This window comes from Ranitomeya variabilis, chromosome 2 (assembly GCF_051348905.1).
Source record: "Ranitomeya variabilis isolate aRanVar5 chromosome 2, aRanVar5.hap1, whole genome shotgun sequence".
NCBI lineage: Eukaryota > Metazoa > Chordata > Amphibia > Anura > Dendrobatidae > Ranitomeya > Ranitomeya variabilis.
The window spans coordinates 452,241,960-452,363,855 of NC_135233.1; the positions used below are offsets into that span (position 1 = coordinate 452,241,960).

At 43.2% G+C, this 121,896-nt stretch overlaps 1 protein-coding gene across 6 annotated transcripts; it reads right to left on the reverse strand.

Moving 5' to 3' along the window:
• Window positions 1–20,061: 20,061 nt before the first annotated feature.
• RIPOR1 (RHO family interacting cell polarization regulator 1) lies at window positions 20,062–121,436 on the reverse strand. Of its 6 annotated transcripts, none has more exons than XM_077287281.1 (23): window positions 121,017–121,436; window positions 81,753–81,873; window positions 70,652–70,804; window positions 69,857–69,935; window positions 66,074–66,097; window positions 65,686–65,739; window positions 58,439–58,588; window positions 57,880–57,943; window positions 54,668–54,711; window positions 54,154–54,279; window positions 52,378–52,526; window positions 50,545–50,674; window positions 48,932–49,075; window positions 45,140–46,024; window positions 38,590–38,732; window positions 34,797–34,971; window positions 34,043–34,178; window positions 30,108–30,269; window positions 28,951–29,109; window positions 27,689–27,885; window positions 24,921–25,004; window positions 23,173–23,263; window positions 20,062–21,657 (listed from the first exon to the last, which is right to left on the reverse strand). In XM_077287281.1, the coding sequence occupies exons 2-23, from the start codon at window positions 81,845–81,847 to the stop codon at window positions 21,560–21,562; spliced, it is 3,342 nt and encodes a 1,113-aa protein (XP_077143396.1). In that variant the 5' UTR covers window positions 81,848–81,873; window positions 121,017–121,436; the 3' UTR covers window positions 20,062–21,559. The 6 variants fall into 6 exon arrangements, with proteins under 6 accessions (XP_077143396.1, XP_077143395.1, XP_077143393.1 ...); XM_077287280.1 differs by lacking the exon at window positions 121,017–121,436 and adding an exon at window positions 95,606–95,750 and having other exon boundaries at window positions 24,960–25,004; XM_077287278.1 differs by lacking the exon at window positions 121,017–121,436 and adding an exon at window positions 95,606–95,750.
• Between the last annotated feature and the right edge of the window lie 460 nt (window positions 121,437–121,896).

Sequence of the window (121,896 nt, forward strand, 5' to 3'; positions counted from 1 at the left end):
TCTGCCGGAAAGCAGACCATTGGAGAGAAATACCAGAGGGAGAACAGCCAGGAACAAGCTGCTCCTTTCTGAGGCGCAGAAGCCGGTAGCCAGATACACCGAGGGAGTAACTGTCTCCAAGCCTTGCTCCAGAGACCGGCAGGACAGTCAACTCCAAGTTGGCTGCCCGACCTTAATACCTAAGAAGACACGGAGGCAAATTGTGGGAGAGGGGCGTCTCTAGGGTCCCTATAAATAAGCTCCAGGCCTACCCAGTCATACGGGTTGTCCTATCCATACCATCTGGGGGACAGAGAGAGAGAACATCAGAAACATCCACGAAAGTTGTGAGGACTATCCCTTGGTGCTCAGCAGGGAGGTACTACAACACACAGGCGCTAGTAGGAAGGCTACTGATTTCCACCTGGATAAGGGGACTCTGGAATTGCCTTCAGACCGACCGGACCCTGCCTGCCCTGTCATCTGGCGCTCCGGGCTGAGGATACCATCTGAAGTCTTCAGTAAACAAGGTAAAAGATTGCAAACCTGTCTCTTCGTTCTTTATTGCACCTTGCCCATATATAAACTCTTTTACTGGACACCCCTGAGGGCCACGGACCAGGTCAGCCACCGTGACATCCCCCGAACCGCAGGACCCGGTGCCGAGTACCCCATTGCCCTACACTGGGGGTGATCCACATTGTGTTGTGATTTTATGCAGAAAACCTGCTGAGTCTAACTGACCAAGCAAAGCGGATGTGATTGAAAGCTGATGTTGAATTGTGGGTTGTTTGATGTTTTTTTTGCTCTATAGGTTTCTAAGATTAGCCTGAAAAAAAATGTATAAAACAGTTGTTTAAAAGAATATTCACAGCTTTTCAGTGCTAAAAAAGCTGCAATCAAAACGCTGCTTCAAATCTGAGCCAAAAGAGAAGATTATGATCACGTATTTTGGTGCAGAAACCGTGCATAAGGCTTCTTTTACACTTACCGTGGTTTTGCGTCCCGTTTTTATGGCCCCAATAGATTTCTATGGGGCCTCAATAATTCCACGGAGAGCCGTATGGCTGTGAGGGCCGTATTTATGGCTCTGAAAAAATATCGAGCTTGAGCAAGCTCAATATTTTTCACGGCTTACAGACACGGCCCCCATTGAAAATCAATGGGGCCGCAAAAACAACGGAATCTTGATTTTGTGGTGCACCGTGACTTCCGGTTTTGCAAGGTTTCCGCAAGTTTTTTGTGGTCTGTTATTGCGGCAGACCATGAAAATTGCGGCGATCCAGCCCGCAAAAAAGACCCCGCAATAACAGGCCGCAAAAAAACCCATTAAGTGTAAAAGAAGCTTAAAAAGCAGTCCAAAAGTGCATCATTTATGCTATGTGTGAACACGGGCTGCCTTGCTGGAGCAGCGGCTATACAACGCGGTGTATACTTTAATTTTCACCGACATTGTCCCAGTTTATGTCCATTGGGTATTCGCCTTCCTGAAGTTTAGTGTCCTGGTAGCCCGTCTACTACACATACGGCTTATTTTCCGATCACTAGCACCCGTGATCCTCCGGCAGCAGCCATGATCTGGATCGAAGTGCTGGACGGAAAAGCTGCACTAAGAAGAGAAAGTGGCCAAGCACAGGCCAGGACTTCCTATATTTTAGTGCAGTGTCGCTCCATCCTGACTGCTGGATCGTATTACAACAGTACTGATGTGAAAGTTTACAGGAGCGAAGGGGGGAGAGGATTGGGGACATTTTTTTTTTTTAAGGAAGCACAGGAGAGAACAAGGCTGAAGTTGGTTTCTTAGTCGTCAGTTTCTTATTCTGCAATTGAAACTGCATCAAAGTGGGCAAACTGACAATCTTCACAGATTTGAATAAGTAAACGATGTTTTTAAGGGGTTAATACCTGTGTGCAGATTTATTCGGCAGGTTGTATTTTGATCACATGATACTTTTTATACATGTTGTCCTACTCCAAGCTGTTCAGGCTTGAGAGCCAACTACCAATTAAAAGGAACCTGTCACCCCCAAAATCGATGGTGAGGTAAGCTCACCGTCATCAGGGGCTTATCTACAGCATTCTGTAATGCTGTAGATAAGCCCCCGATGTTACCTGAAAGAGGAGAAAAAGACGTTAGATTATACTCACCAATGGGTGGTCCCACTCCGATGGGCGTCTCAGGTCCGGTACAGCGCCTCCCATCTTCACTCCATGACGTCCTCTTCTGGTCTTCACGCCGTGGCTCCGGTGCAGGCGTACTTTGTCTGCCCTGTTGAGGGCAGAGCAAAGTACTGCAGTGCGCAGGCGCCGAAGAGGTCAGAGACAAAGTACGCCTGCGCCGGAGCTGCGGCATGAAGACCATAAGAGGACATCATGGAATGAAGATAGGAGGCGCCGGAGCGGACCTGAGACACCCATTTGACTGGACCGCCCCTGGGTGAGTATATTCTAACCTCTTTTTCTCCTCTTTCAGGTAACATCGGGGGGCTTATCTACAGCATTCCAGAATGCTGTAGATAAGCCCCTGATGCCGGTGAGCTTACCTCACCATCGATTTTGGGGGTGACAGGTTCCCTTTAAGTAAATCAGGTGATTTACATCTCTGTAATGAAGAGGGGTGTTGTTTATTGACATCAAAACCCTATATAAGGTGTGCTTAATTATTAGGCAACTTCCTTTCCTTTGGCAAAATGGGTCAGAAGAGAGATTTGACGGGCTCTGAAAAGTCCAAAATTGTGAGATGTCTTGCAGAGGGATGCAGCAGTGTTGAAATTGCCAAACTTTTGAAGCGTAATCACCAAACAATCAAGCGTTTCATGGCAAATAGCCAACAGGGTCGCAAGAAGATTGTTGGGCAAAAAAGGCGCAAAATAACTGCCCATAAATTGAGGAAAATCAAGCGTGAAGCTGCCAAGATGCCATTTGCCACCAGTTTTGCCATATTTCAGAGCTGCAACGTTACTGGAGTAACAAAAAGCACAAGGTGTGCGATACTCAGGGACATGGCAAAGGTAAGGAAGGCTGAAAAACGACCACCTTTGAGCAAGAAACAAGCTAAAACATCAAGACTGGGCCAAGAAATATCTTAAGACTGACTTTCCAAAGGTTTTATGGACTGATGAAATGAGAGTGACTCTTGACGGGCCAGATGGATGGGCCAGAGGCTGGATCAGTAAAGGGCAGAGAGCTCCACTCTGACTCAGACGCCAGCAAGGTGTAATAATTATAGGGGATAACTCAGGAGACTCTTTGAGTGGAACAAGACAACTACAGGACACAGTTTTATAAGTGGTAAAATCTATATTATCACATGGTGATTCAAACAGGTGCAGAGAGAAACTCAAGTCCACAACACTTGGAGTAAATATTAAATGCAGCTTAACAGTCTATAGGGGAGTTCAGAGGAAAATGCAATCACGCAGAAAGTCTATGAAGCACAATTATTCTTGAGGATACTTGACACGATTAAGTCCTTTCTTAGTCCAAACACAGATAGCTATGCTTATAAGGCAGTTCAAATAATATCTTAGCTCAACCAGGGAGGCCTGGGTAATAGTCTCAGGTTTAGGCAGAGCAGCAAACAGCTTACATGTCCAGCAAATGCAGATGGAAGAAAACACAAGCAGCAGATGAAGGAGGATTACTGGAAACTGGTGTATGCAGCAGGAGCTCAGAGCAGAGTAGCAGGATCACCACACAGGTTCACAGGAGCAGGTATATAGCCAGGGAGTCACCAGAGTCAGGAGCAGGATGCAAGGCGGAATACTCTAGCACAGACTGAAGGCTGGGGTGGAGTTTATAGCAGGAAGACACAGTGCACATGAGACCAAAGACGCCATCTTGGAAAAGGGCAGTAATGCACAAAAGGTAATAAAAATGTTCAGAGTCCTGACACAAGGTGGAGGTGGGGTACTGGTATGGGCTGGTATCATCAAAGATGAACTTTGTGGGACCTTTTCGGGTTGAGGATGGAGTGAAGCTCAACTCCCAGACCTACTGCCAGTTTCTGGAAGACAACTTCTTCAAGCAGTGGTACAAGTCGGTATCGTTCAAGAAAAACATGATTTTCATGCAGGACAATGCTCCATCAGATGCCTCCAACTACTCCACAGCGTGGCTGGCCAGTAAAGGTCTCAAAGAAGAAAAAGTAATGACGTGGCCCCCTCGTTCACCTGATCTGAATCCCATAGAGAACCTGTGGTCCCTCATAAAATGTGAGATCTACAGGTAGGGAAAACAGTCCACCTCTCGGAACAGTGTCTGGGAGGCTGTGGTGGCTGCTGCACGCAATGTCAATCGTAAATAGATCAAGCAACTGACAGAATCTATGGATGGAAGGCTGCTGAGTGTCATCATAAAGAAAGGTGGCTATATTGGTCACTAATTTTTTGGGGTTTTGTTTTTGCACGTCAGAAATTATTATTTCTAAATTTTGTGCAGTTATATTGGTTTTCCTGGTGAAAATAAACAAGTGAGATGGGAATATATTTGTTTTTTATTAAGTTGCCTAATAATTCTGCACAGTAATAGTTACCTGCACAAACAGATATCATCCTAAGATAGCCAAATCTAAAAAAAAACCCTCTCCAACTTCCAAAAATATTAAGCTTTGATATCTATGAGTCTTTTGGGCTGATTGAGAACATAATTGTTGATCAATAATAAAAATAATCCTCTAATATACAACTTGTCTAATAATTCTGCACACAGTGTAATTTTATCATTTTTTGTAGCTGTTTATAAGTGTATTCACATCAGGGCGCCTCACTGCATTGTATGTTATTATTGTAATGTTTATTTTTTGTTGTTAAACCTATAAAAAAAAAAAACAGAAAAGAAAAATTTGTTGAATAAGAAACTGGACGAATAAGGCTGGGTTCACATTGCGTTGGCGCAGTCCGTTCAACGCATGCGTTAAACGGACTGCACCAACACTAGTGCCTTTTAAAGATCACGTTATGCAATCGCGATAGCGCAGATGCTCCACCTACGCTTTATGTGACAGACCTGGAAACGCTGCAGCCCGCGTCCGAGGGTCTGTCACAGAATGACAGCACATCGCTAACGCATGCCGATTATGACATGCGTCATGGATTCGCTACATAGTGGCAGTCAATGGGTGTGCTAATGCATCCGTTACATAGCGTTAGTGCCGCTATGTAACGGATGCCGTCAGGGCATTGCCATTGGCGCAATGTGAACCCGGCCTAAGAAACTGGCCGAAAAAGAAACCAACTTCAGCCTCGTCAGGAGGGATGATGATCTTATGTTGGTGGTGGTGAGGATGGTCCGAGTGTTGAGACTTTTACTGCTGCTGAGAACAGGCTCTACCATGTGCTGTGCAGAACTGTGTGGTGTCGGAGCATGCACACTACCACTCCATTGATTCTCTGGGGTCTGCTACAGAAATGTTGCCCTCCATCAGCTCCAGAGAGAATGAATGTAGCGGTTGCGTGGACGCTCGGCCACTGCTTCATCCCGTAGGGGCATTTTAGAGTTCTCTTACCGAGGTCAGAATGTGATCACTTGTCCTGTGAAGATGGAGGATCTGGTTGAGGTGATCTTACAGCGCTGCCTATGAACTTCCAGTACAGGTGGAGAAAAGTAGGTTTTAAAAACTTTATTTGCTACGCGTTTCGGAGTAGGTCCTGCTCCTTCTTCAGGCCACCATACAGCATGTGTGATGGTTACAACCGTAATATACAGATCAAATGCCAGACACGGCAGGTGGTAATGCAATTATACATAGGGACCTCGTCTCCATTCTTGGCCATCGGCAAATGCCGTAACACTATATACACATTACCGAGCCTCTGACAAGGGGCACAGATTTAAAAAATTTGTATGCAAGGACCTCTACAATTCCAAAGAAAGATAGAAAATATATATATACACCCATCATTAATAAAAAAAAAAAAAAAGATTTTTCCCCGTTCCTTCTTTCTTTCGCTCCCTCCTCTCTCTCATTTTTCTCTTCCCAGTTTTGTGTATGGCCTGAGTGGTTCGCCCTAGTGAAGATGGGGTTTAGGACTGGTGATATCTTATTCTACTTGGAGTGACATGATTTTTAAGATTCATGTTCTTCCTAAAGATAATATTAAGGTGAGAGGGAATATTTTCCGATTTAATATGGGGTCATTGGTGAGTATCCCCCAATGTTTGGATAAGGTGTGTTATCAAACTGTATTTCATTTTGTTCTCCATCTTATCGGGATTTAAGATTGGGGATGATGTTGAAGTATGTTTGGATTTTTTTTTATACAATCCTCCTGTTTAGTTACTATCCATTTGAAGGTATCTGCTATGAGGTTTTTAGTATAATGCTTCTCTTTAAACTTTAAAAAAAGAAAACAATTTGGGCCTTTTGGAGAAAATCAAGCTTCTCCATACAGTTTTTTTTAATCCTTTTATATTGCCCATGTGGAATGTTTGTCATCCATTTTGGCTGTTGAACTCTAACTTTTAAAAAACCTTGAAGTGAGAATAGTGTCCTGTGGACCCTTCGAGCTCTTTAAATCTAGGAACTTAATTCTTGTAGAGGAAAACTTGTGTGAAAAATTGAGTGTTTCTATTGAGATTCTGGACAAATAGTTCTGCCTCTTGTGAAGTACTTGTCCATATGATGAACAGATCATCTATAAATCATTAACCGGGTGTCAAATGTCATCCCAAATGCCACTCTCTTCCCACTCCCGTGTAGCGGTGGGATATGGGGTAATGAAGGGTTAATGCCACCTTGCTATTGTAAGGTGACATTAAGCCAGATTAATATTGGAGAGGCGTCAATTATGACACCTATCCATTATTAATCCAATCGTATGAAAGGGTTAACCCCTTCACCCCCATGGGTGGTTTGCACGTTAATGACCAGGCCAATTTTTACAATTTTGACCACTGTCCCTTTAAGAGGTTATAACTCTGGAACGCTTCAACGGATCTTGGCGATTCTGACATTGTTTTCTCGTGACATATTGTACTTCATGATAGTGATAAAATTTATTCGATATAATTTGCGTTTATTTGTGAAAAAAACGAATATTTGGCGAAAATTTTGAAAATTTCGCAATTTTCCAACTTTGAATTTTTATACCCTTAAATCACAGACATATGTCACGCAAAATACTTAATAAGTAACATTTCCCACATGTCTACTTTACATCAGCACAATTTTGGAACCAAAATTTTTTTTTGTGACGGAGTTATAAGGGTTAAAAGTTGACCAGCAATTTCTCATTTTTACAACACCATTTTTTTTAGGGACCACATCTCATTTGAAGTCATTTTGAGGGGTCTATATGATAGAAAATACCCAAATGTGACACCATTCTAAAAACTGCACCCCTCAAGGTACTCAAAACCACTTTCAAGAAGTTTATTAACCCTTCAGGTGTTTCACAGAAATTTTTGGAATGTTTAAATAAAAATGAACATTTAACTTTTTTTCACAAAAAAATTATTTCAGCTCCAATTTGTTTTATTTTACCAAGGGTAACAGGAGAAAATAGACCCCAAAATTTGTTGTACAATTTGTCCTGAGTACGCTGATACCCCATATGTGGGGGTAAACCACTGTTTGGGCGCATGGCAGAGCTCGGAAGGAAAGGAGCGCCATTTGACTTTTCAATGCAAAATTGACCGGAATTGAGATGGGACGCCATGTTGCATTTGGAGAGCCCCTGATGTGCCTAAACATTGAAACCCCCCACAAGTGACACCATTTTGGAAAGTAGACCCCCTAAGGATCTTATCTAGATGTGTGGTGAGCAGTTTGACCCAACAAGTGCTTCACAGAAGTTTATAATGCAGAGCCGTAAAAATAAAAAATCATATTTTTTCACAAAAATGATCTTTTCGCCCCCAATTTTTTATTTTCCCAAGGGTAAGAGAAGAAATTGGACCCCAAAAATTGTTGTGCAATTTGTCCTGAGTACGCTGATACCCCATATGTGGGTGTAAACCATTGTTTGGGCGCAGGGCAGAGCTCGGAAGGGAAGGAGCGCCATTTGACTTTTCAATGCAAAATTGACTGGAATTGAGATGGGACGCCATGTTGCATTTGGAGAGCCCCTGATGTGCCTAAACATTGAAACCCCCAACAAGTGACACCATTTTGGAAAGTAGACCCCTTAAGGAACTTATCTAGATGTGTGTTGAGCACTTTGACCCAACAAGTGCTTCACAGAAGTTTATAATGCAGAGCCGTAAAAATAAAAAATCATATTTTTTCACAAAAATGATCTTTTCGCCCCCATTTTTTTATTTCCCCAAGGGAAAGAGAAGAAATTAGACCACAAACGTTGTTGTGCAATTTGTCCTGAGTACGACGATACCCCATATGTGGGGGTAAACCACTGTTTGGGCGCATAGCAGAGCTCGGAAGGGAAGGAGCGCTATTTTACTTTTCAATGCAAAATTGACTGGAATTAAGATGGGATGTTATGTTGCGTTTGGAGAGCCCCTGATGTGCCTAAACATTAAAAACCCCCACAAGTGACACCATTTTGGAAAGTAGACCCCCTAAGGAACTTATCTAGATGTGTTTTGAGAGCTTTGAACCCCCAAGTGTTTCACTACAGTTTATAACGCAGAGCCGTGAAAATAAAAATTCTTTTTTTGTTCACAAAAATGATTTTTTAGCCCCCAGTTTTGTATTTTCACAAGGGTATCAGGATAAATTGGACCCCAAATGTTGTTGTCCAATTTGTCCTGAGTACGCTGATACCCCATATGTGGGGGGGAACCACTGTTTGGGCGCATGACAGAGCTCGGAAGGGAAGGAGCCATTTGGAATGCAGACTTAAATGGATTGGTCTGCAGGCGTCACGTTGCATTTGCAGAGCCCCTGATGTACCCAAACAGTACAAACCCCCCACAAGTGACCCCATATTGGAAACTAGACCCCCACAAGGAACTTATCTAGATGTGTTGTGAGAACTTTGAACCCCCAAGTGTTTCACTACAGTTTACAACGCAGAGCCGTGAAAATAAAAAATCTTTTTTTTCCCACAAAACTTATTTTTTGGCCCCCAGTTTTGTATTTTCCCAAGGGTAGCAGGAGAAATTGGACCCCAAAAGATGATGTCCAATTTGTCCTGAGTACGCTGATACCCCATATGTTGGGGTAAACCCCTGTTTGGGCACACGGGAGAGCTCTGAAGGTAAGGAGCACTGTTTTCCTTTTTCAACGCAGAATTGGCTGGAATTCAGATCGGATGCCATGTCCCATTTGGAGAGCCCCTGATGTGCCTAAACAGTGGAAACCCCCCAATTATAACTGAAACCCTAATCCAAACACACCCCTTACCCTAATCCCAACAGTAACCCTAACCACTCCTCTAACCCAGACACACCAACCCTATTCCCAACCATAAATGTAATCCAAACCCTAACCCTATCTTTAGCCCCAACCCTAACTGTAGCCCCAACCCTAGCAATAACCCTAGCCCTATCACTAGCCCTAACACTAGCCGTAACCCTAGCCCTAACCCTAGCCCCAACCCTAGCCCTAACCCCAACCCTAGCCCTAACCCTAGCCCCAACCCTAGCCCCAACCCTAGCCCTAACCCTTGCCCTAACCCTAGCCCTAACCCTTGCCCTAACCCTAACCCTAACCCTAACTCTAGTCCTAACTCTAGCCCTAACCCTAATGGCAAAATGGAAATAAATACATTTTTTAATTTTTTTATTTTTCCCTAACTAAGGGGGTGATGAAGGGGGGTTTGATTTACTTTTATAGCGGGTTATTTAGCGGATTTTTATGATTGGCAGCCGTCACACACTGAAAGACGCTTTTCATTGCAAAAAATATTTTTTGCGTTACCACATTTTGAGAGCTGTAATTTTTCCATATTTGAGTCCACAGAGTCATGTGAGATCTTGTTTTTTGCGGGACGAGTTGACGTTTTTATTGGTTACATTTTCAGACACGTGACATTTTTTGATCGCTTTTTATTCCGATTTTTGTGAGGTAGAGTGATCAAAAACCAGCTATTCATGAATTTCTTTTGGGGGAGGCGTTTATACCGTTCCGCGTTTGGTAAAATTGATAAAGCAGTTTTATTCGTCGGGTCAGTACGATTACAGCGATACCTCATTTATATCATTTTTTTATGTTTTGGCGCTTTTATACGATAAAAACTATTTTATAGAAAAAATAATTATTTTGGTATCGCTTTATTCTCAGGACTATAACTTTTTTATTTTTTTGCTGATGATGCTGTATGGCAGCTCGTTTTTTGCGGGACAAGATGACATTTTCAGCGGTACCATGGTTATTTATACCAGTCTTTTTGATCGCGTGTTATTCCACTTTTTGTTCGGCGGTATGATAATAAAGCGTTGTTTTTTGCCTAGTTTTTTTTTTTTTTTTCTTACGGTGTTTACTGAAGGGGTTAACTAGTGGGCAGTTTTATAGGTTGGGTCGTTACGGACGCGGCGATACTAAATATGTGTACTTTTATTGTTTTTTTTATTTTATTTAGCTAAAGAAATGTATTTATGGGAATAATATATATATATTTTTTTCTTTATTTAGGATATTTTTTTTATTTTTTTTTTACACACATGTGGGGAATTTTTTTTTTACTTTTTTACTTTGTCCCAGGGGGGGACATCACAGATCATTGATCTGGCAGTGTGCACAGCACTCTGCCAGATCTGCGATCTGCTGTGCAGGGCTGCAGGCTTACCAAGTGTCTGCTCTGAGCAGGCACTCGGTAAGCCACCTCCCTCCCTGCAGGACCCGGATGCCGCGGCCATCTTGGATCCGGGACCTGCGGCGAGGAGGGAGGTAGGAGACCCTCGGAGCAACGATCACATCGCGTTGCTCCGGGGGTCTCGGGGAAGCCTGCAGGGAGCCCCCTCCCTGCGCGATGCTTCCCTATACCGCCGGCACACCGCGATCATGTTTGATCGCGGTGTGCCGGGGGTTAATGTGCCGGGGGCGGTCCGTGACCGCTCCTGGCACATAGTGCCGGATGTCAGCTGCGATAGTCAGCTGACACCCGGCCGCGATCGGCCGCGCTCCCCCCGTGAGCGCGGCCGATCGGCTATGACGTACTATCCCGTCGAGGGTCAGATAGGCCCAGGTCACCTCGACGGGATAGTACGTCTAAGGTCACAGAGGGGTTAAAAAACACACACACACGATTTAAAAGTATTTTAATGAAATAAACACAGCGGTTGTTTTAATATTTTATTGCTCTCTCAATCCATTTGCTGACCCTCGCTTGGCAAAACAATAAATGCACAAGATACATACCCCTCTGTTGAACCGTCACGTCCCACGAGGTAATCCATCTGAAGGGGTTAAAATAATTTACAAGCAGGAGCCCTGCAAATGCAGCTGTGCTCGTGCTTGTAATTCCCCGGCGAATGAAGGAAATGTAGGTCATTGACCTACATTTCCTTCAGTCGCGGTGATGCGCCCCCTGGTGGATGTCCTCATATGACCTGGAGCATGGGAAAAAGTTCCCAGGCTGCAGTTCATGAGAACATCCAGCAGGGGCGCATCACCGCGACTGAATGTAAGTATAGATCACTCTGCTTTCCTTTCAGCACCCGGGGATTACAGGCACGAGCGAGTGGTTTAGCACAGCTCATGCCTGTAATATTAGTTAACCCCTTCAGATGGATTACCTCGTGGGACCTGACAGTTCATCAGAGAGGGTATGTATATTGTGTGTTTATTGTTTTGCCAAGCGAGGGTGTTGCTGATGGATTGAGAGAGCAATAAATTATTAAAACAACCTGTTTGTTTCTTTCATTAAAATACTTTTTAATAACGTGTGTGTGTGTTTTTTAACCCTTTCAGACAAATGGATTAATAATGGATAGGTGTCATAATTGACGCCTCTCCATTAGTAATCTGGCTTAATGTCACCTTACAATAGCAAGGTGGCATTAACCCTTAATTACCCCATATCCCACTGCTACAGGGAGTGGGAAGAGAGTGGCCAAGTGCCAGAATAGGCGCATCTTCCAGATGTGCCTTTTCTGGGGTGGCTGGGGGCAGATGTTTTTAGCCACGGGGGGGCCAATAACCATGGACCCTCTCCTGGCTATTAATATCTGCCGTCAGTCACTGGCTTTACCGCTCTGGCGGAGAAAATTGCGCGGGAGCCCACGCCAATTTTTTCCGCCATTTAACCCTTTATTTTAGCAGCTACAGCGCTGAAATTTTGCATACACACACTACTAACATTAGTAGTGTGGAATATGCCAAAAAAAAAGGGGATATGAGATGGTTTACTGTATGTAAACCATGTCTCATATCCTGTCGGGTTTGTGCAGGAGAAATGAAAAGCCGGCAATTGAATTACCGACTTTTCACTAACACCGCTGCGTATTTCTCGCAAGTCACACTGCTGGTCCGTGTGGAATCCGTATTTTTCTCGCCCCAATAGACTTTCATTGGCGATTTTTTTTGCGCAATACGGTGACAAACGCAGCATGCTGCGATTTTGTACGGCCGTAGAACGCCGTATATTACGGATCCGTAATTTACGGCTGATAGGACTAGACCCATTGAGAATCATTGTGCCGTATGTTATGTGAGTTTTACGCACGTAGTTTCTGCGCACTTACGTCCGTAAAACTCGCATGTGTGACGGCGGCCTTACAGATCTGAGCTGATGGTGGAGGCAGCATTGTGGTCTATGGTGCTGGGAAGGTTAATGGTGCAGGAGGAACTCTGTTCAAAAGGGGGCTTGTGCCATATTGTCATGTTGTCTCCTCCCTTGGCTGCACTGATCAGTGTCAGGTCTGTGAGTCAGGAGCCATGCTTTACATGCCTGTAGAGTTTGGATAATAAGACCAATCTGTTTTTATTATAGATGTGCTATATTGATTTGAAGCCCAATTTTATTTGCTGTGGTTAATTAACGAAGGGGGAACTGCAGGGTGCTGTTTTTCTGCACAGCAAAGTTAAAATCTTGCCAAAAACTCATAGTGGGAATGGTATAATCCTGTATTTGTAGATGATAGCTTAATCCCTGTTTGTGTTGCGACTGTTGAACAGCCGCGGGGACACGAACATATTTTTCGAGCACGGCGAAGTCGCTCAGTTAGCACCCGAGTATGGCGGATAACACCTTATCTGAGCACGGTCGCTCATCACTAGTATTAACCCCTTAGTGACCTGGCCAAATTTCTTGAAATATGCCCAGTGTCAGTTTGTGTGGTAATAAGTCTAGAACTCTAAGGCCATGTTCACACTTTGCGGGTTTTACCGCGGATCCGCGGCGATTTTGATGCTGCGGGTCCGCAGCAGTTTCCATAGCGTTTACAGTTACATGTAAACCCTATGGAAACAGCAATCCGCTGTGCACATGCTGCGGGAAAAACCGCGCAGAAACGCAGCGGTTTACAACCCGCAGCATGTCACTTCTTTGTGCAGAATCGCTGCGATTCTGCACCCATAGGAATGCATTGATCCGCTAACTTCCCGCATGGGGCTGTGCCCATGATGCGGGAAGTAAGCAGATAATGTGCAGATGGTACCGGGGGTGGAGGAGAGGAGACTCTCCTCCAGGCCCTGGGAACCATATTTGTGAAAAAAAAAATAATAATAATTAAAATAAAAAATAATGATATACTCACCTCTCAGCGCTGCACGCGGCCGTCCGGTATCAGGGTTGGTGTGCGAGCAGGGCCTGCGGTGACGTCGCGGTCACATGACCGTGACGCTGCGGTCACATGACCATGACGTCACGAAGGTCCTTCTCGCACAGCATCTTTGGAACCGGACCGCCGCGTGCAGCGCCGAGGAGATCGGGACGTCAGAGGATGAGTATATAACCATGTTTTATTATTTTTAACATTACTATTGATGCTGCATATTGCTGCATATGCAGCATCAATAGTATAGGAGTAAACACGCAGCGGAAACCGCAAAACAAACCGCGATAAATCTGCAGGGATAACCGCAGCGGTTTTGCCCTGCAGATTTATCAAATCCGCTGCGGGAGAACCCGCAGAGGACGCCGCAAAGTGTGCACATAGCCTGAGACTATCACAGAATAATATTTGGAATTGAGAGTCCTCAGTGGTTGATACCTTTTTAATGGCTAACTGAAAAGATGGTCATAAATTGCAAGCTTTTGAGACTACTCAGGTCTCTTCATCAGGCATAGGATAATACAAAATCTGAAGAATCACATATTTATACACAACATAGCACCAAACTGTCATTACGGGAGAGTGATAAACAGTTGTGTCCATAAATATTGGAACAGTTCGTAGATAAGGAGTGAATGTTTTATGGTCCTCTGATTGAGGTCTGGTTCTGTGTTATGATGTCACATAAGGTCTGAAGTGCAAATTTCTTAATTGATGTAAAAAGACATAAATCCATGCGATACATTCATTCCTGCACTAAGTGTGTCAAAGGTCATCATAAGTTTATACTCCCAGATTCTCCTGTCTCTCTGAGATTTGAAGTTACCTTTCAATACAAGTAATTTCAGGTCCGTGGTGCTATGATCAGGCATACAAAAATGGCCACAGGTACATCTATTCTTTTTTCTCTTATTGTGTGGCGGTGAGAATTTATCTTTCTTCTCAGTTTCTGCCCTGTCTCCCCAACATACAGACCCTCAGTTGGACATTTATTACAAACTAGATGGTGGCCCGATTCTAACGCATCGGGTATTCTAGAACAGAGGTGTCAAACTGCATTCCTCGAGGGCCGCCAACAGGTCATGTTTTCAGGATTTCCTTGTATTGCACAGGTGATAATTTAATCACCTGCACAGAATGATTCCAGCACCTTGTGGAATGCTAAGGAAATCCTGAAAACATGACCTGTTGGCGGCCTTCGAGGAATGCAGTTTGACACCTCTGTTCTAGAATGTTTGTATGTATGTACGGCGTGCTTAGCACAGCCACGTGGTATATAGCACAGCCCATGCAGTATATAACACAGCCCATGCAGTATATAACACAGCCCATGCAGTATATAACACGGCCCATGCAGTATATAACACAGCCCATGTAATATATAACACAGCCCATGTAATATATAGCACAGGCCACGCAGTATATAACACAGCCCACGTAGTATATAACACAGCCCATGTAATATATAACACAGCCCATGTAATATATAGCACAGGCCACGCAGTATATAACACAGCCCACGTAGTATATAGCAGTGTGGGCACCATATCCCTGTTTAAAAAAAAAAAAAGAAAAAATAGTTATATACTCACCCTCCGGCGTCCACCGAAGCTGTCCCGATGCGCGAGATGCTACCGCCAGCTTCCGTTCCCAGTGATGCATTGCGAAATTACCCAGATGACTTCTGGGTAATTTCGCAATGCATCACTGGGAACGGAAGCTGGCGGCAGCATCGCGCGCATCGGTGGACGTCGGAAGGTGAGAATAGCACAATTTTTAATTTTTTTGTAATAATTATTAACATTATATCTTTTTACTATTGATGCTGCATAGGCAGTATCAATAGTAAAAAGTTGGTCCGGGATGGGGCGACACACTGGAACTGACTGGAGGGGAGTAGGGAGGGGGCACTGACTGGTGGAGAGTAGGGAGGGGCCAATCAGCGACGCAGGATTTCGTTGCAAACAGAAAGACAAACAGACGGAAGTACCCCTTATTATATAGATAGATAATTAGGTACACCACATTAGATGTGAGGCAGCTGAAAGTACCTGGGATCTTGTAGTCCTGATGTGAATTGGGGATCTTTATCTTGTCCGTGGTCATTATAAATGGACAGGTTTTACATTTTTTCTGATTGCAAGGAAAGGTACCTGCAGCTGTTGGAGAGGACAGGGAGCTTCTGACAATTATGCTTCTTAGATTTGGGGGCTGCCTAAAACACAGTAGTGGGGGTCTGGGAAACTGGATTGTAAGTGGGCATCTTTTTCCAGTAAAGGTTGTAATTTCCGTGCAGCTCCCCTTAGCGCCTCCAGATTTGGATTGTAGGTAACCACTAGAGGCACCCGGTTATTTTCTTCTTTAGCTTTGTAATGTAGCAGGTGATTCCTTGATATTCTGGTGGCTCTTGTAATCTGGTTTTCACTAGTTCTTGGATGGTAGCCCTGATTCAAAAAGGTCTTTCTGAGGCGACCAAGGTGTTCATCTCTATCCATTGGGTTGGAACATATACGATTGTATCTGATGGCTTCGCTGTAGACAATGGAGTTTTTTATGTGTTTTGGATGGAAACTGTCCCATTTAAGGTATGTTGGACGGTCGATTGGCTTCTAATACAGGGATGTCTCTATTTCATTGTTCTGCAGCTTAATGATGGTGTCCAGAAAGTTAATTTCAGTGCAGGAGTAGTTCAGTGTTAAGTTGATGGTGGGATGAAATTGATTAAACTGTTCATGGAACGACTTTAGCTGTGGCTCAGACTCCGTCCAGATGATTAAAATGTCATCAATGTAGCGGTAGTACGCCAGAGGCCTGATGGGACATGAGGACAAAAAGTCGCTTTCAAGCTTGGCCATGAAAAGATTTGCATACTGTGGGGCCATTTTACTTCCCATTGCTGTGCCAGTCTCCTGCAGATAGATCTTCTTGTCAAATTCAAATTTTATCCTTTAGCAGGGGTTTAAGAATATCCTCTTAAAGGGAACCTGTCACCCCCCCAGGCATTTTTAACTAAAAGAGCCACCTTGTGCAGCACTAATGCTGCATTCTGACAAAGTGGCTCTTTTAGTTGGGGTCCCTTCCAATGCTAAACTATTCGTTTTTATAATTTGCCCCTCATACCTGTAGTCTGTCCGGGGGCATGTCTCTCCCTTCCCCCCGGACACAAACGCCTCGCAGCGATCCCTCAGCCCCTCCGGGCGCCGCCTCCACTTCCTTCATTAACGTCCCTGGCGCCTGTGCTGTAAGTTTTTTTTTTTTTTTCGGGCATGCGTAGTTTGCGCTGCCCTTCGACTCCCATCACATTATTTGAACTTATAGCGCAGGCGCAGAGGACGTTAATGACTGCAGAGGAGGCGGCGCCTGGAGGGGCTAAGGGATGGCTGGGAGGCGTCTGTGTCCGGGGGAAAAAGACATGCCCCCCAGACAGACTACAGGTATGAGGGGCAAATTATAAAAACGAATAGTTCAGCGTTGGAAGGGACTCGAACTAAAAGAGCCACCTTGTCAGAATGCAGCATTAGTACTACACAAGGTGGCTCTTTTAGTTAAAAACGCCTGGAGGGGGGGGGGGGTGACAGGTTCCCTTTAAAATATCCCATTGATTTTGAGTGTTTTTTTTGTGACACATTGTACTTTATGATAATGGTAAATTTATATTGCTTTTTTCTGCGAATATAAAAATCAGAAACTTTACAAAAAAAATTAGCAATTTTTTGAGCTGTGAATGATTATCCTTTTAATCCAGATCGTCATACCTACTAACATTAATAAATAACATTTCCCATAATATCTGCCTTATATCAGCACTAGTGATGAGCGAATATACTCGTTACTTGAGATTTCTCGAGCACGCTCGGGTGTCCTCCGAGTATTTGTCAGTGCTCAGAGATTTAGTTTTCATCACAGCAGCTGAATGATTTACAGCTACTAGCCAGCTTGATTACATGTGGAGATTCTCTAGCAACCAGGCAACCCCCACATGGACTTATGCTGGCTAACAGATGTAAATCATTCAGCTGCGGCAAGAAAAACTAAATCTCCGAGCACTAAAAAATACTCGGAGGACCCCCGAGCGTGCTCGGGAAATCTTGAGTAACGAGTATATTCGCTCATCACTAATCAGCACCATTTGTAAAAATGTTTTATTTTGTTAGGATTTTAGAAGGTTTAAAAATGTAACAGCAATTTCATTTTTTTCCCCAAGGAAATTTAGAATTTTGTTTTTATTTTTGGGACCTATGAAGTTTTGAAGTGAGTCCTATATGTTTTAGGCTAAGTTCACACTGAGCATTTTTTATGCTAATTTTCAGCTACATTTGACAGTACCAGCTATGTCTGACACTTCAGAAATCTCATGCACACAGCTTGTTTTTTTTTTGTCATCGGTATTTTGTGCTTTGCTTGTTTTTTTGGATATAGAGCATGTCACTTGCAGCGTTTTTTCACTCATTAAATTGAATAGAAGAAAAAGGCACCAAAAACGCCACAAAACCTGCTCTCCTGCCAAGCATATAGGTTATTGTCATGTCGGACACTGTTCACACTAGGGCGTCCGACAGACAGCGGCAATTCCACATACGTCCACTACACGCTCAGTGGCGTCGGCTAGACTTTATCCAGCTTGCTCGGGGTTAATCTAGCTGGTAATTTGGTTGGAGGCTGGGTCACGCCCACGGCCTTTAAATAGTCGTGCTGGACTATGGGCGTCGCCGATTATAGCTTGTGCTTTGTGCCTAGTGATTCCGGTCTGGAGTGGTGGTCTTGTAGGAATATCGTAGCTGGTAGTGTATTATCCTTTGTCATATTTCTCCTTCCTATATTTGTATTTGTTTTGCCCTGTGCACATTATAGTGTATTCCTGTGTGTCTGCGGCGTGGTGCGTTTTTCAGTTTTTTCCCTGTCTGTGCCTTCTGTGGGGGTTGGTGTGTGGTCTCTTCACTGGGTGGCGGGTGGTCGTTTCAGTTTAGGGCTGAAACAGGAGACAGGGTCAGGCCTAGCGGCCCAGACATGCACACCTTTAGTGTAACTTCTGGGAAAGGGACAGACAGTTTCCCTAGCCTGAGGGATATCACAGGGGCCTGGGTAACCAGCCTTAGTCTACCCAGTACTCCCGTGACAGTTATGCTGCCCCCCCAAAAAAAAGTCCAGTGTGAACTTAGCCTTAAACCCCCAATAGCGATACATTTATAAAAACAGCGCCCCTCAACATAATCAAAATTTCTTTCAGGTAGTTTAACCCTTCAGGTGATTTTTAAGGAATTTAATGCAAAGTGGCATAAAAGAAAAAGTTTATTTTTACCATGTAAATGCTGATAACTTCCGAACAGACCATTGTAGCCGGCAGACTCTAAGGCCGTTATTTGGCCATGGAAAACATCAGGACCACACAATCAAGGTCTGAGTGCTGATGGGGGGGTTAAGAGGAAGCCCCCATACTCTGTTAACCGTCTGGATGCTGTAGTCATTATTGACAGCAGCATTTAAGGGGTTACACAATTATAGCTGGTACCATCACTGATCGTGGCTGATGGAGCAGGTTGTCAGCTATAGTGTTCAGCCGACAGCTGCTGGATGGTCTCCTGTGTGGGGAGGCTAGTCTCTTACATCGCAGGTCAGTAAAAAGACGTATTGGCGGTCACTAAGGGGTTAAACCATGCTTGATATAGTGCATACTTTAATGAGCTATTTAAAAGGGCATTTGTCAGGATCAACCCTCCTAAGCCCTCTATATGGCCATGCAGGTCAGGAGAATGATACCCGAGTTCCTGCAAAATCCGCGTATTTCTTATATGTAAATGAACGGAATAGATCTCTAGAGGCAGATTATTTTCAGCTCCTTTGCCTAAGGCTGCGGTCACACTAGCAGGATTTGGTCAGTATTTTACATCAGTATTTGTAGCCAAAACCAGGAGTGGGTGATAAATGTAGAAGTGGTGCATATGTTTCTGTTATACTTTTCCTCTGATTGTTCCACTCCTGGTTATTTAGGACGGTGCTCAATGTTTTATAGTAAAATCATAAACTGACGTAAAGAAGGTCCCATCTGTGCATCTTATCACATTGTTTGGGCTCCTTTCAGTGCTCTATTAAAGAATTTCCCCCTTTCAACTGTATTCATCACATCTCATCGGCCCGGAGATTTTGTAAATACTAAATACAGCCATCCGCACCCTCCCCCGCTTCAGCGATACCGCTGCCACTACTCCCGCTGATGGTTGACAGGCTGCAGCGGTAACGTCCCTTCTACAGCACCCATCACCGCTGTACATAGCAGAGCCGCTGAGACCAGTGAGTGACCGCAGAGATATCGCACGCCTTTGAGAATTATTATTTTTTCTTCTAAACATTTAAGATATACAATTTTTAGATAAGAAGCCATATTGTTTTTCTGCACCAAGAGACACATCTTTATAGGTTTTTCTTTTTTATTAAATACACAGAATTATCCAAGAACAAAACCGCATGTAAGGATTTTCTTTTAATTTTCAGTTAGGATTAAAACTGTAAAAGTGACACACTGTATTTGCCTTTTGTCGTAAAGCAAACGATATACAAAATAAAACAAAAATCCTTTTACACATGTGAAAGCGATATAATAGTGAGAGCCATGTGAGCAACGGGAGAATTGAGTGGAATGGTTGTGCAAATTCCATTTACTATCCACCACCATTCAGAAGCCGCAGCTGTAGTATTTCTGATTAGCTTGTAGCCATAGCAACATATTAAAAATGTTTGCCTTTAGAGTGCATTTAAAGGGAATTAGTCAGCCGGGTTTTGCTAGGTAATTTAATAGCACCATGATGTAGGCACAGAGACTCTGATGCAAGCGATGTGTCACTTACGGGGCTGCTTGGTGTAGTTTGGATAGAATCCCTGTTTTTTCTGATGCAGATCTAGCAGCGCTCAAATGCGGAGCGGTGAGTAACCCCGCCCACACCCCTGATTGGTAGCCTCCTGTGTACACTGTCAGGAAGAAACCAATCAGAGCTGGGGGCAGGGTTACACAGATTAGCTGGACTGGCTTGCACATGACAACTAGTCCTACGGTGATAATCTCCTGCTGATAAAACAATGATTGTATTGAAATTACAACACAGCCTAATAAGTGACACATCTTTGTCATCGGGGTCTCTGCCTTGACTTCATGCTGCTCTCAGATTAAATGGTAAAAATCTGCTGACTGATTCCCTTTAATTAGCGACTTAACTGGTGAGTTAAGAAATTGCTGAAAAATGAACCAATATCTATGCATTCAATCCAGAATGTCAGGAGATTTATGTCCCCTATTTATAAAGATATAGCAGAATTTTAGACAAAAAAATGGCACTGTCAGTTCACAATGTAATATGAAGACTGCTATCATGTTAAAAACAAAACATAAGCCAAATGTGTTGATATAAACAACACCTGAATATCCCCATCAGGCCATTCTCCTTATGTTATTTCTCATTAAAAATACAGAATTCAGTGTCAAAGGCCATTGCACATGGACTAGTGGCATTCCTTACAAAAATATCAGTGGCCACTTATACCGCAAGATACTTACACGTGTACTGCAATGCGGACATGGGCGGCAGACCTTTTACATGAGACCGAATATTAATACCATATACACTATTAAAATCTACAATTAACCATCACTGAGCAGTCGCCATTTCCAAAGTGCACGCTCTCGGACTGCGACATCGCACCCAACGATGGACCGTATATCTGAACACTAAGAAGCGACGGCTGCCTTACACGTCTCCACACGTTCTCTTGCTCTCGGGCTTCATAAAACATTTGTACTTGTCAGAGGTAGTTCATTTTAATAAAGCTTTCCATCCGCATCCACCACAAGGCCGTCCGTAGTAAAGATGCCTGGTAATACTGCCATGTAGCTCGCTCACATCTCCAAATTTCCCTCTTATGTGCCGCTTGTCTCCTGGTATCGAGTCTCCAAAAATGGAGCGCCTAGTAGGTTTCAGAAGGCCGTGCTCGCCATTGCTGCCGGTGTAAAAAGTCGAGACAGACTTCCCGTAGTTTCCTCCAAATGCCGACAAGCAATTTTACCATCTTCTCCTGTGTTAGAAAACAAAAGTGAAATAAGAATATACAATATCTAATTTTTAGGTGTCCGAAAGGGATTCTCTCTCTGTGCAGCACACAGAAGGAAGCAGCACTGAGGACAAGGTAGCTGAATTTGAGACAAATCACTTGCTAGAAGCTGCAGCACAATCTGAGCCTATTACTGTGCCGGGTGACCCGCTCTTCCCATTTAAATAGACAAAGGGAACCGGTCACCAGTTTTTCCCGATAACCAACTTTCAGCCCCATGTGACAGTATTCTATAATGCTGCACATATGAGTAAATCACGCTGCAAGGCTAAGGGGAAAAAAAAGACCTTTTATTATACTTGCCTACGGGGGAGTCTGGTCCGATGGGAGTGGTTGGTCTTGGCCCGGCGTCTCCTGTCTACTTGCAATGCTTCGTGCGGATGACGTGTCCTACATCATCCACGGTGTCTCCCTTCACGCTTCTGCGTAGGTGCGCTTCTCCCTGTCCTGCTGAGGGCAGAGCGAAGTGCTACAGTGCGCATGTGCCGGAAAGGTCAAAAGAGCACCAGCACATGCGCACTGCAGTGCTCTGCCCTCGACAACGCAGAGAGAAGTGCGCCTGCGCAGAAGAGCGAAGGGGAACACTCTGGATAACATAGGATTCGTCATCCACACGAAGACCAGGAGGACGGCATCGAGAGAAGGCACTGGACCAAGACTCGCAACACCCATCGGACTGGACCGCCTCGTATGTGAGTAAAAAACGGTCTTTTTTTTCTTCCAGGGCAAATTGGAATCTGATTTGCGGCATTATAGGATGCAGTCACATGGGGCTGAAAGGCAACCGGCCGTAGGTTCTATCATAAAAAAAAATGAAGTCAGGTTCCCTTTAAAAAGGGAGCTGTAATCTGATACTTCAGTGAGCAGATGGCGAAATAGCTCAAGTTAAGGAATAAAAAACAAAACCTATTTCTCTAATAAGATCGATCACAAGGTTTCTTATATCCGCTCGCGCTATTGATTTATGCCGTTTGTTATAATAGTGACCCGTTAAGTCTCTGATGCAACCTGTTAGGTAAAGCGATCAATACAGAGAGATTATGTGCTACTTTCAAGGACCCATTACTCTTTATTTTCACTTTTCTGTAAATAGAGTGGTAAGAGGGCTTGTATTGTTAGGGAGAAGCTATAGTTTGGGAGGTTTTTTGTTTGTTTTGTTTGCACTATTTTGGGGTACAATTTTTCGATCAAATACTTTCCATCTTTGGCAAAAGAGTAGTGACCGAAGAAGAACAAGTCAAATATTTTTAATTTTAAATATTAAATAAATAAAAATGTCCCTTCGTCCAGGATATCAGCTTGCAACTATGTGTTTGCAGGTGTAATATTCGGCAGTAATTATGTATATTATATGGGCCCCCAGCTGCCTTAACCCTTCAGCACCAGGATCTGCACCACAAATAACCCATCATTATATAAACTAGCAAACAGATCGGCTGCACGGTAAAAAGTTTTTAACAAGTCAATGACTGCACTTACCAAAAAGTACCAGACTGTGTTTGGCGGCCTCCTTCACCTCCTCCTTGTCGGTTTGGCACAGGTATACAAGTTGTTCTATGCTTTCGTTGGCCTGTGGATGTACAGAAGAGAATGTGCAATGTAAGATTTTTTTTGTGCAAATCTGAACATCTTTAGGATGCAAAACATCATACATGAAATCTAGTGATGACCGAGCACGCTGGGATAAGGTGTTATCTGAGCATGCTCATGTGCTAACAGTGTGCTGGAATAATCTGTTTGAATCCCTGTGCCTGCATGTCTCATGGCTGTTCAACAGCCGCGGGGGACTCGAACATATTATTCAAGCACGCCGAAGACACTCTGTTAGTACAAGAGCATGCTCAGATAACACCTTATCCCAGCACATTCGCTCATCAATAGTTTTTACAAAGTTGATTTTTTTGTTAGATTATGATATGACATGGACAAGTTTACATTATCAAATATTTATCTAGGTTAAAAAAAAAAAAAAGGCAAATCTTGCATGTTTCACACTGGCCACTAGGTCTAATATGGTGGATCCTGCGTTATCTTTAATGAGACTGCTGAAAAGTCTTCTGCACAAAACAGGAATACTAGGCTTAGCGGCCAGTGTGAAAATAAGATCTGTGCAATTTTTTTTTAAATGTATACATAGAAATGAAAAACATTTTTTTTTTATCAAAGCCTGATACTAGGTAAATTTTTTTTATATACAGACATTTTGGCCAGGAAAGGGAGAACTGTGCATGTCCACGGTAATCTTAATGATGGGGCAGAGCTCTTTATAGTACCAGGCCTGAATATTAGAGTACCGGTCAGGGTCCACATGACTTTGGATTATTCACACAAGATGGGATTCAAAGGGAACACAAATGCATATACCCCAATCCTAGGGTTAGTTATGGCCAATATAACGGCTGACTATTCGGTGTCCCCTCTCGCCTCTTCTTTAACGCCTTAGAGCCCTTGGCAAAATTGTATTAGAGAAAACAGACATTGAGGCAGATTTATCAATATTGTAAAGTGCAAACATAGACTAAGATCAGATGAGCACCTTAAAGGGATTGTCTGGGACTTTTATATTGAAGGCCTCTCCTTAGCATAGGTCATCGAGGTCTATTCAGGGTAGGGGTGTGACTCACGTCAACTTAGTACATCCGCCTCATATCGATTTGAATAGGGGGTGGATGTGTAGTATTCGGCCGCGACCACTATTCCATTGACGAAGTGGTGCTGCGTAGCTCTGCAACTCAGCATATTGGGCCGCCACCAGGAATTGTGGACTGGTGGGGGTGCCGGGTGTTGCACCCCGACCAATCAGATATTGATGACCCTAAGGCACTCATACATTAATTTAATACTAAAAGTGTAATCTCCCTTTTTTTATTGCTTCTTCTGTAGGATACACTAGGGGGCGCTTCTTTTTATTTTTATCTGATTTATTGGTATAGGACTTTATAATAATAGAATGTGTACAATACAAGCATGGAAATAAAACTCCAGCTCCACCCCATGTGTATAATACATAGTAACAACAGTGTTTTATTAATGAAGTAGGAGAAAGCAAAATCCGCAGGATAGGACTTTTACAAAAAAGGTACCGCCCCCGAGGATCTAAGAACTGCAAAGTCATCCCTGGTGGAATGTTCTAATTAATGAGTATTCGATTTACAAAGATTAAAAAGCTGAGATATAGCAGACTAATAAGAGAACTGATTAGGTTACGCCATGTTTCGACCCCACACCTTTAGGCACCCCAGTGCCGCACAACCTGCCACACGCACAGGCACGTCTTCATCTTCCAGCTGCTCCAAGTAAGACACCAGAGCCTGCAACACACACAGATTCAGAGAATGACTTCTTTATATGGGGTTTGTGCCTCTTGGCATTAAAGAAAAAAAATAAACTCACATTTTACTAACTTAATCAAATCAACGTTATCAAACAACTAGTAGCAGGAGCTATACTGGCAGCAAGTTACCACTATTTAAAGCTAAAAGTGGTGTTAGGCCATGTGCACACGTTCAGTATTTTTCGCGTTTTTTTCACGTTTTTTCGCTATAAAAACGTGATAAAAACGCGAAAAAAACGCTTACATATGCCTCCTATTATTTTAAGTGTATTCCGCATTTTTTGTGCAAATGTAGCCTTTTTTTCCGCGAAAAAATCGCATCGCGGAAAAAAAGCAACATGTTCATTAAAATGCGGAATTGCAGGGGATTCCGCACACCTAGGGGTCCATTGATCTGCTTGCTTCCCGCACGGGGCTGTGCACACCATGCGGGAAGTAAGCAGATTATGTGCGGTTGGTACCCAGGGTGGAGGAGAGGAGACTCTCCTCCACGCACTGGGCACCATATAAGTGGTCAAAAAATAAGAATTAAAATAAAAAACAGTCCTATACTCACCCTCGATGTCTTCCCGCCTCCACTGCACGCTGCCGTTCGGTTCCTGTAGCTGGTGTGCGGCGAAAGACCTGCCGATGACGTCACTGTCCTGTGATTGGTCGTGAGCGGTCATGTGACCGCTCACGTGACCGTGACGTCACGGAAGGTCCTGTGCGCACAGACCAGCTATAGGAAGAGGAGCCGGACGCCGGTGAGGAGATGTCTGGGTGAGTATAAGCATTTTTTTATTTTTTTTATTATTTTTAAACATTCTATCTTTTACTATAGATGCTGCATAAGCTGCATCTATAGTAAAAAGTTGGTCACACTTGTCAAACGCTATGTTTGACAAGTGTGACCAACCTGTCAGTCAGTTTGCCAAGCGATGCTACAGATCGCTTGGAAAACTTTAGCATTCTGCAAGCTAATTACGCTTGCAGAATGCTAAAAAAACGCGAAAAAAACGGAAAAAAAACGCAAAAAAAAAATTGCGGATTTCTTGCAGAAAATTTCCGGTTTTCTTCAGGAAATTTCTGCAAGAAATCCTGAACGTGTGCACATACCCTTAAAGTGCAAAATAGGATGAGAACACGGTGTAAGTATGTAGATGTAGTGCGAAATAGGATGAGAACACGGTGTTGTAAGTATGAAAATGTAGTGCAAAATAGGATGAGAACACGGTGTTGTAAGTATGAAAATGTAGTGCGAAATAGGATGAGAACACGGTGTAAGTATGTAGATGTAGTGCAAAATAGGATGAGAACACGGTGTAAGTATGTAGATGTAGTGCAAAATAGGATGAGAACACGGTGTTGTAAGTATGAAGATGTAGTGCGAAATAGGATGAGAACACGGTGTAAGTATGTAGATGTAGTGCAAAATAGGATGAGAACACGGTGTAAGTATGAAAATGTAGTGCAAAATAGGATGAGAACACGGTGTAAGTATGTAGATGTAGTGCAAAATAGGATGAGAACACGGTGTTGTAAGTATGAAGATGTAGTGCGAAATAGGATGAGAACACGGTGTTGTAAGTATGAAGATGTAGTGCGAAATAGGATGAGAACACGGTATTGTAAGTATGAAGATGTAGTGCGAAATAGGATGAGAACACGGTATTGTAAGTATGAAGATGTAGTGCGAAATAGGATGAGAACATGGTGTTGTAAGTATGTAGATGTAGTGCAAAATAGGATGAGAACACGGTGTTGTAAGTATGAAGATGTAGTGCAAAATAGGATGAGAACACGGTGTTGTAAGTATGAAGATGTAGTGCGAAATAGGATGAGAACACGGTATTGTAAGTATGAAGATGTAGTGCGAAAGTAAGGAGCTAAAATAAGAAGGCGGTTAAATGGAGGTCTGGGCCAGATGAGATGATGTCAAGCACGAGTCATTGAAATTATTGTTTATTCTGCCTCTGGATTGGATCAGTTCTGTATTGATTTGTCTGATCTGTTCTCTAAAATAAACAACTCCTAGTAAAACTTTGATAATATTGTCAGGTTATAGCAGGAGATATAACTTAACACATTAGGAACTACAAGTGTTATATATTAAAACGTAATTTCTACCTCTGGCTATAAAATGGCCATTCCGATACTATTAAGTAATACTGCCAATATTTAAAGGGAATCTGTCAGCAGGATTTTGCTATATAATCTGACAGCAGCATGATGTAGGGGAAGAGATCCTGATTCCAGCGATGACACTAGTCTGTGTTTTGCGGTTTCAATTAAAATAAATCGGCAGGAGATTATCACTACAGGACTAGGTGTCTCATGCCTCCTAGTCCAAACCCAGTCCCAACCACTGATTTCTGCCAATGCACGGTGTACACAAAAAGTAGCCAATCAGTTGTGTGGGCGGAGTTATACAGGGCTCAGCATTTAGAGAACTGCTAGATCTGCAGCAGAGAAAACGGATTGTATCACAACTGCTGCTGCACCCAGTAATCTAAGTGACACATCACTGGAATCAGGGTATCTGTCCCTACATCAGATTACATATCCAAATCCTGCTAAATAGATTCCCTTTCAGCATTTATTGGTGACCCCTCCACACACTTTTTTTTCTTAAAAATAATTTACAAGGATAAATACAGTAAAGACCCGTATTGTCCTTACCCTTTCTTTAAAAGGTTGTTGTTCACAGAAGCTTCTAAGCAACGCAGACGTGGCTGCAATGACTCTGCTGTTTCCATTAGTAAGTAAAAGGCTCAGCGTCTTGAAGCCCTCCTTCTGTATGCTGCTCTCAGACACTTTCTTCAAGGCTTTCAGAACGACATTCTGATCATCAGAATTCAACCTTTGCACAAATAATACTAAAAATAAAATGCAAAAAAAGAAGTTGGTCATAGCGAAAACTTTAATTTAAAAGTTTATTCTCCATCTAAAGCAGTAAGGGATTTATGAAGGTTTTCCCAGAAAAAAATTTTTTTTTTTGTCCTGGACACCAGTAGTGATCAGGATAAAGGGGCTATTAGTACTACGCTGAACACCTAAAGTAATGGCCGAGACACCAATTCCAGCACTGGGTCACTTACTAGGCTTCTTGCTGTAGTTTTATTTGCTGCAGCTTGGCTAGTCCGATGAGTGATGAGCTCAGACAGCTCATCAAGGAGAGGACTAGCAGATAAAATAACTTATCAAAACTGCAGCAAGAAGCCCAGTAAGTGACATCACTAGAATCAGGATCTCTGTCCATTCTTTATGCTGCCCTTAGATAGGCAAGCTTAAATGTGGCGACAGATTCCCTTTAATGGTTAAATATAAGTATCTTGCAATGTTAAAATTCAGCTTATTGGCAAGCTGTGCAGCCTATCTACACCCACAAATACACCAATGCCCAGGTATAAACAAAAAGGGTAAAGGTATCTTATACCCTTCAAAGGGAATCTGTCAGCATTTTTTTGCTATGTAATCCAAGAGCACCATGGTGTAGGGGCAGAGACCCTAATTCCAATGATGTCACTTACAAGGCTGCGTGGCGTTGTTTCAATAAAAAGTATTTTATCAGCAGGAGATTATCACTACATGACTTGGTGTCTCACGCCTCCTGGTCCAACCCCTCCCCTACCTCTTACTGGCCAATCAGTGGGGTGGGCGGGGTTATACACAGCTCAGCATTCATAGAACTGCTAGACATGTAGCAGAGAAAACTGATTCAGATCAAAATGACAGCAAGCAGACCAATAAGTGACATATCGCTGGAATCAGGGGCTCTGTCCCTACACCATGCTACTCTCAGATTACATAACAAAAACCTGCTGATGGATTCATTTTAATACCATCAGTTGTGGGAATGGGACCTCACATCCATTGCGTCTATTTATCGATGTTGTATACCGTTAAAGTGTCAAAGTAATGAGCCGTCAAGATTATTTTACCTTCTTTTGATAAATCAGAAATGAGAGTATCCAAATTAGTCACCGTGGTGGAATCAAAGTATCTCCAGTACTGAAATATTGTGATCTGCTCACTGTAAGTGGTCCGGGACCTTCTGGGCAACTTCTGATCCAAAATGTCCTCAACAAGCTTTACAAGGACTGAAAAATAGAAATGGGGTTTATAAAGTTAAAGTACTATTCTATACATACAGAATTATTAATGTTGCAAAATACTAAAATGTCCCATCGGGGGGTCATGAAAATCCAGATTCGTCCTGACAACATAGGTTTCCTAAAGGGATCACGTCATTGTGATTTCTGTCATGTGTTCCATGACTGATGTTTATATTGGTGGAGTTCAGATGCGAAAATCCCCCGTGATCACTACAATGAAGGGGCAGAAGTGCTTGTGTTGGGCCATGTGCACACACGGAGTATTTGGTCAGTATTTTACATCAGTATATGTAAGCCAAAACCAGGAGTGGAACAATCAGAGGAAAAGTATAGTAGAAACTCGTCACCACTTCTGCATTTATCACCCATTCCTGGTTTTGGCTTACAAATACTGGGGTAAAAAACTCACCAAATACTGAATGTGTGCATGTGGCCTTAATATAACATCACCAAAAAGTCACAACTGTAAAGACAGCCTCATAAAAGGAGATTGGCGGTGAAAACACATTTTAGCACCATGCTAACCAAAATATTATAGGACCGGCGAGGGGTGCGCGGAGAGGACCGGCGAGGGGTGCGCGGAGAGGACCGGCGAGGGGCGCGCCGAGAGGACCGGCGAGGGGCGCGCCGAGAGGTCAGTGCAGGCACGACCGACAACATTTAGACAGATTTATTAAGAAGAAAATGTTGATAATTTTAGTGCAAATCATATTAAAGTTTTCCTTTTCTTTTCTGACTTTAGGACAGTCTATAAATGTGCCAATTTTTATTAAGGGCTGTGCCTCTTTTAGTAAATTTGATGCAATATATTCCACTCACCCCACCCCTTTTTTTTTTTTTTTAGTTAAGACTGGTGTAGTCTGCCACACCGCCTGCAGCATTAGATGTCCGAGGACCATTAACAAGACCAGGAGGGAAGGAAATGGCAGGATGAGAGCAATGCAGGTCACAAGGGGCTCGGCCCTGCACAGTGCTGCACTCACCGGCATCAGAAAGCCCCGGGTGTTGCAGGTTGATTTGCTCCGAGTATCTCGTACTGAGGGACTGCAGCAGCGTCTCCACTGAGCACAAAAACACGTCCGAGGGCGACACACACTCGTTCCAAAACTCCGCAACTCCTCCTTTTGGTGGTGAAAATGCTAAAACTGAAAAAACAGAAAGAATAAAGCTGGTGACAACTGGTGCCGAGATAAGATGGCCTATGGGAATAGTTACTGGTCCAGAGTATGGAAAACAAACAGCAAAAAACAACAAAAAATTCCAACCCAAGATCAATCAGCAAGTGAGTGATTCTGTATGGATTGTGACCGCGGCAGCAGAAAAGGCGCTATATATAAGATATAGGTGCCCTTTAAGCTGATTATTATGTTTATAATGTCAAAAAGATATATATATATATATATATATATATATATATATATATATATATATATATATATATATATATATATATATATATATATATATATACACACATACGCACACATATACACACACATCAGTAAAACCCCCTGAGGAAGGAGCTGCTAGCTCCGAAACGCGCGTAGGGGTCTGTGTCAGGTCACCCACGCATCCTGCCTGTTACATTCACATCAGGTATGTGCTCGCATTGAGCTATTATGCATTACTACTCTTTCTTTATGCTATGGCACTGTTCCATGATATAATAGCACAAGTAGTTATGGGCTTTACTTAGGGCATATTGCCACATTCTGGCATGGTATGTGTGGGTGCTCTGACCTTTCAGTATGACTGACAGAAATGCTTGTTTTCCCTCCTTTTACATCGGTTTACTTACCTGTTGGCTTTTATGTGTTGCTAATAAAGATTTATAGTGTTTTGGGACTATTTGGTTGCTTGTGTTTTATGTTCGGTGGTCTTATTGTATCATTGTATTTTTTAAGTGCTTTATTGATAACTTTTCTTTATAGACCGGATGAGAAAAAACAGAATAGGTTTTTTTTATTTTTTTATTTTTCCAGGTATGTTTTTTGTGGTGCTCACAGTATGTAACTATATGAACATTTTACAGTGTGGGACATTAAAGTCCAGCGCTGTTAGATAGCGTTGTCTCCCCTGCTCAATTCTTTGTTGACTGGCTGCAGTGTTGTTGTCACGATTACAGCGTACATCACCACTGCAACCAGTCACTGAGTTTGGTGGCTTTGCATGAACCGCTGAGTGACTGGCTACAGCGGTAACTAGGAGCATACCAGTTACAAGTAGTTATCACATGTGCAGACCCCCACAAACTACCAGAACAGGGTGCAGTGTGCACGCTGAAATGCTGCTTTTTTTTTTTAAATTATTATTATTATCTATATGACTGCTGGAGAAAGCCAAGTACAGCAACTCTCTTTTCTCTGGCAGTCTCTATTCAGAAGGGGGAGGGGTTGAGTGTCCCATTTTGGGAGTTAAAGCAGTCTATCCACCCCCAATTCCCCAATTTAGAAGTTATCACCTATTCAAGGGGAAACGGATTTCTTGAAGCTGGAATACCCCTTTAAGTTTTCTTACCCTTTGATTACAAGGCTCCAACCGCCTCTTGTGTTTTTACCTACATCATGCGTCAAAATTTTGCGTTTCACTTACTGGGCTGTGTTTTGCATTTTTAATAAAAGTCAGTGTTTTATCAGCAGGAGATTATCACTATAGGACTAGGTATCTCGTGCCTCCTGGTCCAACCACAACCAAACCATTGATTAGCAGCTTTCTGCCTAAGAGCAGTGTACACAAAAGACATCAATCATTGGTGTGGGCCGAGGTTATACTGAGCTCAGCATTCAGAGCTCTGCTAGATCTGCAGCAGAGAAAATAGGGATTGTATCACAACTGCTGCACCCTGTAGACTATGACACATCGCTGGAATCAGGGTCTCTGTCCCTACATTCTGCAAAACCTGCTGACACATTCCCTGGAGATATTGAACGTTCTTATTGGTTTATTATCTTGTTTGCAGAAATATTGATGCTGTAATACTCTCAGTATCGGATTCTTCTTGTTCCTGAATCATTTTGGATTTCTTACCTACATAGGTTGTATGTGGACTAATGATTCAGGCGTGTACCATTCCTTTATATGTGCTTTTACTTGTTTCTTCTCGATAAACTTTAATAAAAATACAGTGAAAAAAAATCAGTTGGAAACCGGTGGCTTTTGTCTGTAATTATGTGTAAACTTCTGTAAAATGTACAGTACAGACCAAAAATTTGGACACACCTTCTCATTTAAAGATTTTTCTGTATTTTCTTGACTATGAAAATTGTAAATTCACACTGAAGGCATCAAAACTATGAATTAACACATGTGGAATTATATACTTAACAAAAAAGTGTGAAACAACTGAAATTATGTCTTATATTCTAGGTTCTTCAAAGTAGCCACCTTTTGCTTTGATGACTGCTTTGCACACTCTTGGCATTCTCTTGATTAGCTTCAACAGGTAGTCACTGGAAATGGTTTTCACTTCACAGATGTGCCCTGTCAGGTTTAATAAGTGGGGTTTCTTGCCTTATAAATGGGGTTGGGACCATCAGTTGTGTTGTGCAGAAGTCTGGTGGATACACAGCTGATAGTCCTACTGAATAGACTGTTAAAATTTGTATTATGGCAAGAAAAAAGCAGCTAAGTAAAGAAAAACGAGTGGCCATCATTACTTTAAGAAATGAAGGTCAGTCAGTCCGAAAAATTGGGAAAACTTTGAAAGTGTTTCCAAGTGCAGTGGCAAAAACCATCAAGCGCTACAAAGAAACTGGCTCACATGAGGACTTCTCCAGGAAAGGAAGACCAAGAGTCACCTCTGCTTCTGAGGATAAGTTTATCCGAGTCACCAGCCTCAGAAATCGCAGGTTAACAGCAGCTCAGATTAGAGACCAGGTCAATGCCACACAGAGTTCTAGCAGCAGACACATCTCTACAACAACTGTTAATAGGAGACTTTGTGCAGCAGGCCTTCATGGTAAAATAGCTGTTAGGAAACCACTGCTAAGGACAGGCAACAAGCAGAAGAGTTTGGGCTAAAGAACACAAGGAATGGACATTAGACCAGTGGAAATCTGTGCTTTGGCCTGATGAGTCCAAATTTGAGATCTTTGGTTCCAACCACCGTGTCTTTGTGCGACACAGAAAAGGTGAACAGATGGACTCTACATGCCTGGTTCCCACCGTGAAGCATGGAGGAGGAGGTGTGATGGTGTGGGGGTGCTTTGCTGGTGACACTGTTGGGGATTTATTCAAAATTGAAGGCATACTGAACCAGCATGGCTACCACAGCGTCTTGCAACGGCATGCTATTCCATCCGGTTTGCATTTAGTTGGACCATCATTTATTTTTCAACAGGACAATGACCCCAAACACACCTCCAGGCTGTGTAAGGGCTATTTGACCAAGAAGGAGAGTGATGGGGTGCTACGCCAGATGACCTGGCCTCCACAGTCACCAGACCTGAACCCAATCGAGATGGTTTGGGGTGAGCTGGACTGCAGAGTGAAGGCAAAAGGGCCAACAAGTGCTAAGCATCTCTGGGAACTCCTTCAAGATTGTTGGAAGACCATTCCCGGTGACAACCTCTTGAAGCTCATCAAGAGAATGCCAAGAGTGTGCAAAGCAGTCATCAAAGCAAAAGGTGGCTACTTTGAAGAACCTAGAATATAAGACATAATTTCAGTTGTTTCACACTTTTTTGTTAAGTATATAATTCCACATGTGTTAATTCATAGTTTTGACGCCTTCAGTGTGAATTTCCAATTTTCATAGTCATGAAAATACAGAAAAATCTTTAAATGAGAAGGTGTGTCCAAACTTTTGGTCTGTACTGTAGGTATTCTAATTCAGATTTTATTTGTTTTAGGTCAGAAATGTGAAAATCCTAAATGTGCACAAAGTAAGGGTAACCGATGGATGGGGGGGGGATTTTACCTTCTTCTGCCGACTGCGCTCTTCCTGACTTTTCTTCCGTTAACGTACAGATCATCTCTAAGATTTGGACTTCCCTCATTAATTTATCAAGTGCATATAATTCGCGACAGCGAAGGGGTCCGTACGTGCCCAAATGCTGCAGGAAATGACAACAAAGGACGGGTTAGTGCAACCTCTTGTCAAATTATCTGTTCTGCTAAAATAACATTTTAAAAAATTGCTACCGGTAGAGTTTTTTTTCATTCTTACACTTTCTTTAATCCAGCATTGTTGGTGCCGGGACTCGCATTACATAACAATCGGCTGCTGCTACTGGGCTGCTGCACTCTCCCTTTCATTTGATGAACCTCCGACAAGTGGAAGAAGTGAAAGCAAAGCGGCCTCTGATTGGCTGCAGGGCTCATGTGGCATAACTACGTCACAGGAGATCCGGTACCCACAATGCTGGAATGGCGTCAATGCAAAAAGTATTTATTTTTATAAGGGGGACTATAGTTAAAACGGAGCTGTTCATGTATTAAACAAAGTAAACTTATTGGAGTGGTATAAACTTTAAGTTTAACAGAATTGTGTAAATATTTCTCCCCCTGGATGATAAAAATATTATCGGACATATTCACTGATCTGCAGTTCTCAACAGCGGCCACTACACAGCGGCTTCTAGCTACTGTAAGTTTGAAGACAGCTGATTGGTGGGAATGTGAGGTTGTCAGACCCCCGCATATTGGACATTGATGACCCCTTAATCACCTACCAGCAGTAGCCTATTGCAGTTGTGGAGATGTGAAACCAAGACCCTATCCAGCTGCTCGCTACCAGTGGTCAGAGGATTGGAGAGTCCTTCAGGAGAGCAGCAAGCCACAACATCCTCCATTCTAGGCTGTTTCTGGTCTGGTGTCGTTACCGGTCCATCTTCACAGTTCTCGGTCCTAAAAGTAAGGACAAGATGTGGTTATAAACCCTTCCTGGATCAAAGCTGTAGATTACTATGTACTGACTGTTCCCTAGAGCAGAGAAGAAGAAGACTGGATCTTTTCTCAACACAACTTTTAAGTATGGTATTTCTTCAAGAGGAAACAATATTTAAAGGGGTTATGCGACCTATATGAAAACACAACGAGGGGACCAGGTGGGATGAAAATAGCAAAGTCTTGCATGCTTACTTGCCATCACACCGAGGCTTTAACAGATATATATATAGGGTATTTTGGGGGTTCTTTCTGTTATTAAATATAAATAAAAGGGACTAACAATCATAAAAAGACATACACCACACAAAAAGGTGCACTCTAGGTCAACCCTATAAAGATGATTCCTAGCCTTTATTCCTGCCCATCAGCGGAGGTTGGCACCCTATAGAAATATCCACGCAAGTGGCATTTACCCTGGAACACCCTATATGTAAGTGATAACAGACGCACACTAATGCTTCATAGTCTATCAAGCTAGACACATGAAACAGGGCTAAAAGTAAGGATATATCAGCAAGCGATAATTGCCCCACCAATACAATCTACCCAGAGGTAATGCTAAAAATCGTCAACCCAGGTACATTCCCATCATATACCAAGATACATATATAGATCATCAGGAGGTAAGATGGGGAATTAATTCATCAGCGCGGCAAACACTGTTTCTGATCGGCGGTAAAATAATTACCGCCAGTCAGAGAGACGCGGTTCCCATGTTGTCAAATGACAGCGTGAGTCCGCAGCTGTGATCGCAATTAAAGAGTTTACCTCCGGTCACTGGTGTTGACTGATGGGACTACTATTCCCATCAGCTGAGGCCCGCTGCCGCTAATAAGAGTGAGAGCAGGCGATGGCTGACGGGAGTATTCCCAGTGAACTGCGGTGAACTCAGCGATGCACCGTGAGACTTTTTCTCACTGTGCTAGCGGTTATCTCCCCATGGTCACCGCAGATCAGTGAACTGCAGTAACCTCGATGCGTCGCCACTGGTCACAGATGCTGCATTCACAGCAGCTCATGCCATAGTGGTTCTCAGCCTGGATGGTCGCATCTTGGCACTGTCCATGTTGAAAACTATTTAACTATTTATCCCCAGACATGGCGTGGGACAGGTGAGGGATACGGTTGTTTATTTTGTTTTTTTTACTGGAGACGAGGGCTTAACTGGAATGGGCGTTAAGGTGAGTATAACTGTGTTTGTTAATTTTAAATAAAAAAGTAAAAGTGTTTTTTTGTTTATTTCACATAAAAGGACTTTATTCTGGCTGTGCCTTTATTCACCATACAACTATAGGATTAGAAATGGATGGATGTCTTATAGACGCCTCTCCATTACTAACCCACGGGCTTGATGTCACCAGACAATACAAAGGTGACATCAACCCCACAAATATGAACCCCAGTTGCCACAGGGCAAGTGAGAAGAGCCGGGCAAAGCGCAAGAATTAGTGCATCTAATATAGGCGCCTTTTCTGGGAGGCTTCGGCTGCTATTTATATGCTGAGGGTGGTCAATATCCATGGCCCCTTACCAGCCCCAAGCTGTCTGCTTCAGAAAGGCTGATTTTCAAAAATTGGGGAGACCCCACGCCCTTTTCAAAATTATTTATATAATTTAAAAAAAACAGCGTGGGGACCCCTCTATTCTTGATAACCAACCTTGCTAAAGCTCACAGCTGAGGGTTGCAGTTTTGCCTGGCTGGTTAGCAAAAATACAGGGGAACACACACTTTTTTTTTTTTTTTTTACTTGTTTATTTAGGCTATGTGCACATGTTGCGGATTAGCCTTAGGAATTTCTGGTGTGGATTCTGCCTCTCCTGGCAGAAAACGCACCTGTGGATTTGTTGCGTTTTTTGTGCGGTTCTGCAGCGTTTTTTGTGCGGATTTGCTGCGTTTTTTACCCCTGCTGTTTTCTATAATGGAATGGGTACAAAAACGCTGCAGATTCGCAAAAAAGAAGTGACATGCTACTTCTTTTAAACCGCAGCGTTTCCGCAGCGTATTTTCCGCAAAGTGTGCACAGCATTTTTTTTTCTCATTGATTTACATTGTACTGTAAATCAATTGCAGATCTGCAGCGTTTCTGCACTGCAAAAAACGCTGCGGATCCGCAGAGAATTCGCAACGTGTGCACATACCCTTACAGTGCACGCTGATGAATGCTCTCATTAGCCTACGCCTGCTCTTGCGGTTACTAGCAGCAGCAGGCATAGGCTCATGGGAGTAGCAGTCCCATCAGCTGACGCCAGTGACCAGATGTAAACTTTTTACCGCCGATCACAGCGACGAGCTCACGCTGTCATTTGACAGTGTGGGAATTGCGACTGATAGGTGGTAAAATCATTGACACATGACTGCGTGGCAAGCACTGGATGCTTGGGCCCCCCACTCAAGTGAATGGGGTCCAGTTACTGTTCTGGTACCCCAACCAACCTTTTTTTTTTTTACTGTTTGCTGAACCCAAACATCCAGGGGTCTGCCAATCACAGTTTCTTTAAGGTTCATTTCCCCGAACCTACTGTAGTGAAATTGTGCAAAAAAAAAAAATGGGACAAATGGCTATTAATTCTTGTGCAAATGTTTTGTGTACCCCACTGTGGATCAGATATTATTTTGGAATAACATACGTTAAAGTCTGACATACATTAAAAAATGCAGCCAAAACGTTGACTTTTGTTTTCATGAGGCTAACTCTGAACTCTGACCAATCAGAAGGTGACAAGATGAAATAATCTGCTGAAAAATCCTGGATTGTATGGGGGCTGGCCATAGGAGGACACCGAATAAACATTCACAAGCAGCAATTTATTAAAACTCAGTCATAACTAAGGATGGCGGCAATGCGAGTTTTCTGGAAGAAAGTCACAGTGCAGAATATGCCCATGATCGAAAGTAAAAAATTTGGTGAAAGTCCCCTAATACTAATCACATACTGACATGTACATGAATAATCATTGTCCACTAAAACTGTGCGGGCATCCATTTTTTGGATTTAAGCTCAAACTTTACATTGTAATTTAATGTGAAACTCGACCTTCTCCTGTTGGTCAAAACTGCAACACATCTATTAAAGTGCAGAACAACAGAAAAAGGGGTTGCGAACCTCTGGACAAGCCCCTTTTGAATGCTCCCATAAAGGAAAAAAACAAGCATACTTCCTTCCAGAACCGGTACCACAGCCCATCAGCTCCCTTCTAGTCAGTGGGGTAGCGCACTGCTATGTGAACAGTTAGCACTCACTACAAAGTAAGTGCACTGTCATCACTTTCCCTGGTGAACGCACCGTCATCACTTTTGCTTGACTGACAGTGTCAGTCAAGTAGCAAGTGGGGGTGTTTTTGTTTTTTTTTAAAGATATCAACCAAAATGTATGACTAACAATGTGTCCGTAAAAAACAAAACAACAACAACCTTGTAATCACAAGGATGTGTAACTGCAGTGGAAAGGTGCGGCTTCTACCTTTGGGAGATGAACATGTTGCCCCGAATCAGCACTGCAGAATGCCAGAATAGATTTTTTTATACATATTTACATGAACACTGTGTAATTCTTTGATAAAATGCTATCGCCTTGCCTTTCATTTGGAGCCGCTTCTTCCTCGGAGCCTTCTGAATCGTCCATGTCGGACGTGGTATTTAGGAAGTCAAAACTCTCCAGGGCATTTTCCACGGTGAGGCTGATGCTGGACGCCCGGCTTCTGAATACTCCTTGCTTCTGCTGTCGGAATTCAAAAAAACACAAGAGAGTTTGTGACTAAATGTTCTGAGGGTCGGCCACTACTTTAGGAGATTTTTATTATTGGGCTCAGGTTGGCCAAATACTAAGAACAGGACAGAGTCTACCGGAAAGTCAAAACTCCAACTCCTCAGCGGCCACAGACTTGGCAGCACCGGTCTACTAGTTTACTCTTCTTGGGGAAGGCGGCAGCCATATGGAGGACTGCCACCATTTCGGTAGAGAGTATACTTTTTTTATTTTTATTTTTTACTTTTTGACAATCCTTTTAAGGCCGGCGTCATACTAGAGTTTTACGGACGTATGAGAGGTGCAAAAACAACGCGTTGCACTCGGAGCAATGTTTCTCTATGGGGCAGCTCCTATCTGCCGTATATTTCTCAGCTGTATTTTACGGGCTGAGAAAATCTCAGCATGCTACGTTTGTCAGCGTATTGCGCAAAAAATCCGCCAATGAAAGTCTATGGGGCAAGATAAATACGGATTACACACGGACCATGCGTGTGACTTGCGAGAAATACGCAGCGGTGTTCTATAGAAAAGCCGGTAATTCAGTGCGGTGTACAGTAAAATCACACTGACAGAATAGGTAGAATAAATGTCTACACACATATATATATATATTTATATTTCATATAGCGCTAGATAGCAGAAAAGCCGGTAATTCAATTGCCGGCTTTTCATTTCTCTTTCCCTATCCCGACATGATATGAGACATGGTTTACATACAGTAAACCATTTCATATCCCTTCTTTTTTGCTGGTGATTCATTGAGCTGATTGTGCGGACACTTTTTGTCTCTTTTTATCTATTTTGCATCTTACAGATGTGCCTTTTCTGGGGTGGCTGGGGGCAGATGTTTTTAGCCGGGGGGTGGGGGGGTTCCTATAACCATGGTCCCTCTATACACTATTAACATCTGCCCTCAGTCACTGGTTTTCCCACTCTGGAACCCACGCCAATCGCGGAAAAAATGGTCGGGTGACCCTTTGGCTATTTCACACAAGTATATCAGAGTAGGGCATCTCGATAGGGAAATCTACAACTTTTTTCCATGATTAAACATACAATATATACTGAAAGCACATGCATCTATGTCGGTGACTCCCATCTCCTATATAATTGTCTAAGGGTCACTTCCGTCTGTCTGTCTGTAACTGAAATCCCAAGTCGCTGATTGGTCGCGGCAAAACAGCCGCTCCTTACTCCCCGCAGTCAGTGCCCGCTCCATACTCCCCGCTCACACAGGGTTAATGGCAGGGTTAGCGGACCGCGTTATGCCGCGGTGTAACGCACTCCGTTAACGCTGCTATTAACCCTGTGTGACCAACTTTTTACTATTGATGCTGCCTATGCCTATTATTCTGAAAACTTCATAAATAAACTACATACATATTCTAGAATACCCGATGCGTTAGAATCAGGCCACCATCTAGTATAATATATGCAGCCACATTTGGTTGCTGGATGCACATCCTAAAGACAGAATAATAATAAAAAGTTTTCTTTCCCCCTCTAACACATCGGAATAGCTCCAGCATTGTGTAGTTTGCCATATGCATTATATTGCAGTACATTTTTTTTTTATCAACTTGCATTATTTAGATTACGAGAATGTATTTGGGGTTTTTTTTACCCATCGGTGCTATGTCAGTGGTACCACACATCACTTCATTTTTTGTAAATATATAACTTATTTTATAATAAAGGGTTTTTTCATGTAAAGAGAAACAATTGTTTTAATGATATATTTATAAATCAATAGTACATGTGAAAATAAGAAACTGTGTAATGTATTTTATCGGAGAAATCCGCTTCCTTTCTCCTGCTGGGCTGATCATTCTCAAAATTGTCAATTCACAGGAAACAACTGTTTTTGGAGGAGACATATTTTCCCATTGCAGAGATGACATTTGGTGCTCATAAGGTTCCATGGAGGACTCTAACAGTTGTTTGCAGCAGAATGTCTGTCTGACTCTGGCTCCTCCCCCCTACATAGAGCTTTATGGGCACCAACTGTCATCTGCTATCTCTGTAATGGGAAAGTCTGTCTTCACTGAATTCAGGTGTTACCCATGAACGGAGAGTGAAAGAAAGAGAAAGAAGCAGATTTCTCTGATAACATATTACAAAGCTTCTTTCATGCGCACTATTGATTTTTTAAATGAAAGGATGTTCTTCATGAGGAGCACAGCTGCCATTGAAGCTCATCGGCACCCAGCGATTGTAAGCGGATTTATAGAAGAGGCAGCTCCCTGTTAGTTTAACCTCTTAGATCCTGCAGTTAGTAATGACCGCAGAATCTAAGAAGTTAAAGTTCTGGGATCAGAGCAGGATGCCGACTGTACAGTATATGACTGCACCGTACGATCGGTCATCAATATCGGACCAGCTATTTGCTTCTCTGTGGCTGGATGTACACAGAACATAGCAGTTCCATACACCGTGTAGTGACCCTTCCTGGGTATTGCAGTTCAGCTTCTATTCACTTCAGTAAGAACTAAGCTGCTGCACCCAAGAACGACCACTACCTACCATATGAACCCTTGATCTCTTCCCAATGTATATGCGAATACCACTGGAGCTGCAAACGGATGATCGGTGGGGATTTCAGGTGTCGGATCATCATCGATCTGATATACAGAACAGACCAAAAGTTTGGACACACCTTCTCATTTAAAGATTTTTCTGTATTTTCATGATTATGAAAATTGTACATTCACACTGAAGGCATCAAAACTATGAATTAACACATGTGGAATTATATACTTAACAAAAAAGTGTGAAACAACTGAAATTATGTCTTATATTCTAGGTTCTTCAAAGTAGCCACCTTTTGCTTTGATGACTGCTTTGCATACTCTTGGCATTCTCTTGATGAGCTTCAAGAGGTAGTCACCAGGAATGGTTTTCACTTCACAGGTGTGCCCTGTCAGGTTTACTAAGTGAGATTTCTTGTATTATAAATGGGGTTGGGACCATCAGTTGTGTTGTGCGGAAGTCCGGTGGATACAAGTCTGATAGTCCTACTGAATAGACTGTTAGAATTTGTATTATGGCAAGAAAAAAGCAGCTAAGTAAAGAAAAACGAGTGGCCATCATTACTTTAAGAAATGTAGGACAGTCAGTCCGAAAAATTGGGCAAACTTTGAAAGTGTCCCCAAGTGCAGTTGCAAAAACCATCAAGCGCTACACAGAAACTGGCTCACATGAGGACCGCCCTAGGAAAGGAAGACCAAGAGTCACCTCTGCTTCTGAGGATAAGTTTATCCGAGTCACCAGCCTCAGAAATCGCAGGTTAACAGCAGCTCAGATTAGAGACCAGGTCAATGCCACACAGAGTTCTAGCAGGAGACACATCTCTATAACAACTGTTATGAGGAGACTTTGTGCAGCAGGCCTTCATGGTAAAATAGCTGCTAGGAAACCACTGCTAAGGACAGGCAACAGGCAGAAGAGACTTGTTTGGGCTAAAGAACACAAGGAATGGACATTAGACCAGTGGAAATCTGTGCTTTGGTCTGATGAGTCCAAATTTGAGATCTTTTTTTTTTTTTTTTTTTTAATTCGTTTATTAAACATCAAAAGAACAAAGAACAATAAGACAAATGTATAGCACAAGACATATCAGCACATATCTTGGTACATAGACCCAGTCTCAGAAAGCTTAAAGTAATACAGTATATCCACGGACCTGTAATAAAACTCAAACTGTCTTGCTGCCAAAACCAATTCCATTTTAATTGTGTTTAAATGTTGAAACGAGGCGCGAACGAACCAATGTAGAATTCTACCATTTATTATAATGAGGCAAGGCTATCTGTCCCGTGATGACATGGTGAGGTATGAGGAGTTCCATATATCCCAGATCTTATCAAATTTTCCCATGCAACCCCTATTCTGGTATAATGTGCGTTCATAAGGTATAACTGAATTCACCAGATCAATCCAGGCCCTAAGGGATGGGTGATTGTTTCCATCCAGCGCAAAGCTATTATTTTCCTTGCCAGAAAAAGCGTTTCTCTCAAAAAAAAATTTGAACATGGTGCCCCCACGTCTCTTCTTCCAGCAGCCCGAATAAACATATTAATGGGTTCAAAGGAACGGGATATGTACAAGGGAGGTTAGTAACGATCTCAGCTCACTCCAAAAGGATTGAATAACTGGACATCCCCAGACCATATGTAAAAAATCTGCTTCCCCTATATGGCATCTCAGACATTCTGAAGAGTTAGTCCAACCCATTTTAAATAGTCGTGACGTGGTTAAATATGATTGATGTATTATATATAGTTGCATCATCTTATTGTTGGCCGAAGGGGACACCCTAGATGGGGATTCAAGAATTGTCTCCCAGTCCTCATCTTGAAGATCAGGAACTAGGAGTTTCCATTTTTCCTTAATCAGCAATACCGCCGAGTCCGCACTTACGGATAGCATATGAGTGTACAATGTGGATATAAGACCCCGGGGCCCCTGTGATTTAAGGATCCCTATTAATGGAAGGGATGATATTATTAGCATGGCATTTACTCTGCGCATGTACGATTGTATTGCTGATCTGAGTTGCAGATAACAGAAGAATTGGGGCCTTGGGATATCATACTTAAGGTACCGTCACACTAAGCGACACTGCAGCGATACAGACAACGATGCCGATCGCTGCAGCGTCGCTGTGTGGTCGCTGGGGAGCTGTCACACAGACCGCTCTCCAGCGACCAACGATGCCCCCGGGTAACCAGGGTAAACATCGGGTTGCTAAGCGCAGGGCCGCGCTTAGTAACCCGATGTTTACCCTGGTTACCAGTGTAAAATGTAAAAAAAACAAACACTACATACTCACCTTCGCGTCCCCCGGCGTCCGCTTCCTGCACTGACTGAGTGCCGGCCCTAACAGCAGAGCGGTGACGTCACCGCTGTGCTGTGCTTTCACTTTACGGCCAGCGCTCAGTCAGTGCAGGAAGCGGACGGCGGGGGACGCGAGGGTGAGTATGTACTGTTTGTTTTTTTACATTTTACACTGGTAACCAGGGTAAACATCGGGTTACTAAGCGCGGCACTGTGCTTAGTAACCCGATATTTACCCTGGTTACCATTGTAAAACATCGCTGGTATCGTTGCTTTTGCTGTCAAACACACCGATACACGGCGATCTGACGACCAAATAAAGTTCTGAACTTTAATCAACGACCAGCGATATCACAGCAGGATCCTGATCGCTGCTGCGTGTCAAACACAACGATATCGCTATCCAGGACGCTGCAACGTCACGGATCGCTAGCGATATCGTTTAGTGTGACGGTACCTTTAGTCTGTAACTGTTCGAAAGACATTAAGACGTCCTGCTCCAAATTTGAGATCTTTGGTTCCAACCACCGTGTCTTTGTGTGACGCAGAAAAGGTGAACGGATGGACTCTACATGCCTGGTTCCCACCGTGAAGCATGGAGGAGGAGGTGTGATGGTGTGGGGGTGCTTTGCTGGTGACACTGTTGGGGATTTATTCAAAATTGAAGGCATACTGAACCAGCATGGCTACCACAGCATCTTGCAGCGGCATGCTATTCCATCCGGTTTGCATTTAGTTGGACCATCATTTATTTTTCAACAGGACAATGACCCCAAACACACCTCCAGGCTGTGTAAGGGCTATTTGACCAAGAAGGAGAGTGATGGGGTGCTACGCCAGATAACCTGGCCTCCACAGTCACCAGACCTGAACCCATTCGAGACGGTTTGGGGTGAGCTGGACCGCAGAGTGAAGGCAAAAGAGCCAACAAGTGCTAAGCATCTCAGGGAACTCCTTCAAGATTGTTGGAAGACCATTCCCGGTGACTACCTCTTGAAGCTCATCAAGAGAATGCCAAGAGTGTGCAAAGCAGTCATCAAAGCAAAAGGTGGCTACTTTGAAGAACCTAGAATGTAAGACATAATTTCAGTTGTTTCACACTTTTTTGTTAAGTATATAATTCCACATGTGTTAATTCATAGTTTTGATGCCTTCAGTGTAAATGTACAATTTTCATAGTCATGAAAATACAAAAAAAATCTTTAAATGAGAAGGTGTGTCCAAAATTTTTGTCTGTATTTAGATGACCTCTACCAAGTCTTTGTAAACCCCTTTATAGAGGTTGTCCAGTCTTGTGGTGAAATGTCAGACTTCTAAATCCTTACAGCACGTGCACCACTCACAGCCAGGATTCTCTGGTGTTCTGGGTGAGCATTTTGGCCACATTCCTACTAGACGTGCTCGGCCTTGCTCAATTCAATGTCTAGTAGGTATATGATCGCATAGGTTCAAATTGCATACTTGTGGTCACGTGACAGTCTACTCTCACATGCATGAAAATAAAACCTTTCCTACCGCTATGCAGACATTGACTAACTTACCAGGAGAATCTCTTCCAGGTGTTTGATCTTATTTTCCAGTGACTGCAGTTCAGGGAACTGTCCCCGGTAGTCATCCAGTGATGAACTCAAGGAACTGATTGCCTCGTCCAAACCAGAGTCAATAATCCTCCTTTTTGTGTTGTCGGAGTGAACAACCTCAGGGATGGGACTCTCCCTCTCTTCAGGAACCGGGTCCAAACATGGCGTAATAATGGGGGAAGAGCGAACCGCAGGTTGTTGCTGATCCATCTCGATAACATCGTCCACCAAAAGCTGAAACTCTTCCCTGCAAGGCACGGCCTCGTGGACTGGAGACTGTGCACACCATGGCGGAGCAGAGTCAGTCCTCTCCGGCTGGTGATCTGCTTCGGATTCTGTGAGTATTATTTCAGGTTCCTCCTCCTGAGGACCATCCGATTGTCCAGTGGTTTGCAAATCGTCCTCGGATTCACAATTAGCCGGGACAGATAAAGTTTCTGAGATATCGATATCCAACGGTAAAATCACCTGGGATTCGTCCAAGACATGGAAGTCCGACCCTGAGGCATCAAAGCTTACTTCACTAATATGGCTCAATGTCCTTGAGTACACTACGTGGCCGTTAGCCACTGATGGTTTAGTCGACGCCACCTTGTCATGCACTATTTTACCGCTGTTTTCCACCTCCTGCATGGAAGCGTCAGCTCCAGTGTCCAGGCTCTCCTCTCTTTGTGTGAAGGAGATCTCTATCTCTGGAGCAGACGTCTGAAGTTCGGGTTGAACAATGTTCTTGGGAGCATGTCGGACACTGCTAGACAACTGTGGACTGGAGGAATCATCTGAGGATTCGGAAGAAATAGACCAGGCGGCTCCATTTTCCAAATCGTCCTGACGTCGTAACATATTCTAGAGGTAATAAGATACAAGGGGTTAAAACTGAATCTAACAGATTTCAGAGAGTCTCATATAGGGAAGATGCTATTGGAGACATTATTCACGGCTTTCCGCTGGCATTTTGATCAAGTGTAATGTGTAGTGATGAGCGAGTATACTCGTTGCTCGGGTTTTCCAGAGCATGAAAAACAAAAGGAGAAAAAGAACCACTCCAAACAATACCGCACACCACTAATGGATATAAATATAAAAGGCAAACTTTTATTGATGCAGCAATTTAAAAACATCTAAAAGATCCCCACCAAAACCCAGAAGATCCCGCCAAACATAACAGAGGTCAGAAAATGCATGTCTAAGATAAACACATAATAATATAACAAAGTGTGATGCAAGATACCAATATATCACATGACCTCTTATCTAATACCCTGAATGGCTAATGAGCACCCCGGGGGTAAAGAAAAAGATGACACAAGTATGTATGAAAAGATGAGTAAATGCCCGTCTGGTTAATAGAGAGCATACCACAACAACCAATGCCGTAAAGTAAACTACTGTACCTGTATGCCAGAAAAAATGTCAAGGTACATAAAAAAGCAGAAGCAATGGCACAAATGAATGTGATGCCACAATATGTAGACAAAATGACCACACTGCAGCGGTAACAACCGCAATCCTATGCCGGATAATGTGCAGAGCAACGTTGTGCTATAGTCTCTGAGCACGAGCATAACCTCAGTGGGGCATAGATGGGAACCTGAGTCCAGCCATGTGTGGAACCCAAACCAAAAGCAGGCAGCCATCGGGGAAGGGAGAGAAGGCAAGGATCAGCATGGGGACGAACCCTACGCGTGTCGCCGTTACAAGGACGGCTTCATCAGGGGAAGGTGCTTTTCCAGAGCACGCTCGGGTGATCTCCGAGTATTTGTTAGTGTTCTGGAGATTTAGTTTTTGTTGACACAGCTGCATGATTTACGGCTGCTAGACAGGCTGAATACTTGTGGGGATTCCCTAGCAACTAGGCAACCCGCACAAGTATTCAGCCTATCTAACAGCCATAAATCATGCAGCTGCGTCAACAAAAAATAAATCTCCGAGCACTTACAAACACTCGGAGACCACCCGAGCGTGCTAGGGAAAACCCGAGCAACGAGTACATTCGCTCATCACTAGTAATGTGTCATCAAGAATAAAAACAAAAAATGCTTCTTTTTTTTTTAAATCTCCTAGATCATATACACAAATCGAGACTCTCAATGGCCACTAGGCATAATTCTAGACCCATTCTTCGTGTTTTGTACAGATACGTTTCAGCAGTCTCATTATCGTCAAAACAGGAATACTAGGAACGATAACACCTCTATACAGTAGATAACACAGGATCCACAATAGGTGATGTCACAGCTCACTTCCTCCCCCTCCTGTACAATGACTGATAACACCTCTATATACAGTAGATAACACAGGATCCATCATTCACAATAGGTGATGTCACAGCTCACCTCCTCCTCCTGTATAATGACTGATAACACCTCTATATACAGTAGATAACAAAGGATCCACCATTCACAATAGGTGATGTCACAGCTCACCTCCTCCTCCTGTACAATGACTGATAACACCTCTATATACAGTAGATAACACAGGATCCACCATTCACAATAGGTGATGTCACAGCTCACCTCCTCCTATACAATGACTGATAACACCTCTATATACAGTAGATAACACAGGATCCAGCATTCACAATAGGTGATGTCACAGCTCACCACCTCCCCCTCCTGTACAATGACTGATAACACCTGTATATACAGTAGATAACACAGGATCCACCATTCACAATAGGTGATGTCACCGCTCACCTCCTCCTCCTGTACAATGACTGATAACACCTCTATATACAGTAGATAACAAAGGATCCACCATTCACAATAGGTGATGTCACAGCTCACCTCCTCCTGTACAATGACAGATAACACCTATATACATTAGATAACACAGGATCCACCATTCACAATAGGTGATGTCACCAGTTGTATCCTGTTGTAGCAGTGTAGTATTTTTGCACTCTGCATTATAAAAAGCCAAACTATGCCCTCAGTTTATGTGTATAAGATTAATGAATCATTAAAGGGAATCTTTCACATGTAAAACGGGAGCCCAATGTGCAGGCGGCATCATATAGAGCAGAAGGAGCGGAGCAGATTGATATATAAAACTTTGTGGGGAAAGATTCACTATAACCTCTGTTTTATTTATTTAAATATCTGCTCTTTCTAAGCTTAGGAGTCCAGTGGGCGGTCCTAATCAGTGATTGACAACTCTAATAAAATAATTATAAATAAATGATAAGTACTAATAACACTAGTAATAAATCTATGCACACTTATACAAGGAAGACTGTCAATCATTAATTAGACCCGCCAACTAGACTCCAGAGCAGTGATTTAAATAAATATATCTCGAGTTATACTGAATCTTTTCTCACAAACTATACATCAATCTCATCCGCTTCTCTTGCTCTATACCTAGATGCCTGCAGATTGAACACGAGACACATTCCCATAAATTGGATTTACACCAGCAATTTTATTAAAACACATTTTCTATTCTATCCATTGACTAAATATTTAGCATCATTGAATCCTATGGGGATTGCATAGACTAATACACACTTGCATTTACACAATTTGCAGGGGAAGCAAAAAAAAATTAAAATAAAAAATAAAATATAATATAAAATATTATATATTATATAAAATATAAATAAATAAATATTATATAAATGAAAAATATTTTTTTGCATGGATGGAAACTGAACTAGTGAACTATCCAGGCAGTATACTTTATTACGGATTCTATAAAGCAGAATGTTTCCGGAGGTTTTATTTATTAGCTATGCTACATCTAAAAACTTACATAGTAGTCTTGCTCATAAGTATTAACTTGGACAGATGAGACATCATTGCACGAGCAAGTCTGAGACAATTTGTCAGTAAGGGTCTCTCGGAGCATGACAAGCATTGGCCAGCTGTGCTTTCCCAGATCTGGCAACAAGGAACTCTTTTCGTGGCATAAATATAAAGAATAGGCATTATACAGGGGGTGGAAATAGTGCGGGAAGGTCAAGGAATTCAAATTAAAATGCATTCTGATTGGGAAAAAGATGAAGTCTGTTGTCAAATCAACAATAAAAATCTAAACAAAAAAAAATAACAAACACTGATACAATTAGTATTCAGACATCAGTGAAAAGTAGCATACTGGATTTTCATTTAAAAAAATATTACTGAATAGTTTAATTAGCAAACTTCATTAAAAGGTTAGGTGCACACTATTATATTCAGTCTTAAAGGGACTGTGTCGGCGTCACTTATGGAGTCATCCACATGTAGTGTTATATAGATCTGCATGTCACAATTCCAATGTTGCCTCTTTGACCCGGATCTGTTGTGTCTACGTTGAGAAATCCCGCTTTTTAGACTTTATGCAAATTATACTGCAAGTGCACTGACACCCCCCCAGTGTACTTGCAGTATAATTTCACTTTTTTTTTTTCTCTCTCTACCCAGCAGAACAACAGAGACAGTTTTATGCTGTGCGTGGACACATCTGACGGAGCAGAGCTGACATCACACACCAGATCCTTGATCTCTGCTGTCAGTCAAGTAGAAGAGGGTGGCATCGAGCTGGGAACACAGCAGAGGAGCCATGTGCTGGTGCAGATACGCTCCCAGTGCACTTACTCTGGTGCAATATTGAAATTGTGGAGCACTGACCTATTCAGCACTGCCACTGGTTGACACCATCAAAATGAAGCCGACTGGTTCCTTTTAAATAAATTCTACAGTGTAGTGTATACTGCTTCTATGAAGACCGATGGGTCTCCACGGTAACAGACTACAAACTAACAATGTGTAGTCTGGTTCTACAGTCGTGTTGCTTCCATTTATCTGCCTCGTGGCTTCTTGCCAACCTACAGACAGTAGGATGTGATATATATATTTTTTTAATCAAGACTGTAAATATCAATTTTGTCCTTTACACATTTGAAGATAATGTTTTGCTTACTTAAATGCTTGTATTTAAAGATAAAAATCATTTTTGCGATTGTTTTATTGAAAATGTTGCACTTTTTGCCTTCTATAGCCTCTGTATTGCACCTTTCATTGCTAGTTGCAGAAAGAGTTAACATAGAATCCGTCAGTGAGCTATGACAGTGACGATGAGTTGGTAAGTCAGTTATCTGTCTGTATCTGAGCGCTTCTCAGAGGATGCGAGATTACAGACCACATCAAAGTTGAATGTGCACGGAGGCAAAGATTCTGTAAAAGCAGAACGGTGCAAAATTTTTAATAAAACCGTATTGCAAAAATGAGTTTTAGCCCCAAATACATGCATTTAACTAAAGTAAAAAAAAAAGTCCCCAACTATGGAAAAGCCCAACTACAGCAGATGCATAGAATATACATCAGCCTTGACCTGGAGGATGTTTTCTGCATATAATAAGTCTCCACATCACGGCTACTTACATAAAAGGCTTGTTCCCGCAATGAGGGAGTATCGGGGGGACTCGGATTGTATGTGGAAAATCGTTTGTTCACGGTAGAGGTTTTATTCACAGTGCTGGCAGCCGAGGGTTGGTCTTCCTTGTCAAAAGGACTGGAGAAAAAAAAAAGGCAAAAAAATATATAAACATATAATAACTTCAAGGTATGAACTAAGCTTTCCCCACTTAAAGTCCAAGGCCAAAATGTGTAGATAAAGATAAATGTGGAGATCCTACATTAATTCCCCCATGCACAGAATGGTTCCACGGTCTCCAGTGGAAAATAACTTGGATCCTGGCAGATTAACCCCAGAGATGCTACAGTAAATAGCAGAGAAAGAACAAGGGGTTAACTGACAACAAGCAATAGGTTCCTGATCAACGAGATGCAAGACTTTACAGTCTGATCTTCGAGAACTACTGGAAAACGAGCTGCTGAAAAAGTTAACCCAATGGTGTGAGGACACACCGTGCCCAATGCCTGTAGAAAGCATTCACAATGGGCACATTAATATCGGAACTGAACCATCAAGCAATGGAAGAAGGCCTGGTCTCATGAACCATGTTTTCATGTGCAAAGCAAGAAGCACGTGCACGGTTTATCAAGGGAAGAGACTGCACTAAGATGCTCCAAATCCAAGAAGAGATATGACACTGCTCCAGGAACAGCTCCAATGTAGGGTACTCGGCTAAACACTGTTGTTCTTCTTAGCAGCGGGATTCTCTATCATCAATGTCATAGAAAATATTAAAATATCTGAAGCCACTAGTGAGGGAGGCAATAGGACAAGAATTTGCAATCAAACCTGCCTTGAAATAGACAGGTACAAATGGCATAAAGAAATAGGAAATTAGGTATAGTTGGGATGTGACAATCTTAATTAACATGCAGGTAGCTCCTTTTTGAAGTAAAGGACCCCTGCACTTGACAACTAGGATGTCTATTGTGCATAGACAAAGGTTTATAGATTGGACAGGTAATTCATACAGGAAAGCTATTTTCTGAGGGTTGGATAACAAAAGGGTACATGTGTTTACACATAGATAGAAAAGTGGAAGAGGCTTTTGTTCTCTCAGGGGAAATGTTATATCTACAATAGCCAGCCCAGCTCCGGGGTCCAGACAGAAATTTTGGAGTGTGTATAGAACAGATATTGATGGGACATACATTTTCAGCTTCAGGACAAAATGGGGAAATAGATGCATATTTTTTCACAACAGTAACCCCTGCCTATAAGCCACAAATCAATAGTGGGCAGATCACTGACAACAGCCATGGAATCGGAGATGTACGGTATATACCATAAGCTCACTGTTAGTTTCCCGATAACCAGCCTATTCGTGGAAACAGCCTACGGCCTCCTCCGTTAATCGTCGGTCAATTGCGTAACTGACCGAACAATGGGGGGCAGCGGAGAGCTGTTCACTCCAAAGATAACAGCGGGTGGGTTCAGATAAGACCCCCGCTGGCTGCGATCTTTGACAATCGTTGCCCTCATTTCACAGGACATTGCACGCTACGACACTGCAAAAATTGTCCAGGAATGGTTTGAGGAACATGGTAAACTGTCCAAGGTGATGACTTGGCCTCCAAATTCTCCAGATCCAAATGTGCAGGAAAAAGAGTCCAAACCATGGAAGCCGCACCTCGTAATTTCTACATATCTGCGACGTGTCAATGGGTCGGCATCAAGATACCACAGGACACAAGAGGAGTGTAAGTTTTTGCCCCAAGGGGATGTATACAATTTTTAGACTGGCAGTTTTAACGCTACGGCTGACCAGTCTAGATTTCTGCTTGCTTGTCTTCACTTACTTCCAATTGACTTCCAGGTTTAGCTTGATTGTTCCCAGGTCGTTAATATCCACCCCGACAACCTGGGGGAGAGCTGCAAAGAGATCTTTAGTTTCGCACGAGACACTGCCCACTATGACGTGATTTGCTAGACTCTTCAATTCTGTTACCTGCAGGAACAAAAAAGTCAATTGTTTTACGTATAAATTCCAACATTCTGGTTTCCATTATTAATCAATAACTGATGATATTTCTAAGAGTTTACAAAATTTCAAGGCTCAATGGCTTCTTGAGAAGGATTATCCTGGGCTAAGATGCTGGCTAGAGTTGATCAAATCAATTCACGGGACTCCAGTCCAGGTCTCCCTGGCAGATAGACAGGAAGTCCGCAGATCTCTTACCTTCCGATGTGGCTTTTGACCTGTTAGGGCTGGTGCAACGTCATCTGTACGACATCACTGACAGATGACACAAGCTAATATCCAAATTGGTGGGGATTCCAGGTGTTGGACCTCCACACACTTGGTACTTATGACCTATTTAATGGATAGGTCATCAATAGCTTATTCCTGGACAACCTCTTTCCCTCAATATAGCCATAGGAGGCTTGATTTTTGCATGATAAATTGTACTTTTGAATGCCAATATTGATTTTACCATATAACATAAGGGAAAACAAATTCCAAGTGCGGGGAAATTGCAAAAAAAGTGCAATTAGACAATAGTTTTTTTGCCATTTTTATTTACCATGTTCAATATATGGTAAAACTGGCCTGACAATATGATTCTCCAGATCAGTTCGAGTATGCACATACCAAACATGTATAGTTTCTTTTTTATTTAAATTGTGGGGAAAAAAATCAAAAATTTGTAAGAAAAACAAAAAACAAAAATTGCTTAAGTTGCCATTTTCTGACACCCGTAGCGTCTCCATTTTTAGGGATCTGGGGCTGTTCGAGGGCTTATTTTTTACACCTTGAGCTAATGTTTTTAGTGGTACCAATTTGGGGTAGATATGATGTTTTGATCGCCCGTTATTGCAATGTTGCGGTGACCAAAAAACACTTAATTCTGGCGGTCCAATTTTTTCCCTCATTACCGATCCAATTACGGTAATTTACTTTGTTTTGATAGATCGGACAATTCTGAATGCAGTGATCCAAAATGAGTATTTTTTTATTGTTTTATAGTCAATGGGTGAAAAAGGGGGGTGATTTGAACTTTTTTTTTTTTTTTTTTTATTGAATTACATTTTTTTTTTTTTTTTTTTCTTTACTTGAAGCAGCGAGCGTCCGATCGCCTGTGCTACACAAGGCTTCAGCCGCTATGTATAGGAGAAATGACGATCTCCTATGAATGCCGGCCATGTAGACCCCCTGGATCTTATGACAACCCATTAGTGCTCCGCGATCACATGACTGGGGCGCCAAAAAGCGCAACTTATGTAGCGCTTCCAGACTGTGCGTATTAAATGCCGCTGTCAGTGATTGACAGTGGCATATAACTGGTTAACTGGTCAGATCAGCTGTCATGTGCAGGGAAAGATACGGGCTCAGCATCGGAGCCCGCATCACAAGACAGGGTCACAACCATTGACCTACAGTCTAGAAGGGGTTAAGGAACAAACCTAATTGTGATCAAATGTTTTCATTGTTTATAAGCAGCAATTTGATGCATGAAAACAAAAAAAAAATTGGTGATGGCTGATAGCTGTGTGGTTCTGTCTCACAGTTGTGCAGCCATTGGCCACCATGTTAGGCCGAGCTTTGGCCGCCCGATCTTCTGCAGCCTTCGTACCTTTATAGACAGGAATTCCGTGATTAGTGGAAGAAACACCATGTCCTCACTGTCCCAAATCTGCTTTCCATTAACTTCAATGCGTCCCTTTAATTTCCAGCGTTGCCGGCCATACTTCATAAAAATCTGATGGAAATCGGAAAATCAAATAATGAAAATTACGACAAATGTGAGCGGCCTAGCAGACAGAATGAGTGGAGCCTATGGGTGGTAACAGGACCATGAATTGTAGTGGTGCAGAGTACTGCACTTATTGGGGGGGGGGGGGAGCCAGCAATAGAAAGATGTCCAGAAGAGGCTCATTCTGCTCTCCCCAAAATAAAATGGAGAGGCCAGAACCCCTGATGTCTCCGTCTCTCCGCAGCTGCCACTGGCTGTCATGTACTGCATACGGGGGAGTCATGTATAAAGGTCTCTGGCTGGAGTGACTCCCTATTAGCCCCATAGTCAGTGCTGTATTTAGTAGCGGTTCCTTTACGGTGAGTATTAATCAGATGTAACTTGTCCGCTTTACCTCATACTGGTCTCCGGCACACAACCGGGCAAATCCTGCGAGCCCTAAATTAGAGAGAAAGAAAACGTAGTTACATACGGTCCAAGCTGCGGCTCTCCCTACACCTGTCTATGGGGCACGGATGGATCGGGCATGTTACTATCCGCTCTGCCTCATCCTTACTTTACTTGATGGCAGGGGGGCTTCCGCCATATGCATTGAAGGGTTTGGCTTTTTTTGGCTTTGGGTTTTGATGTGTTGGGGACATAGTTTAGTGACATTTACTAATACACAAGTAATTACGGCTTCTCCTCCATTGGTGCCGCCTTCCTCCCAGACTGCACAGATCTCCATTTCTCCTCACTCCTGACACACATTTTGGCTTCTTCTTTTTTAGAGGCAGTTTTAAGAGCGGTAAAGTCTTTTGTGTTTTTTTTTCTGTTTGACTTATTTAAAAAAAACGTTTTTACTTGGGATACACGAGGTTAATTTTTGCCATTTTTATACTTATTATTTTTTTTAAATTTTCTACAGAAAATAAAAATCTATGTGATTATTACTCAAATTTTATACCATCTTTTTCTTTTCATGTCACTTAAATTACTTAAATTGTTTGCCCCTTACCATTACATATTAAAACACACACACGGAGAATTAAGTATTGAACACGTCACCAATTTTCTAAATAAATATAATTTCTTGATATGGAATTCTCTCCAGATGTCGGTAACAACCCATCCAATCCACACAGGCAAAGAAATCAAACCATAGATGTCCAAGTTATGTGTAATAATGAGAAATGACAGCGGGAATAAGTATTGAACACGTTTACTGAAATTTTTAGAATACTGCGTACAAAAGCCTTTGTTGGGGATGACAGCTTCAAGACCTCTCTGTATGGAGAAACTAGTCACAGGCATTGCTCAGGTGTGATTTTGGCCCATTCTTCCACACAAACACTCTTCACATCCTTAAGGTCCCGTGGGTTCCTTCTATGGACGCTGAGCTTTAGTTCCTTCCATACATTTTCTATTTGATTCAGGTCCGGTGATCGGCTCGCCATTCTAGCAACTTTATTGTCTTTCACTGAAACCAACTGACAGTTTCCTTGGCTGTGTGTTTGGGATCATTGTCTTGACAATCCAGTCTGTTTTATATTCATTATCCTGGAAGTTGACAGCATATTTTAAACAAGAATGTCTTGGTACATTTGTCCATTCATCCTTCCTTCAAATTGTATGAAGTTTTCCAGTGCCATATGCTGAAAAACAGCCGAACACAATGATGTTCCCACCTCCAAACCTGACTGTTGGTATGCTGTTTTTGGAGTCATATGCAGCGCCTTTTGGCCTCCAAACATGGTTGGTATTATGGCATCCAAAGAACTCAATGTTGGTCTCATCTGACCAGACTATATCCTTTCCAGTATTTCACAGGCTTGTCTAAATGTTGTTGAGTAAACTTTAAACACATTTCACCATGCTTTTTGTTCAGCAATGGAGGCTTGCGTGGTGAGCGTGCATTCAGGACATAAGGGTTAAGTGCATAACTTATTATTTTCTTTGAAACAATTGTACCTGCCGATTCCAGTTTTTTCTGTAGTTCTCCTCAGGTGGTCCTTGCCTCTTAGACAACTCTTCTGATAATTCTTTTCACTCCTCTGTCTGAGATCTTGCGGCGAACACCTAGTTGTGGCCAGTTTATGGTGAAATGATTGCCCCCAACAGTGCTCACTGGAACCTTCAGTAGTTTAGAAATTCTTCTGTAAGCAATGCCATCAGTATGCTTTGCAACAAGGTTGTGAAAGTCTTGTGAAAGTAGTCACTGGTTTTACCCATCATGAGATGTTTTTTTGTGTGACACCTCGGTAATGACACACCTTTTTATAGGTCATCGGTTAAATCAGTTGATATTTTTCACTAAGTGGCAGGATTGCTTTCTATTTACTGATAGATTTCAGCTGGTGTCATCACTTTCCATGGCTTTTGGACCTCTTCATGTGTTCAATACTTTTTCCCTCTCTCTCATTATTAATTTATGGACATCTATGGTGATGTCTTTGCCCCTGTGGATTGGGTGGGTTGTTACCTACATCTGCTGAGAATTTCATGTCAATAGCACCTGTAATATATTTACTTAGAAAACTGGTGATGTGCTGAATAGTATATATATATATATATATATATACACACATATATATATATATATACACATATATATACATACATATATATATATATATACATACATATATATATATATATACACACACATACATATATATATATATACATATATATATATATATATATATATGTGCAAAAAGAGAGCAGCACAGAAAAAACAAATTCAGAGTGCAAAGCCCCTCAGGCATGTACCAAACCTTATGAATAAGAGTCCAAAAAGTCAGAGGCAGCACCCCATTGCAAATAAGTTTCAAAAAGTGTTCAGGTTTTAATAGCCCATCATGGCGACATTTCAGCTCATGGAGAGCCTTTCTAAAGTATATATATATATATATATATATATATATATATATATATATATATATATATATATATATATATATATACATACATACATATACATACATATACACACACACACACACACACGGTAAATATATATATTGTTTATATATATTTATTAATTTTTATTAGAGGGTGGGACTAGAAACAGCTGTTTAGATTAGTAACAGCTTTTTATTTACTTCTTATTTGTATTTTTTCATATATTGTTTCAATTTATTTTATACATTGCTCCCTAATAAGTTGATAAACTTTTTTGGCGTGAAGATGGAGAGGAGAATTCAACCTACTGCCTGCACTGTGGAGCAGGTCTACATAAGATCTTGCACCCTCCCGACACCCAGCGATCATGTGATCAATAGGATGAGAATGAGGATTATTACTGGTTCCTGGATATTCCCTTTAAGTAATGTTAAAGAGGGGGAGGCATACAGGAAGGATTTGCCATATTTATGTGATGCCTTTTAAGACGGTAAGAATGGAAACTCCTTGGAGCCGTAAAATTCGAGGAAGCGCACGCGAAGCCACCAACTATTGTTGTAGGATTCTTGCTTAACATAAAAATCTGACATTAAAAAAAACTACCCATCATATAAAATCAAAAACATATGGGGGTACCGTAAGGGGCTCTACGACACCTCTATACGTATCAGAGCCTTAATATGGCTGCATACATCAGCGCTGAACTATTAAGTCAATACTCACCCTTCATTTTAATGCGAAACTCTCCGAGCTGATTTTCTAGGTCATTCTCCAGGACACACATATTCTGTACAGAAACAATATACGTCCATTATTATAAAAAATACTTTATTTTAATAGGAAGAAAAAAATGTTGTACATTACTAAACAAAAAAAACAATTTTGGGTCGATTTATAAAATGTTCCGCATCTGATGGCCGGAACGCACAGAGTGTACGGCGACGTATACATGAAGTCCTGGATATATTCTACCTAATGTATGGGGAACGAGTGGAGGGGCTTCAAGTCTGTATATATTCTATGATCTGTTCATAAAAGGGGCACAAAGGGCCACACAAATCGGCTTTACATGGATTCATCGTTTTTCTGGCATTTTTGCATCTATTGGATTTAGAACGTAAAAATATTTTCCCTTTTTTGCCAAAGTTTTTTTTTTTTTTTTTTTTTTTTTTAAAGTTTTCCAGTTCAGTGCATCTTATATCAATGCAAAAATATAGAAGGTTTCATACATTCACACACAAACATATATATGATATATACACATATGTATTGTATACCCCACCTCTGTGTATTCCTTGTAACCTTTCCCAGCTTCCGTCATACTTTCACGAGCCTCTTTGCTACTCGGAGAGGCAGAATAAGCCCGAACCATGTTATGCGCCCCATCTCTCAATCTCCGCTGGATACAGTATGCTTCGTACACCTCATCTATCTGGAAAAAAGTAACAACAAAATTACGTTATGTAGTATGAAGGTTACATTGCAAAAGCCCTCGTTGTCTCATGTGATAGATATAGACGTAGCAGCATACATTTGTATTATTTTTTTTATGGCAGAGTTTTATTTTTAAATAGCACTTCTTGGGGGGGGGTAACACCAACCCCGATTCTACCCTAAAGAAATGAATGATCATAATGCTGTCCTTGCCCACCACTTCCATACAGATGTATCTACTTGGGGTCTGTGAGGAAAACAGATTCATTCCACCACACAAACACACTGAATGCCCCAGAAGAAGCCATTTGTGGCGAAACCCTGTTTCGGTTAAAATGATCATTGTTGCAACCAATGGTTGGGCCAGATGCTTAGTGTGTTACCAGATATGATTTCCTGATGAACACTCTGAAAAGGAGATTTTTGTGTACTCACCGTAAAATCTCTTTCTCTTAGCCTCTAATTGGGGGACACAGGACCATGGGTGTTATGCTGCTGTCCACTAGGAGGCGACACTATGCATAATCTGAAAAAGATTAACTGTGGCTCCTCCTGTGCAGTATACACCCCTGGACGGCATCAGCCTTCTCCAGTTTTGTGCAAAAGCAGTAGGAGGAACATAACATGAATAACATAATTATGCCTGTAAGAAGGCAACTATGTACGAGCTCAAGAAACAATATGAGAACTCAACAGTTACAACAGCCCGGAAAGGGCAACAGGGTGGGAGCTGTGTCCCCCAATTAGAGGCTAAGAGAAAGAGATTTTACGGTGAGTACACAAAAATCTCCTTTACTCTGTCGCCTCATTGGGGGACACAGGACCATGGGACGTCATAAAGCAGTCCCTGGGTGGGAAGCAATGGACGAATATTGTGCAGACAGGCCCGTACACTTAGGGCACCGCCGCCTGCAGGACACGTCTACCCAGGCTCGCGTCCGCTGAGGACTGGGTATGAACCCTGTAGTGTTTAGTAAACGTGTGTAAGCTAGTCCAAGTGGCCGCCTTACACACTTGTTGTGCCGAAGCCTGGTGCCGAATGGCCCAGGAGGCCCCTACCGCCCGTGTAGAGTGTGCCGTAATACCGGCTGGAAGAGGAGAATTCTTAAGGCGATACGCTTCTTGTATGGTGGATTTGATCCACCTGGCAAGAGTAGCTTTGGAAGCTGGCATACCCTTGTGGCCGCCTTCCGGAAGGAGGAAAAGGGAATCAGACCTCCGGAAGGACGCAGTCCTAGACACGTATATACGCAAAGCCCTGACAAGGTCAAGCGTATGCAGAGCCTTCTCCACTCTATGAACCGGAACCGGACAAAGGGATGGTAGTGAAATTTCCTCATTGAGGTGGAAGTCGGACACAACCTTTGGGAGGAAGGATGGGACCGTACGAAGAACTACCTTGTCCTGGTGAAATGCCAGGAAAGGCCGTCTGCAGGAGAGTGCTGTCAGTTCAGACACCCTGCGTAGCGAGGTGATTGCCACCAGGAAAACCACCTTCTGGGAAAGAAGGCGGAGCGGGACCTCCTTAAGAGGTTCGAAGGGTGGTTCCTGCAATGCTGTCAGGACCAGGTTGAGGTCCCACGTTTCTAGTGGTCGTCTGTAGGGGGGAACCAATCGGGAAACCCCCTGAAGGAAAGTCCTTACTTGCGGCTTGGTAGCAATGCGCCTTTGGAAAAGCACTGAGAGGGCTGACACCTGGCTCTTAAGCGAGCCCAAGGACAGCCTGGCCTCCAGACCCGATTGGAGAAAACCAAGTACTTTGGGTATGGAATAAGGGAGTGGGATCTGGCCACGAGATTCGCACCAGGTAAAGAAAGCTTTCCAGGTACGGTAATAAATCTTGGCAGAGGCTTGTTTCCGTGCTCTGATCATGGTTCCAATGACATCTGCCGAGAGCCCTGCCTGGGTTAGAACCCAGGTCTCAAGGGCCACGCCGTCAAATTGAGAGCCCCTGAGTTCTGGTGGTAGAACGGCCCTTGTGATAGAAGATCGTGGCGGTCGGGGAGACGCCAAGGAGCGTCTGCTGTGAGTTGTACGATGTCGGCGTACCATGTGCGTCTGGGCCAGTCTGGTGCAATGAGGATGGTTGGAACTCCCTCTTGTTTGATCTTACTCACCACTCTGGATATCAGGGGGAGAGGTGGAAAAATGTACAGAAGCTGGAACTGGGTCCAGTCCTGAACCAGAGCGTCTGCTCCGAGCGACCGCGGATCGTGTGTTCTGGCAATGAAGTTGGAGACCTTGGCATTGAAGTGGGATGCCATTAGGTCCACATCCGGGGTCCCCCAGCGGAGACAGATCTGTTGAAAAATTTCGGGATGGAGAGACCACTCTCCCGAGTCTATTCCTTGTCGGCTGAGGAAGTCTGCTTCCCAGTTGTCCACACCCGGAATGTGGACCGCCGAAAGAACCGACCCTGTGTCCTCCGCCCAGCGGAGGATATGTGACACTTCCCGCATCGCCTGGGTACTGCGGGTCCCCCCTTGATGATTCACATATGCCACAGCCGTGGCATTGTCCGACTGTATCCTGATGTGAGAGGCTGCCAGTAAGTGATGGAAGGCCCTCAATGCCAGTAGGATGGCACGAATTTCCAGGATGTTGATGGGCATGGTCGCTTCCGCTGGGGACCACTTGCCCTGTGCCCTGTGGTGTAGGTGCACCGCACCCCAACCCGTCAGGCTCGCGTCGGTGGTCAGGACCTTCCATTGACCTGAGAGAAAGGATTTCCCCTTTGCTAGCGAGGTTGGCTTGAGCCACCAGTGCAGGGACCTCCTGGTTGACGACGTTAGCTGGAACTCCCTGTCGAGAGAAAAGGGATTCCTGTCCCAGGACTTGAGAATGGCTAGTTGGAGAGGTCTGAGGTGAAACTGGGCAAATGGGACAGCTTCTATTGCCGCTGCCATCTTGCCGAGAACTCTCATGGCAAACCGGAGAGATCGAGGGGGTTTGCGGAGGAGGGTGCGAACTGCTAGTCGGAGAGCCAGTGCCTTGTCCTTGGGAAGGAGCACTAGACCCCTGGAGGTGTTGAATAACATTCCCAGGAAGGTCAGGGACTGACTCGGGGTTGGTGATGACTTTTGTAGGTTGATTAACCAGCCCATGCGACTGAGAGTATCGGTTGTGATTGAGACGCTGAGCTCGCAGTCCTTGAAGGTGGGAGCCTTGATGAGTAGATCGTCCAGGTATGGAACGACTACTATGCCTCTGGAGTGCAGGACATCCATGGTGGCTGCCATGACCTTGGTGAACACTCTGGGAGCCGTGGCGAGTCCAAAGGGGAGAGCCACGAATTGGTAGTGGTCCTGGCCTATTGCGAACCTGAGAAACCTCTGATGGGCAGGTGCAATGGGTATATGCAGGTATGCGTCTTGTATGTCTATGGAGGCGAGATATTCTCCCTTCTCCATGGACGCAATGATGGACCGAAGGGACTCCATGCGGAAATGACGGACCCGTACATAGTTGTTGAGCTGTTTTAGGTCTAGTATGGGCCGTACACTGCCTCCTTTCTTGGGAACTACGAACAGATTGGAGTAGAACCCTCGGAAGCGGTCGGTCGTGGGTACCGGTACTATGACTCCTGATTGACAAAGCGAGGAGACCGCTTGGTGATAGGCTCGAGCCTTGGCTGGCGGTTTTGGGGGGACAGAGAGGAAGAACCGGTCCGGTGGGTTGGAGGTGAAGTCTATTTTGTATCCGGAAGACACTAGTTCCGTGACCCACCTGTCTTCTGTAATAGGCAGCCAGACTTGATGAAAGAGCAAAAGTCGGCCGCCTACTGGTGTGGTGTCTTCCGGAGTCCGTGAGTCATGAGGAGGAGAAGGTCTGAGATTTTCCTCCTCTGGGCTTAGACTGGCCTGCTTTTGACTGCCAGGTCTTGTCCGACCTTTGCGTCGATCGTGAGTTGTCCCTGCGTGGGGAACGGTTACGATTTTGTACTGGACGCGAGACGGACCAGCCGGAGGAATTCCGAAAGGATCGGAATCGAGTTTGGTTACGCTTCTTGTAAGTGCGTTTAGGTTTCAGTTGGGGAAGAGAAGTACTCTTACCCCCTGTGGCGTTGGATATCATAGTGTCCAACTGTTCACCGAAAAGTCTCCCACTGAGGTAGGGGAGGTGCGTGAGGGACTTCTTTGAGGCTGCGTCCGCTTTCCATTCCCGCAGCCAGAGGATACGCCGAATCGTGATGGCGTTTGATGCTATCCCCGCGACTCCCCTTGCTGAATCCAGAGCTGCATGGAGCATGTAATCTGCTACAACAGCAATTTGAACCGCTTGGTCCGACAGTTCAGGAGCGGATGCTTGGAAGGCTTGTAAATTCTTTGCCCAGGCCAGGATGGCCTTGGCAGCCCAAACTGAGGCGAACGCGGGAGCCAGGGATGCCCCTGCTGCCTCGAAAATTGAACGAGCCATGCGTTCTACCTGCCGGTCTGCTGCGTCCCTTAGGGTTGAGCTATCTGGCAGTGAAAGGAGGGTCTGTGCTGCTAGCCTGGAGACTGGGGGATCCACTTCAGGTGGATCTGTCCATTCCTTGGTGTCCTTCTGTGGGAAGGGGTACCTCGCCTCCAGATATTTGCGATTAGCGAATTTTTTCTCAGGCTGTGAGAGCTGTTTTTTAAGGATCGCCTTAAACTCTGGGTGGTTAGAAAAAACCTTAGGCGGCTTCAGAGGTCCTTCAAAGGAAATCTGATGTTCTGGGGCCTCTGGTGGCGGATCAGAAATGTCCAGCACCCGATGGATGGACGATATTATGTCCTCAACTAGCGCTGTATTGCTAGGAGGGATTGGGATCAGGGACCCCTCAGTTTCTCTGTCTGAGTCAGAGTCGCAGATGCCTTCCGAATCCTGTGTATCACTGAGGCGTCCCCTGCTAGGTGAGCTGGGGAGGAGGCCTTCTCTGGTTGGGGATTGCGGAGATCTGCATTGTCTGTCCCTGGAATGGGACGGTCTAGATGACCTGGAGCAACGGTGTCTCTCCCTAGAGGGGGATGACCGTGTGCTATGGGATGACGCAGATGGACTTGATCTATGGATCCGCTTGCGTCGTGACCTAGACGTGGATGTGCCAGGGTCATCTTGTTCCTGAGTCAAGCTCTCCCTTTGCTGGGTAACGGTCATAGCCGGGGCATGACCCTGCAGAGCCTGAAGCAATGTGGAAGTTAGGTTATCTATAGACTGCGTCATAGATTGCGATAACTGAGTAGCCCATTCCGGCGTGGCATTAGACACCGAGGCATTGGCAGGGGCTTCTTGAGGCTGTGACAGTAGTTTGTATACAGTTCTGACAATGCGGGTACGTGCTACTACTGGGGAGAGCGGTCCCGCAGGCTGTGCAGAATGCATAATAGCAGTTCTGCCTGGTTCTCTTAGACCTTGAGCCCGGCATAGTGCACAGAGTGCAGAAGTGCTGCCAGCAGATGGACCTTACAGGGGTAGAGAACCTACAGGGGAGCCTTATAGGTAATATGGATTCACAGCTGAGTAAAGATAACCCAGCTGTGATCTTACCCCACCAGTGTACCCCTAGGTCCAGCGCCGAAAATCCACAGTCCTGTGCCCCCCGGAGACTGGCTTGGTCCTGCAGACCGGGAGATGCAGGGTTAATCTGCAGCCGAAAATGGCTGCAGAGACAGAGGAGAGAGGAGGAGAAGGGGGCGGAGAGCTGGAAAAAGGCGGCAAGGCTATAAAAAACCCGCCCTTTCTGTCTCGATCCGCCCCTTGTATGACACTGTAGAGTGTCATATTTGTCATCCGGGGGGCGGGCCGGGGGGCGGAGAGGAGGCTGCTGCTTCAGCTAGGCCGAAGCCGGGGCCTAAATTAGATGCCTGAGGCCCAGAAGGGCTCCAGGCCGGCGCGAAAATCCGGGAGGGGGTCGGATCTGAACCGGACCCCTCCGGATTTGAAGGCAGGATGGCGGTGGGGCTATAAGCGGAAGGGGGAGCCCGGCTGGGGTCCCCCTGAGGCAGTATAGAGCTGGTGCTGCCGCAGAGACAGGGACGCAGGGAACCCTGTGTCTGTATGTGCCATGCCTGCCTGCACTCCCCCCGGCCCCAACAGGAGCCCGCAGCTGGGCTGGGGTCCCTGGATGCAGGCGCAGTGTGCTGGCCCATTGCTGGGAGCTGTAGAATGCTGCCTGTACAGGCCTTACCTGAGGTGTCTCAACCTAATACCCCCAGAGGGGGATAGGGAGGGTGCTTTGTCACACACCTTCAGGGGCCTTTATCCTCGCCTCGACCTCAACCCAGAAACCAAAAGGAATTGGGGAAGGAGGGGGGTCTCGACTTCGAACCAACACCCGAGAGGTTGGGGAAGGAGCAGCATGGGGAATAGCCATCTCAACTTCAACTGGGCACCCCATAATAGGGGGCCGAGGAAGGAGCCATGCCGGGGGTCTCACAGGAGACCCTCTTTTCTTCATCTGTAATCCCGTCGGAAAACGGGAAACGGAGTAAAACGTAGTAAAAATCTTTAGGTGTGCCTCCTTTGCGACACTAAGCAAAAACTGGAGAAGGCTGATGCCGTCCAGGGGTGTATACTGCACAGGAGGAGCCACAGTTAATCTTTTTCAGATTATGCATAGTGTCGCCTCCTAGTGGACAGCAGCATAACACCCATGGTCCTGTGTCCCCCAATGAGGCGACAGAGTAAATCTTTTTGTGACTGTATACAATAAAGAAGATCCATTTTGACTCCACGAGTTGGTGATCTGCATTGTGTCCTTTCTGATCATGAGTAGCTGCTCATATTTAGTAGCCACTGCAACCTAGGTTCCCTGACGGTCTCGATTTCCTTGTTTCCAGCGATGATGTTTCGGTTCTATTTATTGGCTGCTTGGAGACCCCCCTGGGGGTCACCACTGTAGTCAGCAATTGGCAGTCACATGTCCGTGTCAAAATATGTGCCGAAAAGAAGGACAGAGACTGTCGGGCCCCAGAAAGCAGCGGCACTGGAGCGCCAAGAGATGAGTGAAGTGAGCGTTACTCAGTTTCTTATTTTGCACCCTTCTAATCTTTTTGGAAATCATTCTGGGTGGATCTCACCACCTATTTTATACCAAACTATATTTCAGCAATTAAGTAACAAAGTACTAACCTTACTTGTGTGGAATTCTAATTTACGGATAAATCTTTCAATGGACTTCACTTGCTGTTTTTCGAGAAAAAAATAAAATACATTTTAAAACTTTTCAATGTGCATTGAATAACAAAGATGACATTATTGTGTTTATTTGGGCAGTAGGCAGAATGTCTTAGCATTTGGTCTTAGGATAGGTCATGGATATAGGATTTGCTGTGGTCCAACACCCAGGAAACCCCCAATCGGCTGTTACCGGCTCCACAATAAACCAAATATTAACAGTGTACAGAGCAGAACACAACAGCGCCATCCACAGTTCAGTGGCCGCTCCCGGGTACTGCAGATCTGCACCTCGCCATTTGAATAAGATAGTTTGAAAATAAAGAAGGAAGAAATGTCTTACCTTGTCTAAGTCATATAGAAACCCCTGCAAAGGAAAAAATAAAAAAGCTGTAGTTTACTTAGTAAATAAATTATTACCGTACATTGGATACATAAATCACAACTCATTTTTGCAGGCAATATAATCTCTTACTAGAGATATACCGTAATTACACATGTGCCCTTATATTTTTATATCGATTTCATATTATCTGTAATTGGTCATGTATAGAAATGCTAAAAAATGTAGAGCAGATAGGGGAAAGTCACACTGCGCTTTAGGAGGAGGTGAACTGTGACATCACCTATTGTGAATGGTGGTTCCTGTGTTATTTACTGTATATAGAGGTGTTATCAGTCATTGTACAGGAGGAGGAGGTGAGCTGTGATATCACCTATTGTGAATGGTGGATCCTGTGTTATCTACTGTATATAGGTGTTATCAGTCATTGTACAGAAGGAAGGAGGTGAGCTGTGACATCAACTATTGTGATTGGTGGATCCTGTGTTATCTACTGTATATAGAGGTGTTATCAGTCATTGTACAGGAGGAGGTGAGCTGTGACATCTCCTATTGTGAATGGTGGATCCTGTGTTATCTACTGTATATAGAGGTGTTATCAGTCACTGTACAGGAGGAGGAGGTGAGCTGTGATATCACCTATTGTGAATGGTGGTTCCTGTGTTATCTACTGTATATAGAGGTGTTATCAGTCATTGTACAGGAGGAGGAGGTGAGCTGTGATATCACCTATTGTGAATGGTGGTTCCTGTGTTATCTACTGTATATAGAGGTGTTATCAGTCATTGTACAGGAGGAGGAGGAGGTGAGCTGTGATATCACCTATTGTGAATGGTGGATCCTGTGTTATCTACTGTATATAGAGGTGTTATCAGTCATTGTACAGGAGGAGGAGGTGAGCTGTGACATCACCTATTGTGAATGGTGGATCCTGTGTTATCTAATGTATATAGAGATGTTATCAATCATTGTACAGGAGGAGGAGGTGAGCTGTGATATCACCTATTATGAATGGTGGATCCTGTGATACCTACTGTATATAGAGGTGTTATCAGTCATTGTATAGGAGGAGGAGGTGAGCTGTGACATCACCTATTATGAATGGTGGATCCTGTGATACCTACTGTATATAGAGGTGTTATCAGTCATTGTATAGGAGGAGGAGGTGAGCTGTGACATCACCTATTGTGAATGGTGGATCCTGTGTTATCTACTGTATATAGAGGTGTTATCAGTCACTGTCTGCAATAATGACTAAAAAGTCAGAACAAGAAGCAAGTTGAGTATTAAAGTCACCATTCATATTATATGAAAGGGGGCAGAGGAATTTTCCTATATCGATGGCTCCAAGAACATGACAAACTACAAATCAGCCAATATTGGATCTTTTCTACCCATGTTTTGAAGAATTCCAAACTTTTCTCATTTAGAACAAAAAAAAAAAAAATTGTTCACTTCACCAAACCAGCCAATAATCTCTCAATATAGTAAAAAAAATAATACAAGGCATTTTACATGGATTTTATCTAATGTTTATGGGCTCCTTTAGGTTTAGTGTTTAGTGTGAATACATCAACATTTTTGTATTCATTTAATTTTTTTATCAGATCGTGACATAGGGGAAAAAAGAAAATCAAAACATTTTTGAAAAACATTTAACATAAAAACCTATAGCTATTATTTTGGATGAAACATTCCCTTTAAGACCACATAAAACTAAATACAAGGAAAATAAAAAATGAAAATGCAACGTAGCCACACTAAATTACAATTATACATTTACCGTATATACTCGAGTATAAGCCGACCAGAGTATAAGCCGACCCCCCTAATTTTGCCACAAAAAACTGGGAAAACTTATTGACTCGAGTATAAGCCTAGGGTGGAAAATGCAGCAGCTACCGGTGAATTTCAAAAATAAAAATAGATGCTCCATACCATTCATTATGGCCCCATAGATGCTCCATATAAAGCTGTGCCACATATAATGCTCTGCACCGTTCATTATGGCCCCATAGATGCTCCACATAAAGCTGTGCCATATAGAATGCTCTGCACCGGTCATTATGGTCCCATAGATGCTCCACATAAAGCTGTACCACATATAATGCTCTGCACCGTTCAGTATGGACCCATAGATGCTCCACATAAAGCTGTGCCATATATAATGCTCTGCACCGTTCATTATGGTCCCATAGATGCTCCACATAAAGCTGTGCCACATATTATGCTCTGCACCGTTCATTATGGTCCCATAGATGCTCCACATAAAGCTGTGTCATATATAATGCTCTGCACCGTTCATTATGGTCCCATAGATGCTCCACATAAAGCTGTGCCATATATAATGCTCTGCACCATTCAGTATGGCCCCATAGATGCTCCACATAAAGCTGTGCCATATATAATGCTCTGCACCGTTCATTATGGCCCCATAGATGCTCCACATAAAGCTGTGCCATATATAATGCTCTGCACCGTTCATTATGGTCCCATAGATGCTCCACATAAAGCTGTGCCATATATAATGTTCTGCACCGTTCATTATGGCCCCATAGATGCTCCACATAAAGCTGTGCCATATATAATGCTCTGCACCGTTCATTATGGCCCCATAGATGCTCCACATAAAGCTGTGCCATATATAATGCTCTGCACCGTTCATTATGGTCCCATAGATGCTCCACATAAAGCTGTGCCACATATTATGCTCTGCACCGTTCATTATGGCCCCATAGATGCTCCACATAAAGCTGTGCCATATATAATGCTCTGCACCGTTCATTATGGCCCCATAGATGCTCCACATAAAGCTGTGCCATATATAATGCTCTGCACCGTTCATTATGGCCCCATAGATGCTCCACATAAAGCTGTGCCATATATAATGCTCTGCACCGTTCATTATGGCCCCATAGATGCTCCACATAAAGCTGTGCCATATATAATGCTCTGCACCGTTCAGTATGGCCCCATAGACGCTCCACATAAAGCTGTGCCATATATAATGCTGCTGCTGCTGCAATAAAAAAAAAAATGACATACTCACCTCTCTTGCTTGCAGCTCCTCAGCATCCCATCTCGGCGTCTCTCCGCACTGACTGTTCAGGCAAAGGGCGGCGCGCACACTAGTACGTCATCGCGCCCTCTGACCTGAACAGTCAGAGCAAGAGGACGGGAAGACGGAGCGGCGCCCGGCGTGTGGAACGCGGACAGGTAACTGACATACTTACCTGCTCCCGGCGTCCCTGGCTCCTTATCCCGGACAGCTGGTCTCCGGGTGCCGCAGCCTCTTCCTCTGTCAGCGGTCACCGTTACCGTCATTAGAGGAATGAATATGCGGCTCCGCCCCTATGGAAGTGGAGTCCATATTCATAACTTTAATGAGCGGTCCCACATAACCGCTGAACAGAGGAAGAGCTGCGGCACCGAAGACTGGCAGGGGGAGTGCCAGGACTAGGTGAGTATGCAACAGTCCTCTCTCCCCCTCACCCGCCGACCCCACCGCCGATCATGACTCGAGTATAAGCCGATAGGGGCAATTTCAGCCCAAAAATTTGGGCTGAAAATCTCAGCTTATACTCTAGTATATACGGTAATTACAAAATCTGTAATGTTCCATAAAATTCAACATGGAAACAACATTACATTCTGCTGATGGCATCGGGAAAAGCAAAACTTAGGAATTTAATTTTTCCACATCTGCTGTTATAAGCAGCCAAAATATGAGCCTGCTCCATCACGTAAGGGCCGGTTTGGCGAAACGTTGCTCTAGATACTCACCAGTCTTGAGTTCCTTTTGGATTCGCGGATCTGGATTGTTAGCTTATCCAATTCGATTTGGTGAACTTCTAAGTAGGCTCTAGAAAGGAAAACCAAATGGTCGGTTACTAGTGATGAGCGAACGTGCTGGGATAAGGTGTTATCTGAGCATGCTCGGGTGCTAAAAAGAGTGTCTTCGGCATGCTCGAATACTATGTTCTAACCCCCGCCCCCTCATGTTTCACGGCTGTTCGACAACCGCAACACATGCACGGATTGTTTGTTTGCCTTAACATTTTGTCTGAGTACAACTAGAGATTGTTCCTTTTGATTCTGATGAAATATGAAGGCTGTAGTGGACATGTGACGCCCCCTGGTTATAATAATCAGTCAGGAGACTGACGGGGGAACATAGTACCGAGTACAGAGAAGAAGTGCTGATCCTAAAGGTTAGTATAGTTCTTTTCCCCCTCAACCTTCCACTCCACCAACTTTGGCCCATTTAGATTATATAGTTTAAAGTAGTGGATAACCTCTTTAAATTGGAAAAGAGGAATAGAAATCTATCTTGGGAAAATTTTGGACATCCATTACTCTTGATCGGAGGTCTGAACTGAAGTTCTGCACAGTAAGTGGGAGAAACTTCTATCACAGTTACTTATGACGATTGGACAGCTCTTGTCACACAGTTATAAACAATCAAATGCAGGTGCAGGAATAATAATAATAAAATATATAATAAAACTCTGAACCTTGGAAAATGACAACTGTTGGTTACAAAATACTTAACGCTTTATGTACCACAAGTATTCTTACCCCAGTCCCTTTTTTAAAGCACTGTAGACCTCATCAACTCTATCAGGCTGAGGCACCTTAGGCGGAGGGGATTTGTGTGACATAGAGAACATTCTACGAACTTTGGATCCAGACCTTCGAGAAACTGTGGGTGTGTGGAAGGCCGGACGATGTCTAAAAGAAGAATTGGCAGAAGTTATGTGCAATTCCTGTCTATAGACCGATCCAAAATTCTCAAAAGCAACAATTCAGTGAACATTTCAAACCAAAACAGTAGATGTGATAGAACAAATATATGTAAAAAAAATCCTTAATTAAATATAAAGCAGAATATCCTTAAGATAGATCATCAATGACTGATTGGCCGGGGTCAGACACCCGTCACCCCCCGCTGATCTGCTGATATCGGGTGTCGGCTGGAAATACTCACTAGAGAAGCGGTCAGTCTTATGATAGTGGCCCCCGCAGGGTACTACTCAACAGCCTCCCATTGATTTGAATAGGAGGCCGATGTGCAGTCCGAAGGCCAGGACACTACAAGTAGACGGCCGGCTGATGACAGCTGATCGGTGGGGGTATCGACCCGGTGTTGGACCCCGGCTGATCAGACATCGATGACCAATCTTAAGGATAGGTAATCAATGTAAAAGTAGTGGACAACTTATTTGAAAGGCAGAAAAACAATATAATTGATTTTCAATCTTGCAAATGTTGACAAACAAAAAGTAAAATCATTCACGTCAGTTCTAATATTTAAAAAAGAAAACAAGAAATAAATAATGTAGTCAAACCTCACACCCCACAGCCACAGCGGACGAGCGGTTTAGCTTCAATATTAAGGCGCAGTGGAGATCAGTACATTTCTGCAATATTTAATCTCCATCAAAAGTAACAGGATCTGTAGCAAATGCCAAACATCACTACGACCCAGGAGACTTGTGCGGCATCAGAGGCCGAGGAATCTGAGCTCTTCCTTTAAGCATCGGTTTCCAAAGCAGTTTCCTAGGACAAACCAAATAATGAACTCCGCAGGACAATTCAGCGATCTACAGCCAGGAACACGCAGTGCTAAGAACGTGGTCATTTGTGCATGATTTGCTGATAAAAAATAGGTCACTTAGACATCATGTTGATCACAGGTTATTGACCTTTTTCCGCAGCCTCTATGGATGACGAGGGTTGATGTTTGTTAGCCTTTCGTTTCTTAGATACTGTTGCTTTGATGGAGACTTTTTTTTTGTGCAAATTGATTTCTATATTTGCTTCTCACAACCGGCTATGTGTCCCAAAAGATCCATTCTGGTCTCCACTGGATCCTCGCCCCAACCTACACACTATCATTATTATTAACAAACTTCAGCTCGATCTCGAGCCATGGGGCTTCAGGTGTGAACGCTCTGTCGGAAGATCAATCTTGAGCAAGCCTAGATAGGTCCACCAGGGTCTTCTCCGCCATCAACTTGATTGCATCAAGCCATCCGGTTGCTGGTCTTCCTCTTTGCCTTGCTCCTTCTATTCTTCCGACCATGATGTCCTCCAGTGATCGCTCACTCCGTATGATGTGTCCACAGTAGACAAGTCGTAGCTTGGTGATTCTTGCTTTTAGTGACATGTCTGGCTTCATTTGTTCCAGAATTGATTTGTTTGTTCCCCTCGCCATCCATGGTTTTGGCAACATCCTTCTCCAGCACAAAGTTTCAAAGGGGTTGATTCTTCTTCTTCTGTCTTGTTTCTTTATCATCCAGGTTTCGCATCCGTATGTTACCACATATACAGTACAGACCAAAAGTTTGGGCACACCTTCTCATTTAAAGATTTTTCCGTATTTTCATGACTATGAAAATTGTACATTCACACTGAAGGCATCAACACTATGAATTAACACATGTGGAATTATATACTTAACAAAAAAGTGTGAAACAACTGAAAACATGTCTAATATTCAAGGTTCTTCAAAGTAGCCAACTTTTGCTTTGATGACTGCTTTGCACACTCTTGGCATTCTCTTGATGAGCTTCAAGAGTTAGTCACCGGGAATGGTCTCCCAACAATCTTGAAGGAGTTCCCAGAGATACTTAGCACTTATTGGCCCTTTTGCCTTCACTCTGCGGTCCAGCTCACCCCAAACCATCTCGATTGGGTTCAGGTCTGGTGACTGTGGAGGCCAGGTCATCTGGTGTAGCACCCCATCACTCTCCTTCTTGGTCAAATAGCCCTTACACAGCCTGGAGGTGTGTTTGGGGTCATTGTCCTGTTGAGAAATAAATGATGGTCCAACTAAACGCAAACCGGATAGAATAGCATGCCGCTGCAAGATGCTGTGGTAGCCATGCTGATTCGGTATGCCTTCAATTTTTAATAAATCCCCAAAAGTGTCACCAGCAAAGCACCTCCACACCATCACACCTCCTCCTCCATGCTTCACGGTGGGAACCAGGCATGTAGAGTCCATCCGTTCACCTTTTCTGCGTCGCACAAAGACACGGTGGTTGGAACCAAAGATCTCAAATTTGGACTCATCAGACCAAAGCACATATTTCCACTGGTCTAATGTCCATTCCTTGTGTTCTTTAGCCCAAGCAAGTCTTGTCTGCTTGTTGCCTGTCCTTAGCAGTGGTTTCCTAACAGCTATTTTACCATGAAGGCCTGCTGCACAAAGTCTCCTCTTAGCAGTTGTTGTAGAGATGTGTCTGCTGCTAGAACTCTGTGTGGCATTAACCTGGTCTCTAATCTGAGCTGCTGTTAACCTGCGATTTCTGAGGCTGGTTACTCGGATAAACTTATCCTCAGAAGTAGAGGTGACTCTTGGTCTTCCTTTCCTGGGGCGGTCCTCATGTGAGCCAGTTTCTTTGTAGCGCTTGATGATTTTTGCCACTGTACTTGGGGACATTTTAAAAGTTTTCCCAATTTTTCGGACTGACTGACCTTCATTTCTTAAAGTAATGATGGCCACTCGTTTTTCTTTACTTCGCTGTTTTTTTCTTGCTATAATACAAATTCTAAGGCCATGTGCACACACTGCGGATTTTGCTGCGGATCCGCAGCGGTTTCCCATGCGTTTACAGTACAATGTAAACCTATGGGAAACGCAATCCGCAGTGCACATGCTGTGGAAAAAAACGTGCGGAAATGCAGCGGTTTATTTTCCGCAGCATGTCAATTCTTTGTGCGGAATCCGCAGGTGTTTTACACCTGCTCCATAATAGAAAACCGCAGGTGTAAAACCGCAGTGGAATCCGCACAAAAACTGAGGTAAATCCGCAATAAATCCGCAGGAAAAAAGCAGTGCTTTTGCCCTGCAGATTTATCAAAATTAGTGCGGAAAAATCCGCACACCATTCTGCAGCGTGTGCACATACCCTTACAGTCTATTCAGTAGGACTATCTGCTGTGTATCCACCAGACTTCTGCACAACACAACTGATGGTCCCAACCCCATTTATAAGGCAAGAAATCCCACTTATTCAACCTGACAGGGCACACCTGTGAAGTGAAAACCCTTCCCGGTGACTGCCTCGTGAAGCTCATCAAGAGAATGCCAAGAGTGTGCAAAGCAGTCATCAAAGCAAAAGGTGGCTACTTTGAAGAACCTAGAATATAAGACATATTTTCAGTTGTTTCACACTTTTTTGTTAACTATATAATTCCACATGTGTTAATTCATAGTTTTGATGCCTTTCAGTGTGAATGTACAATTTTCATAGTCATGAAAATACAGAAAAATCTTTAAATGAGAAGGTGTGTCCAAACATTTGGTCTGTACTGTAAGTGTATATATGTTGCAACACTACACATATGACCCTCGTAATAAAGATAACATATACGCAAGTATACACGGTAACACAGTTCTCTCACTTTACATTTAGATTATTGAAACTGTATCACCAAACCGTTAACTGTAACTAAATGGTAGAAGTACAAAATGTCTTTGAGCTTATTTATTTGGATGGTTTTATATTTTGCTTTGGATTTTTTGCATGTAAATCCGAAATGTGTACATGCACCCCAATTCTTGGGCTAGGTCCGTTATTCCCCATTGGTGCTGGTCCTCCTACTGGGCTGGTAACTTGCAGGGCTATAGCCTTTTCAGAAATGACCGTACAGATAAGCGAGGGGGAGGGGTGTGTCTGTATGTAAAATCGTCCTTAAAACCCATCCGGCGTGATAATATAGGTGAATCTAATGAAAATGTAGAGTCCCTGTGGGTGGAGATAAGGGGAGGGGGAAAAAATAATAAATTACTGATAGGGGTTTGTTATAAATCTCCAAAAATAATGGAAGCAATGGAGAATATCCTCGTAAAGCAAATAGATGAAGCTGCGACTCAAGGAGAAGTCATTATTATGGGGGACTTTAACTACCCTGAAATAGATTGGGGAACAGAAACCTGCAGTTCCAGTAAAGGTAATCGGTTTTTGACAACTATGAGAGACAATTACCTTTCCCAACTGGTTCAGGACCCAACAAGGAGGGGGGCACTGCTAGACCTAATATTAACCAACAGGCCAGACTGCATACCAAATATAAGGGTTGGGGGTCACTTGGGGAATAGTGATCACAAAATAATAAGTTTTCATGTATCCTTTAATAAGATGTGTAAGAGAGGGGTTACAAGGACACTAAACTTCAGGAGGGCAAATTTCCAACGGATGAGAGATGATCTTGGTGCAATTAACTGGGACGATATCCTGAGACATAAAAGTACACAAAGAAAATGGGAGACGTTTATTAGCATCCTGGATAGGACCTGTGCACAGTATATACCGTATGGGAATAAACATACTAGAAATAGGAGGAAACCAATATGGCTAAATAGAGCTGTAAGGGGTGCAATGAGTGACAAAAAGAAAGCATTTAGAGAATTAAAGGAAGTAGGTAGTGATGAGGCATTAAATAAATACAGAAAATTAAATAAATTCTGTAAAAAGCAAATCAAGGCAGCAAAGATTGAGACAGAGAGACTCATTGCCAGAGAGAGTAAAAATCCCAAAATATTCTTTAACTACATAAATAGTAAGAAACAAAAAAATGATAGTGTTGGCCCCCTTAAAGGGCCACTGTCACCCCCCCCCCAGCCGTTATAAACTAAAAGAACCACCTTGTGCAGCAGTAATGCTGCAGTCTAACAAGGTGGCTCTTTTAGTTTTTGATTCATTTATTACCTCAATAAAGCGTTTTAAAAATTGGCCACAAATACCAGATATTGTACCTGGAGGCGGTCCGAATCGTCCTGTATGAATCCCCCAACTGCCGTCACTCTTCTCTTCAGGGGCGATGGTCGCCGCCCCCTGAGCGCTGTTGCTTCTTAAATCCGGCACCTGCGCTGTGCGTGCCTGCCTGGGGCAGGCGCAGTCTTCATTGTCAGTCACAGCTCAGACGCAGGGTGCCTGACTGCGCCTGTGCGGGCAGTGCGGCCACCCTGTTCCTGAATCCCCGCCCCGCACTGTGTTATTCATTATGCACAGTGCGGGGCTGGGGTTCCTGGGCATGCGCACTGCGCTTGTCAGACGCTCCCCCGGTCCCCCGCCTTCCAGCATTGCCAGAATATACAGGTTTCATTGCCGACGTTTTGAACAGCCACAAAGAACAACGCTGGAAGGCGGGGGACCGTCTGACAAGCGCAGTGCGCATGCCCAGGAACCCCAGCCCCGCACTGTGCATAATGAATAACACAGTGCGGGGCGGGGATTCAGTAACAGGGTGGCCGCACTGCCCGCACAGGCGCAGTCAGGCACCCGGCATCTGAGCTGTGACTGACAATGAAGACTGCGCCTGCCCCAGGCAGGCACGCACAGCGCAGGCGCCGGATTTAAGAAGCAACAGCGCGAAGGGGGCGGCGACCATCGCCCCCTGAAGAGAAGAGTGACGGCAGTTGGGAGATTCATAGAGGACGATTCGGACCGCCTCCAGGTACAATATCTGGTATGTGTGGCCAATTTTTAAAACGCTTTATTGAGGTAATAAATGAATCAAAAATTAAAAGAGCCACCTTGTTAGACTGCAGCATTACTGCTGCACAAGGTGGCTCTTTTAGTTTATAACGGCTGGAGGGGTGACAGTGGCCCTTTAAAAATAGTCTGGGTGAAATGGTGGAGGAGGATGAGGAAAAAGCCAATATGCTAAATGACTTTTTTTCATCAGTATTTACAAAAGAAAATCCCATGGCAGCCAATATGACTAGTGATAAAAATTCCCAATTAAATGTTACCTGCTTAACCCAGCAGGAAGTACGGCGGCGTCTAAAAATCACAAAAATTGACAAATCTCCGGGCCCGGATGGGATACACCCCCGAGTACTGCAGGAATTAAGTACAGTCATTGATAGACCATTATTTTTAATCTTTAAAGAGTCCATAATAACAGGGTCTGTACCACAGGACTGGTGTATAGCAAATGTGGTGCCAATATTCAAAAAGGGGACAAAAACTCAACTCGGAAATTATAGGCCAGTAAGTTTAACCTCTACTGTGGGTAAAATCCTGGAGGCATTCTAAGGGATGCTATACTGGAGTATCTGAAGAGGAATAACCTCATGACCCAGTATCAGCACGGGTTTACTAGGGACCGTTCATGTCAGACTAATTTGATCAGCTTCTATGAAGAGGTAAGTTCCGGACTGGACCAAGGGAACCCAGTGGATGTAGTGTATATGGACTTTTCAAAAGCTTTTGATACGGTGCCACACAAAAGGTTGTTACATAAAATGAGAATAATGGGGATAGGGGAAAATATGTGCAAGTCGGTTGAGAGCTGGCTCAGGGATAGGAAACAAAGGGTGGTTATTAATGGAGCACACTCGGACTGGGTAGCGGTTAGTAGTGGGGTACCACAGGGGTCAGTATTGGGCCCTCTTCTTTTTAACATATTTATTAATGACCTTGTAGGGGGCATTCAGAGTAGAATTTCAATATTTGCAGAGGACACTAAACTCTGCAGGGTAATCAATACAGGGGAGGACAATTTTATATTACATGATGATTTGTGTAAACTAGAAGCTTGGGCTGATAAATGGCAAATGAGCTTTAATGGGGATAAATGTAAGGTCATGCACTTGGGTAGAAGTAATAAGATGTATAACTATGTGCTTAATTCTAAAATTCTGGGCAAAACCGTCAATGAAAAAGACCTGGGTGTATGGGTGGATGACAAACTCATATTCAGTGGCCAGTGTCAGGCAGCTGCTACTAAGGCAAATAAAATAATGGGATGCATTAAAAGAGGCATAGATGCTCATGAGGAGAACATAATTTTACCTCTATACAAGTCACTAGTTCGACCACACTTAGAATACTGTGCACACTTCTGGTCTCCGGTATATAAGAAAGACATAGCTGAACTGGAGCGGGTGCAGAGAAGAGCAACCAAGGTTATTAGAGGACTGGGGGGTCTGCAATACCAAGATAGATTATTACACTTGGGGCTATTTAGTTTGGAAAAACGAAGGCTAAGGGGTGATCTTATGTTAATGTATAAATATATGAGGGGACAGTACAAAGACCTTTCTGATGATCTTTTTAATCATAGACCGGTGACAGGGACAAGGGGGCATCCTCTACGTCTGGAGGAAAAAAGGTTTAAGCATAATAACAGACGCGGATTCTTTACTGTAAGAGCAGTGAGACTATGGAACTCTCTGCCGTATGATGTTGTAATGAGTGACTCATTACTTAAATTTAAGAGGGGACTGGATGCCTTTCTGGAAAAGTATAATGTTACAGGGTATATACACTAGATTCCTTGATAAGGCGTTGATCCAGGGAACTATTCTGATTGCCGTATGTGGGGTCGGGAAGGAATTTTTTTCCCCATGGTGGAGCTTACTCTTTGCCACATGGGTTTTTTTTTGCCTTCCCCTGGATCAACATGTTAGGGCATGTTAGGTTAGGCTATGGGTTGAACTAGATGGACTTAAAGTCTTCCTTCAACCTTAATAACTATGTAACTATGTAACTATTTCATCTGAATTTTGCTTTTGACTAGTCTGCATTCAGTCCTTCGCGCACACAGATCCAAAATAACGTGTGTGTGACTTCCTTGGGGCTCGTTCAGACAGACGTGTTCGATACGAACGTGTGCCATTAAATAGAAGTGTTCGAAATGTCCGAGGGGAAAAAAATAAAAAAATTGTAGCACGCACTATTCTGTTCCATAATTTGGATGTGACTTGTCTCTTCGCCCCCCCCCTCAAAAAAAAAAAAAGTCAAATCCAACATGGATCATCCATATTCCATCTGATTTTTATGGGTATTTGGCAATAACCCAGGGGACTGTATTTGGTCTTGAAAACAGTGATGTATAAAAACAGATGCCACATGGATGTAAACAGCAAAAATTTTCATCTGTATTCTCATCCATGTGCCATCCATTTGTTACATTGGTGTACCACACGGCCAATCCCTGATTGAAGGCTGGCTGTTTCATTAGCTATTGCACCTGTGCATTTGCTATTTTATTTGGGTCTGCTGCACCCTGCTTGTGCATTTGTATTGAGGCCCATTTAGACAGGTAAGCATCTCTGCCTGTTTTTGGTGTGTTTTCTTGAATTTTTCCTTTTTTGGTGTTTTTCATGTTAGAGTAGGACTGGCAAAAAGTAAGGACCCTTGACGTGGGTTGCCAGCTTACATATTATGGCCAGAATATCAACTAATACCTTACATATATTTACGGTATATGTTTTGTTTTGCACGTTGTATTTTTTGCAGGGTGCAGTTGGGCCCAAATGGTTCTGTACACTGTGGCCTCTGTTCACACAGGATGCATTATAGTTAGCACTGGGCAGCCCGCCATAGGGCGTCATTAATAGGCTGAGAACCAGATGCTTTGCATTCCCTGTGTGAACACGCCACATACAGATTATGTATCTTAGTGCATCGGTGTGCCACACGGCCAATCCCTGATTGAAGGCTGGCTGTTTCATTAGGTATTGCACCTGTGCATTTGCTATTTTATTTGGGTCCGCTGCACCCTGCTTGTGCATTTGTATTGAGGCCCATTTAGACAGGTAAGCATCTCTGCCTGTTTTTGGTGTGTTTTCTTGAATTTTTCCTTTTTAGGTGTTTTTCATCCATTTGTTGCACAGATAGAATATGGATGAATATGTTCTGGGTTTTTTTTTTCTGGCTGAAAATTGGAGATACATTGATGTAAACTCGGGCTTAAAAGAAAAATCAGGGCTATACCAACCATAAATATCAGAGGCCAAAGACATCACTGGCTAGGCAGCATGAAAGTGATGTGATGGGCAAACGTTACCTTTTTCAGGAGGATTCAGCTCAGTAAACCGCCTGAATAAGCGCTCACCAAACGCATAAAAGAACGAACAAAGATTTCTATCTAAAAATCGACTCGCTGTTCTTATGTTCAGTCTTTTGAGCATCTTTTAACTATTTCAAGTTACCAAAGTCGTCAAGTGATTACAAGAAATAACTGTTCTTAAGGTGACTGATTCTCTGAAGACGCTCTGTACTTTACAATACAAATCAATGGGAAAGCTCAGAAGACACCTGGAGAGTTATGGCAGCAACTCTGCTTCAAAAACCACCATTGTTCAATAGAGTTAAAAAAAAAGCCTTAAAACCTTAAAATTGATGTGGAAAAAAAAACAAAAACAGCAGTGATCAAAAAGGAGGGCAAGAAACAAGTAAATAAAAAAAAGTTAAAAAAAGAGACTTAAGAAAAAAAAAAAGATCTGGTGTCTCCTGAAACATCTTCCTTCTGCAATTCTCGGCAGATTCGCTTGCTTTAGGCTATGTGCACATGTTGCGGAATAGTGTGCGGATTTTTACGCACCGGTTTTCCGCAGCATGTGCACAGCGGATTTGGTTTTCCATAGGTTTACATGGTACTGTACACCGCATGGAAAACAGTTGTGGGTCCGCAGCAAAATCTGCAACGTGTGCACATAGCCTTAAAAAGAAAAAAAAACAAAAAAAAAAAACACACCACCTTGTGTGCACATACCCAAATGATCCACATTTCTACCTCCATGTTATCAGCACGATTCTGACATTGGCTTTTATTGGTTACCGCGCTTTTCTTGCACCCGGTATGTAAATCTAGTCTTATTAGCCGATGGGGCGTGGCACTCAAGTAATTGTGAGGACCACACCCCCTTGTCTTATTAGACTTATTAGATTTATACACAGGGAAGACAGGAGGTCATATGTCAGGAACAGAGAGGTGCAAGAACAAAATAAAAAACGCTGGATTCAGGAGAACAGCGACTTTTACAGCCCCTTTAAAAAAAAAAAATTACAACTTAATGGCAGATGGTCGAGTTTAAAGGGGTAGTCCCATCTCCAAGATCCTATCCCATTCTGTAGTAGGTGTAACAATATATTATTAGCCAATGCCTCCAATTAGAATTGTGGTATAGTTTTTCTGATTTGCTATGTCTCTTTTCTCATGTGCAAGCATAGCAGGACCTTAGGTATCCATGGTTCCGTCCACTGATAAAGTGACAGTTAGCTGCTAATGGTCATAACCATGGATACCTAAGGTCCTGCAATGCCTGCACAAGAGGAAAGAGTCATAGCAAATCAGAATAACTATACAACATTTCTAATTGGAGGTATTTGCTAATATTATTATTATTATTACACATTGGGATAGGATCTTGGAGATGGGAATACTCCTTTAAGTAAAAATAAATAGAACATGATGAAGACTAACGGCTGGCAGCATTGTAAATTGTTTTTATGTTTTGGCTCTTTGCCATCTTCTCATGTTGTCACTAGTTTAATGCAAATCTGGACTGTCAACTGGAGACAGTCCAGAAAAAGCCTTGTAGCTGCACATAAAAGTTTAGGCCCAATTATGGAGAGAAAACCAATCACTTACATGGGGGGTTGCGATACACCTAAGAAACTGAGGGAAACCTTAATGATGGGTGCAAAGATTAACAACGTCATATAGATTTGCAGCGACCCATGTGCACACGCCCTTATAGCGTGTAGGGGCCGTCTGGGAATTTTCACCAAGTTGCCCAGTAGTGGCATACAGTAAGCCGTGTATTTTTCCATTCTTTTATAACCATTCATGCTGTTGGGCAATTATCTCACATTCCCCTTTAACTCAATCGTAGATTATTGAGAATAATAAAACACCGCAAAAATTAACAAACCTGGTCTTGTCGTAATTCGAGTTAACTCCTGCAAACGATTGACTTCTAGTGATTGACGTGGAGGTGACCCTCGAGGATTGCACGGAGAGCGACATGGTGGAGTAAGCCTTGTATGTGCTCCCTGAAAGAAAAAAAAAACAAACAAGAAAAATAACTTTTTTCTTTCCAGTAACTTAATTATGGATTACAGATATCAAGTGTCAAGAAGACCAGCATTGGTATCCGGGTGTTTCAAGTCTCCCCTGATTAATGGAAAGAAGGATTGGACATGCAGGATTCGATATGCCTGATCATTTGTTCTTAAGTGTCATGTACACAGATTTCCACAATGTGGGAAGGGGAGAGAGTATGTGCAGTCTCATGGAGGGCAGAGAAAACAGACTAAAAAAAGGAGGAATTCACATAAAGAGAAAATAATTGAAGGATAGAAAGTGATGATATACGAGCTAATGACAATAGCTGCACCCGGGATACACACAGATCTCACATCCAGCCTATATTACAGGGAAAGACACTCCCATGAAAAAAAAAATCTGAAACTAGGATCAGGCTGCAAACTGCCTTAAAGGGGGTCTAAAAATGATTAAATAAATTATAACTGCAGCCTAAAACTCAGTACATTTTTGTTAATTAAAGTTGATAATTACCACGTGTAAAAATATTTTATTCCCATGTTAAAAGGCAATAATAACCTTTAAAGGGATGGTGTGCCTTTATGTAGTTTATTAAAGCTGACCCACTTCGTACAACATTTACTGAGGCCAAGAACATCACATGCATTTGTGTATTCAAATATCCATCATGACTAATTTACATATATATTTCCCGGCCTCTCAGTGGAATGTCTCGCTTATGCTAGGACATTAATGTATCGAGTTGCAGCCTTTATATGTTGAGTCAATTACCCTGCAATTAAACATTATAATCAAGATTTCAAATATATACCTGCAATAATTATACAGTGGTAATTCCACCTATGATTCAACATGCGCAGTATCGTACATAGTATGTAATGGGAAGAGAAATGTCCACCTTAAAAAGGTTCTCCGAACTCAAGAAAGGAGACCCTAAATCCCTCTTCTCAATGCAGCAGTGCCGCACCTCCCCAGGCTTTCCCTAATCCTTGTATATAAATGTGGTCTGGTTAGCCAAAGAGGTGTGGTCATAAAGAAGACACCCACGAGAACAGTTGAGGATAACGCCCATTTGGCTAACAAGACTAGTTTTAAATACAAAGAGGAGGAGATTAAATCTCAGGAAGGGAGTGACGCAGGAACAGCAAAAAAAAACCAAGATACATATGGGAGAAAAGCAGCATCCATACCAAGTAAAATTATTACATATTTATGGCAAGTGACAAGTCTTCTGTAAGGTCATTTATTTTCCTTGTACACTGGCACCAGTCACTTGTTGTTCAGGGAACTGTAGTAGGACCCCTTTAAATGTTAATGCGTCAGACGGCAATCCCCTGAAGATTAGTGTCACCGACCCTTTTTGTAGAAAATGTGGAATACTATCAGTTTCTAAGATTGGGGGAATATCAACCTCATGAATAAGTAAGGCTGCCTTCTTACATCCATGACATGTTCTAGAACATACATGTCAAACTCTGGCCCATAGGGGGGATGGGACTATATTTGGTCCACCTCCCAAGGCATTGCAATCTCAACTATCCAGTTGAAAGCAATGGTGGAAGAGGGGTCTGTCCGCTTCTTCCCCAGCATCTGGTGTCTCAGCACAGTGGGCGCAAGGACGTCACTAGTTTGTGCCCGCTGTGCCAAGCAATGAGAAGATTCAGATTGCTTGCTGCCGAGATGGGAGGGAGGAGTATATATTGTATGGAGCACTATGTGGGACCCATTATACTTTTTGGAAGAGACTATGTGGTGCCCATTATACTGTATGGAGCACTATATGGGGCCTATTATACTGTATGGAGCACTATGTGGTGCCCATTATACTGTATGGAAGACTATGTGAGGCCATTATTTTATAGGGAGGACTATGTGGGGCCCATTATACTGTATAGAAGACTATGTGGGGGCCATTATTTTGTAAGGACCATCATACTTTTGTGGGGCCCATTATACTGTATGGAGGGCATCATACAATGTTGGATCACCAGACTGTGCCAGGTGTGTGTGGGGGGGTACAATAGGATCATCATACCGTGTGTGGAGGGTACTGTGGGTGAATTCACTGTGGGGGAGTCATACCCAGGGGCGGATTATAATAGGGTCAATCTGGGCGGTAGCCCAGGGCCCAGTGGTGTGGGGGGCCCTGGGCTACCGCTCAGATTGCCCGCCGCCATCAGGGCATTACTGCCCTGACTGGCGTATGGGCCCGGTGGGCAGAGAGGGGGCCCGCATCTGGCCCCGTCTCATCTGCTCACCGGGCCCCTACCGGCGCTGCGGCAGTTTCACCTATTGACGTGCGGGTGCGCGCCAATTGGAGGCTGGCAGCTGAAGTCGGCCGCAGGCGCAGCGCACACGTCGCCGGCGTCTGACGTCTGTCAGTCGCCTGCGAGTGCACGCTACTGGAGGGAGCGTCGCCGCTGGAGCGCAGGTCAGGTGAGGAGAACTCGGTTTTTTTTTTGCGAACGGCAATCCGGGGGGCCCCGGTCAGAATGCTGGACACTGTCTGGGGGCAGAGGTGCCGGACACCCTGGGGGCAGAGGTGCCGGACACCCTGGGGGCAGAGGTGCCGGACACCCTGGGGGCAGAGGTGCCGGACACCCTGGGGGCAGAGGTGCCGGACACCCTGGGGGCAGGACTGGAGACATGGGCAGAATGTAGATACGGGGCATGATTAGAGACATGGGGCAGAATGAAAGACATGGGGCAGGATTGGAGACAGATCGTGCAGGATCATGGGGCAGGATGGATACGATGGAGACTGATGGGGCACGATGGGAGAACATATGGCTGGAGCCAGGAATGAGATACACGGGGCCAGGATGGGGGATATTATTATTACCATAGGGGCTAATTAAGGGATATTATTACTGCAGTGATGTATTTATTTTATTTTTTGAGGACACTGTTTTAAATGGGGGGGCGGTCCTGTTACTTTTTCTTCATGTGGTGTAATGTAGAAGTTGGGAAAAATTAAGTAATGTGTTCTACAAGCGGAGGTCGAGATAAGTGTGTTATTTCCTGCAGAGACGAGTCCTGGCTGGATGAAGTGATGGCGGTCTGTGCTGGATGAAAGACTTCACCTAGAGACGTCACTGGTGAGTCAGTGTTACCTATACACTGACACTATACACTGTATACTATATACTGAACTGAAGGGTAAATTGACTAGATCAATGGATGTTTGACAGGTTATAGTTTCACACAGCAACTATTTTTCTGGAATAATCTGGTTCAGGTATATGATGACCCCGTCGCATGACTCCGTCACATGACCGGGGGGCCCACAGTGTCTGGACAGCTCGGGGCATTGGCTACCCTTAATCCACCCCTGGTCATACCCAATTAAGTTGGTTTCCATATGAAAATGTTCATCGTTATATTTGATGATAATGAAAAAAAACCTTCAATAGTAGACTTTAAAAAAAAAAAAATTTGAATAAATACCAAGGTTGGCCCACAACTTTGTCCAAGCTTTTAATTTTGGCCCTTTGTGTGTTTAAGAGTTTGATATCCGTGTCTAGGCTGACTCTTCCAGCACTGCTGCAATTGATTGACAGGTCTTTCCCTCACATGTACATAGGGAGAGACATGCCATTCACAACAACTAGAATTTTATTTTATCACGATAAGAGGTGATCTTTGCCATATCCATGTGCCTCTTTGGCGCCATTATTCGAACACCACTCCTTTAAAGTTGTTTGCTTATTAATATGTCTACATGTGGTTTTATCCTGAAGAAGTAGTGTTAACCTTCAAATGGGTCACAAATACAACAGCAATATTTACAGTTCTTGTGTATCCTGGACCATTTTTTTATCAGTTCACCAGAAGTGAGTAACAGTCCCCTTTTTTCCCTTCTTCACTTCTGAAATGCTCTGGCGTTTCAGAGAAAATATACTTTGAAGACTGGGGACCATAGCTGGAGAGCAGACTAGTCCGGCTCCCGCCTTGACCGGCTCTTCCCAGTGCTGCTGGAAGTGATTGACAGGTTTTTCCCTCACATGTACATAGGGAGACACAGGTCATTCACAGGGAAGAGGAAGTCTCATTCACTTGCAGCAGTGCAGGGAAGAGCCGGTCTCATTCACTTGCAGCAGCGCAGGGAAGAGCCGGTCTCATTCACTTGCAGCAGCGCAGGGAAGAGCCGGTCTCATTCACTTGCAGCAGCGCAGGGAAGAGCCGGTCTCATTCACTTGCAGCAGCGCAGGGAAGAGCCGGTCTCATTCACTTGCAGCAGCGCAGGGAAGAGCCGGTCTCATTCACTTGCAGCAGTGCAGGGAAGAGCCGGTCTCATTCACTTGCAGCAGCGCAGGGAAGACCCGGTCTCATTCACTTGCAGCAGCGCAGGGAAGAGGAAGTCTAATTCACTTGCAGCAGCGCAGGAAACAGCCGGTCTCATTCACTTGCAGCAGTGCAGGGAAGAGGAAGTCTCATTCACTTGCAGCAGTGCAGGGAAGAGCCGGTCTCATTCACTTGCAGCAGTGCAGAAAAGAGTTGGTCTCATTCACTTGCAGCAGCGCAGGGAAGAGCCAGTCAAGGAGGGGGAGCCATCTCTTCAAAGTATATTTACTTTCGGATTCGCAGGAACACAAGGACAAGTAGCTAAAAAAAATTATATACAGAATACAGCAAGTGAATTTATATATGGTCTCTCCTATAAAAGCAGGTGGTTTTAAATTCCATAAGTAAGTGGTCTGCCCTGCAGCGGGGGGGTATCTAGTAGGTAAGGTTTATACTGTATGTTCTAAGCAATGGCAGCTCTCCGGTGTTTTAGTGAAATGAACTTCATGTAAGCGGATTAGAGGACTCACATCTGCTAACGTGATGTTCTGTACAACTAGTAACAGATGGCTTTACTCTTATCTGTCCTGAAGCCTGAGTATTACACTATTATCTCGTGACAGCTAATTATCAGCATTTACAATACTGCAAAAAAAAAAAAGAGTTGTTGTCCCATTTAATCATCCAGCATGTTTAGAACCGTGAACTATTCATATAGAACATTAGACAATGGGGCAGAAGCTTTCGCGGCTATTTTTGAAACGTTTATTAAAAAGTTATCAAAGAATACCAACTCTCCAGTGAGGACGATCGAGGGAAGGGCATAAAAGACCCCAATTCTTGAGGCAGGTGGGGGCTTACATCAGACATTTATGAATTATCATGTGGATATAAGATGAGAAAATCGCTTTAGAAATTGGGTGCACCGCCTATAGCAGCAAAACTTCAGACCAGACACACATGGGGCGTTTAACAAAAAAAAAGCCGATTCAATAGTTATGAGAAAATACGAACCAGCATCTTATTTCTATTCTCCATGCTTCAGATTAATCAGTAAAACTATAAATTACACACGGCGCCTATGAACCATCCACAAGGGGACTACAAAGTGTCTACAAAACACTTGTACAAAAAAAAGTAAAAGATAGAAAAAATACTAATTGATTCAGTGAGGTCAGGGGGGCCAAAATAGAGAAAAATGTGGAACGGGTTTCTAAAAGGGTCGACATAAAAAAATTCCAGAAGAACCTCACAAGGAGTCGGCTCTGGGCTCAAGGAAGGTCGGAGTTTACAATTCACGTGGGAAGTTTCCGAGAGATTCTGGATACTGTTACATTGAGAAAGTAGAGGAAATGTGACTCCGTGTACAGCACAGGTCTCATTACGTCTTGTAGAAAGCACAATCCGCGGCTCCAGTGTTTTTATTTTTTGCAAACTCCTAAGGTTCTGTTCACATGTCCGTTTTAGGAACAGACAAACGGATGAGCGATCCGTTGAATCAGTTATACAAAACGGAAGAAGAAGAGGGGCCACGCCGTTTATTGTTATCTATCGTTAAAGGCATGCAGGCAAAATATTTTTCCATTCCCCCCCAAAAAGAAACTGAACCCAGAGGGACCCCGTAACAATAAACACATATCCCGTTTGTCTGTTCCTACAGAACATTCATATGATCATTGCCTAAATCATTATGGATACATGTCATCCATGTGCCAATGCTGGGCAGGTTTACACACGCTCAGCCGAGTCCTGTCCCATTTGGAAACAGATCTGTCGCACAACAGAAAAGGTGCCAGACGGACCCCCATTGACCATAGTGGGGGTCTTTTAGCCCATCAGTCATTTTATCATGCAGCACTTTTCGTTCTAGGTGTTACGGTGCCTGTGTGCGGACCGCCATTTTTAGACCACACACAGATCTCCTGACCCGAACTCAACAGCCTCACATGAGTCCAGTAGTGCTGAGCGAACGTGCTAGGATAAGGTGTTATCTGAGCATGCTCTGGCGCTGTCTTCTGCTTGCTTGAAAAATATGTTCCAGTCCCCGCGGCTCCATGTCTAGCAGTTATTAGACAGATGCAACACATGCAGAGATTGTATAACAAACAGGAAATCCGTGCATGTGTTGTGGCTGTCGAACAGCCATGAGACATGCAGCCGCGGGGACTCGAACATATTATTCAAGCACGCCGAAAGCACTCGGCTAGCACCCGAGCATGCTCAGATAATACCTTATCCCAGCACGCTCTCTCATCGCTGGAGTCCAGGCCAGAAGACCCGCAGACAGGATGGACACTCCAGTCTGTACATTGACCGTAAAACTAGAAAAATGACAAAAAAAAACATTGCAGTATTGCTAAAATTATGAAAACCATGACAAAAGAATAAGAAAGATAAAGTAAAACAAAAAAATCCCCTATGACAGGTAAATACAGCCTAAGGATATGACGGAAATTACCATCAGAGGAAAGATGGAAAACTGCGCCTAAATGCAATTTTACCCTACGTAGCAAAACCTCATCGTCTGCGGCCAATAACAATTCAATGAGCAATCCCTTTAATTTTAGACCCAACCATGTATCATCCATTGAGACGAGGTTTACACGGGAGCGGTATTGGCCAACTAGCGGGCGCCATAGCTGTGCACGTTACCGGGTTTTGAGTTGCAGTTTTTGGCTGTGTGGCATCTATAGGCAAAATATTTATTTACAATAAGTGTACAATTGCGCCAATTATCCAATGGCAAAACCGCAGCAATTAAAGGGGAAAAAAACTGCGGCACACTACTGCTACATCTGATCCCAGCCTAAATGGTCACAGTTTGCAAAAAAAAAATACATATTTATATCTAACAAAACAAAAAGACAACAATCTACATTCTACAATATTCTGGTGGAAACTAATACTTTCTGATCAATTCCAAGTTCCGCACAGACTTCAGTACTACGTCCTAGTTTTCTTTGGAGACCGGTACCTTACCCATAAGCAGTAACGCCTCATCCCACAGCCCCGGCGCAGCATACGGCAGTATCCATCCGAGTGTGCAGAGGGCAAATAAAGAAGGAGATTCTCAGAGACTGGGCTTTAATCCCACTTACAAAGCAGATAAGGAATCGCACTCCCAGTCTCCTTACAGACCTCTCATCCACATTCCTCACATTCCTGGTTTGCAGTGGTTTGAGTCACTAACTGGTACTAAAAGATTGCAAGTCCACGGCTACCTAGTGGTTATCGAAAACAATAGCCCATAATTACGGTACACGTCGCCAACATATTCTGTAGCGGGGAACAACTCAGGAGGAAACAAGTAAAATGAAGAAGAGCATGAAAAAAAAATCTGGATGAAGTGGACTTAGCAACATATTAGGTAGTGTGTGGGTGCGTATGTGTGTATATATATGCACACACATTATATATATTTTTTTTAATAAGCCACCCTGGGCCCAGTAAGTATGTTGTAAAGTAGGACAACACCCTTTAAAGAGGGCTTGTCACTTGGTAAAAAAGTTAAATACCTTGTAAAATCCCTGATCTCCCCAGATTCCGCTGTTTTTTTTCCGTTTTGAGCTGTGTCACTCCACTGCAGAGATTATCACATTTGTTGCTTTTGGAGCACAGCATGTGAAATCTCTGATTGTAGTTCAACAAGGCCGTTTTTCAGCATCTTCTCCAGGAACAAGCGCTTTCACCCTTCCCTTTCAGATGCGGCCAATCACAGCCTGGCAGATAATCTAGTAGTCCTAGACACCACGGAGATGTGATTGGCAGCTTCTGGGAGGGGTACAAAAGTGAACTCCCCTAAAAGAAGAAAAAAATGTCCAGTCGGTCTGCAAGCAGAGATTTCACATGCTGCGCTCCAGAAAAGAAAAAAAAAGTGAAGATCTGCGTAATGGAGCGATGCAGAGCAAAACGGAAAAAACTGGCACAACAAGGGGAGCTCAGGAAATTTTATAAGGTATTTCAGGCACTTTTTTTGAGCAAATTAAAGGTCCAATTTAAGTCCAAGTTATCATGAACTTCTCCAGGGCTTGGCAAAATTAGGACCTTTCTTGCAAATAAAAACATAATTGCTAATGTTTAAAATAGTTATGAAAACCCAAAAATAATAAAATAAAAATACTAGCAACTGATTGGAGTGATTTGGGGGAGATCTAAGACTTCATCAGCTTTTAGATTCAGTGGTGGTCTACCAAAGAAAAGATTCATTCACCGAGGACAAATGGATCATAAAGGGAGCGATGAATTGAAGCACGAAAGTAAAATATTTAATTACACAATCAATTAAGCTTTATATACATAAAACTGAAATAAATACCGGGCTTGTGTGTGAATATTTAATCTAAATCTACAGATGTCCATGTGTGCTGCAGTAACCAGACAGCCACGAAATCGCTACAGAGTCAGAGAACAGGAAAAGGAAAGGCCGGGCGAGTCCTACAAAGAATGAACGGAAACACTCTGTTTTCCCAATGGAGCATCTTAAATAATAATCTGACTCTGTGGAACAGATAAAGTCCAATTCCCATAACATGGAGAAGAAAATATTAGGTTGGTAAAGAAGGTAAATTCCATGACACTTCTGAAAATCCCTCTGCTAATAGGATCTTATTCATATGTCGCAAGGTCAGAGGCGGTTGGTAGGCCTCATGGCCACAAAGTAGGCTGTTAATGTGCCAGGGAGTGATTACATCGAGCTAACTAGACAGTGAGGAGTGACTAATTGGTCGGCAGCTACAGGGAGGATAGAAGTTCAGTTTCTCCCTTTAGCCTCTGCTGCATTAAGCCAGCTATACAGAGTATAAATGGTATTTACTCCTAAATGAACCCTACATCTCCAGGTACTTAGTGCTTCTGGAGGTGACAGGTTCCCTTTAGTTACCATTATAAGCTATATGGGATGGACACTTCTTCTAGGAATCCGTTTAACCAACTGATGAGAGGGTGTAGTTTGTTATGCCCGTCCTGGTGTACCACTCCTGTACAGAACCATGACTGTCATGGCATTATGCTGAAAATCCAATTTGCAGTATACACACAAATGTCTACATTGCTATTCTTCATTTTGGTAATGAGAAACAGCCGTATGTGGATTTGTTCACCCGGCATTTGCATTCTTATATAATTGTCGGAACAGAGTAATAACATTTTAATTGCTTTCCATGATCCCACTAACAACAAGCCATCCATTGGCCACAAGTACTTTTATTCCAACATGAAATTTCTATTGTATTTAGAATATTTTTTTAAAGGATTTTCACCTTTGTTGGAAGAAAAAACTTAAAGGGGGCCTTTCACTAGATTTTTTAAATTTAAGCTGAATACCTCCTCCAATTGCCGCTGTTCCACTGATTCCGGAACAGTTTTTCATTTTCTTCTTTGCCCCTCCGTTTCAAAGTTATGTCCCTTGGAAACAAAGATGCAAATTTTCCCTTTAAATCAACTAGGCGTATACCACAGACCTTCTTTGGGTGTGTCCTTGTTTTGATTGGCCAGCATTACAGAAAAAGCAAACGCCCACACAGAACTTCTGTGGTATATGCCTAGTTAGGTAAAGAGAAAAGTTTGCATCATTATTTCTAGGGGACATAACTTTGGAACGGAGGGGCACAGAAGAAAAAGAAAAACTGTTCCGGAATCAGTGGAACAACAACAACAATTGAAAGAGAAAATTGGATTAAAAGCAGAAAGAAAGAAAAAAAAAAAAAAGGCCAATGAAAGGTCCTCTTTAAGCTGTTTTTCAATGGGCGTCAAATAGAAATACATCTCAGCTCAAAAAGAAAACTAAAGTGATAAAGGGAGTCAAATATATATTTTAAAGGGATATCTGGGACAGAGATATTGATAACCTATCGTTAGGAGATCAGTGGGGTTCTAACACCCAGTACATCCCACCAATCAGCCGATATCTGAACCGGTACTCACTTGAATGGGAGATAAACTTCAGTACTCAGCAGCGGCTGCTAAAGAATGTTTGCAGCTGCCCTGTTCTGCTCCGTGAAAACACTTACATCCCAGCCAATAACGGAGCAAAGAACAGCTGTTTAAAGGAGGTACCGGGTGCTAGATCCCCACCAATGAATTTTTTTTTTACCTATCCTGGTTGTTGTGGACAACACCTTTAAATATCCTAAGTACTGTAATCAGAGAAAGGCTTGTGCCAAAGAGGAGATCTGTAAGGGGCATAAATCTCTCCTCTTGCATAAGTGACTGGACATATTTTATTTTAGGAACTTGGTCATTTTCATTGTTTTTACAATGTCTAGGAATAATAAAATATGTTCCACTGTCCTGTGCTCCTCCGTGTTTGTATATAATTCAATGTACATGTGCTCTTGCTGTAGAATTAAAGGGGTTTCCAGGGAATGCAAACTATTGCTTTAACGTCACAGACAGCCTAAAAAGAGCTAATGTGTTCCCGATCTTCGGTGGAGTGGCCATGCTGGGTCCTTGGTAATGGGGTCCAGGACGCCGTACAGGCACGAAGGGAGACTAATGAGGATGTAGGAGGAAAGGGAAGAAATAGTTTTGGGAGAGTAAAAAAATGGAGGGGGGGGGGGGGGGAATGATTAAGTCACCATGGTGCACGGAGAACCTTAAGGGGTTTGTATCAATAATCCACATTTGGCTTGGTGCCACGGTGACCTACATTTTGCCTGTGTGACTCTTCAGACTTAGCATTTGTCCACCAGGGGAGCATCAGTGAACTAAGGCCAGGGTGCGAATTGGAGGGATAGAGGTTGGAGGGGACATGTCCATCATGAGAGTGTTGACAGGCTGCAGGTCCAGGGAAGTAATAGTAGGAACCTATGGAAATGCACTGGGTAACCCCACATGCCTTAGCAAGATTCAGGAGGAACCTTGCAGATCATCGCTGGGAAGCAGATGGAAAGTGGACTACGACATTGCTCCAACATATAGTACCATGGCTGTGATGGCCTTAACGTGAACCTGTCATGTTGCACCTGGAGACTGACCTGTGGACAGCACGGAATAGAGAAGGAGAAGCTGAGCAGAATGATATATAGGATTGTTAGGAAAGATTCATTATAATTTGCATTTTACTCATTAAAATCCTTGATGTTTGTATGTATAAGGCTCCAGTGGGCGGTCCTAGTAGTGATTGACAGCTGTCTCTCCAAGCATAGTCATACAGGGAAGACTGACAATCACAGAACAGAACAACCCACAGGGGAATTCAATGAATAAAATGTAAATTTCATGGAATCTTTTATTAATCTGATCGGCACCTGAAAGAGGATATCCACTTAGGACATTTATGGCACCGCCCTGTAAGAAACATATTTATAGGTATAATTGTAAAGATCTTTGTAAACTCATTTTTCTGAGAATATGTCACATAACTACAGTCATTCATAGAACACAGGACCCTGAACCTCTGTGTAAATTGCTTAATTTCCTACGGTCCCCTCCCCAGTCTTCCCATACTTGTAGTGTTTAATCTGCTTCCGACATCTGTTTATAACTGGGAGTTTTTGCAGACCACTCCCTTGAGAAACATTAACATTGCTACATCTGATGCGTCTCCCACTATCCCCAAGTCAATGAGGGGCTGAGGCGGACAATCTGGCTCCAACAGGGGAGTCCCAAGAGCAGGATTCCCCTCTAAGACATTGAGCACAAGGAAAAGGGTTGTCTTTAGGGGACAAACCCTTTAAAAATAAATCTATAGTAATCCCATAATATAGCTGAATCGCCTCCTTTATAATCCACCATTAATTGACCCTGCATTTTGTCAATGTGGAGAAGTTGCTGTAAAGATCTGTCGGTCCATGGCATCATTTAATAAATAAAGCTGTGCCAATAATTATTTGGCAACAGTTGCATGTCTACCTTTGGTTTATCCTTTAAAGAGCACTTTTCACCGAGTCAAAACAGTTTGCAGTTTTGCCATTATTTTATTCCTGTCATTCCCGAGTATTTTGTTTTTGTTATTCTTTAAATCCGCCATACGGTTCCAGAGATATGAGGCTTGTTATCTTTGTAAGGGGGTGTGGCTTTAGACTGCTCTGCATAATTACCCTGTGAACCACGCCCCCTTTGAAAAAGTCCATAAAAATTAAAGCTAAATAAAAAAGCTTGTATCTATAGAACCGTATGGCGGATTGAAAAAAAAACAAAAAGTAAAAAATTCAGTGGAGCAATGGGAATAAAATAAGAGCAAAAACTAGACAATTTTTACATGGTGATAGGTCCCCTTTAAGACTTTAAAACAAAAATGTCTACCAGCATAGAAGAACTGCGGTTGAGAAGTAGGGCTCTTCTCTTAGTAACAGCCAATAGACTAAAAGACTAATATGGCCGCTAGTCTACACCGACATGTACTACGACTATCATTTATAGTCCAACTGTGGCCAGCACTGCAAGAATGGTAAGTGATGATAGCCAAAAGGAAAACTACACATACACAGTATAAATATACAAAAGGTAGACAGTGCTACAACACTGTGGCCCAAGGCTACCTGCAGGTGCCAATTTTCTGCAGCATGTCTACGAATTTTGTAATGGATTTCACCCCATGTATTGCAAAACGTCACAATGAAAATTTACAGAAAGAATTTCCATGCTACAGTGCCTTGAAAAAGTATTCATACTTGTCCACATTTTTTTTCACCTTACCTCCACAAATGTAAACTTTCCTTTATGGTAGCAAGTATTTATAAAGTGTAGAGGAAATGGTACAAGGTTTTCTAAATATTTAAAAACATAAATTTGAAAATTGTGACAAGCATTTGTATTCAGCCCCCCTGTTGTCTTATACCCCTAAAGAAAATCCTGAGTGACCAATTGCCTCCAGAAGTCACATAATTAGTACCGTAAATTAAGTCCACCTGTAATTTATTCTCAGTAGAACTACAACTGTTCTGTGAAAACCTCAGAGGTTTGTTTGAGAATATTAGAAATCAAACAGCATTATGAAAATAAAAAGGAACACACCGGACAGGTCAAGGATAAAGTTGTAGAGCAGAGTTTGATTATAAAAAAAAAAAAAGTAGCCTGAGCTCTGTTCAATCCATCAGCCAAAAATGGAAGGAGTATAATAGCACAACTACAAACTTACCAAGGCAAGTCCATAATGTGAAAAAAACGTGGAACAGTGCAGGGGGTCTGGATACCTTTTCAATATTAAAAATAAAGGATACCGGTGTCCTTTAGATGTGAATGAGATGAAGCAGATAGCGGCACATCATTTTTCGCTAACTCTACGTAATGCCATTAATAAAGCTTCAATGACAAAAAACAAAAAACATTTTTTTTTTTTAGATGCGTGCACAAAATCATAAAGCGCTGTGAACAATACTTCAACATGTACAATGTAAAGGACAAATACATCACGATCCTTTCTCCATCACCAGCGCCCCAATGGACGCTCGCTCCGGCAGTAAGCCCCCGTTGTAAAGAATAAGAGCCCATTACCTTGCAGATTGCCGCTCATGTTGCTGCTGGCGTCAGGCAGAAATCAATATATCGGATGCCCTCATCTGCCCCAGTGATCCAGGCAGCTTCCAGACCTTCAGATCTGCGGGAGAGTCAGGTCCAGCAAGTCCGAGGCAGGAAAGGGCCAGGCAGGTTTCCTCCCTAAACTTCCCCTGCCAAACTATCTGACATCACCCTTTTCATGATGAGTCAAATCCTGATTTGCAGCAAAATAGTCGGGGAGGGAGACGACAGCTGGACTGTCAAACTCTAAAGTAGGAACGCTATGCACAGGAGCAGAAAAATGGGAAGGTCAGGTGCCGAGCAATAGGAAAAAAAATAAATAAAGGCATTTAGAATGGTGGATCATAGGAACGTTCTTATACATGTACTAGAACATTCCTTTTATCCAGAAAAAAAAATGGAAGTAAATTTGGCACATTTTCTAAAAAACAAACAAACAAAAAAAAGATCCTTTTCTGTGCCATAAACTCATGCGGTGGTCAGGATGCGTTACATGCCATACACAACAGAATGGCGAAGGCAAGGACGCAACCGGGAGTCTGATAAAGACCTCCTATGATTACATGGGCCATCTGACGAGATAGAATACACCTATAAATGTCCGATACACGTGCGTTCCATTTTTAGAACCGGAACCTAGCTTCGAAACGAGCATCCCGTAATCCTGTTCTGGCCGCCATCCGACGATCAGTGATGTGCTAAGGATATGCCCTCAATGCACTTCATGAGACAACCCCTTTAAGAGAGGATGTCATAGGCTGCATTAGTATAATGTTAGGAGTCATAATACGGGAGTGTTGCATCTTATTACATGAATGATTGAAAATCGAGGAAAAAAAAAGAAAAAGTTATAGGCAAAAGAGTAAAAAAACAAAAACAAAAATACATGCTATACATATAGTCTTCAACCACAAATGTTACAACCCGTACAAGAAAAATAAAAATAAAAAATGGCTAGACATTTCTGTGCACATTGACTGACCCCATGTTCCTTATGAGCAAAAATTTTCCATTTCGGATGACTTTTTATCAAATGTTTATGAACAAATGCACAACTTTTTTGGAAAAAAATGTATTAAAAAAAAATTAAAAAAATCGATGTTTGCAGTAAATGGAAGAAAAAAAAAATGGCGATTTGCAGGGTCCGGTACAGCGACCTTGTCAGTATTCTGGAGCTGCCTGACGGGAGCCTTGAGAACCGCCTCTTACCTGATGACATTAGTGGCAGTCCTTTTGATTAGTAAGCCAAGCGTGAGGTCGTCGTTGTAGTGTGACGCATATGCAACGTGGCACCAGGTCAATTAATCAAAATTAGCACCATGGATTCACGGAGTTGGTACGCAGGGCTCTTGGGGGATGACCACAGATTAGAGCCGTGGTCGCCGGTCCGGCTCTTGAGAATCGATTTGCACCATTGTTACAAAATGCCCAGAAAGGTTTAGTGACGCCACTCCATAGGTAACCTCACGTGAACGCTGCAGCCAATCACTGGCCTCATATCTAATTGTGGTCAGGAAGGTGGCTTTGAGCTTGTGTTTTACTACCCTACCCCAAAGTTTCTGACAGGTCCTCTTTAAAACAGAACCTGGTAAAATGCATGTCTCGTGTCGGCTGCAGAATGAGATAACTGAGAATCCATCAGCGAGCCCGTTCTGACCGCACAACAGGAGACTCTTGTGACGCCTCCTTTCTTTGTCTTTTTCTGAGCTCCTCTCAGTCGATTAATGAGCATGTAAAAAAAAAAAATGTTGAATGCGAAAGGAAACAAAGGTCCTGTAAAAGCAAAACCGTGCAAAATGTTTTATTGAAACCCAACTGCAACACTGATTTTTGGCCCAAAATATATTGCATTTAAGTTAAAAATGAATAAAAAAATCCCCCAATACCCAGACACGTCTCCCGCTCCTCACCAAACTCTTTATGAACACTTTTAGATGGTGCTCCTCCCAAAATGTGCACAGGGGTGTCGTGATGGCTGCAAAATAAACAAACAAAAAAAAAAAAAGGAATCTAGGCAGCACGACTCCCATCTGAAACCCAAGACTGGGTGAGAAAGGGTAGAAAATAAATAAATTAAAAAAAATTGCATAAGATGGAGTTGATGTGTCTGGAATTCATTGAGGTTTTCTTTGTGATTGTGCTTTAGAAACTTCCCATGAGGCTAAAGGTGGTCAAATACATTTTATATAAGTAGGTTGGTGGATGAACGATTGGTGGTCAATAGTTACACCTAATCAGTCACGTCCATAATGGCTGCTACAGATGTCAGGATTCTGAATGCTGAGAAATACAGGCAGATACTTATCCAACATGTAATACCATCATGGAGGCTACAAATTAATTCTGGAGCAAAACAACAATCCCAAACATCCAGCCAATGTCATTAGGAACAATGAGTCCTGGAAGTGATGAGCCGGCCCCCGCAGAGCCCTGATCTCACATCATCCAGTCTGTCTGGGCTCACACAAAGACACAGAAGGATTTGTACAAGGGACATCTACAGAAGATCTGGGGTCAGTTCTCCAAGATGTTTGGCACAATCCCCTTGCTTCAAAAACTATGTGCAAATACAAATGACCTTGAAGAACTGCAGAAGGTAAAGGGCCATCACCAAATATTGAGGCTTTAGTTTTCACTTTTGTTCACTCACTTAGAATTTTAACAGATAGAAATTAGTGGCTTGTTTTTATTCTTGAAAGCGTTCTTACTGTGCCCCATTTTTTTCACACCTGCCTAAAACATTTTCACTGTACTGTAAAATTAGGCAGGCGTGAACAGTCAGTTCTTGATCGTCAGAAGCTAAAATAATTAGCGCAAGGACTGAGCAACTGACAAGGACCAAATTGTGATGTTTAGACGACTCACTCAGAACATGTGCAAAGTGACAGATCTTGAGGGCTGTTCCTGGTATTTGGTGGTTAGTACCTACAAAAAGTGGGAGAACAGCTGATCAGGGACATATGTATCAAAGGCTCGATAATGGCTAGCCTGTGTGGTCCGATACTATGGGAAAGCTCCTGCAGCAAAACGTACGTGCACATCCTGTTGTCTTAAACGCATCCAATCTAGTCCCACCCTCCTCTGGGGTTGTCCTAAAAGGGGGTTATCTGACCATTTTTCTATTGCATTTCTTAAAGAGGACCAGTCACCAGGTGAAAAGTCCAGCTTTGGCTCTTCGTTTATTCCCGCTGCTCCCCTGGGTAATTCCACATTTAACTTTTAATTTAATCTGTAGTACAATTACAGCGAAATAGGCTTTTTCATTTAGTGTTCATTTTTTATAGTCTTTATCAAGTAGGTGGGGCTCATGGTTCTTCAGGGGCGTGTCTACAGCTGTTATGCATAATTACCTTGTGAGTCACGCCCCCTAGGTAGACCATTAAAAATTAACACTAAATAAAAAGCTTGGCATCTCTGGAACCATATAAAGGATTCAAAAAAACAAGTTAAAAATGGAATACTCAGGGAAGCAGCCAAAATAAAAAGAGAAAAAAGTGGACACTTTAGACCTGGTGACAGGACCTCTTTAAATTAGATCCCACTGTCAATATTTTTCTAATGTATCCCCATAGTGGCTTAAGCATTTATTTTTTTTTTTATGCAGAACTTTAAATCCCCTATGTAGACAGATTTTATGGGAATGAAGGTTCAGCAATTAAACGATAGTTGGTAAATTATTTCTTTGCCTGATTACACTGGTCAACAGCATTTTTGGTGCCAAAGAAATTTCATCGAATTTAGGGTATTTTTGGGGTGCTGATTCTGAATATGTCATCAGTTTTGCCAGATTGGCTCAAGTTTTTGAGATTTTTGGTATCTTATTTATAGCACTTGTTGGTAAATGCGACGCATCATCTCATTAATTTCTTTGGATTAGTACTTGAACTGAGCAGTTCTCAATATAGTTTTGTGTTAATTAGTGTTCTAAAAGTTTGTTCATAGCTTGATTTTTGCACTAACTTTATGTTGTTGTCTGTTTTCCAGTGAAAAGCATGAACTCATCAAGAAGAAGTTGTCTTAACGATCCAGACTCATTCTGTTACATTTGTGGTGAATACACACTGCCAAAACATAGAAGAAACATAACAGACTTCGTAAAAAAAGTGTATTTTGCCTATTTTGGGTATAGGCTTGGGGACCAAGACAAGTTTTGGGCACCACACATAGTGTGCAAAGCATGTATCGAATTATTACGAAAATGGAGCAAAGGACAAAGAAAAAGCTTCAAATTTGGTGTTCCAATGGTGTGGAGAGAGCCAAAAAATCATCATGATGACTGTTATTTCTGTGCAGTGCAAGTGCAAGGATTCAATAAGCATAAGAAACAAAAATGGGAGTAACATGGAATCTGCAAGAAGGCCTGTCCCTCATTGTGAAGATGTGCCTGTACCTGTGTTTACCAGAAATAACAGTCATCATGATGATTTTTTGGCTCTCTCCACACCATTGGAACACCAAATTTGAAGCTTTTTCTTTGTCCTTTGCTCCATTTTCGTAATAATTCGATACATGCTTTGCACACTATGTGTGGTGCCCAAAACTTGTCTTGGTCCCCAAGCATAACCCCAAAATAGGCAAAATACACTTTTTTTTACGAAGTCTGTTATGTTTCTTCTATGTTTTGGCAGTGTGTATTCACCACAAATGTAACAGAATGAGTCTGGATCGTTAAGACAACTTCTTCTTGATGAGTTCATGCTTTTCACTGGAAAACAGACAACAACATAAAGTTAGTGCAAAAATCAAGCTATGAACAAACTTTTAGAACACTAATTAACACAAAACTATATTGAGAACTGCTCAGTTCAAGTACTAATCCAAAGAAATTAATGAGATGATGCGTCGCATTTACCAACAAGTGCTATAAATAAGATACCAAAAATCTCAAAAACTTGAGCCAATCTGGCAAAACTGATAGCATATTTAGAATCAGCACCCCAAAAATACCCCAAATTCATTAAAATATTTTGGACACCAGAAAAAAAATTTTTTTTTTGTTGACCTGTGTTATCATTAAATAAAAAAAATCTCGTCTCGCCTTGAGCAAAGATTGTTTTCCTTTACGATCGATAATTTTTTCGCTCCCATAATTTTGCCGAACTCACAGCGAGAGCGGTGCGTTCTAGCAGATTATCCTGGCATGGGACTGGAGTGCGGTGTCACCTGAATGCAGTGCGATTCCCGCGGACGCCGGCAATGGAGGAGATGGAGAAATTTCTTTCTCCGTCTCCTCCACACCAAAAGATCGGAGCACAGAGCACTGACACTAGGCTCATGCTCGAAACAGAGCTGGAGCCGACGGTCAATGGCATATCGCATCAGATGCCATGCGCTAATGGGACTTTTCCAGATTCAGAAAACTCATATTTTATAAAAAAATAAAAAAAAAGTGTTAGGGCATTACTCACTCTCCCCGGGTCCAGCACAGAGTCTCCACCTCTCCTCCAGGTGTCTGTTGCACAGCGCTGCAGCCAATAACTAATCTCTTTGGCTCTGCCCAAGTAGACAACACAAACCGCTCAACGCTGCAGATCACAAGACATCGGGAGCAGCGGTGGAATCTCAGCCCTGGACCTGGGATCGGTGAGAAAAGCTAAGCCTGTTTACTCCCCCCCGCCCCTCAAAACTGCACTTGGGAATAGGAGTTTTCAGAGGCCACACACTCCCTTTAACTCTATTACAAGATTTTTAAAAATTTGATTGGTTGCAAAATTTTTTAGAAAACTCATTCTTTACTTAAAAAAAAACCAAACAAAAAAAACTTTGCTTCATTGTTCTAAATGATTCTAATCTAAAATTGTTTATGTTACTATATTTTGGCTTCATTGCTTCCCTTCTTTTGGGATTACATTTTACGCTTTACTTTGAAGCCAGTAACATTTGCCAATCACCCTGAGCAGACATTTGTGGACGTGTCAAGTATGGAACCAAGGAGCACAGACCAGAGGAGAGCGGTAACCATCGGCACAGGCGCTGCAGGCGATCACCAAGCACAAGTAAGGCTATTTCTTAATCTAGCACCATCTCAAAAGGAATTTATATACTTTTTTTTTTTTTTTTTATTATGCAGCCCATGGTTCCTATGCTTGCAGCCGTCTCTTCCATCTGCTCTGGCTGCGACTCTAAAAACTGTATCAAACCGGTACGTGTGAAAGAATCCTCAAACTGGCCGGACCGCGCAGATAGTCGGAGCATCAAGGGAAAAATTATAAATAGCCCGAGAGCCATTTATGGCAGAAGGAGAAAGAGGAAGAGCATCATGGTGACTCAGTGAGAAGAACACGATAAACTGTTCACAGCTGGAAGACAGAAGAGCTAACTAAGTGAACACTGGGTTAAAAAACCTAAAAGGAACCAGTCAGCAGGATTTTATATATAGAGTTCGTGTTATGGCTGCATAGCTGCTCGTGTCCCGATAAAAATGTCACCTTTATTGCAGAGATCCGATGTGCCAGTCATGAGAAATCTAGTGTAGAAGCCGTATGCAAATCAGGCTGGAAGTGCACTGGGGGCGTGTCTGTGCCTTGATTGCTTCTTCCCCCAGTGCACTTCCAGCCTGATTTGCATACGGCTTCTACACTAGATTTCTCATGACTGGCTCATCCGATCTGTACAAAAAAGGCGTCATTTTTATGGGGAGACGAGCGCCGACACAGCCGTACCAGACTACTGCTGCCATATGTAGAAGCCTACAGACACTTACCATTCAACACTGAAATAAGGGTTGTCATGGCATTCATTACTAACATAATGATAAATAGGAATAATTAAAATAACGGTAGTGTGAATACAGCCAAGCTTATGCTTTATTTTTAAGCATGGAGTAGCACATATGGTCCGTTTCAAACATACACAATATGGGCACTTTTCGGTCCACCGTTATGGCAGCCCATCCAACAGTCTCAGGACCTGAAATAACAAGCCCCATGATTCTGGTATTTCAGGTTATAAGCGTCACCTCTAGGAGAGAACATCTCCGTATGTATATATGGCATTATGGAGCTGTACTAGTCTCTGTGCACACTGCTCTGCTGTGGAAGTGGGGTATTGGTATTATCAAAAAAAAAAAAAAATCCAAAAAAACAGACCTATGGAAACTAAACAAAAATCCGCAAGTTAAAAGTATTCTGTCATGTAAAATGTTATATTTAAAAGAAAAATAAAAGAACCATCTAAAACTAAGAATTTAGGGTAGTACTGAATCTGGCTAGAATTAGTGATCCGGTCAACTTCAGAGAAGCGCCTACAAGCTCTATAGTAAAGAGCTTGTAAGAGCTGAACTCATTGCTCACGAGACCGGTAACCTGTGTTGTCAAGACTGCTTAATTGGGTAAAATTTGCAATAGGCAACTGAACTGAATAGTCAAGCGAACAAAGAAGAATACCAAATTATCTCTACAATTGGGATAGCAAGATACAATAATAATTCTTCTAGAATCATGGACTTCTCAAGACCGAAAATACAGAGTAAATTGGGAAGACACCAAGGATGCCACTCATGAACGTGCGCAATATATCCGCCTTTATCGCCGCACCTCTCCCTCGATGGACAGAAGCCACAATGAATGGACCGAGAGAAGTTACACAATTTGATTTCCTACGAGGAAGAAGGTTCTCCAGCAAAACTTTCAGCTCGGAGATTGCGTCAAACATTCTAGAGGATCCTGGAGGATCTTCTGTCATATTCAGACAAGTAAAAGCAGCCTTGAAAGAACAAAGATCCCCATTATCAACACCTACGACACTACCGGCGTGGGCGCTCCGAGTTTTATCATTTGTAGTTTGATAGAAGACTCTGTGCTCCTGCCTCCTCCAAACCTTTGTGAAAAGAAAGAGCCAAGGAAAAACAATTTTTTCTACTGGTTTGCTAGAGTCGAAATACGTAGAGGTAAATGCACTCCTGGAAGAAAAGGCTTTTATAATAAATGTGTTTTCAAAACCTTTTGTTTTTTTTTCAGGTCATGAACGGTATTGAAGAAAAAAATATACTACGATTTTCACACTGGAGACTAGGCCCAATACTAGACTCCTACTTCCCATTCTGCACATAGACTTTACCAGCAAAAAACTGACTCTGGACCTTCATTTTGCACAGAATCGTTATCTGAGCATGCTCTAATCTGGGCAAAGTCGTTGTACAGAAGGAGGAGGAGGTGAGCTGTGACATCACCTATTGTGAATGGTGGGTCCTGTGTTATCTACTGTATATAGAGGTGTTATCAGTCATTGTACAGGAGGAGGTGAGCTGTGACATCACCTATTGTGAATGGTGGGTCCTGTGTTATCTACTGTATATAGAGGTGTTATCAGTCATTGTACAGGAGGAGGAGGTGAACTGTGACATTACCTATTGTGAATGGTGGGTCCTGTGTTATCTACTGTATATAGAGGTGTTATCAGTCATTGTACAGGAGGAGGAGGTGAGCTGTGACATTACCTATTGTGAATGGTGGATCCTGTGTTATCTACTGTATATAAAAGTGTTGTCAGTCATTGTACAGGAGGAGGAGGTGAGCTGTGACATCACCTATTGTGAATGGTGGCTCCTGTGATACCTACTGTATATAGAGGTGTTATCAGTCATTGTACAGGAGGGGGTGAGCTGTGACATCACCTATTGTGAATGGTGGGTCCTGTGTTATCTACTGTATATAGAAGTGTTATCAGTCATTTTACAGGAGGAGGAGGTGAGCTGTGACATCACCTGATGTGAATAGTGGATCCTGTTATCTACTGTATATAGAGGTGATATCAGTCATTGTACAGGAGGAGGAGGTGAGCTGTGACCTCACCTATTGTGAATGGTGAATCCTGTGTTATCTACTGTATATAGAGGTGTTATCAGTCATTGTACAGGAGGAGGTGAGCTGTGACCTCACCTATTGTGAATGGTGGATCCTGTGTGAGCTACTGTATATAGAGGTGTTATCAGTCATTGTACAGGAGGAGGAGGTGAGCTGTGATATCACCTATTGTGAATGGTGGAACCTGTATTATCTCCTGTATATAGAGGGGTTACCTTTCATTATAATCCGGTCTGTGATGATAATGAGACAGCTGAACAGTCATCTGTACAGATCAGAAAATATGAGTCTCTTATAAAACCTAGAGACCAATGTGAAAATTTAAAGTGTCAGGTTTTTTTTTCCCTATTATAGATAGTAAGATAGAAAAATAATACAAATAAATTAAGCAACAGCCAAAAGGGCCATAGATTTACAGCACATATCACCAAGGGCTTAAAAACATAGGTGTTTTTCTGATGATATACCACATGATACTCAATGTTAATATATTACACGGTCGCTGTGCTCCAATGACAGTTACACACAGCCAATGACACAACCAACAATCCTGGTATTATAATAAGCCCCAGTAATCCAAATTACTAGCAGTATCATAGTCACAGAAACTTTGAAAGTTGGGTGTAGTTGTCAATTTGTCAGATCCTAATCCTTATCCCAAGATGGAAAAAAAACCTTGTTCAACAAAACATTGAGGACCAGGTAAACTGGACAGTTATAATTAAAGTAACACTCCCACTATTTATTTTAATAATTCATTCTGTAACTAGGCCCCAGTATATTTCAGCTATTATTGCCTTATTAAGTTATTCCTTTTCCCTTTCCATATGAAAATTTGATGATTTAAACAAATCCTTCTTCTCCACTAGACCATTTGATCAAATGATTTACAGGGCTTTATGTTTTCTGAATCTCAGTCACCAGAACTACATGTATGATGAAATTATATGGATTTTACTACTAAAGTTGTCTAGAGGGGAGGATGGAACAAAAACGCCTATCACACTTACTGATCATGATTATACAGCTCCTGTCGTACAGTTATAATGAAGATGACAGCTCATCCTTCATGATTACGGTATATATTTATAGTATATTAGCTTTTTTAGGAGAACAATCACATATTACAGTATAAGGGCACAGATGTATTTCAGATACCATCTGTGTTCTGTCCGTTTTGTTGCGAATCGATAAGGAAAGCTTCATACAAAAATTGGATCAAAACTGAGCAAATCTGCATCAAAAGGGCAAAAAAAAACATGGCTAGGATGCGTGTATGAAACTCAGATGTGGGAATGGGGACTTATCCCTACACAAAGTTCTATCTAGCTACAAAAGAAACTTAAGAAAGGTATCTCAGAATGATTACAGATGGGGTTGATAAAAAATGTATAGTGTATGTGGGTCCCACCAATCTCGAGATCATGGACCCGACACACACAGCCGTCAGTGGCGAGGTCCTTGAAAATCACAAACGTGTAGGACTTCAGACCACCTGTCCACTGACAGCAGAGGGTGACAGGGTCCTGTTCCCGAGACCTACATCTACTAACCATTTATAGCATATCCTTTTTAAGGACATTGTGGCTTTCTGAGAAAAATAACAATCATTGATAGGGCTGTACCTAAAAGATCTATTTTTTTCTGGAAAGTCATTGAAGATCTGAAGTCTCTTCTCTCTTCACATGCTATGGTCGCAACTAGGTTTTATAAGAAACTTGAAAAAGAACAACTCTAAAATAAAAATTGTGTTTCTGAGAATTTTAATGGAGTCTGCAGAACAGATGTGTTTTCTCCATCCAGAACGGATCAAGTCTTCCAGGAGATCCAAAAAAAAAAAAAAAGTATAGGAGTTTAACCACTGGCCTGCCTGACCTGTCCAACAAAAAAGGACTCTTTTAGGGACTCTGACGGCATGCGACTAGCTCTTCACTGGGGCCAGATTCAGAACTGTCGACACCAACGGTGAATCCTGTAGTCACGGAACAAGAGAGAACTTCCTAGTAAAGTTGCCGATGGTCCACAGTCAGGAGGAATTCTGTTCACAATTTGATGGGAACCCAAAGTAGAAGTCTTCTTCTTAATGGCACAGATGCAAGGATGTGGGGTAGCGGAGCACACATTCACCTTACTTTCCAGGCAAAAAAAAAGGTGGCGATTTTCTTTGCTAAACCTGCCAGATTATTTGACTCCTAAACTAGGAATGGGGAACACTATCAAGACCCATGCGATCATATCTAGTGCTCAGGTTACTTCTGACTGCCTAGATCCTGAGACGCTAATGTTAGGGTGCATCTAGAGTAGCCAACGCACGTCGTTGAACATCCACCAAGTAAGCCGATCACCGGTTGTTTACCAGCCTGGATAGACAGGAGAACCGCACTTCTGATGAACAAGGAACGATCGGCAATAAATCATTCAATCGGCACAGACTAATTGTTCTGCATTCTTAAAAAATAAATTTCACTTCACGAACAAGACTTCTGCCCGTTCGTTGGACGATTGGCAGTAGTAAGGTAACCCTTTCCAAAACTCAAAATTGTGGAGAAAATTTTCCTCCTGGAGACTTACGTCTGTTGAAGTGATTGATCGCAGGTTCATATTTCAGTCTAATAGGGAACCTCTGATGTCCACAAATGTTAATTACCTGCAGATATAGGGTTAATCTGCAGGTAAGTAAGGTTAAAATCCTGCCTGGCTGCATTACTGTAGCAGTGGCTACAGGGAGAAAATTAGCTTATATTCTCCCTGTAGCCACTCGTTTCCAGTCATTGGGGCGATGCTGGGGGCGGTTACAGTCACTGCTGACAGTTTGATTGACAGCCTGCTCTGTGTGTGCGTACTGTCAAAGTGTGAGTGTAATTATAGAGTTCTCACTGTATAATAAGTGGTGACTGTAACAGCCCCAATGACTGGAAACGAGCGGCTATAACTTAATTTTCTCCCTGAAGCTGCTGCTCCAGAAACGTAGCCTTTTAACATTATTTACCTGCAGATTAACCCTATGACTGCAGGTAAATAGCGTTACTGGACAAGACAGGATCCCTTTCCAGCTTTAACTTTTATTTTTTTCTTTAAAAGCTAGATCTGTATAACTAGTTTTTTTTGGGTGTAAAATAATCAGTGGCCGCAGAGATCCCACAGCTGGTGACATATCCGAGTCCTTTTTCAGCACAGACCACGAAGCAACGTGCACTGGATTCAGGTAGGTGAGATCAATTACCTTTATTTTTTTTACAGATCGAAGCCCAATGGGAGTGGCCGCAGCAGACAGGTGAATTGAGCAGCACATCTTTAGTTGATTTTTTTTACAATGCACTGCTGAAGTGACAGGCCGCAGTGGTCCTGAAGCTGCTGGAACCGTGGTGGTGACGCCTCCGATGCCAGCACAGAACACGGAGCAGGAGGAGGTTGTTGTTGTTGTTGTACAGATCCAAGCAAATGAGAGCCTTTTCTCTCTTTTTACCAGACAAACCCTTTAAATTTGCTCTCCCGATGCTTACAGATTTCTTTTTTTCTGCTGTAATTAATTTTCGCACAGTCCTTGGTGGACGCTCAGTTTCTCCAATGTGCAGAGATTATTCCATATTTAGCAGAATACCATTGCTTTGTCCTGTAAAGTCTATTCAGCTTTCATCATTTCAATAAAAAAAAAAAAAAACACTAAAGAAGAAAAAAACTAAACAAAGCCCATTATCAGTCAAGGATGCGGCATGGAAGAGTTTCGAGACAGGAAATGCCGGAAGGACAGAAAAAAATAAATAAAATTCAGTATTCTGCTGAGAACAGGAACTATGGCGGATGAGTATAATATACGGACAATTTACACGCAAAGGGGTCATGATCGGGGTCAGTCTCCCGAACGATGAGATTTGGTGATCCTGAGATCTACCTGTATACACACGCAGAGGATCTCCTAGCAAAGCAGGGAGAAACTGACTATCAACACACTGTATAATCCGGAGAGTCATAATCAAGGATCAGAACAGAGCAGCTAATTGATGGATGGGTACAGACCACCGATTTCAACACTGGCTCACTTTTTGGGCAGCTTGCTGCGGTTTTATCTTCTGCAGCTCTGCCAGTCCTCTCAGCAAGAGCTCCTGCCATATACAACTCATTATTCATGAGCTCCGTCTTAGGCCGGTTTCACACGTCAGTGGCTCCGGTACGTGAGGTGACAGTTTCCTCACGTACCGGAGACACTGACACACGTAGACCCATCAATGCATCTGTTCAGATGTCATTGATTTTTTGTGGACCGTGTCTCCGTGTGCCAAACACGGAGACATGTCAGTGTTCGTGGGAGCGCACGTATTACACGGACCCAATAGAGTCAATGGGTCCATGTAAAACACGGACCTCACACGGACGTTCTCCGTCTGGGGTCCGTGTGCGTGCAGGAGACAGCGCTACAGTAAGCGCTGTCCCCCCCACATGGTGCTGAAGCCGCGATTCATATGTTCCCTGCAGCAGCGTTTGCTGCAGAGAAAATATGAATAATAGTGTTTAAAATAAAGATCTATGTGTCCGCCGCCCCCCCGCTGTCCTGAAAATACTCACCCGCTCCCACGTTGGCTGTCACTCCTTCCTCTCTGCCCCGCGCCTTCTACTGTATGCAGTCACGTGGGGCCGCTCATTTACAATCATGAATAGTTGGCTCCGCCCCTATGGGAGGTGGAGCCACATATTCATGACTGTAAATGATCGGCCCCACGTGACCGCATACACTAGAAGCCGCGGCCAGACCAGGAAGCAGCGAGGGAGGCGGGTAAGTATTTTCAGAACAGCGGGGGGGGGGGGGGGGCACACAGGGGGTTGGGGGGCGGCAGACACATACATCTTTATTTTAAACACTGTTATTCATATTTTCTCTGCAGCAAACGCTGCTGCAGGGAACAGAACATATGAATCGCGGCTTCAGCATGATGCAGGGTACCACACGCGTGGGTACCACACGCTCCGTGTGGTACCCACTCGCCATACGGGCGACACACGTGTGCCGCACGTATGGCCTACATGAGTTCCCAGGCACACGGACACGGATAACTCCGGTACCGATTTATTCCGGTACCGGAATTATCTGGACGTGTGGGACAGCCCTTACCCCGGTCCCACCACCATTGATCGGCCACTTTCTTCCTATGCACAGCATCGGAAGAACAAGGTCAATTAAGAGTCCATCACTGAGAAGACTAGCAGAGCTGCAGCAGATCAACGCTGACTATCAAAACTACAGAAAGAAGCCCAGTAAATTACATAACACTTTTAATGCTGCTCTCAAATTGTAACGCATAAACCTGGTGACAGATTCCCGTTAATGGTCATGTACAGTTCATACAGATTTTTAAGTTAAGCAACTTTGCAAATAGAAAATTTTTAATGAGGACTAAAATTTTGCTGCTGCAGAGACTCAGAGTCCTGCAAAAAATGTTCTAAATCCATTAGCGCTCCCGATTCTGATGGCTCTTTCTGCTCTCCCCCTTCACACGGACAGCACAAGAAGCAATTATATGCTGGTTTGAATGAGCCATGGAGACAGCAGCAGGGAATGATACATGTACACATTTCCAATATAGAGAGGGGGAAAAGCATCTACAATCTCAAGGAGGGCAGAGAAAACAGGCTGTAAATAAGGTCACGTGCACACGATCAGGATTTAGTCAGTATTTTACATCAGCATTTGTAAGACAAAATCAGAAGTGGAACAATCAGAGAAAAAGTATAATAGAAACCACTTCTGTATTTTTTTTACCACTCCTGGTTTTGGCTTATAAATACTGAAGGTGTGGACAAGGCCTAAGGAGAAAAAAATACATGAAGAGGAAATAAGTGCAGGATATAAGCTGTGCTAATATATGAGCTAATGAAGACAACTGCAGCCAGAATACACACAGGCCTCACATCCAGCCTTTATTACTGGGAGAGACACTCCAGTAAATCGAAATTTCTGACATTTGGATGAGGCTGCAAACTTTACAACAGGAGGGAAGACAAAAAGGACGGACGAACCATAAAAACCCAGTGCAAACAAAAATAAAAATAAAATATATATATATATATATATATATATATATATATATATATATATATATTTTATATAAAATATTAGTTACTTGTATTGTTTAAGATTATTGTACTTGCCTTTACTATGTATACCCCTCCTCACATGTAAAGCGCCATGGAATAAATGGTGCTATAATTTTATATATTATACATACACACACACACCTTTATTAATAGTCAGGAATATTTTAACAAAAATACAAAAACATAAATAAGGGGAGCAGACCGAGAGTGTAGTGAAAAGCCGGGGAGTCAATTAGTCAATTATATACAGGTCCTTCTCAAAAAATTAGCATATAGTGTTAAATTTCATTATTTACCATAATGTAATGATTACAATTAAACTTTCATATATTATAGATTCATTATCCACCAACTGAAATTTGTCAGGTCTTTTATTGTTTTAATACTGATGATTTTGGCCTACAACTCCTGATAACCCAAAAAACCTGTCTCAATAAATTAGCATATCAAGAAAAGGTTCTCTAAACGACCTATTACCCTAATCTTCTGAATCAACTAATTAACTCTAAACACATGCAAAAGATACCTGAGGCTTTTAAAAACTCCCTGCCTGGTTCATTACTCAAAACCCATATCATGGGTAAGACTAGCGACCTGACAGATGTCAAGAAGGCCATCATTGACACCCTCAAGCAAGAGGGTAAGACCCAGAAAGAAATTTCTCAACAAATAGGCTGTTCCCAGAGTGCTGTATCAAGGCACCTCAATGGTAAGTCTGTTGGAAGGAAACAATGTGGCAGAAAACGCTGTACAACGAGAAGAGGTGACCGGACCCTGAGGAAGATTGTGGAGAAGGACCGATTCCAGACCTTGGGGAACCTGAGGAAGCAGTGGACTGAGTCTGGTGTGGAAACATCCAGAGCCACCGTGCACAGGCGTGTGCAGGAAATGGGCTACAGGTGCCGCATTCCCCAGGTAAAGCCACTTTTGAACCATAAACAGCGTCAGAAGCGCCTGACCTGGGCTACAGAGAAGCAGCACTGGACTGTTGCTAAGTGGTCCCAAGTACTTTTTTCTGATGAAAGCAAATTTTGCATGTCATTCGGAAATCAAGGTGCCAGAGTCTGGAGGAAGACTGGGGAGAAGGAAATGCCAAAATGCCTGAAGTCCAGTGTCAAGTACCCAGTCAGTGATGGTGTGGGGTGCCATGTCAGCTGCTGGTGTTGGTCCACTGTGTTTCATCAAGGGCAGGGTCAATGCAGCTAGCTATCAGGAGATTTTGGAGCACTTCATGCTTCCTGGCACCTGCTCACAGTGCCAAAACCACTAGTAAATGGTTTACTGACCATGGTATTACTGTGCTCAATTGGCCTGCCAACTCTCCTGACCTGAACCCCATAGAGAATCTGTGGGATATTGTGAAGAGAAAGTTGAGAGACGCAAGACCCAACACTCTGGATGAGCTTAAGGCCGCTATTGAAGCATCCTGGGCCTCCATAACATCTCAGCAGTGTCACAGGCTGATTGCCTCCATGCCACGCCGCATTGAAGCAGTCATTTCTGCCAAAGGATTCCCGACCAAGTATTGAGTGCATAACTGAACATTATTATTTGATGGTTTTTTTGTTTGTTATTAAAAAACACTTTTATTTGATTGGACGGTTGAAATATGCTAATTTATTGAGACAGGTTTTTTGGGTTATCAGGAGTTGTAGGCCAAAATCATCAGTATTAAAACAATAAAAGACCTGACAAATTTCAGTTGGTGGATAATGAATCTATAATATATGAAAGTTTAATTGTAATCATTACATTATGGTAAATAATGAAATTTAACACTATATGCTAATTTTTTGAGAAGGACCTGTATAACTAGATGGCAGCCCGATTCTAAAGAATCGGGAGTCTAGAATCCATATATACTTTATTTATTCAAATGTAAGAATAATACAATTAATAAATAATAGTAAGAAAGAACAAAAAATGGCTGCACTCACCAGCTCTTGACAATTCTTGTTATTTAAGGTACAGTTACACAGGATCCATGAACATGCTTATGAGGGGAGTGATGAAAGACATCAGACAACAACTTTGCGTGTTGTGGCAAATGCCACAACAACGGTTCTTTGCTTAAGAACAATAATGTAAATAATAAATAATATGTATCAATAACTATGTATATTGGTATGTTCTATGACATTTTAAAATATTTCATTATTATGTGGAAAAGCTCTTAGTACCCATACTGGCGCATACTTGTGTGCCCATCAGGTATTTTCACAGTAAAATTTTCACAGGTGGGGCCCCTCGTCCTCCGATTTGGTGGGCGGGGCCCCTCGGCCTCCGATGTGGTGGGCGGGGCCCCTCGGCCTCCGATGTGGTGGGCGGGGCCCCTCGGCCTCCGATGTGGTGGGCGGGGCCCCTCGGCCTCCGATGTGGTGGGCGGGGCCAGGCCCCTCGGCCTCCGCTTTGGTGGGCGGGGCCGCTCGGCCTTCGATTTGGTGGGCGGGGCTCCTCGGCCTCCGATTTGGTTGGCGGGGCCCCTCGGCCTCCGATTTGGTTGGCGGGGCCCCTCGGCCTCCGATTTGGTGTGTGCTCTGCCTGGGGCCCCATATGCTGCCTGGGGCCCCTGTGCTCTGCCTGGGGCCCCATATGCTGCCTGGGGCCCCTGTGCTCTGCCTGGGGCCCCTGTGCTCTGCCTGGGGCCACTGTGCTCTGCCTGGGGCCACTGTGCTCTGCCTGGGGCCCCATAAGCTGCCTGGGGCCCCTGTGCTCTGCCTGGGACCACTGTGCTCTGCCTGGGGCCCCATATGCTGCCTGGGGCCCCATATGCTGCCTGGGGCCACTGTGCTCTGCCTGGGGCCACTGTGCTCTGCCTGGGGCCCCATATGCTGCCTGGGGCCCCTGTGCTCTGCCTGGGGCCCCTGTGCTCTGCCTGGGGCCCCATGTTCTGCCTGGGGCCCCTGTGCTCTGCCTGGGGCCCCTGTGCTCTGCCTGGGGCCCCATATGCTGCCTGGGGCCCCTGTGCTCTGCCTGGGGCCTCATATGCTGCCTGGGGCCCCTGTGCTCTGCCTGGGGTCCCTGTGCTCTGCCTGGGGCCCCATGTTCTGCCTGGGGCCACTGTGCTCTGCCTGGGGCCACTGTGCTCTGCCTGGGGCCCCATATGCTGCCTGGGGCCCCTGTGCTCTGCCTGGGGCCCCATATGCTGCCTGGGGCCCCTGTGCTCTGCCTGGGGCCACTGTGCTCTGCCTGGGGCCCCATAGGCTGCCTGGGGCCCCTGTGCTCTGCCTGGGGCCCCATATGCTGCCTGGGGCCCCTGTGCTCTGCCTGGGGCCCCATATGCTGCCTGGGGCCCCTGTGCTCTGCCTGGGTGTAGGACACTGGTGACGTCACTTATCTCCGGACATTAGCTCCGGACATTAGCTCCGGACATTAGCCCCGGACATTAGCCCCGGACATTAGCCCCGGACATTAGCTCCGGACATTAGCTCCGGACAAAGCCACGGAAGTTGGCACAAATTGCAGGAAGTAGTATTCTAGGCAATTATATATTAGATGGTATAATGCCAGTACTTGTATAAATACATACATAATGTGAAGCATATAGCTATCAATGTGGCATATATCCTTAGCAACAAAGTGCAAAAGTCTCCACAGTAAAGTGGCCCGGCAATATCAATAATGGGGGTGTGTGGAGGAGATGAACAGGAGACTCCCTGCTGAGTGGCATCCACCCCGACGTGCGTTTCGGCTAAGGCCTTCGTTGGAGGATAATAGGAGGTCAGAAAATGAATGAAGGAATGAAGATTGCAGAGTGAAACATGGGGTGAGTAATTAACTAAAGGTAACCACTAATATATAAAAAGCCATTGGTAGAATCATTTTGCAATACTCCTAGACTACATGATGCTATCATATATGTCTGCAGCAGACTGGCATTGAGTACTAGAATGATGAATCTCCACTAAAGACTCACCCAACAGTGATTCATTCAGGGTGTATATAGTATGGCTAGGCTCAATATAAAGAATCCTATATGCATAATCATTAAACCTTGTCGGAAAATTTGCTCCCTGGTTGACCATTTTAATAAAAAATATATATATATATATATGGCGTAATACACACTGGCGGACACAGACAGAAAAGGGCCCCTGTGCAAAAACAATATACAGTATGTGCCCTTGGCAGCCCTAGAGCTCCTAAAAAGTGTAAAATTGCACCTGCTTTGGAAGTAGAAATGGCCCCCTTACCTTTTGGGTCCCTGTTCAGCTGCACGGGTGGCACCATTGACCTGTCCGCCCCTGGTAATACAGCCAAAAGAAAAGCTATCCGAACACCAATATATATTTCAATTCACTCCTGGAGGTCCCTTAATGGAAATTTAACAGCAGGCTTTTATACAATCTAAGAGCAGCATGATGTAGGGGCAGAGACCCTGATTGCAGTGATGTATCACTTACTGAGCTCTGTTGCAGTTTCAGTAAAATTGGTGGATCATTACTACAGGACTAGGTGCCTGGTGCCTTCTAGTCCAACCTCACCCCCACAACTGAAAGCCGCCAATGCACAGTGTACAAATAAAGAAACCAATTAGTGGTGTGGGTGGGTTTATACACAGAAAGTAGCCAATCAGAAATGTAGGCGGTGTTTAAGGCTCAGCATTCAGTGCACCGCTAGCTCTGCAGCAGAGAAAACGGAGATTGTATCAAAATGACAGCATGCATGCCAGTAAGTGACACATGACTGGAATCAGTGACTCTGTCCCTACTACATCATGCTGTCAGATTACATAGTAAAAACCTGCTGATAGATCTCTGTAAATTTACGGTATATATTGGAGCATGATGACACTGTATGAAATACGGCAGTCCGCAATGGGACACAATCTCAGCACGGTTCAGCCAACGTGTAATGAGTAACAGTATTTCCGAACATATGGAGACAAGATGAGGAATGTGTGACAGCTGCAGCCGAGGCACAGATAACCAAGACAAGAGAATAAAAAGTCTCCTCTGAGCAACAAGCAAAGAAACGCATAAAAAAAAAAAAATAAAAATAAAAAATCAGAACGCTCAGGAGTCAAAGCGTTTACGATAATTCCACAGTCGGAGGTTTACACATTCCGTCCAAGAAAAAGGACAAAGTTATATAAAAAGTATTAGGATCATCTGGACATATGACTCGTGCCACATAAGATCAGATCCTGGTCTGCGAGGTCTGGAAAACCTTCCCCAACTTTTATAAAGAAAACACTTCTTGACGTCCGGCCACCTTTTCCCCAAAGCGGCAATATAGGGGAGCGGTTGGGGGGATCCGACGCTATGTCCTGGGTCGGCCTCATTTGCTCTGACACCAACACACCAGCAAATAAAAATGGCGTCTCAGTCAAAAAGCGATAAAAATATAACAAACAGTACGCCAATTTTCTACATTTATAAATAAACTTTAACAAAGTCAAAACCTTAAAAAAAAAAAAAAAAAAAAAAAAAGTAGTGACAAATTCTCTAAGTAATTTAGGGCCGCCTTGGAGCAGCCCCCATGATGCGAGCAGAGGGTTAGAAATTAACACTTTTTATTCTTACCCCACCAATAGCTGAAAAAGTTGACCAGCAAAGCAAAATATTGTGAAAAGTAGAAAAAAAATTATATATATATATATATATATATATATATATATATATATATATATATATATATATATATATATATATATATATATATATATATATATATATATATACAGTGGGGCAAAAAAGTATTTAGTCAGTCAGCAATAGTGCAAGTTCCACCACTTAAAAAGATGAGAGGCGTCTGTAATTTACATCATAGGTAGACCTCAACTATGGGAGACAAACTGAGAAAAAAAATCCAGAAAATCACATTGTCTGTTTTTTTATCATTTTATTTGCATATTATGGTGGAAAATAAGTATTTGGTCAGAAACAAAATTTCATCTCAATACTTTGTAATACATCCTTTGTTGACAATGACAGAGGTCAAACGTTTTCTGTAAGTCTTCACAAGGTTGCCACACACTGTTGTTGGTATGTTGGCCCATTCCTCCATGCAGATCTCCTCTAGAGCAGTGATGTTTTTGGCTTTTCGCTTGGCAACACGGACTTTCAACTCCCTCCAAAGGTTTTCTATAGGGTTGAGATCTGGAGACTGGCTAGGCCACTCCAGGACCTTGAAATGCTTCTTACGAAGCCACTCCTTCGTTGCCCTGGTGGTGTGCTTTGGATCATTGTCATGTTGAAAGATCCAGCCACGTTTCATCTTCAATGCCCTTGCTGATGGAAGGAGGTTTGCACTCAAAATCTCACGATAGATGGCCCCATTCATTCTTTCATGTACCCGGATCAGTCGTCCTGGCCCCTTTGCAGAGAAACAGCCCCAAAGCATGATGTTTCCACCACCATGCTTTACAGTAGGTATGGTGTTTGATGGATGCAACTCAGTATTCTTTTTCCTCCAAACACGACAAGTTGTGTTTCTACCAAACAGTTCCAGTTTGGTTTCATCAGACCATAGGACATTCTCCCAAAACTCCTCTGGATCATCCAAATGCTCTCTAGTAAACTTCAGACGGGCCCGGACATGTACTGGCTTAAGCAGTGGGACACGTCTGGCACTGCAGGATCTGAGTCCATGGTGGCGTAGTGTGTTACTTATGGTATGCCTTGTTACATTGGTCCCAGCTCTCTGCAGTTCATTCACTAGGTCCCCCCGCGTGGTTCTGGGATTTTTGCTCACCGTTCTTGTGATCATTCTGACCCCACGGGGTGGGATTTTGCGTGGAGCCCCAGATCGAGGGAGATTATCAGTGGTCTTGAATGTCTTCCATTTTGTAATTATTGCTCCCACTGTTGATTTCTTCACTCCAAGCTGGTTGGCTATTGCAGATTCAGTCTTCCCAGCCTGGTGCAGGGCTACAATTTTGTTTCTGGTGTCCTTTGACAGCTCTTTGGTCTTCACCATAGTGGAGTTTGGAGTCAGACTGTTTGAGGGTGTGCACAGGTGTCTTTTTATACTGATAACAAGTTTAAACAGGTGCCATTACTACAGGTAATGAGTGGAGGAAAGAGGAGACTCTTAAAGAAGAAGTTACAGGTCTGTGAGAGCCAGAAATCTTGAATGTTTGTTTCTGACCAAATACTTATTTTCCACCATAATATGCAAATAAAATGATAAAAAAACAGACAATGTGATTTTCTGGATTTTTTTTTCTCAGTTTGTCTCCCATAGTTGAGGTCTACCTATGATGTAAATTACAGACACCTCTCATCTTTTTAAGTGGTGGAACTTGCACTATTGCTGACTGACTAAATACTTTTTTGCCCCACTGCGTGTGTGTGTATATATATATATATATATATATATATTAGTAGAACAAGAGAAGGCAGCACTCCAGATACTTTTCAAAGTGAAAAAAAAGTGAGGTTTATTCAGCTCACATCTCTGTGCGACGTTTCGGCTCACACTGAGCCTATTTCAAGCCTGAGTGTGAAAGTGTGAAAAAGGCTCAGTGTGAGCCGAAACGTCGCACAGAGATGTGGGCTGAATAAACCTCACTTTTTTTTCACTTTGAAAAGTATCTGGAGTGCTGCCTTCTCTTGTTCTACTTGTATACATTTGGGTGGAGGAGTGGACTACCCAACCCAGGAGGCTAGGCACCCACCGGTGTGCACTGTGCTGTATATATATATATATATATATATATATATATATATTAAAAATTCACTTTTAGTCAAAATAATGCCCCAAAGTTCTGATTCCCCCATATTTCTGCATCAATGATGTGCATGAAGGGGGCTGGCTGACTGACTCTTACTACTAGCTAAGCCAGCCCCTTTCTTCTTTACTGGTGATTTAGGGAAGGATCTTCCTAGCGATTGCAAGGAGATTCCCCACATACAAGTCGCCATCGTAAAAAGCTAAAGTTCTCAGCTGGGTTGGAATAAAGAAAAGTGAAAATGGCAGAGGCTCAAGGCCGGGTTCTGGAGCCGGGACAAGGGCCAGTGATGAGAATGAAAAGTATAATGAAAAGTATAGTAATAAAGTTTTAGTAATTTTCTTCCAGATAACAACTAAATTAGCTTTTACATATCCCAGGACCACTTCTTTACCGACTAGGACACGTCCCTGTGCGTAGTCTGAACCCGCCGTTTTGGATGACGGTCAGTCTACCGGCACGATTTGCTTTGTTTTCAAATATTGTGATACATGTCATAAAACATTTGGTTACTTTGTTACAAGGGTTGTTACACTTTCTATACCACTTCCTATTTAAAAAAACAAAAACAAACTACTAAAGCCAGTTCCTTGTTACTTGCCGTTTCCCTTTTCCCCCCCTTGGTCAGCAAAACGAGGCGCAACAATGTAAAAATGCTGCAGTCCTAGTACGGTCCTACAACGCCATGTCACCTTATAGATGGCGTCAATACTTTCCGCATAGGCGAGTTCTGTAATTATTGATTGCTCAGATGTAAGAAAGTAAGAGAAGTTTGGCCCCAAGTGCAACAAGTGCAATGTGCTCGATAAATCTGATCCACTAAGTGTTGTACTGGGGTAATAGAGATGAGGTGAAAACTTGTTGCAGCGGATTTTGCTGCACAATGCATGATGATACATCACTAGCCACAGGTGAGAACGTCAACGGCTCGGACTGCCAATATTACACACAGAAATCCATATTGGAGTCTTACAATGAAGCCAATAATGGTCCTGCCGAACCATAAAATAAATAAATAATACCGCACCCATGTGCTTTATACACAACACTCTTCAACACAGTTGGGGCTGTAACTGGTCACCAAATCAAAAGCAGACAGTTTTTCGCTCTTAATTTTATTCCCCATGCTCCCCTGATTTTTTTTTTTTTTTATTATTTTTTTTTTACATCTGTAGGCGCTTTTATTCAGTGCCAATATTTTTTTATCATCTTTACAAGGGGGCGTGGCTCACAAGATCCTCAGGGGCGTGTCATTAATTTTTATTTTTACACAACCTATCACTAAATAAAAAGTGCCCGTATCATTAAAGGACAGATTTATTAATAATAATAATAATAATAATAATAATAAAAAAAAAAAAATTGGAATAAAATAAGAATAGTAACTTCTAATGTCGGACCTGGTGACGAGTCCTGTTTAAGCCACGGCTATACAGCGTCACATATTGTGACGTGAAAGTGGTCACATTGTGACACTGACATACAGGTTGCAAGAAACTAAAAATTAAGTAGGATTTGTAGCCACTCGGCGGGCAGAGCCAGAATCACACTTGCCACACAGCTGGCACCTGGGCATAACAGCAGTAATCGGAACTGGCGCCAATTGCAGAAATGTAACCTCAATCACAATGGTAGCACTTAAGAGGTGGAAAATGGGTCCGACAGCCATGTAATGTGTATGGTCGGCCTTACAATGCCATCAGCTGCCCCAACCTCCCCGCAACATGATTGCAGGTGGCGATAGCATTGTCACAGCAGCCAGCAAGCAGGGGCTACTGAGGACCCCCAGGTCTGTGTCCGGACCACTGCAATGTTAATGGGTGTTGTGCTGGCAATTGCAGGTTCATGTCGCCTAGAAAGACGATTATATATATATATATATATATATATATATATATATATATATATATATATATATATATATATATTTATTTTAAACAGTTTATGTTTATAAAGAAAAAAAATACAAACGTTTATAGTAAATAAAATCATTATTCGCTATAAACTTATGTTTCTCTGTTTTATAAAAGGAAATATATATAAATCGAATATCATAAAAAGAGAAAAACATTTATGTACCATAAATTTATTTTTCTCCTTTTTTTATAATTATATATATATTCTATTTTTTTTTCTAAAATATATATAACAGTAAATAAAACAAAAAAAAATGATTTGGTACCACAGCGAGTGTAACTGTGGAGTATTATGGCGCCATACCATTATGTCACACAGCAAATCCCCAAAAAAATGACACTGACAGCATCACAGGTTTATGGTCATTTCCTCTCAGAAAGTCATATACACCCCAAAGTGATGATGATAAGAAATACTCCCACCCAAAAAACACAGTCCTGGTGCCGGTCTACAGACCACAAACACTAAAGTTCTGGGTATTGGGAGGCGGAGAGGAAACATGGCGGCAGAGAGGGTGGGCACGGTGACCCCAGGGTGGCCAGGGCGTTGACATGATTACCCGAGGGTGGGCAGGGTGACCCCAGGATTGACAGGGTGTCCCCCAGGCAGCACATAGCAGAAGCCGGCCCTGACAACGTCACGATATCACCACTGTCACGATATAGCGGCCCTCATCCTCATTGCCTGGTGTATGGGGGGCAGCAGACCCCACAGCCGCTGTGCCCCCTCAGCCCTGGCACGTCTCCTGCTCAGTAAACAGCAGCTGCCCACATTAACCCTGCAGCTCCCGGCCGGGATAATAGGGCACTGGCGCTTTAAATGATGACGGCACTGAACACAAAGCTGCTTATCCCGAATCCACGGGAGATTCCCCCACTAGAAGCAAATCACAGGCTCTTACATGGCTGCTCCGAGGTCAGCTGCAGGAAGGGCAGGTCCGGGCTGTGCAGGAATCCCCGCTGCTGCGGTCACATCACCGTCCTCCCTCCCCGGTAACGCCCGGATATGTGGCGGCTGCTGTCAGCCCGAGCGGAGGAGGATAACGCTCATCAGGCAGCTCCACTACGTGCAGGAGGGCGGGGGTGGGGGAGGGCGCAGTGAGGAGCAGGCTCTCTCCTTCCTGTGATTTCTCCCATCAGGAGGGGATGAGGCTGACATCACATCACATCCATGGCTGTCCTCTCCTCCGACATCACATCTATGGCTGTCCTCTCCTCACTGACACCACCTCGCATCCATGGCTGTCCTCTCCTCCCTGACATCACATCTATGGCTGTCCTCTCCTCACTGACACCACCTCGCATCCATGGCTGTCCTCTCCTCACTGACATCACATCCATGGCTGTCCTCTCCTCACTGACACCACCTCGCATCCATGGCTGTCCTCTCCTCCCTGACATCACATCTATGGCTGTCCTCTCCTCCCTGACATCACCTCACATCCATGGCTGTCCTCTCCTCCCTGACATCACCTCACATCCATGGCTGTCCTCTCCTCCCTGACTTCACCTCACATCCATGGCTGTTCCTCTCCTCACTGACATCACCTCACATCCATGGCTGTCCTCTCCTCCCTGACATCACCTCACATCCATAGCTGTCCTCTCCTCCCTGACTTCACCTCACATCCATGGCTGTTCCTCTCCTCACTGACATCACCTCACATCCATGGCTGTTCCTCTCCTCACTGACATCACCTCACATCCATGGCGGTCCTCTCCTCCCTGACATCACCTCACATCCATGGCTGTCCTCTCCTCCCTGACTTCACCTCACATCCA

Bases quoted from the DNA above. Each gene is read 5' to 3' on its own strand.
- RIPOR1 (XM_077287278.1), bottom strand. The intron at 66,098-69,856 runs GTGAGTATCTAG...TTTCCTTTGCAG, and splicing joins CCAAAAGGAACTCAAGACTG to GGGTTTCTATATGACTTAGA. The intron at 25,005-27,688 runs GTAAGGACAATA...TGTGTGTTGCAG, and splicing joins AACAACCTTTTAAAGAAAGG to GCTCTGGTGTCTTACTTGGA.